At 48.1% G+C, this 105,789-nt stretch overlaps 2 protein-coding genes, 1 non-coding gene and 1 pseudogene across 7 annotated transcripts; 1 reads left to right on the top strand and 3 right to left on the bottom strand.

Annotated features, from left to right (window-relative positions):
• The first annotated feature begins 3,352 nt into the window (after nt 1–3,352).
• LOC125995096 (coiled-coil domain-containing protein 74B-like) lies at nt 3,353–9,820 on the top strand. 4 transcript variants are annotated; one of them, XM_049764650.1, is made up of 9 exons: nt 3,353–3,661; nt 4,702–4,746; nt 6,146–6,205; nt 7,230–7,368; nt 8,659–8,848; nt 8,917–8,996; nt 9,086–9,157; nt 9,292–9,437; nt 9,738–9,820. In XM_049764650.1, the coding sequence occupies exons 1-8, from the start codon at nt 3,382–3,384 to the stop codon at nt 9,428–9,430; spliced, it is 1,005 nt and encodes a 334-aa protein (XP_049620607.1). In that variant the 5' UTR covers nt 3,353–3,381; the 3' UTR covers nt 9,431–9,437; nt 9,738–9,820. The 4 variants fall into 4 exon arrangements, with proteins under 4 accessions (XP_049620607.1, XP_049620606.1, XP_049620605.1 ...); XM_049764649.1 differs by lacking the exon at nt 9,738–9,820 and having other exon boundaries at nt 9,292–9,735; XM_049764648.1 differs by lacking the exon at nt 9,738–9,820 and having other exon boundaries at nt 8,659–9,157; nt 9,292–9,426.
• A 1,150-nt stretch (nt 9,821–10,970) lies between these two features.
• MED15 (mediator complex subunit 15) lies at nt 10,971–93,912 on the bottom strand. 2 transcript variants are annotated; one of them, XM_049764602.1, is made up of 18 exons: nt 93,757–93,912; nt 61,273–61,360; nt 39,681–39,732; nt 36,437–36,466; nt 34,300–34,512; nt 29,944–30,179; nt 28,717–29,040; nt 27,309–27,425; nt 22,865–22,984; nt 14,232–14,368; nt 14,019–14,146; nt 13,705–13,839; nt 13,561–13,624; nt 12,760–12,826; nt 12,266–12,426; nt 12,008–12,174; nt 11,608–11,706; nt 10,971–11,172 (listed from the first exon to the last, which is right to left on the bottom strand). In XM_049764602.1, exons 1-18 carry the CDS (start codon nt 93,822–93,824, stop codon nt 11,036–11,038), a joined length of 2,343 nt encoding a protein of 780 aa, XP_049620559.1. In that variant the 5' UTR covers nt 93,825–93,912; the 3' UTR covers nt 10,971–11,035. The 2 variants fall into 2 exon arrangements, with proteins under 2 accessions (XP_049620559.1, XP_049620560.1); XM_049764603.1 differs by lacking the exon at nt 22,865–22,984.
• On the bottom strand, nt 33,233–33,319 carry LOC125995505 (uncharacterized; annotated as a pseudogene).
• LOC125995612 (5S ribosomal RNA) lies at nt 49,578–49,696 on the bottom strand. The gene has a single exon (XR_007491107.1). It is a non-coding gene; the product is annotated as a 5S ribosomal RNA (ribosomal RNA).
• Nucleotides 93,913–105,789: the final 11,877 nt, after the last annotated feature.

Here is a 105,789-nt window from a genome sequence, read left to right as displayed (position 1 = left end):
TCATTTGTGGTTTCTTTGGAATATCCTAGGAGCATTCAGAGGGTGTTTATGGCCCCTCATTGAGAAATGCTTAAAAAAAATTAGCCGGTGAAGGGAGTGAGAGGTACAACAGCCTATTTTTCAGTTCTTGCCCTGGATAGGGAGGACAACCCAGATATGAAATTTCTCATCTCTCCACTCGTGATTATACCTGTTCTCTGAGCTCACCTTAGCCCAGCCACTGCTGTCAGCCATGCTGGCTTCCTTTTGATAAAGGTCCATCTGAATTTCTTTCTTTTTTTTTTTTTTTTTTTTTAATTTTTTTTTTGTTTTTGCTCACACTCGGCAGCACTCAGGGGTTACTCCTGACTCTACACTCAGAAATCACTCCTAGCAGGTTCTGGAAATCATATGGGATGCCGGGATTCGAACCACTGTCCTGCATGAAAAGGCAAACACCCTACATCCATGCTATCTCTCTGCCCCCCCCCATCTGAATTTCGTTCGTGTGTGTGTGTGTGTGTGTGTGTGTGTGTGTGTTTTCTAAACCTTTTAAGTCCTGGGACCAGAGAGAACAATAGCAAAAAAGAACATGGATGACCCAGGTACAATCTCCAGCAGGCATACTATCCCATATGGTTTCCTGAGCACCACCAGGAGTGATCCCTGAGTTCAGAGTTAGGAACATTCCCTTGGGGCCGGAGAGATAGCATGGAGGTAAGGCATTTGCCTGTCATGCAGAAGGTTATTGGTTCGAATCCTGGCATCCCATATGGTCCCCGAGCGTGCCAGGAGTGATTTCTGAGCGTGGAGCCAGGAGTAACCCAAGGGCTGCCGAGTGTGACCCAAAAAACAAATAAAAAAAAGTAAAAATAAAACACAAAAAAGGAATATCCCCTGAGCATCACCAGGTATGGCCCCAAACCAAAAAATGAAATAAGTAAATCTTCCACTAAGTCAAACCTGGGTAAGCACTCTACTCAATATACTCTGGCTCCAGTCCTCAGGCAGGGTTTTGTAGCCAGAAGTCCTGGTGGTTGTGGAGGCTAATCTTGGATGATACAAGAGGTAAAGTGAGAGAGTTTTGTTCTGCTTTCTATTAGAGAAGCCTCCTGTAAGACTAAGAGAGCAAAAGAGTGGCAGGTGGGGCTGGAGTTATAGCACAGCGCTAGGATTTTTGCCTTGCTTGCAGCCAACCCAGGATGGACCTGGGTTCGATCCCTGGTTTCCCATATGGGCCCCCTAACCTGTCAGGAGCAATTTCTGAGCACAGAGCCAGTAGTAATTTCTTAGTGCCACTGAGTGTGACCCCTCCCCCCAAAAAAACCAGGAGTAAGCCCTAAGCATCTCAGGTATAGCCCCAGCCCCCCCCCCCCCAGTACCTTTCTGTTTATTCATTCTATTTGCCAAAGTATTTGCCAGTCTTGACCAAACTTGATTTTTGTTCTTCACATTGGCTTTCTTCTCTGCAAGTTTGGAATTTATGATTGTATTTCAGGCATGTGGAGAATGTGTCATAGAGACTGCATTCTATTAGCATTCTGACTTTTGTTCCAGAGGCGGTTAAATTATTGAAACTATAAACTTGGGGACACTGGGCTTCAATGATATTAGGGGGGTATATTTTGATTTAGTCTTTAGTCCTAAATAAAACCTTTTCCTAGAACACAATCTTTATTCCCAAACTGTGACTTTTCAGTGTTTCAGTGGAAAAAAAATATAAGGCTTTTCCTAATTTCTCTGTCAAAATGGAAGTATCTCCGGTGGAATTGGCAAGCTAATGAATCTTCCTTTACAGCTCCTTCATCTAATGGTCCAGCCTCAGTCTTTTTTTTTTTTTTTTTTTTGGTTTTTGGGCCACACCCGGTAACGCTCAGGGGTTACTCCTGGCTTGGGGGACCATATGGGACACCAGGGGATCGAACCGCGGTCCGTTCAAGGCTAGCGCAGGCAAGGCAGGCACCTTACCTTTAGCGCCACCGCCCGGCCCCCAGCCTCAGTCTTTATGTTGAAAGTCTTAGAGACTAAAGAAACTCCTCAGGGGAAACGCGGCTTCCTTTCAGAACTTTTCTTCCTCCAATTTTTGCTGTTTTTTGATTCTTACACCAAGTCTTCTATTCAGATAATTTGTCCAAGAGTCGATGCAATCATTGGAATTGGAGTGGAAAAACATTTTGCAATTTGACCCGTGCGTCATCTATGAAAGCAAGCAAACACACACACACACACACACACACACACACACACACACACACACACACACGATCTATGGGGGAGTGAGCTCTTGTGCACATTTGAGTCAGGTTCAACCCCTAGCACCACATCTGATCTCCAAGTACGCCTGGATTGAAGCCTGAGCACCCAGACAGGAGTTAGCCATGAGGACTCCCCATATATACAATGGAATATTATGCAGCCATCAGGAGAGATGGAGTCATGAAATTTTCCTATACGTGGATGTACCTGGAATCTATTATGCTGAGTGAAATGAGTCAGAGAGGGAGAGAGATACACACACACATGCACACACAGAGAATAGTCTCACTCATCTATAAGTTTTAAGAAAAATCAAAGACATTGAAATAATTCCCAGAAATGAGGGCCAGGAGGACCGGCTCAAGATAGGAAGCTCATCACAAACAGTGGGTGAGTTGCAGTTAGAGAAATAACTCTGCTGAGAAAGAACGAGCATAGCAATGTCAGTGAGTGAGGCCGGAGAGATAGATAGCATGGAGGTAGAGCATTTGCCTTGCATGCAGGACGGTGGTTCAAATCCCCACATCCCATATGGTCCCCCGAGCCTGCCAGGAGTGATTTCTGACCGTTGAGCCAGGAGTAACCCGAGCACAACCGGGTGTGATCCAAAAATAAAAATAAAATAAAGTAAAACCAACAATGTCAGTGAGTGAGAGATATTGGGTAGGGAAGAGATGAGGGGGCATGAGTTATGAAGGTGGCATGTTATGACTGAAACCCAACTACAATCATGTTTGTGATCACGGTGTTTAAATAAAAAATGAGGGGCCGGAGAGATAGCATGGAGGAAGGGCGTTTGCCTTACATGCAGAAGGACGGTGGTTCGAATCCTGGCATCCCATATGGTCCCCTGTGCCTGCCAGGGGTGATTTCTGAGCGTAGAGCCAGGAGGAACCCCTGAGCGCTGCCAGGTGTGACCCAAAAAAACAAAAATAAATAAATAAATAAATAAAATGGAAAAACAAATTTGGGGGGTTGACAAAGACCAAAAAGGACAATACACAGCAGGCCCCGCCCAGGTCCCGTAGCCCCGCCCATCGCGCAAAGCCACGCCCACAGCCACGCCCCTCGCGCCCGTTTCCCTGGCGACGCGGGGCCAGCCAGGCCAGGGCAGCGGGGCCAGCGATCGGCTGTGACAGCGGCGCCATGATCACGACGGGGGCCGCGGGCGGGTACCGGCCCTCCAACCCCGGGAGCCTGACGTCCAGGGCTTCGGCTCGCACGCGCCCGCGCCCCGTCGCCGCCGCCCCGGCCCCGGTCACGGTCATGGCCACGGGGCAGAGCTACGCGCAGCCCGGCAGCGGCGGCGAGGCCCAGAAGCGCGTCCTGGACCTGGAGAAGAGCCTGCAGTTCCTGCAGCAGCAGCATTCCGACACCCTGGTCAAGCTGCACGAGGAGATCGAACGCCTCAAGCGGGAGAACAAGGGTGAGCCAGGCTCCGGGAGGCCGGCCTGGCCTTGGAGGGGACACCTGGGCACCCCACCGCTGAGCTACAGACAGATAGACAGATAGACAGACAGACATCCCTAGGTGCCAGCCAAGGCTGCCTGCCTTGCCTTAAGGCTTTTTTTGGGTCCCACACCCGGTGACACTCAGGGATTACTCCCGGCTATGTGCTCAGAAATCACCCCTGGCTTAGGGGACCAGATGGGACACACAGGGATTGAACCCAGGTCTGTCCTAGGCCAGGTCTGTGCAAGGCAAACACCCTATCTCTTGCACCACTGCTCTGGCACAAGGAAATTTTTGTTTTGTTTTGGTTTTTGGTTTTGGGTCACACCTGGCAGTGGTCAGGGGTTACTCCTGGCTCTATACTCAGAAATCACTCCTGGCAGGCACAGGGGACCATATAGGATGCCGGGAATCGAACCACCGTCCTTCTGCATGAAAGGCAAACGCCCTACCTCTCTGGCCCATGGGAACATTTTTTATGAGAGTAAAATGCCTATTAAAATGCCCATCGCAAAGACAACCAACCCAGGGCCACATGCAGACCTTCAGCCCTCACCCCTGAAAGAGATTACAGGCCTTTCCTAGCAGGCTCTAGGTAGGGCTCCTGCCCTATCCCTTGGGGGTGCTCTGGGTTTCTCATCCCTGAGCCCTTTTCCTGGAGCACCATGTTCCACCACATCAATGGAGCCCATCAAGTCAGGACTCCACAGACAGCCTGGTCCCAGGTGTCACTTGATGCGGCACTGAGTACATAATATTCTCCCTAATCACTCCAAGGGTCAAAGGGCAGTGGAGGACATAGGCAAAGTTTTAAGTTGGGGCTCTGGTGCAGTGCACTATTCTTGGCTAAGGACACCTCAGGCTATCCTGATGCCCCGGGGCATAGTTCAGGGCACCCCAATGCAGGAAGGATTCCCAGGGGTGCCATAGCGAGTGGTCAGGACAAACCAAGCCGCTTCTCTTGGACTGACTGCTGCTTCAACAGTGCCCAGGAGAGCCTGTGTTTGCTTTCAGATCTCCAGTACAAGCTGATCATGAATGTGAAGCCTCAGAAAAAAGGTAAAAGGCTCTGCGTGCCTCATGGGCAGTTACCCCTATAAAGAGCAGCCCCCGCTAGATGTCTAGTGTAGAGGCCCTGAGGGGCCCAGATCAGTGCAACTAGCCCAGCCTGGTTTGGGCAACCTTTGCATACAGTGCCCCAGACCCATTCTTGTTTTTTTGTTTTGTTTTGGTCACACCTGGTGTTCAGGGGTTACTCCTGGCTCAAAAATTGCTCCTTAAAAAAAGAAATTGCTCCTAGCAGGCTCAGGGACCATATGGGATACTGGGAATTGAACCTGGGTCTGTCCCAGGTTGGTGCTTGCAAGGCAAATACCCTACCACTTGTTGCTCTATCTCCAGCCCCCAGACCAAATTAGTTTTTTTAGGATTTTTAGGCTGTGCTCAGATGTTACTCCTGGCTCTCTGCTCAGAAATCACTCCTGGCAGGCACGGGAGACCATTTGGGACACCAAGATTTGAACCACCATTGGTCCTGGGTCGGCGCTTGCAAGGCAAATGCCCTAGTGGGTCCAAGTTCTAAGTGTTTCCGCCCAGGACAGACTCATCCTTGGCGGAGCCCAACACCCCCTTGAGCCTGTACATAGAAGTATTTCTCTGGCTGTAACCAGCACTTGTTCTTGGCTTTGCATCGTCACATCTGGGAGGATAGATGCCCTTAGGCTCCAGGCATCCTATGCAAACGCACAGTCCTGGTTTGAGGCTGTTCCCATCCTGTGGTCTTCCTCTTCCCTGCTCTTTAATCCTCTCAGCCAGATTGTGTGGGTCCTGCTTTCCCCATTCTTTTTTTGTTTTGTTTTGTTTTTGTTTGTTTGTTTTTGGGTCACATCTGGCAGTGTTTAGGGGTTACTCCTCACTCTATGCTCAGAAATCGCTCCTGGCAGGCTCGAGGGACCATATGGGATGCCAGGATTCGAACCACCGACCTTCTGCATGCAAGGCAAACATCTTATCTCCATGCTATCTTTCCGGCCCCTCCCCATTCTCTTTGTGCCAAATCTGATGTATAAGGGTGATGGCACTGAGATGATTTATCTGGAGAATGTCCAGGCCTTTCCCTTTGTGAGAGAAACAGGAGGGAGTAGCAGCTTCCTCTGCCAGGGTACAGCACCACTCACAAGCACTGCCTGTGAGAAGTCTCATCTTGCAGTGCCTGGGGTCCCAAGACAGGAGGAAAGGCTACCTTCATGTTCAGGACCAGCTGCTGCTTCAGATTCCTGATCAGCTCCTGGACGGTCCTTCCGGAAAAACAAAACAAAACAAAACCAAAAACACCTTTTCTGAAGTCTCATCACCAGAGTGCAGAGAAGGGCTGTCGAAATGTGTTGTGCTAGCCGAGGGAGCTGGGGCAGAAGTGCTCCTGCCAAAATCACCGCTGACCCTGCACCATCTCCCACAGGCAGCATCTCCAACTCCAGCTTACATTCTGCCAAGTCCTTGTCGAACTCCACCGTGTCGGGTGAGTAGGCAGTGCCTTCTGTTCCTGGGGAACTGGCATGGAAGCTGCCCAGGTTGTACTAAGCCTATGAGGGTCCTTTTTAGGGCAGACCTTGGTAGGACAACCTAGCAGACCAGGTCCCAGAACCCTGGAAGGTAAAAGGGAGGGTCCCCAGTGGCCAGGAAGCTGAAGCCACAGGAGAGTACTGACATGGGGTAGGTCATGATAGGTGGACTACAAAGCCAGGGTGCAGAGGGCATGGCTCTGGGCACGGCTCCACCTAGGGCATAAGGTTCTCCGCAGGGAACCTCTTTTTGGGGGGCAGCAAGCACATGGGGCTCACTTGGCAGAATGCCTCTAAGACTCAAGTGGTTTTGCAGAATAGAAATGCTACCCCAGAGAGGCCCTTGCTATATACCCCTGCCCAACAGGCAGGATACAGGTGAGATACCTACAGAGTCCTGGGCTTGTGGTACCTCTAATTAGGGGAGCTGAAAACTTCTCTAGCCACTGTGTTCCAGAAGTCAGGTGTTCTCATAGAGGGGTCCCTGCCCTCTCTAGGTGGGGCTCAGGTGGACTGTGGGCTGGCTCCCTGCCAAATTGACCTTGTAGGTGGGATCTAGACCTCTCAATGCAGTTCCATCTTCCCCTCAGTGGGATCCAGTCAGGACAGCTTGTGGGGCTCTCCCACCTTTACCAAGGCCTTGGGGACTGAGCCTGTGTCCACAATGCCATTCGCAGAGAGCCAGAGACCTATGTGTCTGCCCGAAGCCCTCAGTGCTGTGACCTTATTCCCTTCCCAGGGAACACTGAAGCAGAGGGCAGGGCTCCCTTGAGCAGCTGCTGGGTCTGACCTGCAGCCAACTTTTTTTTTTTTTCTTGGTTTTTGATTTTTGGGTCAAACCCGGCAGCGCTCAGGGGTTACTCCTAGCTCCATGCTCAGAATCGCTCCTGGCAGGCTCGGGGGATGCTGGTATTTGAACTACCGTCCTTCTGCATGCAAGGCAAATGCCTCACCTCCATGCTCTCTCTCTGGCCCCTGCAGCCAACTTTCAAGGCAAGGCCAGGCTCCAGCCCAGCTCCACCAAGAAGCAAGACTTGAAGATGGACCTGGATGACGAGACCCTGGTCGCTACCATGCTTCAGAAGCTGGACAGAGCCTCTGGGGTGCAGGGGCAGGCCAAGTAAGGTTGGCCTCACCCCCCAAGGACCCAGGATTGCATGATAGGCTCAATCCTAGAGCCACACACATGCTTTTGCCTTTCCTTGTTCTGGGTCTCCAGCATACATCAAGCTCCTGAAAGCACATCTGGTGGGGGCTGCCTTATTCTCTCTTGGGTGGGGGCCCAACTATGTCCCTGTGCTGACCGGAACCCACAAGAGGGACCAGTGCCAGAACCTAACCTGTTTTCTCAAAAGAAACTAACACCGCCACCAAACTCTAGTTTCAGTTTTTGGGTTACACCTGGTAGTGCACAAGGGATACTCCTGGTTCTGAACTTGGAGTGACCCTGGTGGAGCTCAGGGGACTATATGCTTCCAGGAATTGGTCTGGGGTTAATTACAGGAAGGCAATTTTATTTTGGGGCCCAAAACCTTGGAGGAGTGATCACACTCCTGGAAGGCTTAGGGAACCTGATGGAGTGGTGGTGATTGAATCCAGTTTGCCAATTTGCAAGGCAAGCACTCTGGCCCTTAAACTGTATTTTTTTGGGTGGGAGAAGAGTGTTGAGCCATACCCAGCACTGCTCAGGGGTTACTCCTGTCTCTGCACTCAGGAATTACTCCTGGCAGGCTCAGGGGACCATATGGGATACTAGGGGATCAAATCCAGGCTGGCCACGTGCAAGGCAGACGCTACTCACTGTGTTCACTCAAGCCCATCTGGACTATATATATATTTTTTTGGTTTTTGGGCCACACCCAGTGACGCTCAGGGGTTACTCCTGGCTATGCGCTCAGAAGTCGCTCCTGGCTTGGGGGACCATATGGGACACAGGGGGATTGAACCACGGTCCGTCCTAGGCTAGCGCAGGCAATGCAGGCACCTTACCTCTAGCGCCACCGCCCGGCCCCTATATATTTTTTAATGAGAACAATTGAATCAGTTCCCAGGTTCCTTTGGAGAAGCACTTGGTTATTGGTAGGTATGGAGGCAGCAGCTCAAAGCAACACCAGGCTCTGGTGAACCCAAATTCTAGGACGGGTCTTCCCTGGATAGTAGCGGTTTGCCCAGGGCCCTGCATCTGATGAGAGGGCCCAATAATCCTCAGATAGTGTCACTCAGTGGATAGACGCCTCTTTCTGCAGTGTGGGGCTGCCTTCCTGAAAAACCCCAAGGTAGTTGGAGCTTCACCTGTCCTTCAGTGCCACGGGAGCCTGTGGACATGGCACCCCTCCCCCTGGCAGCCCTGAGGAGAGGGCGGTGCTGAGTCCAGGGGCAGGCCACCGGGCTGCTGCAATGACTGTTTCAGAGAGGAGGAAGCAGAGGCCTCGAAACCGGAGGCCTTGAAAGCAGCGACCACCTCTGGGCCAGGCAGCCTGCAGAGGGGCAAGCCCCCGCTGACGAGCCTGCCTGCATACCTGCGCAAGCCGTCCACGCTGCATCAGTGCGAGGTGGTCATCCGCCAGCTGTGGAATACCAATCTCCTGCAGGCCCAAGAGGTGAGTCAGGGCCCCCAGAGGTGGTGCAGGGCCTCTGTGGGTGCCATCCACGTCTCCCCATCTTTCAGCTGCAGCACCTCAGGTCCCTCCTGGAAGCGAACCCGAAGCTCAAGGCTCCCTCTGAGGAGGCTGGACCGAGTTCTCCCAAGTAAGTGGTCCCTGGCAGCATCCCTCTCCTGCTCCCCCAACACAAAAAGGTCCAGGACACTGGGGCTCACTGCCCATCCCTTCACCCAGGGACCAAGAGGCCCTCCATTCAGGGACCACACAGTTACCCAAGGTCCCCACCAAGGGCATCGCTAAGAAATGGTGAGTCCTGTTTTGGGAGAGGTGTGCTACTGGGCCTGGGGCCAGCAGGGCCAGGATGGGGCTCAGCACGGGCCTGGGAGGCATCTGCCAGGCCAACTCCCAAGGGTACCTGTGTTGCTCCTTGGCCTCACTAGCTTGATTCTGAACCCCGCACCTATGGCAGAACGTGCCGTCCTGCCTGCACTGAAACAAACCCTGAAGAATAACTTTGCAGAGCGGCAGAAAAGGCTACAGGTGGTACAGAACCGGCGGCTCCACCGCTCCGTGCTCTAATCACCAGGTAGTCCGTCCTCACTGCTGGTCTGTGGCCAGGTCCCCACATACAGGTGGATGCTGACCCTCAGCATTTCTAAGGATCTGGCCACCTGCAGCTGGCCCAACTCTAGATAAACAAAACCCATAGCAGAAAAGTCTCAGCACTGAGGAGTTATTTTCTTGCTATTTTGCTTTTCTATACTGGCAAAAAAAAACCCAAAAAAACAAAAAAAACATTATGAGCTGAGTGTTCTCGTACCCTTTGAAGACTAGAAATAAAACTTGTTTTTTCTAACTGTGAGAACCAGATTCGTTTCTCACCAAGGAGGAGCTGGAGCCTGTGCACCAAAATGCTCTGTCCCACTCCTGCCAGCTGCCTTGGAAGAACAGCTACCGAACCCTGAGGCCAGCAGGCTCCTGTCTGACAGACATTCCATGGCCAAGGGTCCCTTTGGGGAAGGTGCACTGTCCCACATCTGGGTACACAGACAGCCTAGTGCCACCAACACCTAGCAGGACAACCTTCATGGACCCAAGGCTGCTACACCAAAAAATTTGGGGGTGAGCTGGGACCAGGAGCTGACCAGTATGGTATGGGAGACCATGATTAGCTCCAGTGTGGGGACCTGGCTTAGCTCTGACCTCACTGGACCAGGCTCTGGACTTGGGACACAGTGACAGACTGATGACAAACACAGGAATAATAAATTTATTATAAGAACCACAGAGGACATGGTAGTGCACATCTAAAAGGGGAACCTCATCATCGGGAGCTCAGGCTCACGAGTGGCTTTGAGGACACCGAGCCTCCAACTACTGGGTGCGGTGCCAGGTCCAGGGTCTTCCCAGACACCCCCACTTGCCATAACTCCAGGTGCCTTTTGAGTGGGCCCCCAGGGAATGCCATGAGGTATGAGGCCCAGCTGGCAAAGGGGACATGCAATGGCCCCCCTGCCAGCCTCCCTCTGAGTCACGGTGGTGCAGCTGGATCCAGGAGCTTTGCTGTCGCATGGCCCACATGCCAATGGGGGCACAGTATGAACCTCAAACTCATCAGAGATCTGTGTGTGTGGAGGGTTTCCTATGTGCTCCCTGTTCCCCTATAGAAACAGAAGTGTTCACACACTCCTCTCTCTCTCTCTCTCTCTCTCTCTCTCTCTCTCTCTCTCTCTCTCTCTCTCTCTCTCTCTCTCTCTCGCTCACTCTGCTCTCCCATTCACACAAACACTCTCTCACTCTTCCACTCTCTCCTACTTTCTCTCTCTCTCTCTGCTCTCATGAGACCCTGAGATCCCCCAGGTACTGAGTGTAGCTGCAGCCCTGGAGAGGCTCAGGGGGAGCAGCGAAGAGCCCAGGGCAGGGGCATGGGAAGCTCTGTGCACACCTGCGCAGCAGCTCCATGGCCACACGTCCCAGGCCTGTACAGGTGTGAGAGAACGTTGGGCACGTCTCCATGGCAGAAGATGAAAGCAAGAAGCTAACCTAAGGCTCTCCAAGGAGGCCGACACCTAGAAACATCCAACACGAGGCAGGTGTCTTTGATGTTCTCAGCGAGGCTGCCAGCTGCCCCCATGGTCCCCAGCAGGCAGGTGGAGGGGTGGCCTGTGGCAGCAACGAGGACATCTAGGCGGCAGAGAGGCAGGCCTGGTGGATGCTCTGGGCCCAGGTGTTGAGCAGGGCTGTGACTGAGTGTTTGTCGGGGAGCTGCAGCAGCCTCGAGGTCATGCACTGATGCACCGACTGCAGGAAGGGGTTGGCATCTACAACAGAGCAGCAGGCATGAGCCCCCACTCTCACACCCCAGACCTCACTAGCAACTCCGAGGAAGGGAAATCCTTCCTACAACATCCTACAGGCACAAACAAGCTTGCAGTCCTGCAGCAATACCCTGGGACCCATCACTTGTGTATGTCTAGAGTAGACTCTGGACTGGGACCACAGAGGCTGAATCAGGAGATTCATGAACATGTCTGGCATGCATCCCCTGCTGTGAAGACCTGAGCCTTCGCCATCCAATGGGTTCTCACCAGGCCCCAGGTGGGTGCTCATGTACCCATTCCCTGGGCTAGTTTCTGGAAGCACAAGGTGGTAGGATGGGAGCAAACAAAGGGACCTTTCCCTCCCCACTGAGCCACAAGCTCTTGCCCATGCAAGGGAGGTCATGGGGAGGAGGACCATGCTCCCAGCTCACCCACCATACTGCCACTGCCGGTCAATCCACAGTGGGCTCTGGGCGGGGTAGTCGGCGGGCACACTGAGCTCCAGAGGGGGGACACTTGGGAGGTCCTTGTCATCTGCAACACAGGAAGCTACAGCTGTGACCAAGCCCTGCTCGCCAAGCCCATAATCTGCTATACATAAGGTTCCCCTGCCCTGAAGGTTTTAGGGGGGTGGTGTGGGGACTCATAGGGAAGGAGGCCAAGTGTGTGCAACGTGGGCCCTGGGCTCATTCTTCAGGGCATGAGGAAGGGTGTGCACAGTGGGGCCAACTCCCAAGAGGCCCAATGTGCGCAGGGTGAGCCTGCAAGAGGTTGCACAAACGGACCCCAACAGGTCCAAGGAAGCGGGCAAAGGCAGGAAAATGCAGGCACTCACCCAACTTGCATATCAGGTGGACGGTGCCGTTGTTGCTGCAGTGAGAAGGGTCCAAGTTCACCAGGAACTTGGGGTCTAACCTAGCCACCTCCCCTTGGAGCACGTTGGGGATGTTCTGCCGTTCATCCTCATCGAACCTCCGTTTCCGGGTGCACACCACGGGGGCCCTGAAGAAGATGGCCACAGTGAGCAGAACAGGCCAGACCGCACCCCAGGGCCCACCGCCCGCCAAGGGGCCAAGCCCTGGTCTGTACGCACGTGATGGGAGGGCCGTGGATGGCTGTCATGGCCGGCACAAATGTGCGGTACAGGGAATGGTTGAAGACAGGCGAGCGAATGTTGGCCAGGACAGCATCCAAGAGTGGCTGGCACAGGTACTGCTGCTTGGTTGGTGGCACTGGGGGTGGTGGGGGTGTGGGCTAGGGGCAGGAAAGATGGAGTCAACTGCATTGCCCACTCTGTTCCAGACCTCAAGCTCTTAACCTCACACCCAGAGTTCCTGTGGCCCCACCAGGAGCCCACTTTGCAGGTAAAGACATCTCTCCCTTGGAATGTTCTCATAAGACGATTTCCCTATGCGAGCTGGTGGCTGCAAAAGGCAGAGATGGAAGGCACAAGGACTCGGCGTCCCAGGGTTCTGCCCACACCCCCATGCTCACTGTCTTGCCTGACCCACCCTGGAGGAGAGACTTCCCAGGCAGGGTCCCCAGGCCAAGCAGCATGGCCTCCAGAGCAGCCTGCACCCCACTCACTACTGCCATGTCATTCTTGAGTTTCTCCAGGGCAATCTCACACTTCTGTAGCGTCTTCAGTGGGCATCTGTGAGAGAGGGAATGTGGATGATGTTCTGTGGCTCTCTGCTGATGGTCCTGCCCACCGCCCACCTGGACTCCCCGAGATAGAGAGGGCCAGCTCTGGACCTTGCTTCTGCACTTCTGCACAGAAACCCCAATGAGCTGACCAGAGTTCAAGGGAAAGTGGCCTTGAGCATGGACTTGCCCTGGTTCCCAGAATATGAATAAGATATTCATAGAGAGGGCCAAGGGCATGGAAGAATGTCGAGTCCCCAAACTAGCCCGTCAATATAGCCCCAAGAGGGATAGGACTCAAGAGGTCCAGGAGACAGTCCAGTTTGGACAAGCTGGTTTTGCAGTGGGCTGAGGGGCAGAACAAGGGAGACCTGGAAGGGCAAAGCAGATTGAGCTGAGGCGGGGCGGGGAGTATTTGGGACAGGAAAATGCAATCATTGGACTACTCAGCTCTGCTGTTCATGGCAGCCTGTGGCTGGTGGACAGTGATGGGCTAGTGCAGTGTGGATGGTCCAGGGCAAAGCCGCTTCCAAGGCACTGCCCTATCCCCTTCTCACAACCAGCACACAGGAGTCACATGTCCTCCTGGCAACAAAGAATGAGAAGCAGGTGGCTGGCCAAGGCCACCAATAATGGGAGGACTGGAGCCCTTCGACACACCTCAGGGAAGCCTGGGGCTCCTTCTGCATCACCAAGTACTGCCCACGTGGGTGGCCCTGCACCTGGGGTCCAGGCAAAGCTCACCGTTTGGAGGGGTCCGTCAGGATGTCCAGAAGGCTCTTCATCTTACTCAGGTCCTTTTTTCTGTCTGGAAAAGAGCAGGAGAAACTAAGACGGGATCAGGATGAGCCTGTCCAAGACCTCGCGTCTCCCCTGCTCAGCTCCTACCTTCGTTCTTGTCGATCTTGTTGATCATGCGGCGCAGGGGCTCGATGTATTTCGACAGCTGCTTCAGTTTGTCCAGGTACTGCTGCTCCTCGGCCTGGCTGGAGCCGGCTGGACTCATGACTGAGCTGGGGTTCACTGTGGGAGCGTAGGGCAAGTGTGACCCCAAACTACAAAGTCCAACCCTCAAAGTGTCAAACCTCAGCTGAGGGAGCCCAGAGATCCCTGTTCCCGCAGGAAATGAGAGCATGATCTCAGCACCTCAACTTGCAGTGGGGTGCTGGCCTCGGGCCAGGCCCACCTCGATGCTGACTTACCTGGGGTGTTAAGAGGTCCTGGAGAGGGGACGCTGAAGTTCTGTGGGGTCCGTGCAGTCACTGGGCTCTGGGAAGGCTGTGGTGATGGGCTAGGCAGGAAGCTGCTGGGGGATGGAGCTGGGCCAGAGCTGCAGCAAGGCAGAAAGCAGCTGTCTGAGTCGGGCTCTGGGCAGGGCTGAGCGAGTGGGAGGGGAGGTGCCCAGCCAGGCCTACCTGACGTTGGAGTTGGGCTGTGAGCTGGGCTGGCCAGGCTGTGGGGATGGCTGCGGGGGAGGGGGCATCGACTGTGGGGTCTGCACCTGCTGGCCCGGCGATGGTGAGGATAGCATGGCGAGGCTGTTCTGGCTGACCTGGAAGTGGAGGAGGTTCAGCTTGCTCGCCTGCCCCACTCCCACCCTGCACGCACAGGTCCTCGTTTCTCCAGCAGCCTTCACACTCCCACCTCTTGCAAATGCCAGGCATTACCAGTCTCTGTCTCTCTCTCTCTTTCTCACATACACACACATGCATGCGACCCAGCAGGCCAGCACTGCTCCCGGGAGCAACAGGCCATGGGGAGAGTCCCAGGAAGGTTTCTGGCCTTCCCTGGCCCCTGACGCTCTTCTCTGTGGACCAGTAAGAACCTGGTTCTGCGACCACCGGACCATTTTCCAGTGCCTATTCCCATGTGGACCTGCTTAAAAGAGCAGGTGTCAACCCTCACCTGGGGCTCTTCAGCCCATAACCTGCTTCTCAGACTGGCTTCTAAGAACTTCTGCACTGGCCCAGTTGGGGCTCATCCTACCTCCCACCCCCAAAGTCCTCGGGACGGGGTGGAGGCAAGACACAAAGGCCGCGTGCACCACTGTGATCACTAGAGCCCCCAGTACTCAGAATTCTGGGACTGAGTCCCATTGCCAGGCATGAGGCGTGAGTTGAGCACTCCCCTGGGGAACACAGTACCATGGGAGCCTCCAGTCTTCCAGGGGAGGTACTCGCCCACTTGTGCCCTTCACAGCATCCAGGCCCCACTGGCTGCAGGGCTCTGAGCTCAATGGCAACCTGCCACTCTGATCAACCTCCAGCGTGCTGAGCTGAGCATCTCCTAGAGCTGCGACGACGAACCTATGGCAAGCGTGCCAGCGGTGGCACGCGAAGGCCTTGCAACTGGCACGCGAGAAGGTCCGTAATTAAGATATATGGCGTGTGCCGCATAAATTTTAGATACTAACATCTTGTTATTAAGGTTTAATAGACGTGCTGGCACTCTTGAGGAAATTATTTGGTTTTGTGCAGCAGTTTAGGCACGTGGGCTTAAAAAGATTAGTCATCACTGTCCTAGAGGTTCATCAAAGCACCCTCAAACTCTCCCTGTCCCAGTTCTGTAGACCCACCTGGCACATCTCCCAGGGTACCCACTGCCTTCTCAGGAACAGAAGGCTCTAAGAAATGGGCTGGGGAATCAGGGCACCTGCCATCTTTTCTGGCCCTGCTTTTCTCCAGCACTATCGACCAACCTCCTACACTGCCTGCCTGCAGGCTCCCCAGCCCTTTCAGAGCTCTGGACAGGATGCTGGTGCAGTGGGGGAACTCCCAGAGGAACATGGAACGCTTCCACAATCAACCAAGCTGCTGCCAAGTATGGAAGGGGCAGGTCCTCTAGCCTAGAACCGGGAGGAGCAAATTCCCACTGACATCAACCAGATCTGAGAAGGCCTGGCAGCTAGGTGTGCTGAGCAGAACTAAGTGTGGCTAGATTCTGACTCAGGACACACCTTCACAGCCAGGGGAAAGAGGCCCCAAAAGCCACCTCCTCCCCCAGCAAAACCAAACTTCTAAGATGAAGAAGGGAATCAAGTTTTCTCAGAAAGGTCCGTGCACAGGATCTCTGTAATGCCCTTGGCAAGGGTCCTAGATGCCTGCCTAGGCCTGGTCTGTGTGGCATGGGGTGTGCCCAGGTCCAAGCTGGGATTTCTTCTAACACCCTGTTCTTCCCCTGCCCCTGGAGCCCTGTTCCATGCCCTCCCCTGCCCTTCAGTCTCTCTGGCCCACCCTATCTAGAGCCACGTGCTTCCTGCCCACCTGCCCAGGCAGCTATTTTCCCTCATGCCCCCAGGTCTAGATCCCACCTGCAGTTTAGTAGGTGGTACAGGGAAGTAGTGAAGCACCCAGGGGTCAGCATGGCTGGCATGCTGAAGGCAGCTTCACAGCTTGCTCTTTTCCTTCCAGAATATCTCAAATGGACTTTCTATTTTGTTTCGGGGATGCTGGGAACTGAACACGGGCCTCGACTGTTGAGTGTATTATTGTGTGTGTGTGGTGTGCCTGAGATCAGACCAGGGGCTTCCATATGTAAGCCAAGTGCTCTCTACTAGTTAGCTATAGCCTGACCCTTAAAAACCTATTTTATTTAATCTTTATTTTTGGTTTTGGGACCACACCCAAAGACGCTCAGAGATTATTCTTGACTCTGCACTTGGAAATCACTCCTGGCAGGCTCAGGGAGCCATATGGAATGCCAGAGATCGAACCTGGGCTGGCCGCATGCAAAGCAAACTCCCTAACCTCTGTGCTATGGCTCCAGCCCAAGCTATTTGCTCCAGGAACTGATTGGTTCAAGTAATATTCCCGTCTAACTGATCTGATCTTTTTCAGAAGTTAAAACTGCAGAACACAACCAATTGTTTCATTAAGAGCTAAGGTATCGGGGGCTGGAGAGATAGCATGGAGGTAAAGCGTTTGCCTTTCATGCAGAAGGTCATCGGTTCGAATCCCGGTGTCCCATATGGTCCCCCGTGCCTGCCAGGAGCAATTTCTGAGCATGGAGCCAGGAGTAACCCGAGCACTGCCGGGTGTGACCCAAAAACCAGAAAAAAAAAAAAAAAAAAAAAAAAAAGAGCTAAGGTATCAAGATTTCACCTTTTTTTTTTTTTTTTTTTTTTTTTTTGGTTTTTGGCTTTTGGGCCACACCCGGCATTGCTCAGGGGTTACTCCAGGCTGTCTGCTCAGAAATAGCTCCTGGCAGGCACAGGGGACCATATGGGACACCGGGATTCGAACCAACCACCTTTGGTCCTGGATCAGCTGCTTGCAAGGCAAACGCCGCTGTGCTATCTCTCCGGGCCCAATTTCACCCCTTCTTATACATGGGGGTCTAAAGTTCTTTGCAAGTCTGAAGAAGTTACAGAAGACCTTTGCACACTCTTATTTCTTAGGTGGTAGAATCTCTAGGAAAAATATGGAATAGGAAGGTCAGCAGGAAAATAGGGGCGAGAAGGGCCATGGGCCTTCAACTAGCTAAGGCCATTGATATCAAGTGGAAATTACACTATGCCCAACTACCCTCGTGGTTGGGGAAGATTGTGACTTATCTAGAAATGTTAATGATAAAAGAATTAATACCAGGTGTAGGAGGCATTTCTCTTGGACCCAGTAAAGGGAGGTAACTATGTTGTTATCCTCTCCACTCTAACAGCTAATTAAATTGCAGGATTAAAAGAAAACACAGGGGGGCTGGAGAGATAGCATGGAGGTAAGGCGTTTGCTTTTCATGCAGAAGGTCATTGGTTCGAATCCCGGCGTCCCATATGGTCCCCCGTGCCTGTCAGGAGCAATTTCTGAGCATGGAGCCAGGAGTAACCCCTGAGCACTGCCGGGTATGACCCCCCCACAAAAAAAAAAAAAAAAAAAAAAAAAAAGAAAACACAGGGGCCGGAGAGATAGCATGGAGCTAAGGCGTTTTGCCTTGCATGCAGAAGGACGGTGGTTCGAATCCCAGCATCCCATATGGTCCCCTGAGCGCTGCAGGTGTGGCCCTAAAAAGCAAAAAATTAAAAACAAAACACAGGAATCTCCTTGTTCCTTAAGATGGGGAGTCACGGGGCCGGGCGGTGGCGCTAGAGGTAAGGTGCCTGCCTTGCCTGCGCTAGCCTAGGACAGACCGAGGTTCGATCCTCCGGCGTCCCATATGGTTCCCCAAGCCAGGAGCAACTTCTGAGCGTATAGCCAGGAGTAACCCCTGAGCGTCACCGGTGTGGCCCAAAAACCAAAAAAAAAAAAAAAAAAAAAAAAGATGGGGAGTCACCTGCCCAGACAAGAAGGATCTCCTGCATATTCTGCTGACTCAGCTCCCAAGAAGAACATGGACCATCATAATGTTTCAGCTGACTGTGGTGACTACAGGACAATTGGCAAGAATAAATACCCGATTTGCTTGTGGGCTAACTAATGTATTAATTCTGCAGTGCCTAAGGAATATTCTGTTTTTGTACTATTGAAACTACCTGCCCTTCCCAGCTAGAGACTAATTGAAGCTGGTAGCTGCGGTCAAACGTGTCATGACTGTATCTGATAAGCTGCTAACACCAGAAATGTTGTTTCTTGCTGTTTTTTTTTTTTGTTGTTGTTGTTTGTTTGTTTTTGGGTCACACCCCCCCACCCCCCCCACCCCCCCACCCCCGGGCAGCGCTCAGGGTTTAACTCCTGGCTCTGAGCTCAGAAATCACTCCTGGCAGGCTCGGAGGACCATATGAGATGCTGGGATTTGAACAGTGGTCTATCCTGTGTTGGCTGCATGCAAGGCAAATGCCCTACTGCTATTGCTCTGGCCGTTTCTTGCTGTTATCTGTTTTAACCCTACGTTCACCTGGGGTTCTATGCTCTACTAATGGAGTCAGACAAGCTTATTGTGCTTATCTACCCAATCCCCCCCCCTTTTATTTTATTTTATTTTTTTGGTTTTTGGGCCACACCTGGCAATGCTCAGGGGTTACTCCTGGCTGTCTGCTCAGAAATAGTTCCTGGCAGGCACGGGGGACCATATGGGACACCAGAATTCGAACCAACCACCTTTGGTCTTGGATCGGCTGCTTGCAAGGCAAACGCCGCTGTGCTATCTCTCCGGGCCCACCCAATCCCCTTTTCATTTTTATTTATTTCTTTGTTTTTGGGTCACACCCAGCTGCACTCAGGTGCACTCTTGGCAGGCTTGGGGAACCATATGGGATGCCAGGAATTGAACCTGGGTCTGTCCCAGGTTGGCTGCATGAAGAGCTAAAGCCTTACTGCTGTGCTATTTCTCTGGGCCCCCAACCTCCTGTTTAACATCCAGTAGCCTGGACAAACAAAGCATATCAGAGTGTTCACTAATAATTTGAGGGACCAGTGAGAGAACTAAACAGTTACGTCTGCAATTGTGGTGCCTTGCCAAAAAAATTTGTGTTCTGCTCTAGCCCAGAGAAAAAGACAAGAATAAAAAACTTCAGTTCTGAGTGTCTGAATTTCTGACCCCACTCTTTTTTTTTTTTTTTTTTTTTTGCATACACTTTCTTAAGCAGGGACCTCAAGAGTCCCTCAGTGTCTGGACCAAGCAGGCATGACACCCAGCCTATTATTTACAAATTTGAGGGCATACCTGATGGACCTCAGGACTTTGCTCCTGGCTCTCTGTGTTCAGGAATCACTCCTGGCAAGGCTCAAAGGACTATATAGGATGCCAGGGATTCAACCTGGGTCGACTGTGTGCAAGACAAATGCCTTACCTGCTGTACTATCACTCTGGCCCCTTGGAACATGCTTTCATGCTTTATTTTATTTTGTTTTGGAGTGTACTTTAAAGGTGCTTTCTGTACTCACACGCACAAACAGCATGCTTTATCCACACCCTCTGCTCTGGGGCTTCCAGGGACGCACAAATCACCCAAGGCACGAGGGCATGAGGCGCAGTGAAAAGCAGCCTTCACAGGGTCAGGACAGGGCTCAGAGCTTCCACAGCCTGCAGCCACCTCTATGACGAGTCCCAGGTTCCATCCCTCTGCCACTGTTGCTCCAACACCCAATTCAGACCTTCTGAAAACTCTTAAGACACAATTACAGAAGGCAGCCAATGGGGTCTCCTTAGCAGGTATTTAGGACCCAAGCCCTGGCAGGTCCATGTACCCAAATGCCAGATACCACAGACACTACTAGGATGGGGGCAGCCACCAAATACTGGTCCTGAGAAAGAGTTCATCTGGGAGATCTGAGGACAGAAATCTTACTTTCAGGTCTAGGCCAGGTTCAGTGGGATCTCTGGGGCACAATTACCTCACATGTGCACACAGGGGGGAAAAAACCCAAGGCCCATCACTGGACGGAGCCACAGGTGGGAGCCTTGGGTGTCTGCCTGCTCCTGCCACCCCTTGTCTAGTCATCTACATTTCAGGTACTCAAGTTTACATGGCTACCGGGGAGTCCAGGCACCCTCTTTCCCTGCCTTCCTAGAGAGCCAGGACGAGTGCCTAGAAGGGCCCTCAATCCACAGCTGTAAGAGCGGGAGAGGAAAGCATGGATGGGTGCAGAACAAGCAGAGAGCAGGAGGGAGAGCGCTAGGCTGCAGACAGCAGAGAAGTCTGTTGTGGAGCAGTACCCATGAAGGGACCTCCCACACCTGCACAGCATCCCGGGAACTGTCATTTCTCCTGCTCCCTGTTCTGCCTAAACCCAAGAGCCACCTTCCAAACAGGAGCTTCCGTCTCACCATGAATGCCACCTGCTTCTATCTAACAAGGGAACAGCAGGACAGAAACTATTGGCCAATTTCCCGCTGGGCACTATCTAGAAGGCTCACGGAACAGGATTATGTCAGACCCAGTTGTCAGTGTCTGTGAAGCATCCATGACACAAAAGGGCAGTCTCTGGACACTGTCATGGGGACAGGGGAAGGGACACCAGAAGAGACAATCCAAGGCTGTATGACAGTTTTCCTCGTGCTCATTTTCTATCTGGTCCAGTCAGGCAGTGTGAATTTAAAGCACTAGCCTGCTGTAGTGGGACTGCTGACAATGAAGGGCAGCAGGACCTTGCTAAGGGAGGGCAGCTCCCTGTTTCATGCTGACTGGGATTCCTAGAGTAAGTGGCCTTATCTTAGAAGACCGAACTAAAGAGGCAGTGACACAAACAACTGACTCTGAAGCTACTTCAACAGCTCCCTGGCCAGCCATGGGGATGAGTAAGGATTGAATGTGGGGCCCCTCTGACAGGCAAGGGTAGATAGATGGATGCAGCACAGTGTCGGCTAACAGTTTAGTTCTATTTCTTTTTCCTTACCTGCTGGGCTATTTCTCTGGCCCCCTGAGTTTATCTCTATTTTCAAAGGGGGGATCACATCTCTAGCCTCCAGAGCTGCTGAAATAGCAGCGAACATTTAATATTGGTAATAAACAGAAGTAACTCTTGGGTGCTCTGACAATTTGTGCTGTGGGAGAATGAATGACAATTCCACAGAGAGCCTGACTTAAGCCCAACTTCTCACACTCACGCTGCTGGGAAGTTCTACTCTTTTTCTAAAAGTCAGCATTAGGTCAGGAAGATGAGAGCTTAATGTGCTTGGCATGTGGGAAGCTTGGGTTTGCTCCCCAGTACCACACGATCCTGAGCACCACCAAGAGCCAAAAAAAAAAAAAAAATCAGTCTGTTGATGGCAAACTTATTTCTCCCACACCCAACAAACCACCCTGACTTGGTTGATCCAAGAGACAAGAAGTCAGAGAACAAGCAGGGCAGAAGCCACAAAAAGGAAAGCTGAAGTGACAAAAAGGAGCAAGGAGGAGTCAACAACTTCTGCTTCTCTACAGAGTGTGGTCATAAAGATATCTGCCCACTCCTCCCACCTCCCACAGCCAAACACTACACAAGAGGTCAGGGCCAAGAACACAGGTTCAGCCAGTGACAAACTATAGAAACAATGTTAGTATAAACCATGACCCTGTGTCAGAAGGCAAGGAATGTGAAAACTAAGCACGCCCAAAAGGCAATGCCTCCGCCACCTCCAGACAAGTGGGGGCACTACCTGGCAATCACGCTGGTACTGTCAGTGCAGGCACAAGCACTACCAGGGAGGGCAGGGCCCGCTGTCTGCTGCAAGACAGATGCCGTTCACTCAAAATGGAGGGCAAAGTCAAACCTTCCCCCTACTCGATTTTCACAAAAACCCACTGGAAGGAAAAGGCTAAGATGGGGCGCTGCACTCCTCACTCTCCATCTGAGAACAGTGCCTGGCGAACTGAATGCAATGACGGCTGTTGAACAAATAAACACTATATGGAAGATTCCAAATGTCATGATGATGGAGAAGCAGGAATGCATGAACCTGGAAAAGTATACTGACATACTCAATGTCCTATCTGTCCAGAGAGGAACAGGGATGTGTGGCACAGGATGGTCACACACCACACAATAAACCTGAGCAAAGAGTTCTGATGAAAACTTTTGCCATAATGAAGTATGGCACAGAAGGTGCCATTCAGATGGCATTCACTAGTCTCCTTATAGGGCTCGAGTACCTGAAATGCAACTGGCATAACTGGATTTTTAGCTTGTTCAATTTTAATTTAAGCACAAACAGCCATGCATGGCTGGTGGCTACAGTATTAGAAAACAACTTACTGATTAGCATCTGGTTTTATTTTACCAGAGAAATGACAGCAAAAAGCTATTGAAACACTAAATAAGTTTTTGTTTTGGGGCCTCACTTCTGGCAGTGCTCAGAAAATCCTATGAAGTGCCAGGAATTGAATTCAGGCCAGTCTCGTGAAAGGCAAATGCCTTAACCCACTGTCTATGGCCCAAAAAACACTAAACATTTTAAAAAGCTATTTAGATCCCTTTCTTTCCGGAACATGAAACATTAAAACTATCCAAAATTCCACTGAAAATACCCAGATATTTACTCATGTCCCCTCAAGAAACAGCAGCTGGACTGGTCTCTCTTGTAAACTGCAGGCCTAAGACTGTCTGTGAAGAAAGTTGCCAGAGGCAACTGAGAGCTGCACAAAGGTGTTTAGAGGCCCTGAACTTCCCGGAGGCCCTGGGTGCTGCCCCGTAAATACCTGTGCCGAGGGCTGTCCGCCCATAGGGATGGAGCTTGACTGGACGGCAGACACAGCGGTGGAGGGCGGGAACCGGGTTCTTACTTGCATCCCGCTTGGGGCGAAGGCTGCGGTGATCATCTTGAGGACAGAGGGACAACAGACAAGGTGATCGCAACAAAGAAATGCAGTGCATGAGCAGGTGGCGAGGGTGTGTGGCTGGCGTGATGGGTGAGGTCCCTCCAGAGGCAAGGGAGCCTATGGCATGGGGGAGGCTGTCCTACAGTCCAGGCTCACAGCACAGAGGACTATAATGGAGCTGCCACTTGGTCTACATGTGCTGGCTGCACTCCTTAACCAACCTAAAATCTGCGGATGGGCGCAGAGTCCTCGAGAGCGACTTCCAAGGCTGAGTGGGAGACCTGGTCAGATGTGTAAAGAGAACATCTGCCAGGGCTCTCTGTGAGAAGTTGCCAGCCACTAAACTGGGGCAGCTCGTGACACCTCTCTTTGGCAGCACAGCCAGCGGAAGGGTCTCTGAGGGCACCTCTGCTCCTGCAAGACTCCCAGTATCTGCTGAGGAAGAGATGCCTGGAGCAAGTGTCTCCTGAGATGCAGCACTGCGTAAGAGAACCCGGACTCCAGGACGCCAGCAGAATCCACTGGGATTGCTCTCTCCTCAGCCTAAAGCAAAAAGGCTGTGAAGGAGGCTGAGAATGGCCATAGGGTGGGATTTGTGTCTGGCTTGTACCAATGGGAAATGCGTGGCTGGCCTGGTGACCCTCAATCTGGGCTCTGGGTTGGGTGTCAAAGCTGACCTGACCGCTCATGATCACATTCTGTGTTCATGGCTATTCAGATGGAATCACATGGCCCTAGCATGGCCAAGTTCAGAAAGGAAGCAAGATGGAGGCCTGAGAGAAGGAATGGTCTGCCCAGGAGGCTGCGAGATAAATGTGAGCTTGAGCAGCAATGATAAGACTGCTCCGTGGGGAGGCGAGCCAGGGACAGGCGACACAGGTGAGACCCCAGGACGCCTCTGGCCCACTCGCACAGCTGACATGCAGCAGGAACCAAGCCAGGGGTGACACAAGCAGTAGCACAGGCCAGTCTGAACATTACAATGGGGTGGGGCAAGGGAACAAGCAGTTCCTGGGAGTCCAACATCTACTCCCATCCCCCAGAACAAAATGAGGGGTCAGTGGCGTCTGTGAGGTTCACCCTGCAGGCAAGGCCGTGAGGATAAAGCCCTGGGGAAATGTGCTGCTTCTACAGGCGCCCACTGCCCATACCAAAAAACAGTGCCCCTCAAGTTAGCAAAATAAGGAAGTGGGGAGTAAGGTGGGAGATCATCCACAATCAATGATGCCCTCAGAGTCCCCATCTGAGAGTTGAGGATGGCTCAACATTACTCTTTCCAGAGATAGAGCCTGGAATCAGGGGACAGGCAAGAAGCACGGAATTGTTTCGAGGGATCAGAAGTGGTGAAGAATGAAAGTGAACATCTATTTGTTGCTGACCGCTCTGCCTGGAACTGAAAATTCCTGCCATGAATTCTAACAGTAGTAGTTAAAGGATCAGAGATGTAGCAGCAACACTCATTCAGCCCTTCTAAGTCTCTGCTCCCCGCAACTGCACACGGCTCTCACCTGCTGTCAGAGTAGGACCCTGAAGGCCAGGCTGGGCCACCTGAACACATATTAAGGTGAAGGCTGTTGATGACAAGTCTTTGTGACCCGAAAATTGCGATGATATTTTCAAATACTAAGAGATGGGGTTAAAATGAGAAAGGAGAGGAACTATTTGGAATTGAACACCATCCTTCTGCATGCAAGGCAAACACCCTACCTCTATGCTATCTCTCCGGCCCCTGAAGCTGCTTTTCTTATCTCCATGAATCACGTGGCAAATGAGGCAGGTTTAATTTGGGACTAAAATCGCAGACTCGCCCCAGGATGTGAGCAAGCACTTGTCAGGACTCTTCTTTTCTGCACTGTCCAGAAGGAAGTGCCTAGAGATGCACGACAGGCTGTCAGCTGGTCTATCTCAGCTCTTCTGTCATGAAATGTGTGCCTGCTTGCCCTCTTCTGTGTAAAACCATGGCACGTGGCACCACATCCTGACACCAGACATGTGAGTTCTACATAGGAGGCTCAGTCTGAGTCTCTTAAGCTCCTGGCTGATAAGATCTGAGGCTACGAAGTGACCCAGTGCCTCACCTGTGCCAAGAAAAATCCAGAACTCACCCACGAATCAGGGCATGTACCTTTGGTAACAACAGAACAGCTGGAAATAATCCCAGGATTCAAGAAAAAGAGGTAGATAAGGGCAACAGATATAGTCATAGAAGAAATGCTGCACATGAAACAATACTCATCAAGGGTTTTATTCATAGGAGTGTTTTACTTTGGACAGTATGACTCTAGGAAAACGAAAAAGATGATGGCCTCTCTCACACTCAAATATTTTCTTCAAAGTTCTGTCAAAGTTTACCTTCTATAGTTAAAGTTCTTAAAGTTTTGGGGTTGGGAAGTACAGAGGAAGCTCAATAGGCTGTATTTATACATGAGTTGCATTTGGGAGGCCTGGGTTCGATCCCTAGCACCACCCAGTTCCCCAAGCACTACTGGGAAAGACCCAGTCATCAGTGGATGTGGCCCCCCAACAAACAAACAAACAAACAAACAAAAAAGTCTTGGTATCAGAATAACTGCACCCTTATCTCGTCTTCTCTACCAATCTGGATTGCAAAGGAGAGTTGTGAATGTGAGCTACGAAGGCAAGCTAACCACCTCGCAGCCCTGCTGGGTAAAGAAGCTTGGCAGGATCAAGCACAAAGACAGATCTGCAAGTCAGGCAGAGGCTGTCAAGAAATTGCAGCTTGGTTGTGAGCTTGAGACATATCTGCTCCTGGATTAAGAACACTCCCTTTGCACTGGAGAGGTAGAACACTGAGGAAGGAACTGGCCCTGTAGTTGACTCACCCCAGTTTAATCCCCCTGCACTCTATCTGGTCCTGAGTCCTGCCAGGAGAGATCCCTGAGCTCTGAGCCAGGAGAAAGCCCTAAATACCACCAGCTGTGGACTACAAGGGAAAAAACAAAACAGAATGCTACACCGTGAGCTGAAATGTGACTCTGTGGCAGAACAGAAGCTTCACACATGTGAGCCCAGGGTTTGAATTGTCATCACAAAATAAATACATAAATAAATTTAAAAAGGCCCCCCAGACCTGCCACACCATTCCTACTCTCCTACTGGTCTGGACTAAGATGCAGGAGTTCCCATGAAGAGAGTATAGAACAGAGAAGGACTCACACAAAACATGTAGGGCAGACTGGGTGGCCACTGTGTGCTACTATGGTCAGTTCTGATGACATACTACCACTTCCTCTGCACAGGACAGAAAAAGAAGGGGGGGGGCCTCAGGGGACATGTCTCAGTACACAGTGGTGACAACAAAAACAGACTCCAACCTCACATACGGGGGGCCAGTTTCCTTCCTAGCTACAGAATTAAGGTAAACAATATGTCTGACACTTAAGTGTCTGGACAGACTGGTGGTATAGGCAACTCTGGGCTCAGGTCAGCTGCAGCTGACAATATGACATTGGGACTTGTTAGTGGTCAGGAGCCTCACTACATACTTCTGGAGCTGCCTTCCAGGAGATACCAGTAACTCTGCTTAGGTGACAGCACCCAAGTGTCACTTTAGAGAAGACATGGCATCCCAGAAGCACTTGATATGTAGAGCTGGACACAGCTTCCCAAGCGAAGGAAGGGGCAGGAATGCAGCTCATACTACTCAGCACCACACCAGGGCAGGCAAAACCCAGCACCTTCCCTGGAGCCAGGACTACCTTACTCTCCATGCTGGGTGCAGACAGAAAGAGCTAAGGCCCCTTGGCCCTGAACATTGGCACAAGTGTGAAATGAATTAAGCCTCCCCCCATCTTCATTAGTGACCCAGTCACTAATCCCAAACTGGCCCCTACTGGCAAAAGCAAAGACTTAGCAAGGTCACTTTGTCCCATCTCTAGCAAACACATCAAGTCCCCAGCCTGACCACATTTCTCAGCACAGGGGCAAGCACCAGCAGTGAATTGGATGCGGGCTCACAGCACAGATCTGTGACATCACTGGAGCAAATCTCCCCCATCTGCATGCTCATGCTACTGTTCAGTAAGCTGCGGTCCGCCTGCAGCAGGCTGTGCTCAGCACAGAGGCCAGAATGAGCCAGGAATGCTCCTCTCTGATTCCTTCACAAAGACAGAGAGGAAAAGCATACCACACACCCAGATGAAGGACCTGTTTCAGACCGAATGCCAGGGAAAAGGAGCCGGAGGCTGGACCAGCTTGGCCTCTAAGCCACCAGGCCTTTGTCACAGTGTGCCTGAAATCCAGCACCACACAGGGTGGACATGCATCTGCCAGCACACATTTCCTTGGCTCCAAAGGTTCTCACCTGCACGCCAGGAGCCACTATCTGGGAGGCCTGAGCTGCGGGGACAGCTGCCTGCGGCTGCACCTGCTGCACCTGTGGCTGAACCTGCGGCGACTGCACCCCCATTGGTGCTCGGACCTGGAGAGAAATAATGGGAGCTATGGTCACATGGGGCAGAGGGCCTGCTATTCCTATGGGAGCTTCAGGTGTTAAGGGAAGGGACTGCTCTGACTTCAATCTATCATGACTTCCTGCTCATGAGAAGGCCCCACAGTAGGCAGAGACAAGCTCCACATTCACATTCACCACTATGGATGGGTGTGATCCTCTCACCATATGACATCACTATCACCGACAGCTGTCAAGGCCAGCAGCTCCTCAGGCCAGGCAGTCTGCCTACTCTCTAGGCCATGAACAGTGGCAGTCTCCAAGCCCAGCGAGGAGAACCAGCTCCCTGAAGGAAACTAGGACTGGCCCATCACTGTAGCCTGGCTCCCAGGTGTTCGTATTACTCCCCGTCTAATCTGCCCTTACAGCCTCCAGGTCATCTTGCCACTGTTTCTATATGCCCATGTGACTCATGAAGCAAAAACAAAGATGCTAGAAAACACAAGGAAGCAAACTGCAAAAAACTCTGACTTAGTGACATTCTCTTCTCTTTGTATATGTGGCCGACAGTATATGCTTTGCACAGAGGTAAGTAAAACAAAATCAACAGTGTTTCACATGAGTTAACATCTCAAAAATATGACAAGGACAAGGCTCTTGGCTTAGAACACTACTCTGCTAATCACCAAGGCCACCCTTGAAATCAGCCACATTGCTTGGGAGGCAAACTGCTGCCCCAAGTCCAGGGATAGCCCAGTCAGAACAGAGATCTCATAATGTATTCTCATCAAAAAAAAAAAGCAGAGAATGGCACGGGGCTGGTTGACCCAGTCCCACTGCCCCAACAAACACATCGTCAGGAGCTCTATGGAGTTGGAGCAATAATACAGCAAGTGGGACTCAACTTCCATCCTCTGCATCCTATGTAGTTCTCCAAGCACTGCTATGAGTGATTCCTGAGTGCCAAACCAGGTGTAACCCGAGCACTCCCAAATATAACTGAAAAACTAAGAGTCCCCCGAAAACCAATGGTCACTCATCTCACTGGTAAAGAGCATATAAGAGCTGGGCTAGATCCTAAGCACGGCGAAACCAAACCAAACCAAACCCAACAGAGACTTGGGAAGATAGCCCAAAGGTCTACAGTTATGCTCCACATAAGGATGCCCAAGACTCAACATAGGTGCCCCCAGCACTCCTAGAAACAACTCTGAGCAGAGACAGCAAGAGCCCCCCACAAACACAGTCAGGGATAGCCCTCTAAGCATGCACAAAGACACACTGTGAGAAGAACTATAGCTTACTGTGTCATGGTACTCACCAGTTTTAGCTGTTGTTGGTTGTACAGTATCTGCCCAGAAAGGGCTGGAGCCTGGGATACCAAAGGCTGGGGCTGGGACTGTGGCGGGATCTGGGAAGGCTGGTTCTGAGCAACCTGCGGCTGCTGAGACTGTGGCGGTGGTTGGTGGTGCTGCGTGTGGTGCATCTGCTGCAGTTGCTGGGGCAGGGCCTGGGAGGGAGGCGGCTGAGGTTGCTGCATTGGAGGCTGCTGAAGAGGCGGTTGTGCCTGCAGAGCCGCCTGCTGCTGCTGTTGCTGCTGCTGGAGTTGCAGCTGTGCCATTCGCAGCTGTTGTTGCTGCTGCATCTAGGTTTAGGACAAGAGGCACCTGATCACCCACCTGGACACCCACCTGGGGCTAACACTTTGGCAGTCACAGATAGAACTACGTATGTCTGCAACCTCTCCACTGATGGCTTCTTGGTCCCCATGGAGTCAATGGGATGAGGAGGAAAAGTAAGATCAAATAAAGTTCTCAGAGAAGGAGCCTCTAAAATCTAGGAAGGTGACCAGTGGGGAAAAGGACATAGCAAGTCAAGGTCCAGATTGGGGGGGGGGGAGTGGAGAGATCCCCAAAAGTCTTCCCTCTTGCAACCAAGAGCAGACTGCACAAGAAATACTGGCATCAGCTAGACTCCAACTGCAAATCAGAGGAGGGAGAAAATGTTTTCTTTCTTTGAGCAGGGATTCTAATGCAACATTGGCAGTGCCCCGCAGGGTGCTAGACAAAGTGAATGAGTACTGTAGCCAGACAGCGAACACTCAGAAATAAGAGAAGAGGCACATAAGCTCTCGAGAAAAATACCTGCAGGGTGTCATCAGTGGTCCCACCTTTCAGAAAATTCCTACTTTTCTGGAACACCCAGAAAACCCCACTGATTCAGCTGCCAGCAATTAGTAGGCATCAAAGCTTGACAGAGGCTGGGAAGACAGCTGAGGACTGGCTTGCATGCAGAAGGCCTGGGCTCCATTCTCGACACTGCACAGTACCTGAACACCACCAGGTATGGCCCCAGGACAAAACAGAGGGGAGCCCTTCTGGTGTAATTACAGTCTCCCTCAAAAGTCAGGACCTTTCTCCTTTCCATGTGCAGAGGAAGAAGCATGGCTCACAGTGGCCCCTGGACTCAGCATTGTGGTGCTGTTGTTGGTCCAGACCTCAAAGACCAACCAAGGAAGGCCTATTGCAGGAACAAGAACACCTGGTACCTGTTGCTGGTTTTGAATCAGATGTTTGTTAAGCAGGTGCTGCTGCTGCTGCTGTTGCTGCTGGAGCTGTTGCTGCTGTTGCTGCATCACTGCCTGGAACTGCTGCTGCATGGCATTCTGCTGAGCCTGGAACTGCTGCTGCTGCTGTTGCTGCTGCTGCTGGAGCGCCACCTGCTGCTGCTGCTGGAACTGCTGCTGCTGCTGTTGCAACGCCACCTGCTGGAGCTGCAGCTGGGCTGAAGAGGGAGAGAACATCTGGTGACTAGCAAAGGGAAGCCACAAGCCCACTATCACAGAGGGGTGCAGAGTGTGACAATATGGCCGCCACCCCATTGCCACTGGAACAAAATGCACCATTTATGAGACAGACACGAGGGGAGAGGCCTCTGTGTCGATCATGAAACTTACAAATTTTTATTAATTCCTCTCTAGTAATAAAGAAAAAGAAAAAAAAGAGTAAACCATGTCACAGGACCTGTCTTAGCGATCACGATACTTTTTATCTCTATGGATTTGTCTACTCTGGACACTTAGCAGAAAAAGAAATCTCACAGTTGGTGGTCTCTTGTGACGGCTTCTTTTGCTTGCATAATATTTACAATGTGTAGCTTATCCTACAATGTGTAGGATTCCATGGCCTGTATTGTTAAACTGCCTACAGAATTCCCACATATTTTTTATTAGCTGAAGGACATTTGGGTTGTTTCAACTTTTTGGCAATTATAAATAATGTTCCTATAAACAAGCTTTTGCAAGATTTCTTTGCGGTGCAGTATCTTCTAATGAAAACATTATCTAATGTTTCTATAAACAAGCTTTTGCAAGATTTTTGTGGTGCAGCTTCTTCCGATAAAAATATTATCTAGGGCCCGGAGAGATAGCACAGCGGCGTTTGCCTTGCAAGCAGCCAATCCAGGACCTAAGGTGGTTGGTTCGAATCCTGGTGTCCCATATGGTCCCCTGTGCCTGCCAGGAGCTATTTCTGAGCAGACAGCCAGGAGTAACCCCTGAGCATCACCAGGTGTGGCCCAAAAACCAAAACCAAAACAAAACAAAAAAAATTAAACAATCTAAAATTGATTGCAGTAATGGTTGCACACAAATCTGTAATTATACTAAAAACCACTGAACATGGGACTTTAAAATCATATACTATATTGTATGTACACTATAGCTCAACAAAGCTGTTTTGCTTTTTTTGGGGGGGGGGCATACCTGGTTGCACTCAGGAAATCATTCTTGGCAGAGCTTAGGAGACCATATGTGGTGCTGGGGAACATGCCCAGATTGGCTGCATGCAAGGCAAGCACCTTACCTGCTGTACTATCTTTCTGGCCAAGTTATTTTTTTGTTTGCTTGTTTTGGTTTTGGGCCACATCCAGCAATGCTCAGGGGTCACTCCTGGTTCTGCACTTAGGAAACCATATGGGATGCTGAGATCAAACCCAAGTCCACCGTGTGCAAGGGAAGCACCCTAACTGCTATCTTTCTAGTCCCATTTTCAGATTTCTTATCCATACTTTCCTAGTTGAAATCCCCTCTCTTCTGAATTATATCCTAGGATAATTTATCCAAAGGCAGTTAATAATTCACAAAATCCTTTCACAGTTGGACCTAATCTGTAATTTATTCATCCACACTTGCTTCTTTCAACAATTTTTCTTGAAGGAAGGGGCAGTTTGAGATACTCCTGGTGGAGGTCTGAGTCCATTCCTGACCCTGTGCTCAGAGGATATCTCTTCACAGTGCTAGGGATCAAACCCAGGTTTGGCTTTGTATTTGAACTGCGAGCTCACTGATGTCAACCTGCAGTTCCCACAGGCTGAAACAGGGAATACTGTCTCCCAATTTACACATACTTCTCAGGGAGTGAGGAAAGCTAAGGGTTCCAGCATAAATTATACTGGAAGGAAGAACCCCCAGATTGCTTTCCCCATCTTGCAGTAGGACCAAGAGCAAATCTTTCCTTTCATAGACCTAGCAACATAAGTGCACCCTCCCCCGGACCTAGTAATGCAGAAGAGCACCTCAGTGTCCTTAAAGCCAAACAAGAAAGAATTATTTTATTTTTTTTTTAATTTTTTTTGGGTTTTTGGGTCACACCCGGTGGCGCTCAGGGGTTACTCCTGGCTCTGCGCTCAGAAGTCACTCCTGGCGGAATCGGGGGAACCATATGGGATGCCAGGAATCGAACTGGGTTCCATCTTGGGTTGGTCATGTGCAACACCTTGCTGCTGTGCTATTGCTCCGGCCCCTAGAAAGAATTATTTTAAAAGTCAGCTATGTGTGCACAATAGAAAATATTTACTGGGCCGGGCGGTGGCGCTGGAGCTAAGGTGCCTGCCTTGCCTGCGCACGGACCGCGGTTCGATCCCCCGGCGTCCCATATGGTCCCCCAAGAAGCCAGGAGCAACTTCTGAGCGCATAGCCAGGAGTAACCCCTGAGCGTCACAGGGTGTGGCCCAAAAACCAAAAAAAAAAAAAAAAAAAAAAGAAAATATTTACTGAGGTAAAAAAGATGCACAGTGAAAACTGCATCTGCAACACCAGCTACATCCAATCTTCAATCTCAGTGTCCTGTTCCAGAGAGTGACCAGGGATGACCATAGTCCTAGCAAAATCTCTGTCCTTGTCCCTTCAGGTAGAAGAGGCAGGAATATAAATCGAAGGCGAAGTGGGAAGGTCTCTGATAGAGACAGCTGTAGGATATGAGAGAACCCATTTCACCCTTCCACTGGAGCCACCCAGAGGACCAGGTCCCTCAGAGGCAGAAAACAGGATGTGGGTCAAGCTCAGACTGGGGAGGGTGTTAGTAGGCAAGCAAAACTACACTACTGGATTTTAGACAAAGCTTTAGGTTGCAAAGCCTATCAGATGAGCATTCTTCTTGTCTCTGTCTTTGGGCCACACCCAGTGGTTTTAGTGCTTACTCCTGGTTCTGCACTCAGGGATCCCTCCTGATGGGACTGTTTGATCTTAGGATCAAACCTGGGCTGGCCGTGTATAAGACAAGCACTCTGGCTCTCAGTGAGCATTCTTTTTTTTTTTTTTTTTTGGTTTTTGGTTTTTGGGCCACACCCGGCAGTGCTCAGGCATTACTCCTGGCTGTCTGCTCAGAAATAGCTCCTGGCAGGCACGGGGGACCATATGGGATTCGAACACCGGGATTCGAACCAACCACCTTTGGTCCTGGATCGGCTGCTTGCAAGAAAAATGCCGCTGTGCTATCTCTCCGAGCCCTCAGTGAGCATTCTAAACTCATATAATTTTTTATTTCTTTTTTTTCTTTTTAAATATGGAATGCTTCACGAATTTGCATGTCATCATCTTCTCTGTATAGTCCCAATTTTAGTATATGTGCTGCTGAAGCCAGCACAAATTTTTTTTTGGGTTTTTGGGGCCACACCCATTTGATGCTCAGGAGTTACTCCTGGCTAAGCGCTCAAGAAATTGCCTCTGGCTTGGGGGAACCATATGAGACGCTGGGGGATCAAACCGCAGTCCTTCCTTGGCTAGTGCTTGCAAGGCAGACACCTCACCTCTAGCGCCACCTCACCGGCCCCGTGAGCACAGTTTTTTATTTATTTATTTATTTATTTATTTATTTATTTATTTATTTTTGGTTTTTGGGTCACACCCGGGAGCGCTCAGGGATTACTCCTGGCTGTTTGCTCAGAAATCACTCCTGGCAGGCACGGGGAACCATATGGGATGCCGGGATTCAAACCACAGTCGGCCCTGGGTTGGCTGCTTGCAAGGCAAATGCCCTACTGCTGTGCTGTCTCTCTGGCCTTACACTCATAAGCTATTTTTATCATAAAATATTCATTTATGATAAAATTAAACCAGTGTACCAGAATATAAAATGGAGCCAGACAGGCTAAGACCGAGCTAAGTGGTCTGGGGAGCATGCATCGCAGGCACTACATCTGAGACTGAATAGGTGACACTGATGGACATATAATTACCAGCATTATAGGGTACAGGTAGCTCTGCATCCTCAGCCCTCGCACTGAACCAGAGCCCTGTTGGCAGAGTACTGCTGGGAGTGAGCATGATTTGGAAGGCCAAAAATTAAGTAAAATTCAGATATATAGAAGCAAGAGACAGAGCTTCTCCAGTGCACCCTTTCTTGGGCTCTCTCCCTGTCAGGGTGCTGAGAAGACAAGAGGGACACGGAGATTTAGGATGAAGAGCTGAGCAAAGGCAAGGAAGGCTTGGAGCCTTTTCTTACCACGCACAACAGAAATGAGCAAAGAGTGAAGTGCCATGCTTTCCCCCAAACTATCTCAAGTAAAAGAATAACTGACCATGGCCTATAAAGAAAATGTCAGACTCTGCCAATGGAATACTCACTCTGTGGAGTTGCAGTAGATACAACAGCCATGCCATGTGGGGCCATCCCTGAGGTACCAGGGGGTGGTTGTCCTGAGAGGGGCATTGGTTGCCCCATGGCACCAAGGCCCCCCATACCGCCCAGGGGTTGTGCTGGGCCCCGAGATGGCATGCCAATTCCAGCTGCTCCAGCAGTGGGTCCACCAGTCAGGCTCTGTAGTGCATTCATAGGGTCTGTGGGAACACAAGTGCACAGCATCTCAGAGGCATGTACCAACAAGGCTCCAAGGGAGGTGAAGGTGAAGCCTTTCATAACACACAGGCATGATTCCCTTTAAGTACCACAGTAGGAGGGGCGATAGCAAGAACAGGCAGCTGTTACTGTACAAACTGGCCAATGATTGGGTCCTAACACAGATGACAAAGAAGTCCTGGAGAGTGGGTCAGTGGTGGCACCTGATTTTCAAGGCCGTATACTTCTCCTAGTGGGTTAGACACAACTAGGAATTCAAAGGCAATCAAAGACCACAGCCCTCCCTTAAGGAAGAATGTAGGACCTGAGCTGAAGTGATCCAGCAAAGTGAACTGGAACCCACTTCAGCAGAGTCCTTGCAGTCCCCATTGAGGAGTTCTAAGGACAGACCCCTGCATCCAGGCTCTACATATCATAACAAACTAAGAGTAAGGTGCTTGTCCTGCACATAGATAACCTGTGTTTGACCCTCAGCATCCCTCCTATATGTCCCCTGAGCCTACCAGCAGTTATTCCTAAATGCAGAGATAGAAGTAATAACTCAAGCATTGCCAGGTATGGTAAAAATAAATAAATAAATAAATAAATAAATAAATAAAAATGAAAATAAAAAAGGCTATGCAGGAGGGGGCCATAGAACACTGATATATCAGCCTCTGATCTGCAGATTCATCAGTGAGCAGTGCCAGGGCCCTGAAAGGGAGCCCAAGACAGTTCATTGCAGTATCATGAGCTCATGGGTAAATGCTACCTACATGCTGGGACAAGGATGTCCCTCACAGGAAGCCCTGCCACAGAACATTATGCTCCGATACCAAGCGTTCAGGCATGCTTCTGTCATAGGCTCCATTCCACCTGCCCCCAGATGGCAACTGAGAGTCTACCACCACACAGGTGGGCAAATGACCACCTGCCACCTGCAGCTTTGCTGCCTATGGTAAGACACACAGCAAGCTAGCAAGACTCCCTTCCTCATAGGCCAGAGATTTACAGACTGACTGTCTTCCAGACCCCTTCATTGGCATCATGGTCAAAGAAACCAGGGCTGTATCTCAGACAGTTCCACTTAGGTGAGAAAGCCATGAAATAAAAACATAAGCGGGGTCAGAGAGAACACATTGGCTGGAGTACAGTTTGTAAGCAGGAGGCTCAGGTTTGCTTCCCAGCACTACTTGGTTTCACAAGTGACTGCAATAAGTGATTTCTGACCACTAAGCTGGGAGTAGCCAGCTGACTATTACCATGTGTGGGACCCAAACAAAAAGAAAAAAAGAGGAAAAAAAAAAAAGAGAAAGAATTACAACTATGGGGCCAAGAAAATAGCTGAAAGGCTGAAATGCATACTTGGCTTGCATATGGCCCTGAGATTGATTCCCAGCACCAACACCATATGGCCTTGCAAGCATTGCCAGGTATTACCCTGCTGGCCCCCTGCAGTTGCAGGGAGGTCCCACAAAAAAATAAAACAAACAAACAAAAATTAAAACATAATAAAAAATTAAAGTAATTCATAGCTACTCAGTAAGAAATGCTATTCTATAGATCATCATATTAAATATGCTAATTATCTTCCCTAAATTTTAGATTAATATAATAATTTTGTGAGACTTGATGACTTTTTTTTTTTTTTTTGCCAGACAGTAACAGTATTTAAATGGAAAGGGATGGTCTGACTGCACCATGTGACTGCAGCCTCAGCAAGGAAGAGGAAGGATGTGGGGGAGGAGGGAAGGCGGGGAAGGAAGGCATGGCCAGGCAGTTCTCACAACTAGATCAATTCTTCCAGTAAACTTTTTTCTCTGGCGACAACCCTATCCTAGGCACATGCAGCACCCACAATCGCACTCCTGTTGTCTCAAATCCAAGATGGAAAAACTTTAATTCAAAATGAAAAAAAACTCTTACCACTGACGGAAGCTTGAGATTTCTTGTTATCTATTGGGAAAAAAAGCACATACACACCAAAGTAAACAAAGTTTTACATAACTGCATGTTTCCACAGTCAAGTCAATTCTGTAGGCATTTGCCTAGAGGTCATTTGTTAAAACTGAGCTGACCCTGATGAGATAATATGGGACAAAACATAACCCAGAGTAGAGGGGGTTGCGAGCACATGCCCACCCCTGGCAGAGCCAACACAATTGGTCAAAGAGAAGAGGGCACAGTCAGTTGTGGCCAACCTGGGCTTCTAAGAGCCTCCCTACTCCAATTACAGCAGTGACCTCTCCAGTTGTCCTTCCCTCCCAGGCCCAGGGTATGCCTCAGTGCAAGTCCTGAACAGCAAGCGAGAGTGACACATAACTGTAAAGGGCCAGAGTGATGCTGAGACTACCAGCACCTCCATCTATTTCTAGCCCAATCTATAGAGGTAAATCTCCATTTTCTAGAAAAGGAAACTGAGGTTAAGGCTGACTTCAAGACAAGTCTACCAGGGAGTGACCTGCCACAGCAGCCGTGCCCTCTCTCAATGTTCTGGAGAGATGGCCAAGGTCACCCTATCCACGGGCTGCCTCCCAAATAGGCCCACCCAACCCAACAGGCAGAGCTCTGTCAGGAAGAAGCAGAGAGGGTCACTGTGGGCTCATTTCCCACGTTACTGGTGCTGGTCTTTTTGCCCTCCATTACCAAGTGCGAAGACAGTGAAACCCAGTGAAATTTACCTTGCGAATCATGTTCATAGAGAGTGAGCAAAGAAGTGATATTGAGGGGCCGGGCGGTGGCGCTAAAGGTAAGGTGCCTGCCTTGCCTGCGCTAGCCTTGGACGGACTGCGGTTCGATCCCCCGGTGTCCCATATGGTCCCCCAAGCCAGGAGCAACTTCTGAGCACATAGCCAGGAGTAACCCCTGAGCGTTACCGGGTGTGGCCCAAAAATAAAAAAAATAAAAAAAAAAGAAGTGATATTGAGGAGCAAAAGAAATGTAGAGCAGGTAAAAGGTGCTTGCCTTCAATGTGGCAGACTCAGGTTCTGTCTCTGGCACCCCAGGTGGTACCCCAGTACAATTAGGAGTGATTCTTTTTTTTTTTCTTTTCTTTTTTTGGTTTTTGGGTCACACCCAGCAACGCTCAGGGGTTATTCTTGGCTCTATACTCAGAAATCGCTCCTGGAAGGCTAAGGGGACCATATGGGATGCAGGGATTTGAATCACTGACCGCCTGCATGCAAGGCAAATGCCTTACCTCCAAGCTATCTCTCTGGCCTCAGGAGTGATTCTTTTGTTTTTTATTTTATTTTTTTTTTTTTTTTTTTTTTTTTAGTTTTTTTTTTTGGGCCACACCCGTTTGACGCTCAGGGGTTACTCCTGGCTATGTGCTCAGAAATCGCCCCTGGCTTGGGGGGACCATATGGGACGCCGGGGGATCGAACCACGGTCCGTTCCTTGGCTAGCGCTTGTAAGGCAGACACCTTACCTCTAGCGCCACCTTCCCGGCCCCAGGAGTGATTCTTGACTGCAGAGCCAGGAGTAAACCCCTAAGCACTACCAGGTATGATCCAAAAACCAAACCAAAAGAAAAGTAAGTCTTATCTACTGACCTCCTGGGAGTTCAGAGGTCCTAGTGCCCCGCCCTGAAGACTGCTGCCACGGAGGCTCTACTGTCTCTACAACCACAGGTGGGGGCGACAGCTGAACTTGCCAAGTGCCCACTAGGACAGGCTGCATCAGAAGGACCCATATCCAGGGGACACCCAACTGTAGGAGGTGCTGCTAGCAGAAGTGGAGCAGTCTGTGCCCTGTGTCCTTTAGAGCCTGTGGCAGGAACACTGTTTGTCTACACACAGACCAGCAGAATCCCAACACAACAACATGCCTCTGAAGTCTCAGCTACAGTCAGGTCTGGTTGACAAAGCCATACAAGGGTCCTGAGGATTGCAGAAGGTGAAGTGTGTCAGGGGCCAGAGCAAGGAACTGGAGGCAGGACTTAGGAAGTGGCCTCAGCAGCTTCTAGCAGGACAGGAACACACAAAATATTTAGGTCAGGCCTCCATGGGACAATAAAATCAAATATGAAAAAGTTTCTGTTCCATGGTAAACTGACTTTTAAAATGCCCAGGGAGGGCCGGAGTGGTAGCGCAGCAATAGGATGTTTGCCTTGCACACAGATTACCCAGCATGGACGTGGGTTGGATCCCCGACATCCCGATAGTCCCCGAGCCAGAAGCAATTTCTGAGTGCTGAGCCAGAAGTAACCCTGGGTGTGGCCTCACCCCACCCCAAAAAATTTCCAGGAATTAAAAGCATCAGTTTGTCCTTTGAAAAAATAAGAATGGACAAAGAAAAAATAGCAATTCAAATTAGAACAGAGAAAGGATCACTATGACAATGATAGTTGGAAATGATCATCCTGGACAAGAACTGGATAGTGGGGCCAGAGCGGTGGCACAAGCGGTAGGGCGTTTGCTTTGTAAGCACCAACCTAGAATGGACCGCCTCTGGCATCCCATATGGTCCCCCAAGCCAGGAGCAATTTCTGAGCACAAAGCTGAGTAAACCCTGAGTATCACTGGGTGTGGGCCCAAAACAAGAAACAAAAACAAAAACAAAAAAGAACTGGGTGCTCTAAGGAGGTAAAGTGGTATGCATACTCTAGTGACAGTATTGCACGGGGGGGGGGGGGGGTAGGAGAGAGGAGATAGAGAGGAGAGAGAGAGAGAGAGGAGAGAGAGAGAGAGAGAAAGAGAAGAGAGAGAGGAGAAAGGAGAGAGAGAGAGAGAGAGAGGAAAAGAAAGATTTTTTTTTTCTTTTCCCCTCTTCCTGCCAGGGGGAGGAAGAGAAACTGGGACATTGGTGGTGGGAAATGTGCAGGGTAAAGGATGGGTGTTGGAACATTCTATGACTGAAACCCCAATTATGAACAACTTTGTAACTGTGTAGCTCGCAGTGATTCGATTAAAAAATTAAAAACCTAGTACTATTTAAAAAAAATAGCAATCCAGTTTAGATCACTTTAAAGCTAACATTTCCTTATTGCCAAATTAATCATTTAAAAGCAAAGGCTCCAGAAGAATGGGAGGAACAATGAGGAACTTCCCAGAGAGCAGAACCGTTCACAGAGACATTCTGACCCAGGATCTGTGGCCCACAAAGCCCGCACTCTGTGGACAGGGCTAGCCTCTGATCCACAAGCACTCAAGAGTAGAATTTTACTTACGAATGTCTCGGAAATGGATGATGAGCCTGGCCACGAGAGAAAGGTATTCGTCCTAAAAGTAAAAACAGGAAGCAGTTTACTCCCAGATGAAGCAAGACAGCTGTGTGCCCCCCCCTTCCTGCCCCCTCATGCTGTCCCACCCCCACTGGAGGGCTCCTCCCTGAAGGCTGCCCGGCTGAGTCCCACCAACACAACTAGGAGGCCCCTCTGGAATCCATCTCTCAGAGAAAAATTTTCAGTGCTCAGTGGTGAGCAGGCCCGCAGCAAAAGGCATAAAGAAATAAAACCAAAAACAACAACAAAGCAAGAAAGACACCAAGAGGCTTCCTTCCAACGGCTGCTTCTTCCAGTTCTTAACACTCACCAAGGTACAAGTCAGCCGGCTCAGATCCCTCCTGTCCACAAAGGATCAGTGAGATCCAGAGGGGCTAAGGGCCTGATCAAGCTAGCCGTCCAGGCTATCAGAAGCCTGTCTGCGTAGGCCAGGCCGCTTTTGTCTCCGCACTATTTGTATCAAAGTACTTTCGCTTTTAAAGCTCCAGGCTGTTGCTTTCTCACTGCTGACGTCGTGTTTGCATGCAAAGCTGGATGAGTGCCCTAGCTGTGCTTTTTTGGAAGATCTCTGCTCGCCTGAATTTACTGCACAGGCAAGGCAAAGGGCACAGCACTACATTCAGGTGGCAGCCTGTGCTGCCATGTCCTGGGACTGCCCAACAGAGCCTCTCGACTCCTGATGACTACCCTCTGTGCGACCAAGGACAATTAGTCATGGGAGTTTGCTGTGAGTTTTTTCCATGGTCAAAGAGAGATGTGTGAGTTACTAATCGAATTTCTGAGCATTTGCATGGCCACCTTTTTGGCAAGGCAGCCCCACTTACTCTTCCTGCTCAGAGTCCTCCTTCCAAGTTGCTGAGACATGACACAAGTTCTTGGATAGCTGATTGACAATCTCTCTCTCTCTCCCTCCTCCTCTCCCCCCCCCCCCCCCGCCCACTCACTGGTAGGCACTATCTCAGAGACACAAGCCTACGAGCTGAGGAGTGATAGGGAATATAAACTACTCCAAGAACACCTCACAAAACAAAAGAAATAAAATAATAATCAGCCGAATGGAAAAAAACGAGGATAGTTTTTCAGCCTTTATCAGACCATAACTATCTCCAAACTTCATCCCATCACTTTGTCCTTTGGCCAGGGGAATGAATGAGCAGAGGTTTAAGTGACAAGAAAGGCAAAGGTGGGTTAACTTCATGCAAAGAGCAGGAAGAGGCTCTGGGAAGCAGAAGGACACTTAGGAAGTACTATCAACACTCCCACTTTCCAACTGCTCCCAACAGTTTATTTTATTTTATTTTTTTGGTTGGTTTTGTTTGGGGGCCACAACTGGTGGTGTTCAGGACTAACTCCTGGCTCTGCACTCAGGGAACCATATGGGGTGCTGGGGATTGAATCCACGTTGGCCTTGTGAACAGGCAAATGTCCTGCCTGCTGTACTATTGCTCTGGCCCTTTTTGTTTGGGGGAGCAATTTCTGATAGAAAATTCTGATAGAAAATTTGGGAGACCTCAAAGTCAAGAATCCTGCAAAGTGGATCAAGATCACTTGACAAGGCCAGTCCCTGAGGGACAACTATGGTGGATGGGATAAAAGATCAGGAAAAGAAACAAGATGGCCAAGGAGAGGCAACAGGTATGAGTCGTATCAATGCCTGACATCACCATTATGACCTGGATCAACCTTTTAGGCTAGCAAGGCCTACAGAGAATGTGTGGAGTGGCTGGAGAGATAGCTCAATGTGCTGGGTGCATGCTGTGCAGTCAACAGGCCAGGTTTAATCCCGGGACCACACTGTCCTTTGAGTATAGCTGTGGAGCATCACCAGGTGTGGTTGAAAAACAAAACTCAGAAGGAGGGGCTGGAGAGATACCATGGAGGAAGGCATTTGTTTGCCTTGCATGCAGAAGAAAGGTGGTTCAAATCCTGGCATCCCACATGGTTCCCTGAGTCCGCCAGGAGCGATTTCTGATCCCCCACAAAAAAAACCACCTCAGAGGGAAAGATAGTGGGGCAAATAAGGCACTTGTTTTGCATGTGGCTAACCCAGGGTCAATCCTCTGTATACTATATGGCTCCCTAAACACAGCCAGGAATGCAGAGCCAGAAGTAACCCCTGAGCATTGCCAGTTATGGCCCCCAAACCCAAAACAAACAAAAATAAAATGGGGGGGGGGTTGAGAAAGCAATATGCATAGTGAGGATGCAGGGACAAAGTCAGTGGTGGAGTGTCTGCCCTCCAGGCATAAGGGCGCACATTTGATTTGCAGCATCACCCAAATGCAAATCCAACAGCATGTCCTTTGGCATCCCTAGTTGCTACAAGTGTGCAATCTCCAGTGCATTGTAACCAAATCTGTACAGGTACAGCTAAACTCTGCGATCCCCAGCAGACACCACAATCGAGTGTACAAGCACTGCAACTTGTGTGCCTGACCCCTTGCCATGGAGGAGAGGGGTGGTGGTGGTGGGTGTGGTGGGTGGTGGTGGTGTGGGGAGAGAGAGAAAGAGAGAGATAGAGAGAGATAGAGAGAGAGAGAGGAGAGAGAGAGGAGAGAGAGAGGAGAGAGGAGAGAGGGAGAGAGAGGGAGAAGAAAGAGGGAGAGAGGCAGAGAGAGGGGGAGAGGGGGAGAGAGAGAGAGAGAGAGAGAGAGAGAGAGAGAGAGAGAGAGAGAGAGAGAGAGAGAGAGAGAGAGAGAGAGAGATTTTGGTTTTAGTTTTGGTTTTTGGGCCACACCCAGCAGCACTCAGAAATCACTCCTGGCAGACTCAGGGGACCATTTAGGATGCTGAAAATCAGACTTTGGTTAGCAGCATGTAAGGCAAATGCCTTACCCACTGTGTTATACACAGGCCCCCAAAGGGAGGGAGAGAGAGAGAGAGAAAGAAAAATTTGCATTTTCTCCATATTCAGAAAAGGTTAAGAGGAAGCAGATTTAAAAGCAAACAGGTACTTATTTGGGGCTGGAGAAGGAAGCTCCCAGATGGTTCTGAGGAGGCCCAGGAACCCCTCCTGGGTGACTTCCTGACAACCAGGTCAGCAGTTCAAAACGAGGATGAGTATGCAATGCTGCTCAGGCCCTGTGATGTACCTCCAGAAGCAGCTGCATGCAAGGCACATGCCTTACTTTTGCATTATCTCTCTGGCTCAGCAACCAGATACTTCTACTTATATATAAACCTCAGTGAGGCTCAGAGAATGACTCTAATGCTATCTGCAGAGAAACAAGACAGAGCTCAGAGCTGGATACGCAGAAGTCAGCAGAGCAGGAGAGCCAGGACTATCAATCAATCCTAGGCTGAGACTTATAGATGGGAGGAAGATAGGAGAGTGATCACCGGACAGGAAAACTGGGCACAGAAAGTAGTCGCAGTGCCAAGAAATTCTTGTACATATCCTTATACAAAGGTCCGTCACCCAGGAATCTTTGAGATCCTGGTGCAAACACTCCCAACAGATTGGGGACGGAGCAATGGTGCAGTGGTAGGGCATTTGTCTTGTACACGGCTGATTCAGACCCTGGCATCCCAAATGGTTCCCCAAAGTTCCATATGATCCACCAAGTCAGAAGCGATTTCTGAGCTCATAGCCAGGAGTGATCTCTGATCGTCACCAGGTGTAGCCCCATCCCAAAAAAAACTCCTGACAGAAGACCACAAAAACTGCGACCCTAAGACCCCAGGTGAAGCTTTGTTCCTCTAGTTCCTAACTGTCCCTGCAGATGTGGCTTCCAGACTGAATTCTCTAGGAGTGAGAATTCCCAGCCTCGTTCCATTTAGGCTTTGATATACAACTGCTTCTAAAGCACCCCAAAATCCATGGAACTGCTCCAGAAAAATGGCTTGAGTGCATAATCTCCCTTATCTTCGCTCACTTTGTACCATTTCAATTATTTGATATATTTTTAAATGAAATATCCATGAAGGCTGGATAGACTATATATATATAGTAGGGCATATGCCTTGCATGCAGTTAATTGGTTTAATTTGTGGCACCCCATATGGTGCCCTGAGCCATACCAGAAGTGATCTTTGAACAAAAAAATCAGGTGGAAGCCCTGAGCACTGCCGACTTACAATCCCTTTACTCCCCCCGCCCATCCATTTTTTAAGTATCCAGTCTACACATGAGGCTGGATGTACCAAACTACTATAACCATCAACAATGTGGCACCAGGGGCCGGTGAGATAGCATGGAGGTAAGGCATTTGCCTTGCAATCAGAAGGTGAGTGGTTCGAATCCTGGCATCCCATATGGTCCCCCGAGCCTGCCAGGAGCAATTTCTGAGTATATAGCCAGGAATAACCCCTGAGGTAAGGCATTTGCCTTGCAATCAGAAGGTGAGTGGTTCAAATCCTGGCATCCCATATGGTCCCCCGAGCCTGCCAGGAGCAATTTCTGAGTATAGAGCCAGGAATAACCCCTGAGCATTGCCGGGTGTGACCCAAACCCCCCCCAAAAAAAAACAAACAAAAGCAATGCGGCACCAGGCATAACTATAAACACACAAACACACACACACACACACACACACACACACACACACACTCCAAAATGCACTTAATTCTTCCAACTTCCCAGTACTACTGATATGACTAGTTTGCATATCAGACACCAGAAACATTGGGGGGAAGGAGTATAAAGCTTCAGACTGAATAAATACTTGAGCTGTACAAGTCTTGCGTGAGGTTATGATAGTATAGTGCATCTCCCATGTAGGACAGAAGGAAGGAAGAAAGAAAGCAGGAGGGGCACACATCCACTCCATGGAATACCACACACGAGCAGACATTCCACACCACCTTTTCTTTCTTTACTTTTCTGGTTTATGGGTCCTATTGCAGTACTCAGGGGTCACTCTTGGGCTGTGTTCAGGGGATCATGTAGTACGCAAGATTAAATCTGGATCCTCTGTATCCAAAGCATGTGTTGCATTCCAGAGTTCTCTTTCAGAGACTCCAGTTTCTTCTGTATAAAAATGGAAATTTGGAGCCAGAGAAATAGCAGAGCAGTAGGGCATTTGCCTTGCATGCAGTCGATCTAGAACAGATGGTGGTTCGAATCCTGGCATCCCATATGGTCCCCTGAGCCTGCCAGAAGCAATTTTTTTTTGGGGGGGTCACACCTGGAAGCACTCAGGGATTACTCCTAACTCTACGCTCAAAAAACACTGCTGGCAGGTTTGGGGGATCATATGGGATGCCGGGATTTGAACCACCATTCTTCACCATTTGCGTGCAAGGCAAAAATGCCCTACCACTGTGCTATCTCTCCGCAACCCCAGGAGTGATTTCTGAGTGCAGAGCCAGGAATAACCCCTGAGCGCCACAGTTGTGACCCAACCCTCCCCCCAAAAAAGGAGACTTAGGGGGCCGGAGTGATACCACAGTGTTAAGGGCGTTTGCCTTGCATGCAGCCAATGTTGGTTTGATCCTACAAATGGTCCCCACCTACGCCATACCAAGAGTAACCCAAAACAGAACCCCCTCACAACAAAGAAGGAGAAAAAAAAAACATATTTTTGTTTTTTAGATACAAAAAAGAAACACCAAGAGGCAAGGAAGGTTGCTCAATAGGCTGCAGCACACACCTTGTGTGCTGGAACCCTGGTTCAAACCCTGCACCTTAGGATACCAAGCACCATGAGGAGTAATACTGGAGCACTGCCAAGTATGGCTTACAACAAAACAAAACAAAAAAGAGGCAAAAATCCAAAGTAAGAGACCAACAGTTACCCAGAGGAATGAAAAGACTTCCCCACTGGTTATGTGTTTTCAGACCAGAGGCAAGTCCCCTTTTACCACTGAGACATGATGATACTGACCATGAGCAAGCACAGCCAATGATTGTGTGTAACTTTAATTATCAGGGGACTGGCGAGATAGCATGGAGGTAGGGCGTTTGCCTTGGATGCAGGTCAGCGGTTCAAATCCCGGCATCCTACATGGTGCTGCCATGTGTGACCCAAAAACAAAAACAAAACAAAAAAAAGGGGCCGGAGAGATAGCATGGAAGTAGGGCGTTTGCCTTGTACCCAGAAGGACGATGGTTTGTGTCCCGGCATCCCATATGGTCCCCTGTGCCTGCCAGGGGCGATTTCTGAGCCAAGAGCCAGGTGTAACCCCTGAGCACTGCTGTGTGAGACCCAAAAAAAACAAAAATAAACAAACAAAAAAACAAAAACAAAAAAATGGGGCCGGCTCGGTGGCGCTGGAGGTAAGGTGTCTGCCTTGCCAGCGCTAGCCTAGGGTGGACTGCGGTTCGATCCCCAGGCGTCCCATATGGTCCCCCAAGCCAGGAGCAACTTCTGAGCACATAGCCAGGAGTAACCCCTGAGCGTCAACGGATGTGGCTCAAAAAACAAACAACAAAAACAAAACAAACAAAAAAAAAAAACCCTCAATTATCACCAGAAAGGCAGGGGAGTAAAAGAAAATAAGGATTTTTTTGTTTTGTTTTGATTTTTGGGCCACACCCAGTGACGTTCAGGGGTTACTCCTGGATCTACACTAAGAAATCACTCCTGGGGGCCGGAGAGATAGCACAGCAGCGTTTTGCCTTGCAAGCAGCAGATCCAGAACCTAAGGTGGTTGGTTCGCATCCCCGGTGTCCCATGTGGTACCCTGTGCCTGCCAGGGGCTATTTCTGAGCAGATAGCCAGGAGTAACCTCTGAGCGTCACTGGGTGTGGCCCAAAAACCAAAGAAAATATTGCAAAGGAAGGTCTTACACTTCATGGCACATTTTATTTTTACTTAATGGTCATACTGGCCTATTTATTCTGAAAGGTTTTTTTTTGGGGGGGGGGGCACACCCAGTGATGCTCAGTGTTACTCCTATGTGCTCAGAAATAGCAACTGGCTTGGGGGAACATATGGGACACAGGGGGATCGAACCGAGGTCCGTCCTGGGTTAGATGCGTGCAAGGCTGCCCTCCTCAACCCCTCCAGGAGAGATCCTTGGGGGTGGGGGTAAGGAAAGAAGGAAGGGAGGAAGGAAAGGAGGGAGTGTTAAAGGGAAGAAGGGAGGAAGAGGAGAATATGGGAAGGGGGGGAGGGAGAGACAGTGAAAGAGACAGACAGAAAGCCAAGCAGGCATTCACTTTCCCAATTCCCCACCAACTGTGGCCCAGTAGAAAAACGAAGGCTCCCAGAAATATATAAAGCACCACCTTGGATGTACTCTGACTGACAGGATCAGCATATTCTCTCCTTTTTGGATGTAATACCCAGTTCACAAGAGGACCCAAGAGGAGTGAGTCACACAATAGTGAATGCTGTTGGCAGAAATGGATATGAAAGAATTTCACTTAGGACTTAAAAGGAAGTGAGGAACCTGGTAGAAAGTCTTGTCTCAGTGTAGAGAACACAAATATGGTCAAAACCAGAAAGCTGATAGAAATAAGAACATTAATAATGTTTCTGCTGGGGCCCGAGTGAGTAGGGGGTTTGTCTTGCCTGCAGCTAATCCAGGTTCAATTTCCAGCATCCCATAGTCTCCTGAGGCCTGCTAGGAGTGATCCCCCACAAAAAAAGAGGATCCTTCTTTTTTTGTTTCATTTGGTGCCTCACCTGGTGGAGCTCTGTGCTCAGAAAATGCTCCTGGCAGGCTCAGGGGATCATAGGAGATGACGAGGATCAAACCCAGATCATCCCCATGCAAGGCATATAACCTACCACTGTACTATCAGTCCGGCCCCCCAAAAGAGAATCCTTCTTAGCTGGATGTATCCTACCCTCAGCTGTGTAAAAGGCAATGGAAAGTGAATATTTGGTTAAATAAAATTCAGAGCACACACTGGTGGCCTATCTTCTTCTTTGCATACAGTAAAACTGAAGGAAGAGCTAAGCAAAAAAGAACCTATTTTTTTTTGTGTGTGTGGTTTTTGGGTCACACCTGGCAGTGCTCAGGGGTTACTCCTGGCTCCACGCTCAGAAATTGCTCCTGGCAGGCACGGGGGACCATATGGGACGCCGGGATTCGAACCGATGACCTTCTGCATGAAAGGCAAACGCCTTACCTCCATGCTATCTCTCCGGCCCCGTAACCTATTTTTGATGATCTGGGAAATTCCCATACTAGACTGAAAAAAAAAAATTAAAATATGGGGCCAGAGACTTAGCACAGTGGATAGGGGTTTGCCTTGCACATAGCCAAACTGGGTTTGATCCTCAGCATTTTATACAGTCCCCCCCGCCCCCCAAAGCCCACCATGAATGATTCCTGAATGCAGAGCCAGGAGTAAACCCAGAGGGCCATTGGGTGTGGTCCCAAAACAAAACTCAACTACAACAAGAGATTCACTATCAGGAAAATGTACTCTGGAGAGAAAACCAAAGTATGGTGACCATTTTTGCTAGTCAAATAAATTAGGATTGTGACTCATGAATCCCTCAAATATCTCACGGGAGCCAAGATTAGTAGGCAGGCAAATCTGTGCAAAACTTATCTAATGGAAAGAATCCTGTCACATATACAAGTGACCCATGAGATTTCAGCTGGCAGTTTGTACTGAAAGGAAGAGAAACCAGATGAAATCAGAGAGAGCTGGGGCTCCCAAAATTCTACAGGAAATAAGTTGATTATACTTAGCTACAAATGTGCTTATCTTCAAGAAAAGAAACCATGACCTTTAGAATAGAGGCCTGGGCTCAGAGGCCAAAGCCCCTCGGTCCAAATACTGGAGCCACCAAATCTGTGGTAAGTTACAGCAGAGGCAGAAAACTAATTCGCTGCCACTCTAACATATTTATTTGCCTTTTCTGGATTTCTTGCTTTTTTTTCCCCCTTGTACCAGAGATTGAATCCAGGTCTTGTACATATAAGAGATGTGCCTGTCTTAACCCCTGGTTCCTTTACTGAATATTTCATTAAAAAACGCAATCTTAAAAAAAAACAAAACAAAAAGCAATCTTGGGGTTGTTGGAACAATAGCACAGTGGTAAGGCATTTGCCTTGCATGCAGCCAAGAAAGGACAGACTGGAGTTCGAATCCAGGCATCCCATATGGTCCCCTGAGCCTGTCAGGAGTGACTTCTGAGTGCAGAGCCAAGAGTAACCCCTGAGCGCTGCTGGGTGTGACCCAAAAACCAAAAAATAAATGAATAAAATAAAAAATAAAAATAAATAATGCAATCTTAACATACGACCCTTTTGTAGGGGGTTGGTTTTGGGGCCATTCTTGGTTGTGCTTAGGGATTACTCCAGAAATCACTATTGGGGGTTGGGGGACAAGATAGGATACTGGGAATCGAACCCATGTCAGCTACATTCAAGACAAATGCCTATTTGCTGTACTTTTTGGCCCCTCATGACTTTTATTTCACTTAACACATTTTCAAAGTTCATCCATACTGTGGTGTCGATCTATGCCTTGATATTCATTTATGTAGCAGATAATATTCCACTGTTGGATAAACATTCCTTCAATCTCACCCCACTGCCATCCAATCCACTCGAGCTAGTTATGCCTGGCTGTGTTTGAGGCAACTCCTAATTTGGTGCTCAGGTGTCTGGAATGAAATCCAGAGCCTCACACATGCCAGCAAGTATTCTACCATTGAGTCACATCTCTGGCCCCTATTCACAGACTTTGTAAAAATCAGTTCATAGATATTTAGGTTGTTTAGATCTTCGGTTGTTATAAGTGAACAAGTTGGGGGAAAATATGGACATATCTGGCTTTAATTTTTTGAGGACTCATCATACTTTGTCCCACAGTAGAAACATTATTTTCCTGGCATTGTATGAGCTTGATTCTTTATATCTTCAACATATCTGTCTGTCGTCTTTCCTTATTAGAGCTATTATATATGTGAAGTGCTATATAATTGTACTTTTTTAAGCCTACAGCACCCGGTATTTCCAGGCAGTCTCCCATCCAAGTACTAACCAGGCCTGACCCTGCTTAGCTTCTGAGATTAGATGAGATCAGGTGCATTCAAGGTGGTATGGCCGTAGACATAACTGTAGTTTTGATCTGTACTTCTCCAGTGATTAGTGGAGTTGAGCATGTATTTACTTCGAGGGGAGAAATTAAAAGGGGGGTTGGGGACTATATCCAACAGTGCCTGGCCCTGCTTGGGAGATCTCCTTATGGAACCCACTCAGGGCATGTGATACTGGGAACTGAACTGGGATGGTTGCAAGCAAAGCAAGTGCCTTAACACCTGTACCATCTCACTGGCCCCTATGAAGTTAAGCATCCCTTGATTTTGAGCCACACCTAGCAGTGCTCAGGGTTATTTGTGGCTCTGACCTCAGGTATCACTTATAGCAGGGGATCAGGGGACCATTTAGAGTGCTGGGGTTTCAAACCAGGGCCCACAAGTAACTTCACCACTGTACTATCTCTCTATTCCTAAGCATCTTTCCAGGTAGTTGGCCACTAGAATTATTTTCCTGGGGAAAATGTCTATTCAAGTCCTTTACTTGCCTTGAGTTGAGGGAGATTTGGGGAAGAGGGCGCACCTGGGTTACGCAGAACTTACTCCTGGCTCCGCACTCAGTAATTACTTCAGGCAGTGCTTAAGAGTGCCAGGGATTGAACCCAGGTCAGCTATGTGTAAGGCAAATGGCCTTCTTGCTGTACTATAACTTGACCCCAAGCTGAAGGGTTTTGTTTGTATGTTTTTGTTTTGGGCCCACACTCTGCATTCAAAATTACTTCTGGGGGCCTGAGATAGCACGGCGGTAGGGCATTTGCCTTGCATGCAGCCAAGCAGTGGTTCGAATCCCAGCATCCCATATGGTCCCCCAAGCCTGCCAGGAACAACTTCTGAGTGCAGAGTCAGAAGTAGCCACTGAACATTGTTGGGTGTGACCTCCCCCCCCCAAAAAAAAAAATAAATAAAATAAAATAAAATATGGCAGGTTCAGGGGACCATATGCGATGCAGGAGATTGAACCTGGGTTGGCTGCATGCAAGAAAAACGTCCTACCCTCTATTGCTCTGTCCCCAAGCTAAAGCTTTTTTGTTTTGGTTATTTTGGGGCCACATCTGGCGGTGCTCAAGGGTTATTCCTAACTCCGTGCTCAGAAATCACTCCTGGCGGAGCCGGAGTGGTAGCACAGAGATAAGTGCATTGCCTTGCACACTGCTGACACAGGATGAACGCAGGTTTGATTTCCGGCCTTCCATAAGGTTCCCCAAGCCAGGGTTGATTTTTGAATGCAGAGCCAGGAGTAATCCCTAGCGCTACCAAGTGTGACCCAAAAATTTAAAAAACAAAATAAACATTTCCTAAACCAGGTTTAAAAAAATATGCTTATATTTTCTGAGAATTTTATATTTTAGCTCTTAAATTTAGTTTTTAATTCATTTGGGGGAAGGTGGAACACACCTGGCAATGTTCAGGGATTACTCCTGGCTCTGTGCTCAGGAATTACTCCTGAAGGTACCTGGGAGACCATATGGGATACTGGGGATCAAACCTGGGTCAGCTGCATACAAGGCAACCGCCCTACCTGCTGCACTATCTCTCTGGTCTCTTTAATTCATTTTATTTATTTATTTATTTATTTTGGTTTTTGGGCCACACCCTGTGACGCTCAGGGGTTACTCCTGGCTATGCGCTCAGAAGTTGCTCCTGGCTTGGGGGACCATATGGGACACCGGGGGATCGAACCTAGGTCCGTCCAAGGCTAGCGACGGCAAGGCAGGCACCTTACCTCTTGCGCCACCGCCCGGCCCCCATTTTATTTATTTTTTAATTCATTTTAAATTAATGTTTTCATATATCATATGAAGATGACATCCAATCTCACTACTTTATATATGGTAATTCACTTTTCCCAGCACCAAAAAACTGAAGAATACTCCCCATCACAATCTTTTAAAATCCTTGATTGGGGCCGGAGAGATAGCATGAAGGTAGGGCATTTTGCATGCAGAAGGATGGTGGTTCAAATCCCAGCATCCCATATGGTCCCCCAAGCCTGCCAGGAGCGCTTTCTGAGCGTAGAGCCAGGAGTAACCCCTGAGTGCTGCCGGGTGCGACCCCAAAACAAAGCAAAACAAATAAATAAATAAAATCCTTGGGGCCCGGAGAGATAGCACAGCGGCATTTGCCTTGCAAGCAGCCGATCCAGGACCAAAGGTGGTTGATTCGAATCCCGGTGTCCCATATGGTCCCCCGTGCCTGCCAGGAGCTATTTCTGAGCAGACAGCCAGGAGTAACCCCTGAGCAGCACCGGGTGTGGCTCAAAAACCAAAAAAAATAAATAAATAAAATCCTTGGTTTTCTTTTTTTCACTGTTCCTTGTTTTTATGCTCCCCTTACTTTCTATGTCATTATCACTCTCTCTTTGATTAAAAGATAGCTTTGCAGTGTATTTTAAAATGTCAAAGTATGAGGCCAGGGTGGGTTCCAGTTGCAGACACTTGCCTTCATGAGTGACATTCGGGTCTGACACCAATGGTGATGTCATGGCACTACTGGGTCTAAACAATACCAGGGGGTTTTCCTCAACAATTTAAAAAAAAAAAGGAGGGTAGAGCAAAAGTTTTCCAGCTTTGTTTTTTTCCCTAAGATTGGGTTTGCCATTCTTTCCCCATCCTTTCCATGAGATCAGTTTGCTAATTTCTACAGTCTGTTTGGAAATGTTTTCTATTGTATTAAAAAAATGTGCCTAGGCCAAAATGATAGCACAGAGAATAGGGAGTTTACCTTGCACAGGGCTGACCAGGGTTCAGTCCTGGCATCCCATATGGTCCCCTGAGCCTGCCAGAAGTGATTTCTAATCACAGAGCCAGAAGTAACCGAGTGCCAATGGAGGTGGCCAAAATAAAAGAAAACAAGACAAACAAGAAAAGTCTCCAGTCCCAGATAAGCAGTTCAGAAAACATTGCATCTTGATAAACATTGTGTTGTAATTCATATCTTAACATATTTTTATATATAAAATATCTTTGGCATTCATAAAATGAATCACAGGGGGGGTAAAAATTAGCTCCATAGTAGAGCAGTTGTCTTGCATGTTTAAGGCCCAGATTCAATCCCCAGCATGGTAATAAAATAAAACCTTGGGTCAGAAAGCTAGCACAGATAGCATGAAGGTAGGGCGTTTGCCTTGCATGCAAAGGACGGTGGCTCGAATCCCATATGGTCCCCCCGAGCCTGCCAGGAGTGATTTCTGAGTGTAGAGCCAAGAGTAATCCCTGAGTGCTGCCGAGTGTGACCCAAAAATCCAAACCGCCCCACAAAAAAAAGAAAGCTAGCACAGGGGGCCGGCGAGGTGGAGCTAGAAGCAAGGTGTCTGCCTTGCAAGTGCTAGCCAAGGAAGGACCGAGGTTCGATCCCCCAGCATCCCATATGGTCCCCCCCAAGCCAGGGGCAATTTCTGAGCGCTTAGCCAGGAATAACCCCTAAGCATCAAACGGGTGTGGCCTGAAGAAAAAAAAAAAAAGCTAGCACAGGGGCCAGAGAGATAGCACAGCATTAGGGCATGCCTTTCATGCAGCTGTCATAGGAGAAACCCGGTTTGATTCCCGGCATCCCATTTTGTCCCCCAGCCTGCCAGGGGTGAGTTCTGCAAACAAGTGACCTATCACTGCAACAACAAAGGGAAGGAAACATGGAAAAAATAGATATCTTCAAATTTCTTAAGAGATAAGGAACTTTTGTTTGTTTGTTTGTTTTTGAGGTTGGGGGAACCACAACTAAGTGGTGCTCAGGGCTTACTCCTGGCAGGCTCGGGGCACTGTAGTAGCGCTGGAGATTGACCCTAAGTAGGCCACATGCATACTCACTATACTATTGCTTGAGTCCTAAAACAAAAGAGTTTAAAAAAAAAAACAAATAATAAATGAATAAGGCAGTTATAATTATAGAGAAATGGAGTATGAAAAAAGCAATAAGCATTTTGTTCACTTGGTTATCAAAATAAAAGACTAAGAAGAAGGCTTCCCCACTACGCTTCTATACAAATGTGTTTGCTAAGGGTGGAGCAGGAAGAGTCATCCTACATGTCAAGCCTTGAGACAAAGAACAGCTAAGAAAGTACTCCCTACAATTAGAACTTAGTCATGAACCCCTTGCACCCACGCCTTTCTAGCAGACATGAATTGGAATGCTTCTCAGGCCCAACTTGTGGTCTCTGAAGAATTGTTCCTAAACAGGGACAGATGTATCCAGATTTGGTCAAGGTCCCTTAAAAAGCCCGAGGGCAGAAATGTGTTGGCTTTAATCACATACACAAATATACACATTAAGGACCCTCTTCCTGCACAACTAGGATTGACCCTCAATCACTCCTGGGATGTGATCTTTTCTTCTGATGTTCTCAGGCTCCCTGGGTCCTAATTTTTACCTTGACCAACCAAAAATGGAATGGATTCCATTCTATTACTACATTACTCATTTCTACACTGTGAACAGACACTGTGGAAACTTCTGCATGAACAAGAAAGTACTGGCAGGCATGAGGGAGCTAGCTCAGCAACCAGTGATGCATACTTGCATGTGCAGAGCCTGACTGCAAACCAGGAAATACATGGGTATTTCCCAGCCATCATCATAGCTGGGTGTAGCCCTGAAAGCAATGTCTGATGTGGTCCCAGTGGCCCCTGGCAATGCTAAGCCCAAGCAATGCCCAGTTGGCTGAGTTCCATCAGGTTCCTGGAAGCAGTGTCCTAACCAACTTCCTCCCCCAAAGAACTTTAGTGCAATAGAGAGGGTGTGTTTAAAATAAAAAATTTAATTTAGGGGCTAGAGAGATAGCACAGCGGTAGGGTGTTTGCCTTCCAGGCGACCAAACCCAGGACAAACGTGAGTTCAATTCCCAGCATCTCATATGGTCCCCCAAACCTACCAGAAGAAATTTCTGAGTGCAGAGCCAGAAGTAACCCCTGGACACCACTGGGTGTGGCCCCAAAACAAACAAACAAAAATAAATAAATAAAAAAAATACAAATTTAAAACAATTAAATAGCTAGGCTAGAGAGACAATACAATGAGGAAAGTGCTTGGTTTTTACCCCATATGAATCTCATAGCACCACGGGTATGGTCCCTAAGTACACAGCCAAGAGTAAGCCCTGAACACAATAAGTGTGGCCAATTCCCCCCACCATGCCCACCAAACAAAAACAGTAAACCATAGCAAGGACCCAGAATCCTGAGTTCTCATCCTGGAATGGCAAACCTTCAGAAATTGTTCCAATGGGGCTGGAGCAATATAGTACAGTGGTAGGGCATTTACCTTGCATGCAGCTGAACCGGGATGAACCCAGGTTCAATCCCCGGCATCCCATGTTCCCCCAAGCCTTCCAGGCGTGATTTCTGAGCGCAAAGCTAGGAGTAACTCCTGAGCGTCGCTGGATGTGCTCCCCCCAAAAAATAATGTTCCAAGTGTTTGAAGTTCTTATTATCCCTATCACCTACTACCTCAAACAGCTATCTTTATTTCTTCAGCCTCCTTTAGGCAGAGTAAAGGTAAGATACAGAAATTAAGAGTGTCAAGTAATAAAAATGGATTTCTGGGTGCATGCAATTGACCTGGGTTAGATCACCACACTCCATATGGAGCTCAAGTCTCACCAGGTGTAGTCCTTGAGTACAGAACTCAGAGTAAACGCTGAGCACTGTCAAATATGGCCCCAAACCAGAGAGAGCATGGAGGTAGGGCATTTGCCTTGCATGCAGAAGGACAGTGGTTTGAATCCTGGCATTCCATATGGTCCCCAAGCCTGCCAGGAGCGATTTCTGAGCAGACAGCCAGGAGTAACCCCTGAGCACTGCCGGATATGATCCAAAACCCATAAACAAACAAACAAACAAACAAATAAATGTGACCCCAAAACCCAAAAAAAATTTTTTTTAAATGGTTATCTGGGTGTCTTACTTTAACAGACTGGAAGCAGTTAAAGATGTGGTTACTTTATTCTCATTATCATTAGTCATGAGGGAAATATGAATCAAAGTCACAAGATACTACTGCATATTCATTATGATGACTATAGTAAAATGTCTTCTTGAATACAGTACATGTGAATAAGGAATAAAAAAACTGATGTCTGAAATCCTGTTGGTAGGTGTAAGATAGCAGCCAAAACAAAGACATTCCCCCATCTTCTTTCCTTTAAGCCTCTCCCTTTGATATGTAAAAGCCCACCTGGATGACTTTGCCAGTTGAATTTGTTTTGAGAAAATAAAGAAAGAGCATTCTGGCTTTGGCACACTCAGAGATGTCACAAGGCAAGAAGCAAATTCCATGATTCTTTCCTGACTGGCTTAGTTTATTAATCCAAGGCTACACTTCCTGTATCAGACACATCTGCCTGGGGGTGGAAATAACAGAGTGCTGTGATTTCATAATATGTGGGGATTTATTTTACAACTGGTGCTCAAACAGCGACCAGAGGAAGTGAGAACACCCCTACAATGGTGAGTGATTTGATAATCATCATGACCTCCTTCAGATGGACAGTGTGCAGTGCCCTTCACTGGAACAATGCTGCACATGGCCCCTGTTCTGACCTGCTTCATGTTGCTCGAGTATGATTTCTCAGCTCCCCCACCATCCAGGGTAGAAAAGGTCCTCTCAGGCAAGGAAGCGGGCAGTGAAGGGGAGAGAGCTGAAGATTCTAAGCAGCATCTCAGAGGCCGATCCTCACTGCCTTTCTTCTACAAAGTGCTTTGTGCAAGGACCTTGGCCCCCTAACCTGTAGCATCTTATGGAGGTCACTTATGGGATAGAAGCCAAAAAGAAAGGCCCATTGGAGGGGGACCAACAGCAGGAAGATTACAGCCGAAGAACTGAAGGCCTTTCTGTCCTAGACCACCTCAGCAGCCTGCCACAGAAGTTGGAAATGAAGAAGATGGAGAATCCAAGCCCAACTGAGAAGCTGATTTCAGAATCTCCTGCAACTTTCTTTCTTTTTTTTTTTTTTTGGTTTTTGGGTCACACCCAACAGCGCTCAGGGATCACTCCTAGCTCTACATTCAGAAATCACTCCTGGCAGGCTCGGGAGATCATATGGGATGCAAGGATTCGAACCACCTTCCTTCTGCATGCAAGGCAAGCACCCTATCTCTATGCTATCTCTCCAGCCCTGCAACTTTCTTTAGGTTAATCTCTTGTCCCTACTTGCATCCGGTCATTATATTGCTAGTTAAACTGTATGTTCTACCTGTATAGATTTTATAGCTACTATTTTATGCTATGCCGCACTGCAAACATAACAATTTGCATCCAACTTTAGCAGTTTAATATTAGTTTGCACAGTTCTGAGAAAATGTATAATGTTACATTTTTAATAATTCTGAGCTATTCTAGTGAGTGTTGCCCAACTGCTGACCCCTGAGCGTCACCAGGTGTGGCCCCAAAAAAAATTGGTACACCAATATTTATAGCAACATTTTTGTAAGAGGCAAAAAAGTAGAAACGGGTCCAGAGTGATAGCACTGTTGGTAGGGCATTTGCCTTGACTCGGATTCAATACCTACCATCCCAAAGGTCCCCCGAGCCTGCCAGAAATGATTTCTGAACACATAGTCTATGATTTCTGAGCAAAGTGCTGCCAGGTATGGTCCAACAACCAATAAACAAACAAATGAACTTAAAAAATAGAAACAAAAAAATAGAAACGATCCAAATGCCCATTAATTGATGAATTGATAAACAATATAGAGCCATATAACAGGAGATTTTCCAGGTCAGAGAGACTGTATAGCAGGTATGGCACTTGCCTTGGACAAAACTGATCCACCATCACCACAGATAGTTCCCTGATCCCTGCCAAGAATGAATCCTGAGGGAAGAGCCAGAGGTAAGCCCTGAGCACAGAACCCAAAAAATACAAACAAATAAACAAAAAACAACTTGGCAGTAAAAAGGGGGCAAAGTACATGCAACAACATGGTTCAAGATGAAACCTTTAGATGATATGTGAGGAGTCTAGAGAGATAAAAGTGGGTAAGGCAGTTGCCTTACAGTTTACCCTGGTTCAATCCCTGGCACTGCAATGGTCCCTGGTGCCCTACCAAGAGTGATGTCTAAGTGTATAATCCGGAGTAAACCCCGAGTACCACTTGGTACAGCCACCAAACCAAACCAAACCAAAAAAAACAAAACAAAACATATGCTTAAAAAAAAAAAAAGTCAATCACAAAATATATACTTTTGTAGTGGTTTTATTTTTTTTCGGGGGGGGGGGGAGGGTGTTGGGGCACACCTGGCAGCGCTCAGGGATCAGCCCTGGTGCTCAGGAAGTACTCTTAGTGGTCTCTTGGGGAAACATAGGATTTCCAGGGATAGAACCTGGATCAGCTGTATGCAAGGCAAATACCCTACACAAAGTTTCCCCATGTAGGGCAATATAATATATGTACAGAAATATAGATATACACTATAAAATACAGTGTGTGTGTATATATAAACATACTATATTTCTAAGAAAAGTTCATAGCAAGAGCATACTACAGTAACAGATAGTTACTTAGAGAAAACAAGATCTAATAGCTAAAGGATATGGTGTTTCTTATAAAAAAATTTCCAAGAGCCAGGAATAAGCCCTGAGCATCACCAGTATGGTCCAAAAACAAACAAAAATGTTCTAAAGTTAGTTTGTGAGGGTCAGAGTGACAGTTCAAAGCATAATTTGCTTGTGAGAGCCCCAGATTTAGCCATTCCTCAAGGCATCACAAGATGCAGTTCCTGAAAATAAGTTTAATGTGCAAATGAGTATACAAATAAGTATGTAAGTATATATGAGTATATATAAGTATAAGAAAATAAGTATAGGCAGCAATAATTGCATAACTATGACCATCCTAAAGACCACTGAATTGTATACCAATGATTGACTTGTGGTCAAAGAATTAGATCTCAATAAAGACTAATAAAAAAAAGAAAAGGTGGGCGAGAGAGAAAATAGAGCAGGTATGGAATTGCCTTATATGTGGCTGATTTAGGTTCAATCACTAGAACTCCATATGGTCCAGAGTCTGCCAGCAGTAATCCCTGAGCACAGATTCCCTAGGCTTGGAGCAGAGCGTACAGACTAAGCACAAAACAAAACAATGAAAGATAAAAAGAATGGGGCCGGTGGGGTGCGCTAGAGGTAAGGTGTCTGCCTTGCAAGCACTAGCCAAGGAAGGACTGAGGTTAATCCCCAGACATCCCATATGGTCCTCCCAAGCCAGGGGCAATTTCTGAGCTCGTATCCAGGAGTAACCCCTGAGCATCAAACGGGTGTGGCAAAGGAAGGAAGGAAGGAAGGAAGGAAGGAAGGAAGGAAGGAAGGAAGGAAGGAAGGAAGGAAGGAAGGAAGGAAGGAAGGAAGGAGGAAGGAAGGAAGGAAGGAAGGAAGGAAGGAAGGAAGGAAGGAAGGAAGGAAGGAAGGAAGGAAGGAAGGAAGGAAAGAAAGAAGGAAAGAAAGAAGGAAAGAAAGAAGGAAAGAAAGAAGGAAAGAAAGAAAGAAAGAAAGAAAGAAAGAAAGAAAGAAAGAAAGAAAGAAAGAAAGAAAGAAAGAAAGAAAGAAAGAAAGAAAGAAAGAAAGAAAGAAAGAAAGAAAGAAAGAAAGAAAGAAAGAAAGAAAGAAAGAAAGAAAGGAAAGAAAGAAAGGAAAGAAAGAAAGGAAAGAAAGAAAGAAAGAAAGAAAGAAAGAAAGAAAGAAAGAAAGAAAGAAAGAAAGAAAGAAAGAAAGAAAGAAAGAAAGAAAGAAAGAAAGAAAGAAAGAAAGAAAGAAAGAAAGAAAGAAAGAAAGAAAGAAAGAAAGATAAAAAGAAAAAGGAGGGGCAGAGCAATAGTACAGCTGGTAGGGCTCTTGCCTTACATGAGGCCAATGCGTTTCCATTCCTGGTATATATAGTACTATATATGGTCATCAGAAGTGATTCTTGAGTTCAGAGCCAGGAGCCCTGAGCACTGCCTTGTGGTTTCCCCCCAAAAAAGAATAAAAAAACAAACAAAACCAAAGAAAAAAGAAAGGGGAGGAAAGGGGAGAGGAAGAGAGAGAAGAAAGGAGGGGAGAGAGGATGGAAGAGAGAGAAGAGGAAAGAAAAGGAAGGAAAGGGAGGAAAGGAGAGGAGTGAGGGAGAAGAAGAGAAGGGAGGAAAGGGGAGATGGGCAAAGAGGAGAACTTCGCCAACTGACTTCTTGATAGTGGTTTATTCAAACCCGTATTCAATCAAGGGCATAAATAGCATCTTGACATATAAGTGTGTCCTATAATTACACCACCAAAGGGGTGTAATTGCCAGAATAATAATACAGCTATCGTTTGCCCTTGCGTGCAACCCCGGTTCGATCCCGGGAATCCTATATGATCCCCAAGCACCACTAAAAATAATTCTTTCCTCGGTGCAGAGCCAGGAGTTACCCCCGAGCAATATCAGATGTTGCCTAAACACACACACACACACACACACACACACACACACACACACACAACCTACACATTACAATTGCGCACAGGTGATCAGAAAAGAACCAATAGTGTGGAGGGTCAGCAGTGGCTCTACAAGGCAGATTAGAGTAGGCTCAGAGCATAACTAAGCCCCAGGGATCAGTCCCCTCCTGACTCTATTTTGCTTTATTTTTGGTAAAAACAGGTCTGCTCTAGAGGGAGAGCAGAGATAAAAAGAAGGTTGCATATGGCTGGAGAAATAACATGGAGGTAGGGTATTTGCCTTGCATGCAGGACAGTGGTTCGAATTTCAGCATCCATTATGGTCCCTTGAGACTGCTAGGAGCAATTGCCAGGAGCAATTTCTGAGCATAGAACCAGGGGTAACGCCTGAGCGCTGCTGGTGTGGCCCAAAAACCAAAAACCAAAAAAAAAAAAAAAAAAAGGAAAGAAGATTGCATAAAACCCATGTATCCTCTTGTTCAAGACAAGTGTTTGATCAGGGGCTCACTCAGGCCCTCGGTGTCTATGACCATTGCCTCCATCACTTCTCAAAGGGTACAGAAACCTTCTAGGCCTATATGCCAGGACCTTGTGGGGCTCCTGTGAATTCTCCCAGAAGGCCTTCAGTCAGAAAATGGTCAGAAATGGTCTGTTGGGGCCAGAGCGGTGGCGCCGGCGGCGGTGGTGTTTGTCTTGCACGCACTAACTAGGACTGACCCTGGTTCACCCCCGATGTCCCATATGGTCCCTCAAGCCAGGAGCATTTTCTGAGCACATAGCCAGGAGTAATCCCTGAGCGTTACAGGGGATGGCCCAAAACCAAACCAAACCAAAACAAAACAAAACAAGAAAGAAATGGTCCCTTCTACAGAGCAGCCGAAACCTAAGTAAGTACACTACAGAACACATTGGAGTAAAGCATAATAGAGGGTGCTGCAGTGAGGATGGGCCTGCGTGCTGAGTGCCCACCCATTACCCTCTCTATCTCTCTACAAGACACATAGGAAGACTAATAAAATTAAGACTAATAAAATGCTCTACGCAGAGCTAACAGGGCACATGATCCATCCATGAACAGTCACCTTTCCCCCAATTTGCAGTACCTGGGCAGATCGAGTTCCAGAGTCTGTCAAGCCCTTCCCTTTCCCACCTTATCTACTAGGAGCCCTTCACACCAGGGCCTTACCCGGTTCTTGGCCTTCAGAAACACATGGCTCTCCATATCCTTGCTGGATTTACTGTGGGCCACACCAGCTTTTCTCATAGCATCCTCACTGAAACACAAAAGAAAGAGAAATGTTAATGTATACAGTTATCCTTTTTCTTTTTTTTTTTTTTTTGAGAGGGATGGGCAATCTGGCAGTGTTCAAAGATATACCTGGTTCTGTACTAAGTATCACTTTTGATGGGTTTGGAGAATAATCTGGGGAAACTGGGGATCAAACCCAGGTTGGCTGCATACAAGGCGCTCCAGCCCTTACATATCCTTTTGTTTTTTTGGTTTTGGGGCCATACCCGCCAGTGCTCAGGGGTTACTCCTGGTTCTATGCTCAGAAATTGCTCCTGGCAGGCATGGAGGACCATATGGGATGTCCGGATTCGAACCATCTTTGGTCCTATGTCGGCCACTTCCAAGGCAAATGCCCTACCACTGTGCTATCTCTCCAGTCCTTTACATATCCATTCTTACAGGTTCCTTACACAGCAAATGCCTCTGGGTTGTTAGGTCTAGGTTGGTTGGGTCTAGGAGAGGCATGAAGGAAAGGCACTCAGCAATGAGTTAAGCAAACCAGTAAGGAAGAAAAGGGAAAGGTAGTCATTGGACAGCAAAGCAATCGATTCCAACAAAAGAGGCTGAGGGCCATGCCTGGGATCTAAGAGTACAGCTGGGTGGCCATCTGGCTTCTAAGAGGTCTGCTTCCCCACCCAACTGTGATTAAGACAATGGGGGCTAGGAAGATAATACCGAGGTCAGGGTGCGTTCAAGGCCCTCGTTCAATTCTTGGAACCACATGACCACCTGAGCATCACCAAATGTAGCCTTGAAGGCCCTCCAGGCCCTCCAGGTATAGCCTCAGTAGATCCAGACACTAGAGTGGCCCTGTCACTGCAGTACCCTCACAGCTTTGCATTCTTGGGCCCTCACCTTGAACAGCCCACTGGCCAAGAATCCTAAGTAGAGGTTTTTGGGCTATCAAAGTACTACTTGAGAGGATGCCACCAAAAAAAAGCAACAGGGGCCAGAGAGATAGCTTGGAGGTTAAGGCATTTGCCTTGCATAAAGAAGGACAGTGTTTGAATCCTGGCATCCCACATGGTCCCCCGAGCCTGCCAGGAGTGATTTCTGAGAATAGAGCCAGGAGTGCTCTATGCCGAGTGCTGCTGTGTGTGAGCCCCCACCTCCAAAAAAAAAAAAAAAAAGAGCAGCAGAGGTGGAAGGGCTAGAAGATGGCTCAAAAGGACTGAAGCATGTGCTCTCCGTGTGGGAACCCTGGGTCTGATTCCTGGCACCGCTCAGTTCTCTCCGCACCACACCAGGCATTGTTGGGTGTGATCCCCCAAACAATTTTAAAACAAGCAAACAAAGGGCCAGGGCAATAGAACATCAGGTAAGGCATTTAACTTGTATGTGGCTGACCGGATTTGGTCCCCAACATCCAAGCCTGCCAGGAGCAATTTCTGAGCATTGAGCCAGAAGTAACCTCTGACCTCTGAGTATGGCCCCAAAACAGACAAAAAATAAGCAAACAACAACCCATCAGAGCAATGGGGGCCAGCCATGGGTCTCCTCTAGAAGACAAAGGACCACCACGGGAACTTGCCTCCCAATTCCTCCCTATGTCAAGATCCCTATGTGTAAAAGGTTCTCTGAGTAGAATGAGGGACATAAATCCCAGCTTCAAACTTGTGGTTGAGGAAAGAAGACACAGCACACAAATGTGGAAAACATAAAACCAAGACTGCCAATACACAAACAGGGCTCTCCTGCCTCACTGTGAGTAACCTAAACAAGTCCAATCCAGCTGGTGCTAGAAAGTTTTCTGACCCTCAAGCACAGATAATCCCCCAGGATACTGAAAGAATGTACACATGGACTGCAGGCTCGTGTTTGCATGCTTCAAGGAATACCAGAAAGGACGCTGAAGACTAAGACATACACGTGTGAAATAACACTGCCTGCCACACTTGCTGACTAACTAGTTACCAGTGCATGAAGCCTTACCCAGGTCTGCTTCGTGTCTTTCTTACTCCCTTATGCACCTTTCTTCTCCTGGCCTTAGATTTTCTTTATAAGAGGACCACCTGGGGGATGGAATGCATCCTCCAAGGCCAGGAGCTGGCAAATGGCCATGTTGGAATATTGGGGCCAGAGGCACAGCGGATCGGTTATGTGCCTTGCACATGGCCAACCAAACCCGAGTCTGATCAGGGGATCATCCATATGGTCCCCAAAACGAACGAACGAGAGAGAGAGAGAGAGAGAGAGAGAGAGAGAGAGAGAGAGAGAGAGAGAGAGAGAGAAGAATCTGAACCCCAGATTGTGTGAGTCCAGAGCCCAGGCCCTTCCTCCTCTACTTCCTATAGGTCTAGTAGCTAAGCATTTCTCCTCAGCCCAGGGCAAGTCTTCTGCTGCCAACTGCATATGCTTGTTTGAGGGTCAGTTTCTCCTGTGCTTGTATTTCTGGGTCTTAGATCTGCACACTGTGTCTCATCAACATGTAGAGCATTGCTACTCATGGTCTGAATAGCTTATTATTTTGTCCAATGCTGATTACAGCTTGTTGTAGACAGGTGGATGTCACAGTCTCTGCTCTCAAGGTAGATGACAGTGGACTGACAGACAACCAACAGCCTCATAGTAAATATCTCAGGTGTGGTTAAAGTGACTACAGGGTTTCTGTGAGGCACAGTACAGGGGTACATCAGAGGAATCAGAGAGTGTGCTAAGCAGAGAACCCTGGGAGGGTATGTCCTTAGCTGAATAGGAGACCTACTTTGTTGGAAGAAGCTAAACCCCTGAGGCAAGGGGGTACAGTCTGACTGCTTACCACACTGAATGACAAAGATCTGACTTGGGGAACTAGTGGAGATGGTGATGTAAGAAGGGGACCAGAACTGACGGGAGAGATACAACAGTGGATAGGGTGTTTGCCTTGAACACGGCTGACCTGGTTTTGATCCCCAACATCCCATATGGTCCCCTCAGTACTACCAGGAATAACCCCTGAGCATTGATAGGATGTGGCCCCAAAATCTACTCCCCCACAAAAAAAAAAAAAAAAAAAAAGAAATAAAAGAAAATGGGACCAGGAGGACAGGGGAGATGGACATGGGAACTAAAATGTGTGTTTTGCATGTGGGAACAACAATTCTGTTCCCTGACTCCCAGTGGAGCCTGAATCTGTAACATCTGAGCTCTGCTGGACTGTCTCCAAAACAAAGAGTAGAACAAAAGCGCAATATCAGAGAATGGGACCTGGAAACAGGCCCATCCAGAGGATTGGCTACCCATGCGTGAGGTAGGGATGGGATCTGTGCTCAGAATGAAATGGGACGGTGGCAGTGGTGGTGTGTGTATGTAGAGACTGCAGTTCACACCAGGCATTGGGTACAGTGCTGTTTATAGGTCAGTTTTTGCCTTGGCCACTGCTGGCTGCTCGGGCAGGAGCTGGACAGGTAAATACTTCCTCCTGTAGGGGGGCTCACCATGCCTGTACCATCCATAAGGATCTCCTTGAAGAGACTTACTGATAAATCAGATGCCAATTCAATATTTACTGGGCCCAGACGAAAGCCATAGGCTTTGGCCTGGTGTCAGTCCTCTGTCCATCTTGTTAAGGCCTAGTCATATCCAAGCAGAAGCGACCTTCTATTATGGTGCTCATGCCTTCCTTGGTGGCAGTGGATGCTCTGATATGAAAACTAGGAGGATGGCTGTGTAGGTGCCACTCTACTGAGCTAATATCTATTTTGTTCCCTGACTTCCCGACTGGACAGGACACGATTCCTGGCCTCCTGGTAGTCCTCCAGGCTTGCTTATGTAGGGGCAAACTCCCTCTGCCATGCTGCTTTTTGTTTTGTTTCTTTGTTTCTTGGCCACATCCCAGGGCATTCCTAGCTCTGCATTCCTGACAGGCTTTAGGGTTCATATGGAAGTATAGGATGGCAGGGACTGAATACAGGTCTGCCCGTGCAAGACAAATGCCCTTCCCGCTATTCTATTTGTCCAGCCCTGGCATGCTGCTCTTTCATTATTTTCCTAAGGCTGTAAAGGTCCATTCTTCATTTGGGACTGTCCTTGTATGTCTCAACTGATAAGTCTCTATCAGTTAAGCCAGTTTCTGGAGACAGTGAATGACAATGCCCAGGCTAGGGAGAAAAGAGGGGCCTTTGGGGAACAGTGTCTTCTGTGTATGGTGCTATTCCCAGCAGCTTCATGGTTGTGAGTGTTGGTCCTAGTTGTGGAAGGTGGGTGCCCACATCTACACAAAGGCATGAGGCTTACTGCAGCATATTGTCTAATGCATATAACACACAGGTGCCTCTGACAGAATGTTGAGGCAGTTGAAAAGGAAGCACAGACTCTTTCTTTGGAGAAAGATATAGAAGAGTAAAAAAGAAGCAGAATTGCCAAGTTTCTTTTTTGCCTCATTTTCTGCTTTTTGTTTTTTTTTTTTGTTTGTTTGTTTGTTTTTGGGTCACACCTGGCGGTGCTCAGGGGTCACTCCTGGCTGTCTGCTCAGAAATAGCTCCTGGCAGGCACGGGGGACCATATGGGACACCGGGATTTGAACCAACCACCTTTGGTCCTGGATCAGCTGCTTGCAAGGCAAATGCCACTATGCTATCTCTCCAGGCTCTCATTTTGTTTTTTAGAGGCTGGAACTAGGAGCTGGGACCCAGAGGTTTATGTGCTCTGAGGGGAGTGCATATTTTGCGTGCATGAAACCCTATATTTCATCCCCAATACTTTCCTCCCACCCAAAGGAAAGAACTGGAACAAAAACACTTTTGAAATTATAGTTTGCAGAACTGAGCAGTGTTTGCCTTTTATTCTTCAGCCAGCAGGCATGCACAACCTGTCTGAACAGGAGCAGCTTGACACGGGTTTTGCAGGGAAGAGCCTTGGTGGGGTCAGGGAGTGTTCTGCTTTTTGAGCTCTGTGTCTGTTCAACCCCTTTCCCAGGCCGTAAGCAGATCAAGACATTTGTCTATTTCCTTTTCCTGTGAGATTGTGTCTGTTTCTGACCTCCAGACTGTCGATGATCCCCAGGTTTTAAGTCACTCACTGTCGGTTCTCTCTCTTTGTTTTGTTTTGTTTTTTGGGTCACACCTGGCAGCACTCAGGTTACTCCTGGCTTTACGCTCAGAAATCGCTCCTGCCAGGCTTGGGGGACCATATGGGATGCTGGGATTCGAACCACTGTCCTTCTGCATGCAAGACAAATGCCCTACTTCCATGCTATCTCTCCGGCCCCTCACTGTCAGTTCTCACGCAGTTTGTATCATATGCAGTGTTGCCCTAACCGGGACAGGCAGAACCACCCCTCTAGAAGGTGCCCTGGCAGCTTTGGCTCTCCAGACAGGTGTTTTCAGGTCTAGTGAGGGCTTGTCACCTCAGCTGTTCCCTGAAGCCTGTTTTGGTGTCTTGCCTGCATGCCTGTGCCAAGTGTCTTTGCCACAGGTAGGAGCACAGGCCTTCAGGGGCCAGCTGCTCTGTCCTAGGCAGAGAGCCCATCTGTGACTGCGTCCTACCCCAAGGCCCTCGGCATTCCTATCTGGTCTCTTGGTTCTCACCAGCATGTCCCAATGGCCTGTTTGTGTCTTATACTCTGCTCTGGTGACCGTACTGTTATGAGCATGAGCACAATGATGGGAGTCTGGTGGGGGAGTCTCTGGCAGAGATTTCCAGGTACTGTTGGAAGGCAGGAAGCTAGCAGGCCCAGATGTGCTAGAGAACAGCCTTTTGAAATGGATCTGTTCAGTCCCTCTCTCTTTTAATTTTTTTAATTTGTTTTTGGGGATTTTTTTTGGGTCACACCCAGAAAAGCTCAGGGGTTACTCCTGGCTCTGCACTCAAAAATTACTCCTGGGGCCAGAGAGATAACATGAAGGTAAGGCGTTTGCCTTGTGTGCAGAAGGTTGGTGGTTAGAATCCCATCCCGGCATCCCATATGGTCCCCTGAGCCTGCCAGGAGCAATTTCTGAGTGCAGAGCCAGGAGTAACCCCTGAGCGCTGCTGGGTGTGACCCCCCCCAAAAAAAAAAACAAAACATAGAAATTGCTTCTGGGGCCAGAAAGATAGCACAGCGGTAGGGCTTTTGCCTTGCACACAGCTGATCCAGGATAGATGGTGGTTCAAATACCAACATCCCATATGGTCCTCCGTGCCTGCCAGGAGCAATTTCACAGTGCAGAGCCAGGAATAACCCCTGAACACCATCAGGTGTGAACCAAAAACTAAAAAAAAAAAAAAAAAAAAAAAATCGCTCCTGGTAGGCTCGAGGGACCATGCGGGATGTTCAGATCCACTGCGAACCAGGCAAACGGCCTACTGCTGTGCTATCTCTCCAGCCCCCAGAGGCAATTCCTGTGTTATCTTTCCAGCCCCAGTTCAGTCCCTCTCTGTTGAAAAAGCTGAGGGACTCAGAACAGAGCTGCTTACATCTTTTCTAAATCTGCAACTCCTTTTTGCCAAAGAAATGCAGCACAGGTGAGCACTGCCAGAATCACCTTGGAGTCATTGCACAGTTGGTTTCGAAATTTTGTTTGTTGCACATTTAGAAACTTTACTGTTCCCAAACTGTTTGTGCCCCCACATTCATCGACTTGACTCCCACAGTTGAAGCTACAGGATTAGAGCACTTAGAGCAGCAAATGTTTCTGTGTTTCCCTTGTGTGGAGTACCTGCCCGTTGCCATCTACCTCTGACTTGTCTATAGATCTCCTGGACTTCCATGTCCCGCTTTTCTTTTCTTTTCTTTTTTTTTTTCTTTTTAATTATGAGAACAAAGATGCAAAGAAAGAGGACAAGGTAAAGTTACAGTGGAAGGACAATCACCCATAACATAATTCTCAGAAGAAGTCCCCTTGCTGATATCTTAACTTTGAACTTTCAGCCAAAGAACATTAAGACAAACAAAATAGAATCCATGTACAATTACTTTGTCCCTCAAGTCCCAGATTGTAACACATAATATTTCTTAACAGCACACAAGGCAATCTAAAGCCATAAAACTTACGTAACTCCTTAAACATTAGAGGCATAGTATTTTTTACATTTCCCTGTACATGCATATTAGCTTAAGTTAACCTCAAATTTTAAGTGGGTTTTTTTTTTAAGGATTAGAGTCAAAGGAGCACAGTAAAAAGTGTTAGAGTGGCAATTGTTGTTTGCATAGGCCCACCAAAATATGAGGGGCATGGAAAGGAATAACCTCGGCCTAAATACAAAGAGACCCTACCCCTGAAGTTTCCTGGCATAAGACCAACTCTAGGCTCCAGGCAAGTTAGATCGTCCAATCCAAGACATTGTCCGTAGTGCCAACACACTTTTCATACAGTCTCTGTTGTTGGTGCCATGTTTCTGTATTAAAGATCCTGGAATCTGCATATCCTATATAGAAGTCAGGATGTGGAGCGTCCTCTCGTTTCACCTCACCATTAAAGGGCAATGCAGGAAGCCCCGTCCTGTAAGCAGGTCGTTGTTGTTAAGTCTTCTCAGTGTTAAGGCCATGTCCCACTTTTCTACCCATCAGGTCTTTGGTGATCCTTCTGTGCTTGCTTTTTACCTCTCTTGTGGCCCTGGTAACCTTTCACCTGGTGCTCTCTCCTGGCTTTCTTCTTGTCCTTTTAACTTCAAGAAGACATGAAGTTAAAAGACACGAAGCAGACTGGGGTAAGGCTTCTGACTGTACATGGGTAATTAGTCAGCAGTGTGGCAGGCAATGTCATTTCACACAAACGTGTATATCTCAGCCTTCAGCCTCCTTTCTGGTATTCCTTGAAGCATGAAACACAATCCTACAGTCCACATATGCCAGGAAAAAAAAAATATTTTTTTTTTATTTTGGGCCTCACCTATGCCTCTAAGGGATTACTCCTGGCTCTGCACTCAGGAATCACTCCTAACAGGTTGGAGGGATGCCGGGTATCAAACCTAGGTAGGCCACATGCAAGGAAAGCACTCTAGATGTTGTACTATTGCTCCAGCCCCACGACTAAATTTTTCTCTTCTTCTTTTTGGTTTTTGTTTGCTTGTTTGGGAGGACCCAACCTGGCAGTACTCAGGCATTTCTCTTGGCTCTGTGCTCAGAAACTAATCCTGGTGATGCCAGAGATCAAAGTTAGGTCAATCACGTGCAAGGCAAACATCCTACCTACTGAATTATTGCTATGGCCCTAGGACTAAAAGGACTAAAAAAAGGCAACAGGGTCAAGGATGAGAGAGATATTACAGGGATTAAGGTTCATGCCTTGTAGCCTTGTATGTGGCCGACTATTTCCTATTGGCTAAAAACTGTTGAAAGGAGCTGGGCTTCCTGAACACACCTGTGGAGCCTCTTCCCCGCCCACACACATGCCAGGTGTCCCTAGAAAGGTGCATAAGACATAAGCTAGTAAATCGAAAATGTGGGCCAGTCTGCCCCTTGCCACAGCTGGTTCTGTCCATGATCATGGGTAGCAACTGCAGTGCCTGGGTGTCCCTGGGAGGGCAGGATCAGTGGCATTACAGGGCTGCTCCGGGGATTAACAAGCTAATATCACAGAAACCTGGCACACAAACTATGAACCACAAAAAGTATGTGTTCAAGAAATCAGAGAACAGTCTTAACTACACAGTAAGACAGCATCCCAAAATACCTCCAAGGCACAGAGACACTCACGTCGCCCCCACCCTAACAGATGACAGTAGAGAATGCATGCTGCTCTCCCACAGCAGAGCTGTTATCCCACTGGAGCTTGGAGCTCCCTAGAAGCAGGGCCAGCTCCACACCCCTAGTCCCCCAGAGGGCCAGACTCCCAAGAAGCACGGCCACATCACAGAGAGCATGTTGATGAGCAGCATTGGTTAGCTTCCAGTGGCTCTCCATCCACACTCCATATGGGTCCACCACTCCAAACCACCATTGTAAGAACTGTCCTTTCCTGGTCTGCCTTCTCCCATTGCAATCCCAGAAGAATGAGTTGTCTGGTCTCTTGGTGGTGTTTAAAGCAAGAAGGTGCTTTCCTCCCACATCCTGACCTCAGATAGACAAAGGTTCCTTCACCTTCCTCTCACCCACCTGGGTGACAAGTTTCCTACTGCTCAATGGAAATGTCTCCTGTTGAGAACCACAAAGCCTTCAAGCAAGATAATCCAGTGTGTGATTCAAGGGGTACACACCTGGCATACACAGGTCATGGGTCCCCTAGCTGGTTCTATGGTCCCCAAGCAGCACAAGCATCAACAAGCATGGCTTGGCGTGCCCAAGAAATACCAGATGTGCCTCCGAATTCTTAAAATATCAAATCTTGGGAGGCCAAAGTAATAGTACAGCCGGTATCTGCCTTGCACATGGCTGACCCGGGTTTGATACCTGGAATTCCATATAGTCCCCTGAGCACTGTCAGGAGTAATTCCTGAGCACAAAGCCAAAAGTAACCCGAGTGCCACCAGGTGTGGCTCCGCCCCAAAATGGTCTGTGATCCTGACAAACACAGCAGCATCCTTGTGCATATGATCCCTGATCATCCAGATACCACCATCACCATCAAAACAAAGGGGTGGGGGCGGGCATAAAGCAATGGTCTCCTCTGAGGCAGGAAGAATTCTTGCCAGGCCCAAAACCTAAGGAAAAGATTCCTATAAAGATGCTGCCATTACGTACGTGTGCAGGATACCCGGACACTAGGAGCAGCTGTATACATCTGTACAACCCCTTACCCTGTGTGAAAGCTGAATCAGGACAACAGAGGACAAAGAAGAATAGTAATACCATACTGGTCTGAGAAAGCTTTTCCTAAACACATCTCCAAAAAAAAAAGACACCAGAAGAAGAGAAAATAATTTTTTTTTTTTTTTGTGGTTTTTGGGTCACACCCGGCAGTGCTCAGGGGTTATTCCTGGCTCCAGGCTCAGAAATTGCTCCTGGCAGGCACGGGAGGACCATATATGGGACGCCGGGATTCGAACCGATGACCTCCTGCATGAGAGGCAAACGCCTTACCTCCATGCTATCTCTCCGGCCCGAAAATAATTTTACAAGATTAAAAAATATTTGAGGGCTGGAGTGATAACACAGTGGTAAGGCATTTGCCTTGCACAACGCCGAACTGGGAAGGGCACAGGTTCAATCCCCGGCATCCCATATGGTCCCCAGAGCCTGCCAAGAGACTTCGGAGTGCAGAGCCAGAAGGACCCCTAAGTGCCTCTGGGTTATGCCCCCACACCCCAAAAAATATTTTAACCACATTTTTTTGGTTTTTGGGTCACACCTGGCAGTGCTCAGGGGTTACTCCTGGCTCTACGCTCAGAAATTGCTCCTGGCAGGCTCAGGGGACCATATAGGATACCGGGATTCGAATCGCTGTCCTTCTGCATGCAAGGCAAACGCCTTAACTTCACGCTATCTCTCCGGCCCCCTCAGCCACATTTTTACCAAGCATCGATGAGTGATACAGTGGGTGTTAACAGCTAGAGCTGAGCCAACATTCAGGGGTGAGCTCTAGCAGTTCTGCTCCCTTTCACAGTACTCGGAATAATGCTTACCACACCCTTATTGTGGGACTATGTGATGGCCCCACACATGTGGGGCAAGCTACCAGCACAGACTAGGAGTGTTCTGTGTTTGGCAAAGCACAGCTCAGGCTAGCAAAAGAGAACTGTTTCACACTCTCTACAGGCCAGATGCGCCCACACAGTATACATGGGTGAGGCCTGCCACAGAGCTTCTGCCCCAACACCAGTGCCAAGGAATCCTGTGAGCTTATTTCCAAGGAAGGGCCAGAAAGTGCAGATAGCCTAAGGAAAACAGTTCACCACACTGGCCCTGAAGAGAAAAACAACTTTGATTCTCATCCTAATTATGAACTTCATGTTTCAATTGGATGACTTATTTTTCAATCTATAATTTTAGTTTGTTCTACTTCCTCCCCTCCAAAAATAAGAGGAAAGAATATATTTGGACATGAGGACAAAGGACTAGTGAGAACAAAAAGCAAATAGGTTCCAAATGTCGTGTTCTGGCACTCTGCAAAGAGAAAACCCTATTGCAGAAGAACAAAGCCATATGATAGGTGAGGATATTGGCTTTTTTTTTTTTTTTTTTTTTTTTTTGGTTTTTGGGCCACACCCGGTAACGCTCAGGGGTTACTCCTGGCTATGCGCTCAGAAGTCACTCCTGGTTTGGGGGACCATATGGGACACCGGGGGATCGAACCGCGGTCCGTCCAAGGCTAGCGCAGGCAAGGCAGGCACCTTACCTCTTGCGCCACCTCCCGGCCCCGGATATTGGCTTTAAATGTCCTTAAGAGTTAATCCAGGGGACTGAGAATAGTATAATGGCAAAGCATTTGTCTTATAAGCAGCTGACCCAGGTTTGATCTCCCTGTGCCACCGCAGGAGTGATCCCCGAGAATAGAGCCAGGAATAACCCTTAAGTACAACATTTGAACACCCCCCTCCCAAAAAAAGAAGACTCAATCCAAATAAATACATGACTTGTAACTCCTTTAAGATAAAAATTTGGGGCCAGAGAGATAGTGTGGAGGTAGGGCGTTTGCCTTGCATGCAGAAGGATGGTGGTTCGGGTCCCAGCATCCTTTTTGGTCCCCCAAGCCTACCAGGAGCTATTTCTGAGTGTAGAGCCAGGAGTAACCCCTGAACGCTTCCGGGTGTGACCCAAAAACAAACAAACAAACAAAAGATAAAAATTTAATGACATGAACTTGGGGGTAGGAAAGAGGGACTGAAATTTTATATCTTACTTTGTTTCACCCTAAAAACTCTGAAAAGCGAGGCCGGAGTTCTAGTGCTAAGCGGTAAGGCGTCTGCCTTGTGCGCACTAGCCTAGGATGGACGGCAGTTCGATCCCTGGCATCCCATATGGTCCCGCAAGCCAGGAGCGATTTCTGAGTGCATAGCCAGGAGTAACCCCTGAGCATCACCAGGTGTGGTCCAAAAACCAAAAACCAAAACCAAACCAAAACAAAACAACCTAAAAAGGGTTGTTCTTTTCGTTGTTGTTTATCTCTAGCGGGAACTCACAGAACAGGAAGAACCAGAGCCCCACAGTGCAGAATTTTAGAAACTAGAAAGTTGATGGCATAGTGGCAGTAGATCAAGCAAGCCAAGCAAGAAAACAGAGCCCATTAAGTGGCAGGGACAACTGACAGGGTATTTGCTGATGTCCTCAGATCTCTGCAAGGCCTCACAGATTATACCTGTGCTCAAGGACCAAATGTGAACAGCCATCCTGCATGTCCCCTTCCGCTTCACATTGCTGGGTAACCAAACTCTCATCAGAAGACAACTAATTAGTTGACAGAGCGATAGTACAGCAGTTAAGGTGCTGGCCTTGCACACGGCTGACCTGAGTTCAATCCCTGCCATCCCATAATGGTCTTTCCAAGCACCAGGTGTAACTCCAGAGCACCTCTAGGTGTGGCCCCAAAATTATTATAGAGATGATTATAGATTATAGAGATGAAGCAGATAAATCACAGATTTGTGTTTTAGAATAGCATAATGGATGGGCCAGAGAGAGAACATGGAGGTATAGCATTTGCCTTGCATGCAGAAGGATGGTGGTTTGAATCCCGTATGGTCCCCAAAGCCTGCCAGGAGCAATTTCTGAGTATAGAGCCAGGAGGAACCCCTGAATGTTGCCGAGTGTGGCCAAAAAAAAAAAAAAAAGAATAGTATAATGGAGAGTTGCTGGACTCTCCCATTAGTGGGAACAAGCGAGATATCCAAATGAACTATGTAATCAAGAGACCAAATTTACACTAATTGCTTGCCCATTTGCTTTCACTGTCAGTGCCAATATGGCAAATTAAGACCCCAGAAGTTGGGCTGGAGAGATAGCACAGCGGTAGGGCATTTGCCTCACACGCAGCTGATCCAGGATGGTGATTTGAATCCCGGTATCCCATATGGTTCTCCCACCCCCACCCCAGTGCCTTCCAGGAGAGATTTCTGAGCACAGAACCAGGAGTAACCCCTGAGCACTGCCGGGTGTGACCCAAAAACCAAAAAGAAGACCCCAAGAAGAAATATTTTGGGGTGAACTGAAAAAGAGATGTCAAAATCTATCCTTTAGAGGCCCACAAAGGCCCCACTGTAAAGAACTTGCCTGGTAAGCCTGAGGCCAGGAGTTCCTAGTGCCACCCACATGCACCAATCCTAGACCCTGCAGTTCTGGCACTGTGACAGAGTCTGAGATCCTGGGAAGCAACTCTAACTAAACAATGTCCGAATACCACAGCCAGGAAAGTGATTCCTGCGAGCATAAGAGCAGGCACCTAAATCAAGCATGCATGTGACTGCCCAACAACACAATAGAAGGGGTTTGGGGAGCAACTGCCTTTATTACCTACAGACATAGACTATACACCGATTAGGAACAGGGTGCTATGAAAAGGGGGAAATATTAAAAACACAAACCTCGGGGCCGGAGAGATAGCATGAAGGTAAGGCGTTTGCCTTTCATGCAGAAGGTCATCGGTTCGAATCCCGGCATCCCATATTGTCCCCTGTGCCTGCCAGGAGCAATTTCTGAGCATGAAGCCAGAAATAACCCCTGAGCACTGCTGGGTGTGACCCCCCCCCCCCAAAAAAAAAAAACAAAAAACACAAACCTCTTAGAAATAAAATCAAGTTAGTAGTGAAAGTTAAAAAAAAATTGGGGTTTGGGACCGGAGAGATAGCATAGCGGTAGGGCATTTGGCTTGCATGCTGCTGAAGGGCAGTGGTTCGAATCCCAGCATCCCATATGGTCTCCTGAGCCTGCTGGGGACGATTTCTGAGCACAGAGCCAGGAGTAGCCCCTGAGCCTGCTGGGTGTGACCCAAAAACACACACACACAAAAAATTGGGGTTCAATCCCAGAATTCCATATATGATCCTCCGAGCACTACCAGGAGTAATCCAAAAGTGTAGAGCCTAATGTACGTAACCCTAAGCACTGCTGTTTGTGTGGCCCAAAAACAAAAACACAAGAAGAACATAATTTGCAAAATTCATGAACGAGTGGAGCTCACATACCCTTTTCAGACTCGGGCATGTGTCAGAACCTCTAAAGCACCAAGGGTGGCATAGACCGCTCAGTGAGGAGGAAACTACCACTAAGCCCACAGTCTTTAAAACATATGCGCATGTGATGAACATGTGTTGCCTGGGCACAGGGTTTCCAAGCACATGGTCCCAGACCACATGTCTTCCACATCTCCCCCTGAGGTACTTTCCTACTTTCTTTTTTTTGGGGGTGGGGGGAGGGTTTTCGGGCCACACCCATTTGATGCTCAGGGGTTACTCCTGGCTAAGCGCTCAGAAATTGCCCCTGGCTTGTGGGGACCATGTGGGATGCCGGGGGATCAAACCACGGTTCTTCCTTGGCTAGTCCTTGCAAGGCAGACACCTTACCTCTAGCTCCACCTCACTGGCCCCAACTTTCCTACTTTCATACATTGACACTTTCATACTGGGTTGTGTATTGGAGCTCTTATCACCTTTAGAGAAGCCCACATTACCGCTTGAGCTCATTATCCTCCGTTATACTCTTTCACCCATACCTCAAAATTTCCAAATAAAACCTGTTTTGTTCTGGTTTTTTTTTTTGGGGGGGGGGGTTGGCCCACACTCAGTGATGCTCAGGGGTTACTCCTGGCTATGCGCTCAGAAATTGCTCCTGGCTTGGGGGACCATATGAAACACCGGGGGATTGAACAGCGGTCCGTCATAGGCTAGCGTGGGCAAGACAGACAGACACCTTAGTGCTTGCGCCACTGCTCTGGCCCCATAAAATTTGTTTTTATTTTTTGTTTTATTTATTTATTTATTTATTTATTTATTTATTTATTTATTTATTTATTGTGGTTTTTGGGTCACACCCAGCAGTGCTCAGGGGTTACTCCTGGCTTCATGCTAAGAAATTGCTCCTGGCAGGCACGGGGAACCACATGGGACGCCGGGATTCGAACCGATGACCTTCTGCATGAAAGGCAAATGCCTTACCTCCTTGCTATCTCTCCGGCCCCCCCTTTTTTTTTTGGTTTTTGGGCCCCACCCAGTGATGCTCAGGGGTTACTCCTGGCTATGCACTCAGAAGTCGATCCTGGCTTGGGGGACTATATGGGACGCCGGGGGATCGAACCACGGTCCGTCCAAGGCTAGCGCAGGCAAGGCAGGCACCTTACCTCTAGCGCCACCACCCGTCCCCAAAATCTGTTTTTATTTTTAAAAAAGAAAAAGAGAGGGCTGGAGTGATTGCACAGTAGTAGGGCATTTGCCATGCACACAGCTGATCCAGGACAGACTTCAGTTCTGATGAAGTCCAAAAGCAATGAAAAATTGAATGCCAAATTCACGTAATGAAGAATCCACTAGAGAAATATTCCAAGTTGCTAGCTACTAAGAAAGGTCTCATTCTGGCTGGGGGAACAGCTCATAGAACAAGAGTACACGCAGGAGAGCCCGGATTTTTGATATCTAGCACTGTGGTCTCCTGGGTACTACCCTGCAATTCTTTATGTCTATAGACATAAGACATTACACAGATTAGAAACAGGGTGCTATAAAAAGGGGGAAAGAGTCCATTCACCAATGATTCTGACTCCAACAAGCATCCCCAAAATACCACCATTCTTCAATTCTCCAAGCAGCACCTAAGGGGGGGTTTCATCCCTGATACAAAAAATGAGGAGACATTATTTAATCACTCTCAGAAGCCAGAATCAAGAACTGACCTTGTAGGGAGAATCTAGATAGACCTCACAGGTAATGGGAAACATGTTTGCCAAACTATATCCTAGGTTATTTTAATCTAGTAGAAAGAAATGTTTTAATTGGGCTGAATGAAGAGATAACACAGCAGTAGGGTATTTGCCTTGCATGTGGCCAAACCTGGACAGACTAGGGTTCCATTTCCAGCATCCCATATGGTCCCCAAGCCTGCCAGGAGCGATTTCTGAGCATAGAGCCAGGAGTAACCCCTGAGCGTCGCTGGTTGTGGCCCAAAAACAAAAACAAAAAAAAAACAAAAAAAAGTCTTAATTATGACACTTTCTCTTGCAAGAGATTTATAACAGTTTCTTTACACATGCCTTTTTTGGGGGGGAGGGGATAGGCCACACCTATCATTGCTCAAGGTTATTGGCTTTGTGTTCAGACTGAGCCCTGGTGGTATTTAAGGGGCAATACGTGGTGTCAGGAATTTAAACCAAGACTGACACTCTAATTCCTGTACTATCTCTCCTGTCCCTACATTCCTCTTGGCTTATTTGACTACGTGCTTGGATTTCCAGTCTCTATTCCCAATGAACCAGATCAATTGAAGAACTAAATGGAAAAAAAAAAAAAAGTCTGCTCTTAAAAGCACATGCTGTTACTTGAACTAATTCAGCAAACTACTTGAGCTTCTTCAAGTACTTCTGTCTGCTAGTTTGGCCTTTAAGAGAACGCAGAAAAAAGGAGAGGCCTTGAAATTCCTGTCCAGGTGCTGATCTGGGCCCCAGGCCAAGGGCCACTTCACTTCCAACATCCCAGTCCTGGGTATATCCCACTCGACAGCTAGCAACCAGTGGTCAAGATTCTCTCTGCCAATGAAAATTTGATTAAAATATGTACTACACAGGCTTTTTGTGTGTGTGTGTCTGCCCACACACAACAGCGCTCAGGGGTTACTCCTGGCTCTGAGTTCAGAAGTCACTCCTGGCAGGCTTGGTGGACCATATGAGATGGAGGGGGTCAAACCTGGGTTACCATTGTGCAAGGAAAACACCCTTCCTGCTGTGTTATCACTCTGGTCCCTGCATATGATTTTGTAAATGAGGAAAGTACTATCTTCAAGACATATGCTCCCAAATTGCCCGCTGAAATTATATGCTGTATAGGATGTGATTTAAAATAGTTCAAGGGGAGGGCCGGAAAGATAGCATGGAGGTAAGGTGTTTACCTTGCGTGCAAAAGGATGGTGGTTCGAATCCCGGCATCCCAAGAGCGATTTCTGAGCACAGAGACTGAGCGCTGCCAGGTGTGACCCAAAAAACAAACAAATAAACAAACAAACAAAAATAGTTCAAGGGGAGTGCTCGCTTCGGCAGCACATATACTAAAATAGTTCAAGGGGAGGGGCCTGAACGATAGCACAGCGGCAGGTTGTTTGCCTTGCACGTGATTGACCCAGGATAGACCCAGGTTCGATCCCTGGTATCCCATATGGTCCCCAGGCTTTCTAAGTGCAGAGCAGGTAGTAGCCCCTGAGCACCGCTGGGTGGGGCCCAAAACCCCAAGAACAAAATAGTTTAAGAGGGTCAGAGAGATAGTACAGTGGGTGGAGCTCTTGCCTGGTCTTGCATGTGGCTGACCCAGGCTTGATCCCAGGCATCCCACATGGTCCCAAGTAGTGCCTGAGCACAGAGCCAGGAGAAACCCTTGAGTACACCCAGTGTGCCCCTCTCCACCCCCCAAAAATAAAATAGTCCAAGAGAGAATGAGAACGTTACGGGAGAGATGTTGCTCATGTCAGTAACTCACAAAGTACCTAAGATATTTTTCTATTCTCTCTACTTCTGTGAATTTTTGAAAAAGTCCTTTATAAAGGGGTCAGAGAGAAAGGCACATGCCTTACATGCAGCTGAGCCTGGCTCAATCCCAGGCACAAAATAGCTCCCGAGCTTAGCTGGACAAAGTCCAAGAGGGATTCCAGCACCAGTACAGTGGCCTTAGCACCACCACATCCTTGAGCTCTCACAATGAACTAGCAGTGCAGTTGACCAAGAATGGCTGGGGGGGTTCCCCAGACCTTCAGAGCACAACTGAGAAGTTCCCCCACCCAAAAAATCCATTGTAGAACTTTTAACAAATTAATAAATAATACGCTTCGGCCAAATACGTGTGATAACTGCAGAAGGGCTGGGAGGAAGCTTCCCCACTCAGGGAGTTCCGACATCACTTGTACCTGGGTGGAAAACACACCTCACCTCCCTGTAAGTAGGAAGAACCAGGAATTAAACTCACTGCTCACACTTGCCTTGAGCATTTCTAGTCACTGACCATCTTTGAGGCCCTTTCTCACCAGGATCTCAAATAGGAGATCACTTCAGAGTGGGCGGTATCAGTATTTGAGTCACCTATGAGATTCCCTAGTAGAGAAGAAAAAAAACAAAGCCAAGAGCTGAATATACAGGTGAGATAGGACACTTACTTTCACTGAGTGTACTCTAGGTTCAAGAGCCAAGCAGGAGGAAAAGGCTATCTTACAAGTGAAACTTCCTAGGCCAAATCGACAACATAAAGGAAGGGCACCTGCCTTGTATGTCACTGATCCAGGTTTAATCCATGGTACTGGATGTGGTCCCTTGGGTACAGAAAGGAGTGACCCTGAGCTAGGAGTAAGTTCTTAGGACTTCCAGGTGTAGTCCAAAACCAAAACAAGTGAAGCTACCCCCAAGTGAATGGTGGGTATGTAAACAAACCATTGAGGAATACTGGGGACAGCACTGAAATTGAGGGCCATAGCCCTCAAGTAAAAGTACTCCTGGTGCCGTCTTCACACAGTTGACAACTAGAATTAATCCAAACAATTAATCTAACAATTTTGAATTAATAATCCAAACATCTATCCAGCAGAGAACAGAAAAGGATTTTGGGGCAGAGTTACTGAAGGAAATAAAACTCAGTGTAAATAAAGACTGCTACCCATGAGGATGACATTCAGACATGCTCAAGAAATGGAGGCAAAAACAAAATCATGTGCAGTGTGACTGCAATGACAGAAAGTCGTAAGCAAGTGGGGGATGATCTACAATGCTGGGAAGAGGAACCTCTGAGTGCTGGGCCTATTAAAGGCCTGAAGGCCTTCACAGAGCAATAGCATTGCAGGTAAGCCAGCAAGTAGAGCCTTTGTCTTGCACACAGCCAACTGGGGTTTGATTCCCAGCATCCTATATGGTCCCTTGAGCCTGCCAGGTCTGGCTGTGGCTACCGGGGTGTTTATGTGTAGACACTGAAGATGTGGCCTTGTGTCATTCCCTGAAGTGTGTGACATTTCAATATGAACAGAGTGCATGAGACAACAAAGTTCCTGAGTGGTGGCCCCAGAACCTTACCCTGCTACATCTTTCTTAGGCTTAGAACTTCAGTTGCCTCACACCTGAATTAATGGAACACTTTCAGAGTTAGTCCACCTAGTGTGAATCAAAGCTGACTAGAGTGTGCCAAGGGCCCACAGTGACCCAACAGGGGCTCCATCCCACACAGCAGTCAGTTAACTTCCTCAAGCATCACCTCTGATGATGACTGAAAGGAAACTGAGAAAGGAGAACAGATTATTGGTAGGGACAGGAATGAGCCATTTCTTAACCAACAAGGGTTAGCTCTCACACCCTGTAGTCTATACAGGAAGGAGCAGGAGGATACAGACCAAAAAAAAAAAAAAACAGGAACCTCAGAGATGGGGAGGGTGGTGGCCTTTGTAGTCCGGGACTACAAAAACTACAAAGGCTGTCGTCTGGGCCTACTTGTACCTCACCTACTGTATCATTCACCCTTCTACTAGACTAGATGCAAGTCTAGGAGATTTGTTCAAAAGTTAACCTGCTGGAGGGCTGGAGCGAGCCACAATGAGTAGGGCATTTGCCTTGCATGTAGCCAACCTGGGTTCAATCCCCAGCATCCTCTATGGTCCTCCAAGCCTGCTAGCAGTGATTTCTGAGTGCAGAGCCAGGAGTAACCCTTGAGTTATGCTGGGTATGGCCCAAAAACAAAATAGAAAAAAAGACAAAAAAAACAAACAAGCAAAAAAAAAAAAAAAAAACTAACCTACAGTCAGGTCACAGCTCACTCTACCTGCCCTATCAACCCCAACCTCCAGCAGGTTTCTAGGAAGAGTCAAAAGCAGCCTGTGGGGTCACCAGAAAGAAAACAACCTTGGCTATTAGTCATCATACACAAAGATGTGTAAAAGTGACAATCAGGAAAACTAAGGAAAGAATATGGCTGCACACAGTATGCCAGACTTGCAACACTTTATGTTCAAAACAGTCTCCAATGCAAAGTTCAGGGGCCAGAGAGAGAGCACAGCAGGCAGGGTGTTCAAAGACAAGGGGCTGGAAGACAAGATAGGAGTTAAGGCATTTATTTCACATGCAGCCAACCTGCTGGATCCCTGACAGCACATGGTCCTCCAGCCACTGAGTGAACCCTGGCAGTACCACATTCTCAAGCTCATGCTCTGAACCTTTGTTGAACGGAGATCATTTAGAGGGGCTTCAGGAATCTGGTACACTGCTTAGAAGCAAGAATGTTTAAAAAGGGGGCCGGAGAGATAGCATGGAGGTAGGGCATTTGCCTCGCAAGCAGGAGAACAGTGGTTTGAATCCTGGCATCCCATATGGTCCCCGAGCCTGCCAGGGATGATTTCTGAGTACAGAGTCAGGAGTAACCCCTGAGCTGCCGGGTGTGACCAAAACAAAAACAAAAACAAAAGCAAAAAAAAAAGGATAAGTAGATTCCAAGAGGTAAAAATAACTTACCCAAAGACTCACTGTGGCAGCAATTAGTACATCAAAAAATAGTTAAACTTATCTGGTCAGGGACCTGTATTAATAGTCCCATACCATACCACCTCCCCCTAGCAAGGGATTTGTTACTCAAGTGGAAAGGAGGCGGCGGGAGAGATAGTACAATAGGAAGGGCACTTGCCCTTGAGACGACTGCCCTGGGTTTCATCCCTGGCATCCCATATAATCTCCCAAGCACTACACCACGAGTAATTGAGTGCAGAAGCATGAGTAACCCCTGAGCATTGCTGGGTGTGCCCTTTTCTTTTTTTCTTTTTTTTTTGGGGGGGGTGGTTTGGGGCTCAGGGGTTACTCCTGGCTGTCTGCTCAGAAATAGCTCCTGGCAGGCATGGGGGACCACATGGGACACCGGGATTCGAACCAACCACCTTTGGTCCTGAATCGCTGCTTGCAAGGCAAACCCCGCTGTGCTATCTCTCCAGGCCCAGGTGTGCCCTTTTCCTAATAAAAAAGACTAGTTACGGGGCCAAAGAGCACACAGCACACAGCTGACACAAGACAAACCTGGGTTCGATTCCCGGCATCGCATATGGTCCCAGGAGCCTGATAAGCACAGAGTCAGGAGTAACCACTAAGTGCCGCTGGGTGTGACCCAAAACAAACAAACAAAAAAGACTAGTTACTTTTCATAGAATACAAGTGAAAAGTAGAGGATGATGGGTCCATGAGTGAGTGGAATGGGATGCAACTGCCCAGCCCTGAGAAGGAGGCTACATTACACCTTCCTACAGTGGCAAGGTTTTGTTGACACAGTCCTGCCCAGCCCTCACTACCCACAGCGTAAGTCCTACCTGTACCCGCCTCATCAAGAATAGCAGTAACAGGGCCCGGAGAGATAGCACAGCGGTGTTTGCCTTGCAAGCAGCCAATCCAGCACCAAAGGTGGTTGGTTCGAATCCCGGCGTCCCATATGGTCCCCCGTGCCTGCCAGGAGCTATTTCTGAGCAGACAGCCAGGAGTAACCCCTGAGCACTGCCGGGTGTGGCCCAAAAACAAAAACAAAAACAAACAAACAAAAAAAGAATAGCAGTAACAGGGTCCGGAAGGGTGACGCAAGCAGTAGGGTGTTTGCCTTGCATGCGATAATCTAGGACAGACTGCGCTTTGATCCTTTGGCATCCCATATGGTCCCCAAGGAGCGATTTCTGAACACATAGTGAGGAGTAACCCCTGAGCGTTACCAGTGTGGCCCAAAAACCAAAAAAAAGAAAAAAAAAAGAAAAGAAAAAAAGAACAGCAGTAACAGGTGGAAGTCTTAGTCAGGAATAGATTAAGGGCTGCAGCTGTGGTAGGGGGTTCGGCAGTTTATAAAGAGAACCAAGGGGGAGCCGGAACAATAGCTAAGCGAGTAGGGCATTTGCCCTTGTACTCGCCAACGAGGGTTTGAACCCCAGCATCCCATATGGTCCCTGCGCTGTCAGGAGCACAGAGCCAGGAATAACTCGAGTGCCATCGGGTGTGGCCCCAAAATAAAGAGAACCAAGGGTTAGACCAGAACGACAGTACATAGGGTAGGGAATTTGTCTTGCACACAGTTGACCAGGGTTCGATCCCCAGCATCCCATATGGTCCCTCTGGATCCTGGAGTGATCCAAGAGTGAATCCTAAGGGCAGAGACAAAAGTCAGCCCTGACCAGCACTGGGTATGGCTCATAGAAACAAACAAAAGATAACCAAGTCTGGAGAAATCAAACCAGTGGGTCAGGTGCTTACTTCGCACAGGACTGACCAGAGTTTGATTCCCTGCACCAAATGTGATCCTGAGCACTGCCAAGTTTGTCTTTGAGGACAGAGCTGGGAATGAGCTCTGAGTACTGACAGGTATAGCACAACAAAAAAGAACGCATAGAAAGAGAACCAATAGGGGCCAGAGAGATAGCATGGAGGTAAGGCGTTTGCCTTTCATGCAGAAGGTCATTGGTTCAAATCCCGGCATCCCACATGGTCCCCTGTACCTGCCAGGAGCGATTTCTGAGCGTGGAACCAGGAGTAACCCCTGAGCACTGCCAGGTGTGACCCAAAAACCAAAACAAAAAAAAAAAAGAGAACCAATGGAGGAGGGCCGGAGAGATAGCACAGCAGTAGGGCATTTGCCTTAAACATGAAAGGATGGTGGTTCGAATCCCGACATTCCAGATGGTCCCCCAAGCCTGCCAGGAGTGATTTCTGAGCATAGAGCAAGGAGTAACCCCCGAGCACTGCCAGGTGTGACCCAAAAACCAAAACAAAACAAAACACCAAACAAACAAAAAAGAGAACCAATGGGACTCAGGATGGCTGCAGTCTCTGGTGGAGGCCAAAGATCATCAGCAGCTTGCTAGCTGGCCCTTCTTTACCTGTTTGGGGCCTAGTGACCCAGTGGGAGCTCCTGAAATAGCTACAGAAAAGCTGGATGCTCATGGGTGATGGCTCCTCTGACCCACTTTCCCAGAGCACTGACTTCTAGCTAATGTCTCCCACAAAAGGTGTAACCTCTCTTACAAGATTAAAAGTGGGGGCTGGGGCCAGAGCCATAGCACAGAGGGTAGGGCGTTAGCCGTGCATGTGGCTGACCCAGGTTTGATTCTTAGCATCCTATGTGATCATGCTAGGAGAAATTTCTGAGTGCATAGCCAGAAGTAACCCCTGAGTGCCGCGTGGTATTGCCCAAAACAGACAATATAATTAAAAAAATAAATAGACGAATAAATAAAGTGGATCTGGAGCAATAGCATAATGGGTAGGGTAGGTTTTCTTGCATGTGGCCAGCCTGGGATGCCAGGTTCAGTCCCGAGCCTCAATCCAATTCAGGAATGATTACTGACCACTTCCAGGTGTGGCCCACAAACAAGAATAAAAGTGGAAGTCAGACCAACAGTACAGTGGGTAGGGTGCTTGCCTTGCATACGGCTCAACCAAGGTTCAATTTCTGGCACAGCATATGGTCCCATGAGCCTGCCTGGAGTGATCCCTGAGTGTAGAGCCAGGATTAAGCCCTGATCACTGCCAGGTGTGTTGTCTGGGACGAAAGTGGTTGGAGGGGATGGGAGATAGTTCATCGGTTTACGGCACAATCCAAGTTTGGGCTGGAATCCAAGTTCCAGTTGTCATCACATGCCTCACCCCACCCACATATTACCAAGTACAGCCATGTAGTCTTTGCATCCCCAGGGTATCCCCTGGTGACCTCAGACCAACAGAAGTTCTGCATCCTTAGGCCCTAGTATTGAACCTTTTGCCCTGAATGACCAACTATGACCAGGAGTGGCTCCTGACCCCTTGAGAGGCCTTCCCCAAAGGAGGCAGTTTCTGCCGGGAGCTATTTCTGAGCAGACAGCCAGGAGTAACCCCTGAGCATCGCCGGGTGTGGCCCAAAAACCAAAAAAAAAAAAAAAAAACAAAGGAGGCAGTTTGTCTCTTGCCCTAACATGATTCAGCAAGCATTCATCAAACTTACAAGCAGCAGTGTTCTCTCCTTCGTGCCTCTATTTTCTCATCTTAAAAACTGGATTAATGGGGCCGGAGAGATAGCATGGAGGTAAGGCGTTTGCCTTTCATGCAGAAGGTCATCGGTTCAAATCCCGGCGTCCCATATGATCCCCCGTGCCTGCCAGGAGCAATTTCTGAGCATGGAGCCAGGAGTGGCCCCTGAGCACTGCCGGGTGTGACCCAAAAAAACCACAAAAAAAAAAAAAAAAAAAAAAATGGATTAAGGGCCCGGAGAGATAGCACATCGGCGTTTGCCTTGCAAGCAGCCGATCCAGGACCTAAGGTGGATGGTTCAAATCCCGGTGTCCCATATGGTCCCCCGTGCCTGCCAGGAGCTATTTCTTTTTTTTTTGGTTTTTGGGCCACACTCGGCGATGCTCAGGGGTTACTCCTGGCTGTCTGCTCAGAAATAGCTCCTGGCAGGCACGGGGGACCATATGGGACACCGGGATTCGAACCAACCACCTTTGGTCCTGGATCGGCTGCTTGCAAGGCAAAAGCCGCTGTGCTATCTCTCTGGGCCCATCCAGGAGCTATTTCTGAGCAGAGAGCCAGGAGTAACCCCTGAGCACTGCCAGGTGTGACCCAAAAATCAAAACAAAAACAAACAAAAAAAAAAAACTGGATTAACACAGATGGCTCCTGGGGCCAGAGTGATAGCACAGCGGTAAGTCATTTGTCTTGCTTACAGCCACCTGGGACAGACCCAGGTTTGATCCCTGGCACCCCATATGGTCCCCTGAACCTGCCAGGAGAGATTTCTGAGCACAGAGCCAGGAGTAACCCCTCAGTGTCACCGGGTGTGGCCCAAAAAATAAAAAATATCCACAGACAGCTCCATAAATCAACCATCAAGAGGGAGTCCAGGAAGTTGAGCCCTGCCTGTTACAGTCTATATTCACCTAGCACTCGGGGATTCACAGAATGTGCAATCTCCAATGCATAGCCACAGAGGGTGTGAGCGCATATATAATGCACCAATGGGCTAACATGTCAACTCCTGCTTGATCCAACAAACCAACCACACTGCTGCTAAGAAAGACCTAGTCACGCATATCACTTCCAGTAGAAACACTAGTGCAGAAGGTCGGATACACTAAAATCTGTGTTGACAATGGTTTCCTGCTTGACATCATGAGCACTGGAACTTGGGCATGATCAGACAGACAGGGCTACCAGCCTCAAGGAATGAACAGACCCTCTAGTGGAGGTTGAGACATCCTGTCAATCAACAAGCAGACCTTGGAGAAAGCAGTTGAGACAGCAGCTTACCTGTAGGAGAAAAAAAGCCTAAGATTCCCCTCAAAAGCCCTCAATTGGGATAAGCCACAGGAATGGTTAAACCAAGCCTCACTTGTTTCTGCAAGTAAGAGACCACAAACCACAGGCAGAATTTAGACTGGTTTCAGAATATCCCAGCTTTTTTTGGGGGGAAGGGCACCCCACACCCACTGATGCTTAGGGATTTCTCCTGTCTCTGCACTCAGGAATCACTCCTGGGACCATACGGAATTCGGGGAATGACCCCAGGTTGGCCAAGTGAAAGGCAAGCGCCCTACCCACCATACTCTAGCCCGAGAGTACATCAGCTCTACAGGCACTTCCAGACCCTTGGAAGTTGCTGTGTGGTTGGTTGTTCCTTTTGCTTTGTTTTTGCCTAAACAACCTCTATTTTCCCTAACAGTGTAGTCCAGGGGTCTCAAACTCGCAGCCCTCCGTACAACATTTTGTGGCCCTGCCCTAGAGGAATTTTTGTTTTGTTTTGTTTTAGTTGTTTGGGTCACACCCCCCAATGTTCAAGGCTTACTACTGAATTTGCACTCAAGGATCACCCCGACTTTGCCTCCTGTGGCCCCCGGGTAAATTGAGTTTGAGACCCTTGGTGTAGGCAGAGCTCTCTGCATCTCACAGCTCCTCACTGATCTGGGTGTTCAAATTCTGCTGGGGGGGGGGGGGGCACCTCAGAAGGGATGATAGCCCAATCTGCCCATATTCAATTCCACTCCTGTTTTCTCAGCTCCCCTAGCACTCAACAAATGCACAACACAGAATAGCCCCCAACCCCCAGAGGTCCTTTTTCCTCTGCAATCAGTTCAACAGACATTCAGCCCATGCCTGGACATACATACAATCCACTGTACTGTGAAGTGGAGCTAGAAGTCTCAAGAATAACATGGTAAAAAAAAAAAAAAAAAAAAGAATAACGTGGTAGGGGGACTGGAACAATAGCTTGTCAGGTACGGCGTTTGCCTTACATGTGAAGGACCCAGGTTCAATCCCCGAATCCCAGATAGTCCCTGGAGCCCACTAGGATTCCTAAGTGCAGAGGCAGGAGTTACCCCTGAGAGCCACTGGATGTGGCCACCCCACCAAAAAAAGAATTACACGGTAGAAAAGGTGAAAACATCTTGGAGCGATAAAGTACTTTTATTTGTTCACTACCAGAAGTAGTTAGTCACTATACACACATTTGCACTAGAGAGCCTAAAGACCTGTGGAACATTTACCTCCAATTGCTAAGGAAGGCCCAAAGGTCACCTCCAGGCTCTAAAGTCTTCCGGAGTCTGAAGAGATGATACAAACCCAGCAACTTCAACTATATTCCCCAGAGTTCCCTAACAAGGTTCAGGGCTTTCACCTTCATGCTCCAAAGTCCCCACATCTCTAAGGGCTCAGGAGTCAGGTGACCCATTCTCAGATCTCAGCTTTGTCTGGGCAGTTCTTTTTGTTTTGTTTTGTTTTGTTTTTGTTTGGGGCACCATATGGGATGCTGGGATCGAACCTAAGTCAGCTTTGTGCAAGGCAAAAGCCCTCCCCACTGTGCTATAACTCCTGACCCCTGAGAAGAATTCTCTTTTTTTTTTTGAGAAGACTTCCCCTCCCACCTTCCCTGGAAGGCAGGCTAACTCCTACCATTTTCTTTTTCTTTTTCTTTTTTTTTTTTTTGGTTTTTCAGCCACACCCATTTGATGCTCAGGGATTACTCCTGGCTAAGCGCTCAGAAATTGTCCCTGGCTTGGGGGGACCATATGGGACGCTGGGGGATCGAACCGCGGTCCTGATCCTTGGCTAGCGCTTGCAAGGCAGACACCTTACCTCTAGCGCCACCTCCCCGGCCCCTCCTACCATTTTCTATGAGGGAGATAATCCAGAAAGGTTAAGTAGCCAGCAAAAAGTTGAGCTTCTAGGGGCTGGAGAGATAGCATGGACGTAGAGTGTTTGCCTCAAATGCAGAACAACGGTGATTCAAATCCTGGCATCCCATATGGTCCCCTGAGCCTGCCAGGAGCCATTTCTGAGCGTAGAGCCAGGAGTAACCCCTGAGCGCTGCCTAGTGTGACCCAAAAACCAAAAAAAAAAGTTGAGCCTCTAGATTCACAGTAACACATCGACTTGATTTCTAAAAGCCACTTCAGTTGTGAGATCGCACAAACACTCTGGAAAATACACTGGCACTTTCAGCAAGGGCTTTATGTGACAAGGACCATATTTTACAGAAAGACCTAGATTGAGGCCTTTTGGGAAACTAAAAGGGAAAACAATATTGAGGAATGGTTAGGCACGGAAGAAAGAGTCCTACATATTTGATATTTAAGCAGACACCTGAACAAAGAGAAGTAGCTGGTCATGAATATAATAGAAATCTATCCATTGTTGAAAACATAAACACCTGATAACAATTTAAAAAGAGAAGAAAGAAAATACTTGGGGCCGGTGAGGTTGTGCTAGAGGTAAGGCGTCTGCCTTGCAAGCGCTAGCCAGGGAAGGACCAAGGTCCGATCCCCCCTCCCCCCGCGTCCCATATGGTCCCCTAAAGCCAGGGGCAATTTCTGAGCACTTAGCCAGGAGTAACCCCTGAGCATCAAACGGCTGTGGCAAAAAAAAAAAAAAAAAAGAAAAGAAAATTCTTGACAGGGGCTGGAGAGATAGCACAGCGGCGTTTGCCTGGCAAGCAGCCGATCCAGCACCAAAGGTAGTTGGTTCGAATCCCGGCGTCCCATATGGTCCCCTGTGCCTGCCAAGAGCTATTTCTGAGCAGATTGCCAGGAGTAACCCCTGAGCACAGCCGGGTGTGACCCCCCCCCAAATAAAAATACTTGGCATATTCAAGAAACAAAGACCATAGAGGCTGAATAGGGCGGTGAAGATCTAAGTAAGGGTGGGGCAGCTGTAGTTTTTGGCGACATCCAGCAATGCTCAGGGCTTACTCCTGGCTCTATGCTCCAGAGGTCACACCTGGTGGGCTTGGGGAACTATACTGGATGCCAGGGATTGAACCTAAGTCAGCAGCATGCAAGGCAAGCACCATACCCGCTTTACTATGTCTTCAGCCAATAAGGTCAGAAAATTTCTGGCTGGGCAGTGGGGGTCTAAGGGGACGACCTACAGTCCCCAGAGGGCTCTCCTAAAATGTACCAAATCAAAATTGCTTTTTCTCAAAAGGAGGTAGGAGAATAAACTTGTATTTAAAATTAAAATGTTAACTAAATCATTGTCCTCTAGGCTCTTGACAGATACAACAGGGTAAAAAGGGAACAATAAACCAGTTAAGTAACTGAAACTTCCCTTCCACTGAAAAGTTCCAGTTAACTCCCTTTATCTGTTGTAAATCACTTGCATTCAACTTTTCCCAAAAGTCAGGGAGATAGCTTAGTGGACTGGAACACCACACTTGCACGCTGGAGCCCAAGGTTAAATCTCTGGCAGTCATGATCCCTGAGCCCACCAGAAACCACCCCTGAGTTCCACCAGGTATAATCGCAAACCAAAAAAACTTTCCTCAAAATGAGCAATTTTGGGCCGGAGCATTGGTGCAAGTGGTAGGGTGTTTGCCTTGCATGTGCTAACCTAGGACGGATCATGGTTTGATCCCCCAGAGTCCCATATAGTCCTCCCATCCAATCAAGGAGCGATTTCTGAGCACATAGCCAGGAGTAACCCCTGAGTGTCACCTGGTATGGCCCAAAAAGCAAAACAAACAAACCAACAAAAAAACAAAATGACCAATTTTAAACAACAGCGCAAACACCAGAGCAACTCATGACAAATAAAATGTCAAAGATCCTAATCCAGATCAAATAATACCTCAAGTATCCTACTGCAAATCCTCTTAATTCTGTGCACAATAAACCAAGGCAAGCAGAATCATGACATTCAAAATAGATCCTGGAGAGAAAAGAGACAAATCTGAGAGCCTTCCCCCATCATTTTCAAAGACAGCCTTTGAAAATGCTTGTCCCAGGTGGCAGTAGCCAGAAGGGCTTCTAAACCCAACAACCTATAAAAATCTCCCATTGTGTGGTAGAAAAAAAACTTCCCATATATAAAGTTACAGGCTTTAAACAGAAACAACAGGAGCTGAGGATATAATATAGAGTGAGTGGTAGAGCACAGACAAACATGTAGACAGCTCTGATGAGTTCTATCTCAGGCACCTCAAACCCCCTTACCTGTACCAGGTGTAGCCCTGGAGCAACCCCACTCCAGTACTGACAGGCATGGCCCTGAGAAGGAACCTCAATAGAAAGAGAATCACGAGGCATGGGCCCTCACTGAGAAGGGGCCACATAGATAGTGAAGCAGGTAAGGCTCTTGCTTTCCTGTGGCCAAGTGGGGTCCAGTTCTCGGCACGGGTCTCCTGAGCACCATCAGGAGTGATTCCTGAACACAAGGAAGAGTCAGGAATAAGCCCTGGGCACAGCAGGAGGTGGCCTTAATACTCTCCTTCCCACACACACACACAGAACAAAAGGGCAGAAGAATGTTGGCAGAATAAAGATCAACGCCTGTTTAACAGCCAGGAAGGAACAAGGACCAGAGAAATAGCACAATGGGTTAGGTGCTTGCTTGCCTTGCATATAGCCTACCTGGATTTCTTTCTGGGCATCCTATTTGGTCGCCCAAAAACTGCCAGGAATGATTCTTGAGTGCAGAGCCGAAGTAACCCTAAGCACTACTGCATGTGGCCCAAAAATTTAAAAAATAATTGAGACCAGAGTGATAGCACAGCAGGTAGGGCATTTGCCTTGCATAGGGCAACCTGGGTCTGATCCCCAGCACCCCATATAGGCCTCTGAGCCCCCAGCAGGTGTGATTCCTGTGTGCAGAGTCAGGAATAAGCCCTGAGAGTTGCCAGGTGTAATCCCAAAACCAAAATAGCCAAGTAAAGTATAAGGACATCTTGCCATACAAACTACCACCTTATACAATCTGAATGAACTTGGGAGCACTTATACACCCCTGCCAACATCTTGATTTCAACTTTGTTTTTTTGCTTTTGGGCCACTTTCAGCAGCACTCAGGGGTTGCTCCTGGCTCTACGCTCAGAAATCACTCCTGTCAGGGTAGGGGGACAATATGGGATGCCGAAGTTTGAACCTGGTCAGTCCTGGGTCAGCCATGTACAAGACAAACACCCTAATCTCTGTGCTATCACTGCAGCCCCTTGATTTCAGCTTTGTAAGATCCTGAACAGGTCCTACCCTCAACCTCAGTCCTCCAATCTACAACTAATAAATCTGTGTGTGTTGTTTTGTGGTACTCTGTGGTAATTATCTGCGGTAATCTGCTTCAGCAACTGGAGACACACATGTAATAACCTGGCAAAGAAAGAACCTGGTTTCCCTGGAAGCAAAAGGAGGGTAAATGTTGAAGCACCCAAAGTCCCAGAGCCTCCTGAATATCCCTGAAGGATGGGGTTCACATGCCCCATTTTCTTTCCTGGCAATTCACTCCTCCTGCTCTTTAATTCTGAACTTCCCAATTTCTCAAGATTGCTTCCTCCAGTCAACTCTGGCACATCAAAAAAACGGTGTCTGCGGATTCTGCAGTCTCTGCAGATCTGTCCTTCTAGCCCACAGCAGTGCCACAGCCACACACTGTAGTCCCCATTCCTTCCACCCTCCTAGAGCTTTCCCAGCATTCAGACCCACTTCCTTCCTTCCACATGCCCCACCCCACCCCCTCCATCCAGTTAGTCATTAAGGACGGTCTCTGACTGTTCTCCCCTTTCTCTGGAATCAAAATCTCTTCCTCTTTCAGTTTCTACCACTGCCGAGTGTGGGCCTTGAGAACCTCCAGCTTAGACTGGGTCTGTCCACCATTTTCTGAAGCAATTTCCTAGGCACTCATTTGGCAGTGGGCAAAATAGGGATGAAAGGGAGGGGGGGGATGCCACCAGCCTCCAGAGCCCAGAAAGGTTAAAGGGCCAAGCTGAAGTCTCTTCTCTGAAGCTGCTCCACCTCCAGACTCGAGATCTCCCCAACACTGGCAATTCATTACCTTCAAAGCAGGCCACATGCCAAATGCAAGCTCAACCACTAGCGTGTCAGCACCTGCTCGCTCTCATTCCATCATCGCTACCTGAACCTCCTTTCGGCTCAGACCTCAGACTCAGCCCACAGCTGCATCCGGGGCTTGGTGAGGCCCTGTGAATGCAACCCCTTGTCTTTTCTTTAGGACTCAACTGATTTACCACTTATTCCACCAGGCTGCTGGGAGCCAATTCATAGAAATCGTTGATTCTTCCTCGGAGAAAGATTCCTTAGGCAAAGCCCCAATATGTGCCTTTAAGGAGCTAGCTCCTTGGGGATGGGTGAGTTGGGGGTGAGGGGTCCCCAAACAATTCTGGGTCACTGCAGGCAACTCAAGGACCGAGAGCTGGCTCAGGGGGGGCTGAGCACAGGCTTTGCAGGCAAAAAAGATGGGGTTCCATCCCTGCCTACCAAGGAAGGCATGGTGCAAGTGAGTGCAAGCAGACAGGAATGTCTCCCCAAGTGTGTGTGGGGGGGGGGCCTGAGTAGAATAGACGCTGAACCTCACCTCCCCCCCAAAAAAAGAGAGACCAGACAGTAAATGAAATATGCAGCAAGGGGAAGAGAGCTGAAGTTCTGGCCAGGGGGTGGGATGAGGGGGAACCACACATGGAACCCCAACAGCAGCCAGCAGTGCAAATGGCAACTCAACACTCACCACCCCCAGGAACCCAGCCAGGCCGCCCACCCCATCCTCCTCCTCCTCTTCTTCCTCCACCTCCTCCTCCTCTGGGGCTTGTGCACCGAGTTGCTCGTTTCTGGAAGCCTAAGAGCTGGCCCCCCCAATGCCTGCCGTGGCCACTGCACCCCCTCTTTCTTTTGCAATTGCGTGCGGCTCAAAGAGGGGGAGCAGGGCGCACTCAGGGCCAGGCATGACTCATAAGTCAAACCCGGGGCTGGCTGGCAGGCGGGTTTGCAGAGTTCGAGCCCCGGGGAGGCCCCAGGGCCGTTCACAGGCATCCGTCGAGCACGGCAGAGAGGAGCCGGGACCAACGGGGGGTCGCGATGCCCCCCATCGGGGTCCCCCCACCCCCAGTCCGGCCCCGGAGGAGGACTCCAGGGCCCAGGCCCCGCCCGCCGCCGCCGCCGCCCCCGCCCCTACTCACATTTGACTGACCAGCTTCTGCCGGAAAGCGGCGCTCCGCCAATCGGTCTCCTGGCCCGACACGTCCATCCCGGTGCCCGCAACCCCGCCGCCCGCCCGCCCGCCCGCCCGCGACCCGCTCGGCCGCCGCCGCCGCCGCCGATCCCGCTCGCGCTGCCGCAGCTGCTAGCGCCGCCTCCGCCCGCACCGCAGCGCCAGGCCGAACCCGGAAGCCGAGGCCCTGCCGGAAGTGGCGCCGCGGATTGTGGGAAATGGAGTCTCTTGTGCGCAGGGGCTTCTGGGAGATGTAGTCCTTCCGAACCTTCTTGGAGGTTCTGGGGGGGGGGGTGTTTCCTTTGTGTGTGTGTGCGCGTGTGCGTGTGTGTGTGTGTATATGTGTGTGTGTGTGTGTGTGTGTGTTTCCTTGCTTTATAACTTGCTTTATATAACTTAAAACAGTGGTGAACAGAGAAGCATTATGTTAGGGAAAGACAAAGAATCAAAACAAAACCTTCCAGGGGTTGGCTGGAGAGATAGCATGGAGATAGGGCATTTGCCTTGCATGCAGAAGGATGGTGGTTCGAATTCCATATAGCATCCCATAGGGTCCCCCTCCAGCCTGCCAGGAGTGATTTCTGAGTGTAGAGCCAGGAAGAACCCCTGATCGCTGCTGGGTGTGACCAAAACAAACAAACAAACAAACAAACAAAACAAACCTTCCAGCTCCAAGCTTGGGTAGCAGATGAGTTCAAGACACAGCAGTCAAATCTGCCCAAGCTCTCTTGTTTCCCTGTTTGTTCATTCACAAAATTCTCACATAAGGCAGATTCTACAAGACAGAAGAATAGACTAATTAACTTGTTGGGGTTTTTATTTTTAATGATTCTTTTTTTAATATCTTTATTTAAACACCTTGATTACAAATAGTTGATGACAACTATGATTACAAATAGTTGATGACAACCCAACTATAATCATATCTGTAATCAAGCTGTTTAACTAAAAATATATATAAAAAAAAACAAACAAATACGATTGTAGTTGAGTTGTCAGTCATGTAAAGAACACTCCCTTCACCAGTACAACATTCCCATCACCAATGTCCCAAGTCTCCCTCCTCCCAACCTCACCCCTGCCTGTACTGTAGACAAGCTATCTACTTCCGTCATTCATTCAAATTGTTAGGATAGTTCTCAATGTAGTTATTTCTCTACCTGCACTCATCACTCTTTGTACTCTGAGCTAGTCGGACTCCAGATGTCCCACTGCTGAGTCGTGGTCCTTGTGCTGCCCACAGCAGACCCGTACCTTGTTGTTGATATTTCCTGGAACCTTATTGCCTTCTTTAAGCAAAAAAAAAAAAAAAATACTTTAAGCAAGTTTTCATAATCTGCACCCAGGGAAATGGGGAGATGACTTTCTAAAGCTGTCAGATGCCTATAAAGGATACTATTGCTAACAGTAAACATTGCTTATTTATCTTGGCTTAGTCTCTAAAGAGTGACACTTGTCAGAGTTGCATGCAAATCTCCGGGATCTGAATTGGAACCCCAGTTCCACTAGCACTAGCATTCCCACCTTCAGCAGCTCTGACTGTGACCCCGGATGGAGGTCCCTGACACTGAGATGGCCATCATAGTCCTAGGTACAGCAAAAACCTGAATGCTGCATCCTTGAATCTTAGCTCGAACTGGGTCCTTGGAAGCCCATTCCCACCCGGAAAAAGAGTGATCGCATCCTTACTTTATAAAGAGTACCTAGGACAGTGCTTGGCATGTAAAAGCAACTGAACCAGTATTTGTCAAAGAAGGAGAGAAAGGAAAAAAAGGAGAAATTATCAAAATTCTACCTGGATAAAGATATTTGAGGCCGGAGCAGTAGCACAGTGAGTAAGGTATTTGCCTTGTATGTGGCTAACCCAGATTTACTCCACAGCATTCTATCTGGTCCCTCAAAACTGCCAGGAGTAATTTCTGAGGGTAGAGCCAGGAGTAACCCCTGAGCACTGATGGATGTGACAAAAGGAAGGACGGAAAGAAGGAAGGAAGGAAGGAAGGAAGGAAGGAAGGAAGGAAGGAAGGAAGGAAGGAAGGAAGGAAGGAAGGAAGGAAGGAAGGACAAAAAAGACATTTAGTACTACTGGTCTCCCATGGAACAGAGCAAAGGACACAGATCACAGAGGGACCATAAAGTTATAAAAATACATGTAGGAGGCTTTGTATTTGCTGTTTAGTTAAAACAACCCTATGTGTGATATGTATGAAGATAGTTTTGTTAAAGTTCTACTTTACACACTAGCATATGTGAACATTTATAAGAACATGTATAACTTCCATTTTTGTCACAATAAAAATCATTAAAAAATTAAGAAATAGGGGCCGGGCGGTGGCGCTAAAGGTAAGGTGCGCCTGCCTTGCTTGCACTAGCCTTGGACGGACCGCGGTTCGACGGACCGCAGTTCGATCCCCCGGTGTCCCATATGGTCCCCCAAGCCAGGAGCAACTTCTGAGCGCATAGCCAGGAGTAACCCCTGAGCGTTACCGGGTGTGGCCCAAAAACCAAAAAAAAAAAAAAATTAAGAAATAAAAAAACCCAAAAATGAACATGTATAAGATTCTGGAGCCAGAGAAATAGTAGAGCGGGTAGGGTGCTTGTTTTGCACTCAGTCAACCCTGGGTTCAATTCCCAGCACCCCATATGATCCCCTGAGCCCACCAAGACCTCCCTCTTTTTTCTCTTTAACTGCCAAATATTAATGCTACTTTAAAATAAAATTTGGGAGGCCGGAGAGACAGCATGGAGGTAAGGCGTTTGCCTTTCATGCAGAAGGTCATCAGTTAGAATCCCGGTGTCCCATATGGTCTCTCGTGCCTGCCAGGAGCAATTTCTGAGCATGGAGCCAGGAATAACTCCTGAGCACTGCCGGGTGTGACCCAAAAACCACAAAAAAATAACATTAAAATAAAATTTGGATGCTGGAGTGATAGTACAGAGGGTGGGATGCTCATTCACCTTGCATATGGCTGACCCAGATTCAATCCCTGGTATTCCATATTGTACCCTGAGCCCCACCAGGAATGATACAAAAGTGCATAGCCAATAATTACCTCTGGGCAATGCCAGATGTGGCCCAAAACAAAAACAAAGACAATGAAAATAAAATATATGGGGCCGGTGAGATAGTACAATCAGTAGGGAATTTGCCTTATAAATGGCTGATTTAGGTTCAGTCTTTAGTACTTTATATGATTCCTTGAGCCTGTCAGGAGTGATCACTGAGTGTAGAGCCAGGAATAAGTCCCAAGCTCCATTGGGAGCAGCTTCCAAAACAATAATTAAAATTAAAATAAGATATATGTGGGCCCGGAGAGATAGCACAGTGGCATTTGCCTTGCAAACAGCCCATCTAGGACCAAAGGTGGTTGGTTCGAATTCTGCTGTCCCGTATGGTCCCCCGTGCCTGCCAGGAGCTATTTCTGAGCAGACAGCCAGGAGTAACCTCTGAGCACTGCCGGGTGTGGCCCAAAAACCAAAAAAAAAAAAAAAAAAGATTATGTACAACATTCTTCCACATATATGAAAAAATTAGGTAAAGCACCAAATACAAGCGACCACATAGACTTTGATTGCAAGTCTGTATTAAATTTTGTATTCATAGATCCCACCAATGGCTCTAATTTGTAGAGGTTGGCTATAAAAAAAACCTAAACCATATTGGTTAGGCACATAATTTTTTGTATGGCTCAACAATAAAGACCTGTTGGTTCAGGAGCTAGTCCAGATCATTGTTAGAGGACAAATGTTGGCACAAACTCATTAGGTTAAACCATACAGAGCTAGTGGTAGGAGACCAAGGAAGAGGAGACAGATCTCCTGATCTAGAGGAGACAGATCTTAGGGGAGAAAGGAACATCTAAGGATATTTGACCTTGAAATGTACTTTTCAATGAACCAAAAACTAAATTTGAAATTTTGTTCTGTTGCACAATATCTACCTCTGCCTAGTCAGCCTGCAGCTGAGGCATCTAAAATCAACCACACAATTGTTTTTGTCTAACTGTGAAGTATTCTGGAGAAGCAAAGCAAAGGAAACACCTGGAGAGTCTATAGTCCAGCTTGTCCCTATCTTGTTCACAAACTGCTTGAAGCAACAATATGAGCTAATGAGTGACTGTACCTTCATGTCTATAGGACACTTATAGACTAAGAGATTCAAGTAAGCTACTATCCTTCCATTTTCCCAAACACAGATAATGTTCAGTAAAGTAACTGAACACTTAAAGGAATTGTTTTGAAATTATGAATAGTGTTTCTCCTTTATCAATTAACTGTTGTCAAAATCTTCTTTTTGTTAATGAAAATGTTAAAAAATTAACTGGGTATCTTTTTTTTTTTTTTTTTTTTGGTTTTTGGGTCACACCCGGCGGTGCTCAGGGGTTACTCCTGGCTGTCTGCTCAGAAATAGCTCCTGGCAGGCACGAGGGACCATGTGGGACACCGGGGTTCGAACCAATCACCTTTGGTCCTGGATCGGCTGCTTGCAAGGCAAACGCCGCTGTGCTATCTCTCTGGGCCCCAACTGGGTATCTTTTGTTCTGCAGAGCTGGTTATATAGCACAGTGACACAACTTGTATCTTGCATGTATAAAGCCTCAGAGTTTGGGGGAGGGGATTTGGGCCAAACCCAGAGCACTTATGGGTTACTCCTGGCTCTGCACTCAGGAATTACTCCTGGAAGGCTCAGAGACCATATAGGATGTCAGGGATCAAACCCAGGTCAGTCCCCGGTTGGTGCAAGGTAAATGCCCTACCTACTGTACTATCACTCCGGCTCCAAGGCCCCAGAGTTTGAACCCTAATGCCACAAAACAGCACAACCAAAAGAACAATTATGAGTTGTTTTGAGCATACAATTTACCTAAGGCTAAAATTGTGTCACTAAAGCTTGCTAATTGTTCTCCAGGTCCCAGGTGAGCTCCAAAGTAGCCACGGAGCACCATACAGGTCTGGCCCACAACACTTCCCTCCTATTACTCTCCTTTCTTAATTCTTAGGGATCTGGGGATTGCAGGTCAGGATTTCTGCTTTGAAAGCATGAGGTCATTGACACGAGTCTGATGGTTGGCACTGCTTCATGAGCTTAATCCCAGTGGCTTTGCTATTTGAAATCCCTGATGCCACAACAAAATGTTCAACCTCCTTGTCCCACAACCAAGTGTGTAACATGAGAATCTTGGTGTAAAGCTCTCTTACAGCATCACAACCAAGTATGAAACCCCTGGACAGCACTGAAATGAGGTAATCCCTGGTCAAGACAGAAACACCAGAGCTGCAATGAAAGAAAGGGGGAAATATAAAAATACAGGGATTTGGGAGCTAGAGCAGGAAGGGCGTTTGCCTTGCATGTGGCCAACACAGGTTCAATCCCTGCTATCCTCTATGGTCCCCCAAGCTCACCAAGAAAGATTCCTAAGTACAGAGCCAGGAGTAACCCCTGAGCACTGCCGAATGTGGCCCAAAAATAAACAGACAAGCAAATAAACAAACAGAAAGACTATAGGGATTGGGGCCTGAGAAACAGTATGGTGAGCCGCAGACTTATCTTATACCACACTGACTAAGTTTGATCCCATCTTGAGCAACACCAGGAGTAATTCCTGAGCTCAGAGCCAGGAAAAGCCTTGCCGGGTGTGGTCCAAAAACAAAACAAAAAAGAATAGAGGGATTGTTAGCCAACAGCAGTTCATGAGTTTGGGCAAGACAGCAGAGGGGTAAAGACTGCTGACTCACCTCCTTGCACTGCATACAATTTAATCACACATTGATGAAACCACAGTCCTTGAAAAAAAAAAAAAAGCCAGCTGGAGAAGCAGAAGCTATGGAAAAAGGAGGGCCCATTGGAAAGGGTAGGAAAACGGAAATGGAAAATTTCAGATGTGCCTGTACCTCCACGCTGGCAGGAGGGTGGTTCTGATCAGAGCTTTTCTTTGGAAACCAAAGGATTCTGGATATGGTAGCAGATCCAGATGTTCTGGGGACTTCCGTTCATGAGCAACGCCCACACAGCCAGGCCACACAGCCAGGTGCGGAATCGCAGGAGGCTTTTCTTCTGAGAGGGGAGCAGAGATCTGTTACTGAGGGCTGATGGTGGGGTTCAGAAGGACACTGGCAAATGCCATACAGCTAGCAAATAAGGAAGGGCGAAGTACCTCCTTCATTTCTGCTGGGGAGGGGAGGACATGACCTCCTGAGGCCATTGATGAGTCACAGCACAGTGATTCTGTCAGTGTGACCTGACACCAAGTCTCCACCTTGTGGCTGGAAGGCACAGTGGGTAGGGCACATGCCTTAGACACAACAGACCAATCTGTCCCTAATATCCCATATGGTTCCCCTGAGCCTGCAAGGAATGATGCCTAAGCACAGAACCAGGAGTAAGCAAGGGCTGAGCAGATTGGATATGGCCCCCAAAACAAAACAAAACTTAACAAAACAAATAAGTCTCTGCCTGCCCCAAGGCCACAGGAAGCTGGAGCTGGAAAGCTCAGGTCCAGGTGTGAGGATATCTTTGGGTGCCAAGAAAGCTCTCCTGAGAGCTCCTCTCCAGAGAGGGGTGTCTTCTCTAGCTCTGCTTTTTCTGTGCCATCCCCCACTCTCAGTCATGTCCCCAGCCATGCCCTGGAAAAATCTGTTCCCCAACAATGTCTGCTCCCTCCTGCCAGAGATGGCAGCAGCCAGGCCCTTTCAGCAGAACTGGCTCTTCCTGAGAAGGCTCTGTTCTTAGAAGTTCTTGGAGAACAGATCCCAGCGGCAGCTCCGCCTCCGTCCTGGAACTCCACCCTTAGAAAGAGAAGAGGAGGAGACTGTGATGGAGGGAACCGTTCAGGGACTTTGAGGGCACACACCTTTCTCCACCTGATACCCCCAGCTCCCTGGTTGGGCACTGACTGAAATCCAAACCCGTGCTCTCAACTTATAGCCTGACTGCTTGCATTCTTGATAAAGAGTTTTTATTTATTCATTGGTTTGTTTTGGTTTTTCTGGGACATACCTAGCTATGTTTAGATTACTTCTGGCTGCACATGCAGAAATAACTCCTGGCAGGGTTTGAGGAACCGTATGGGATACTAGGGATTGAACCCAGGTTGGCTATGTGCAAAGCAAGCACCCTATCCACTGTACTATAACTCTGACCCTCGTGAGAAATATTTGAGGTGAGGCAGGAGAGATAGCATGGAGGTAGGGCGTTTGCCTTGCATTCATGAAGGACGGTGGTTCGAATCCCGGCATCCCATATAATCCCCTGAGCCTGCCAGGAGCGATTTCTGAGTGTAGAGCCAGGAGTAATCCCTGAGCGCTGTCGGGTGTGACCCATAAATCAAGAAAAAAAAAAATAGAGGTGCAGGAGTTGGAGCTCAATTTTTTTGGAGGGGGTAACACATACAGTGGCACTTAATCCTGGCTCTGCACTCACAAATCACTCCTGGTAGGCTCGAAGGACCATATGAGATTCTGGGGATAGAACCTGGGTTGGCTGTGTGCAAGGCAAAATGCCCTCCCTGCTGTGCTATGGTCTGGCCCCAAAATTGGAACTCTTACTTGATATATGAGAGCCCTGGGTTTGATGCTTGTACTGCATAATTCCCTGAGAACCACCAGGTATACCTGCCCCTGTGCCCTCATCAAAAAAAAAAAAAAAAAAAAGAATAAAAGATGGGGGTAGGTGGGCTGGAGAGAGTATAGTAGATAAGGTGCTTGCTTGTGTGACAAGAATGATCCCTAAGCAGACAGTCAAGAGTAAGTCCCAAGCACAGTTGGGTGTGACTAAAAAACAAAACTGAAGGAAAAAGTATCTGGTTGCAGAATCTATAGACAAATTTATTTATTAAATATTTTTCATATCATAACTGGTGGTGCTCAGGGCTTACTCCTGGATTACTAAGGGATTACTCCTGGTGGAGCTGGTGAAAATAAATGGTTCTAGGAATCAAACCAGTGTCAGTCATGTGTAAGGGAAACACCCTTACACATATACTATACTATCTCTCTAGTTCTTCTAGATCAGTTTAAAAAAACTTTAGAGGCTGGAACAATAGTACAGTAGATAGGGAACTTGCCTAGCATGCAGTTCAATCCCAAAATCAAACCCACCAGGAGTGGTTCCTGAGTACACAGCCAGGAATAACCTCTAAACATCACTGGGTGTAAAGAACAGTAACAACAACAAACCCAACAACAACAACAAAAATCAACGACAACAACAAAGACAAACAATTTTTTTCAGTTTAAGCATTTGGGGCCTGAGCTAAAGTACAGAAAGTAGATCATTAACATGCACTCACTGCTGGATTTTGTTTTGTTTTGTTTTGGTTTGGTTTTGGGTCACACCCGGCAGTGCTCAGGGGTTACTCCTGGCTCTATGCTCAGAAATCGCTCCTGGCAGGCTTGGGGGACCATATGGGATGTCGAGATTTGAACCACCGACCTTCTGCACGCAAGGCAAACACCTACCTCCATGCGATCTCTCCGGCCCCTCACTGCTGGATTTGATCCCCAGCATTCCAGAGCCTACCAATAGTGATCCCTGAGTAGAGGCAGGAGTAAGTAAGCCAGTATTCTTCTTCTTCTTCTTCTTCTTTTTTTTTTTTTTGAGGGGGTACAGGTTACTCGTGGCTCTGCACTCAAAAGTCATTCCTGGCAAGCTCAGGATACCATATGGGATGCCAGGGATCAAACCCAGGTCCATTCTGGATCGTCTGCATGCAAGGCAAATGCACAAAGCTGTACAATCACTCTGCCCCTCCCATTTAAAAAATTAACAAAAACAAAATAATAATTACAAGGATAAAAAAATTGAATTAGGGCCCGAAAGATAGTATGAAGGTAGGGTGTTTGCCATGCATGCAGAAGGACAGTGGTTAGAATCCCGGCATCCCTGAGCCTGCCAGGAGCAATTTCTGAGCGCATAGCCAGGAGTAACCCCTGAGTGTCACTGGTTGTGGCTCCAAAACAAACAAACAAACAAATAAATTGAATTAATGAGTATAGTCACTGGTGAACTGGGACTATGGCTCAGCAACAGATCGTATACTTGTTTGAGGTTTTGGATCTGATTCCTGGCACAGAAATAAGTAAAAATCAAAAGAATACAACAATGGGGCCTGAGCAATAGTACAGCAGGTAGGGATGGCTGACCAGAATTCAACCCCCAGCATCCCATATGATCCCCAAGACTCCCAGGAGTGATATCTGAATATAGAACCAGGAGTAAGCCTTGAGAATCACTTGGTGTCACCCAAAACTAAAAATATATATATATATATATATATATATATATATATATATATATATATATATATATATATATATATAATAACTACTGAAAGATATAATAGAGGATTATGATGATAATAAACAAGAAGTAGCTGATAAAATCAGTGAGTTAGGGCTGAAGAGATAGTATAAAAAGATAATAGAAAGCATGTATACTACATGCTTGCCTTGCATGTGGTAAACTCTGGTTTAATTCCCTGGCAGAGTAACCAGAGCAAGATGAGAACTCCAGATGTGGCCTAAAACTCCCCACCCCTGACAAATCAGTGAGTTGGAACATGTGGCAGTGGAAAATACCCAAATATATCAGCTAAACGAATAGGAGAAGTAAGAGCATAATAGTCCTAGGAAACAACATTGAGAAGCATTTGCATTAGAAAGGACCCAGGTTAGAGAAAAAAGGGTTAAGAACCCTATTTGTCTTCTTGTGAACTATTCCCAGCAGTACTCAGAAACTATTCATAGCTCAGGACTCCGGGTTTCTCCTCGTGATCTTCTGTACTGGGCTTGATTGATTGAAACTAAGCCCAGGCCTCGTGCATGCCAACACGCGTACTAGCCTATTGATCTGTATCTCTGGCTCCTAGGATCCTATTTGAAGAATTAACAGTCAAAAACTTTTCTCAGGGGCCGGGCGGTGGCGCTAAAGGTAAGGTGCCTGCCTTGCCTGCGCTAGCCTTGGACGGACCGCGGTTCGATCCCCCGGTGTCCCATATGGTCCCCCAAGCCAGGAGCAACTTCTGAGCACATAGCCAGGAGTAGCCCCTGAGCATTACTGGGTGTGGCCCAAAAATCCAAAAAAAAAAAAAAAAAAAAAAAAAAAAACAACTTTTCTCACTTGGGGAATGAACCAAAGATTCTAATATAAGATACCCTAAGAAAAGTAAAAATAGGGGGGCCGGAGAGATAGCATGGAGGTAAGGCGTTTGTCTTGCATGCAGAAGGATGGTGGTTCGAATCTCGGCATCCCTTATGGTCCCCCCAGCCTGCCAGGGGTGATTTCTGAACACAGAGCCAGGAGTAATCCCTAAGTGCTGCCAGGTGTGACCGCAAAAAATAAATAAATAGGGCCCGGAGAGATAGCACAGTGGCGTTTGCCTTGCAAGCAGCGGATCCAGGACCAAAGGTGGTTGGTTTGAATCCCGGTGTCCCATATGGTCCCCCGTGCCTGCCAGGAGCTATTTCTGAGCAGACAGCCAGGAGTGACCCCTGAGCACTGCCGGGTGTGGCCCAAAAAGCAAAAACAAAAACAAAAACAAAAACAAAAAAACCCCACAAAATAAATAAATAAATAAAAATAGGGCTGAAGTGGGGAGTGGTAGCACAGTGGTAGGGCATTTGCCTTGCACACAGCTGACCCATGATGGACATGGGTTCGATCCCCAGCATCCATTTGGTCCCCCAAGCTAGGAGCAATTTCTGAACGCAGTCAAGAGTAACACCTGAGTGCCACCGGGTGTGACCCCCCCAAAAACAAAACAAACAAAAAAGAAAAAGTAAAGATAAACCCAAGCAGGGACAGAGTGATAGCAGAGTGGGTAGGGTGTTTACCTTGCATGCACTGTCTACCGGGGTTTAATCCCTGACATCCCATATGATTCCTCAAGCCTGCCAGGAGTAACGCCTGAGTTCCACTGGTCATGACCCCAAAACAACAACAACAAACAATATATGCTCTGGATTAAACCCTGGTTGGCTGCAATCAAAGCAGGTGCCTTAACCCCTGTACTATCTCTCTGACCCATCTCTATTTTCCTCTCTCTCTCTCTGACTCTGTCTCTCTGTCCGTCTCTGTCTGTCTGTCTCTGTCTGTCTGTCTCTCCCTCAGGGGGTGGGGGCTAGGGAACCATATGGAATGTATGAAATGCCAGGGCTCGAATCTGAGTTGGCAGGCAGTGTGAAAGGCAAACACCTACCCACTGTGCTATTGCTCTGGCTCCTCTTTCTTTTCTTTTTTGGGCCACATCTGGTGGAGCTCAGAGATCATGCTTGGTAGTGCTCAACTGTGGTGCTGAGAAATCCAACCCAGATCTTCTCCCTATATTATCACCTTGACCCATCACCTCTTTTTGTTGTTGTTGTTGTTGTTCCCTTTAATTTTATTTTAAGAATTGTGATTTTCAAAACTGTTCATGGCAGGGTTACATGCATAACACAATCCCTCACTCACACTCTTCCCTAAAGTGAATTTCTCTCCACCATGTCTCTGTATCTTTGCTCCCCTTAATTTCTTCTCTCTTCCCCTTAAGGTAAGTTCTCAGCTGTCACCTTTCTTTTTAACAAAGCCACCTCCTTTCCCTATTCTCCACAGTTCCTCTGCAGATCTCAGGGCAAGATGGAACAATCCCTGGGTCATTCCGGGAGATTCTGCAATTCTCATTTCTGGATACATTATCAGATGAACCTCGGAAAACTGGATTTTCCTAGAGGTGAGAGGCCTTCAAAGGTGAGGAGAAACTGAATGCTAGAAGGTGCTCCCGGATGGCTCAAACAATCCTGAGGGCTGGAGATCAGATGACTTTAGACTCCATAGGAAACAGAAAAACACATCCCTAAGCACTGTGGGCTAGGCGGATCAATTCACCCAGCCAGCAGAGGGCGGGCCACCCACAGAGGCACAAAGGTGGATTGGGGGACAGGAGGAAAAGTGGAGGTGTTTGAGCTGAAGGGAAATGTGGAGGCAGGAAAGAAAAGAGAGAGTGATTGATTGAGTGGCAGAAGA

The sequence above is a fragment of the Suncus etruscus genome, chromosome 17, assembly GCF_024139225.1.
Source record: "Suncus etruscus isolate mSunEtr1 chromosome 17, mSunEtr1.pri.cur, whole genome shotgun sequence".
In the NCBI taxonomy this organism is placed as follows: Eukaryota; Metazoa; Chordata; class Mammalia; order Eulipotyphla; family Soricidae; genus Suncus; species Suncus etruscus.
This window is presented reverse-complemented; position numbering and strand designations above follow the sequence as displayed.

Excerpts from the sequence above, each read along its gene's own strand:
- MED15 (XM_049764602.1), bottom strand. The coding sequence starts at position 93,824 with ATGGACGTGTCGGGCCAGGAGACCGATTGGCGGAGCGCCGCTTTCCGG. Across the intron at positions 27,426-28,716 it reads ACCAACAACAGCTAAAACTG|GTCCGAGCACCAATGGGGGT; the intron begins GTGAGTACCATG and ends ATTTCTCTCCAG. Across the intron at positions 14,147-14,231 it reads CAGCCCAACTCCAACGTCAG|CTCTGGCCCAGCTCCATCCC; the intron begins GTAGGCCTGGCT and ends GCCTTGCTGCAG.
- LOC125995096 (XM_049764648.1), top strand. The coding sequence starts at position 3,382 with ATGATCACGACGGGGGCCGCGGGCGGGTACCGGCCCTCCAACCCCGGG. Across the intron at positions 4,747-6,145 it reads TGTGAAGCCTCAGAAAAAAG|GCAGCATCTCCAACTCCAGC; the intron begins GTAAAAGGCTCT and ends CATCTCCCACAG. Across the intron at positions 7,369-8,658 it reads GGGGTGCAGGGGCAGGCCAA|AGAGGAGGAAGCAGAGGCCT; the intron begins GTAAGGTTGGCC and ends TGACTGTTTCAG.